This window comes from Lissotriton helveticus, chromosome 1_1 (assembly GCF_964261635.1).
Source record: "Lissotriton helveticus chromosome 1_1, aLisHel1.1, whole genome shotgun sequence".
NCBI classification, from domain to species: Eukaryota; Metazoa; Chordata; class Amphibia; order Caudata; family Salamandridae; genus Lissotriton; species Lissotriton helveticus.
The window spans coordinates 1,705,182,960-1,705,327,138 of record NC_136057.1 but is presented as its reverse complement, the minus strand read 5'-3'; the positions used below and the strand labels follow the sequence as shown (position 1 = coordinate 1,705,327,138).

At 46.3% G+C, this 144,179-nt stretch overlaps 1 protein-coding gene across 5 annotated transcripts; it reads left to right on the top strand.

Moving 5' to 3' along the window:
* Positions 1-42,821: 42,821 nt before the first annotated feature.
* On the top strand, positions 42,822-143,134 carry DNAJC14 (DnaJ heat shock protein family (Hsp40) member C14). 5 transcript variants are annotated; one of them, XM_078689083.1, is made up of 7 exons: positions 42,822-42,952; positions 81,077-82,764; positions 82,979-83,085; positions 92,903-93,022; positions 115,898-116,058; positions 116,189-116,291; positions 139,394-143,134. In XM_078689083.1, the coding sequence occupies exons 2-7, from the start codon at positions 81,142-81,144 to the stop codon at positions 139,623-139,625; spliced, it is 2,346 nt and encodes a 781-aa protein (XP_078545209.1). In that variant the 5' UTR covers positions 42,822-42,952; positions 81,077-81,141; the 3' UTR covers positions 139,626-143,134. The 5 variants fall into 5 exon arrangements, with proteins under 5 accessions (XP_078545209.1, XP_078545208.1, XP_078545211.1 ...); XM_078689082.1 differs by having other exon boundaries at positions 42,828-42,952; positions 81,074-82,764; XM_078689085.1 differs by having other exon boundaries at positions 42,839-42,986; positions 81,074-82,764.
* The last annotated feature ends 1,045 nt before the right edge of the window (positions 143,135-144,179 follow it).

The window sequence follows — 144,179 nt, the reverse complement described above, 5'->3', positions numbered from 1 at the left end:
GATTGCCAATCCTCGTCGTCCAGTTCCAACCCATCGCCGACCCAAGCCTCCCGAAGTCGGACCAATAAGTCAGCCCGATTATTGATCAGCTTCTTATAGATCAGGGAAATAGTGCTATCAGGCAGGTGCCCATCAAGGACACGATCTTCGAGGGGGGAAGACTCGGGCAGGGCCTCATCAGGAGTCAAGACTGAGGTGAGGGCGTGCCGGACCTGCAGATAACGAAAAAATTCCCTACCATTCAAACCATATTCCTCCTGGAGGGCCTGGAACGACTTCACACTACCTTTCAAACATACATCACCCACCTTACATATACCAATCATGTCCCAGCGGTCGAAGCCCTTAGTAGACCAGAGACACCCCAAACGTTCCGAGGCATAAAGCGGCGTTGCCAGCGTCATTCGATCCTCCCATCCCAAACTCACATTCGCGGCTCGCCACACAGTTACTGCAATCCTGGACGGGCCCACAAGAGGGCGCCCGGCCGATCGAGAATAAAGCGCTCTATTAAAGTCCCCACCCGGCAGCTGAAGTCTATCCATCTCGAATGCAGGATTTCGACCCGGTGAAAACATCACGTGATTAATAGCAGACAGCTGGGAAGCCCAATAATAACGCTTGATATCGGGGAGCGCCATGCCCCCGTCGTACCAAGGGATGGTGAGTTTCGCGAGGGCAATACGTGGACGCCCGTCCCAAATCAATTGCCTTTGAAGACTCTCGATCTCTCGGAAATAGGTCTTGGGGATATCGTCATAGGAGTTCTGGAGCGCGTAGAGGAACCGCGGCAAGGACATCATTTTAAACAGGGCCGCCCTGCCCAGAGGAGACAAAGGAAGCTTACGCCAACGGGCCACGTCCAGTCGCAATCTGAGCAACGGGGGGAGGAGATTACGCTCAAATCGGAGCGAGGAGTCCAACGTAATAAAAATCCCTAAATATTTGAAGCCAGACTGGACCACCTGGATAGGAAGTCTGCTCGGCAGTGGGGGTAAAACACCCGAAAGAACATACACGCAGGACTTGGCCCAGTTAATAACTAGGCCTGAGTTGGCACCGAATGAAGTGAGAACGTCAAACAAAACTGTCAGAGATTTGCGCGGGGAGGTGAGATATAAAAGAATGTCGTCAGCGTAAAGTGAAACGCGGTCCTCAAAGTCCGGAGACCAGCGAATCCCCTTGAGCGAAGGCTCCCACCGAAGCCAAGCAGCCAATGGTTCCAAGGCGAGTGCAAATAGCAACGGAGACAAGGGGCATCCCTGACGGGTACCCCTACCAAGGGTGAAAGGGGCCGAAACTCTACCATTTACTACTACTTGTGCCAGAGGTTCCGCATATAATAACTTGATCCAACCAATAAACTCAGGCCCGAAACCAAATTTCTCGAGAGCCGCCCAAAGATAAGGCCACTCCACAGTGTCAAAAGCCATGGAGGCATCCAACGATGCCAAAATGGCCGGCTCCGTCAGAAGCCCCGCCCTCGCAATCGCGCCGTGGAGACGACGTAGGTTCAGAGCCGTGTTGCGATGCGGGATAAATCCGGATTGATCTGGATGGACCAAGCCACTAATGACCGTCAGGAGGCGGGACGCCAGGAGTTTCGCCAATACCTTGGGTTCAACATTTAGAAGAGATATGGGCCTATAGGATGAACAAAGGTCCCGCGGTTTACCATCCTTGGGGATGACAACTATCGTGGCCAGTCGCTGATCATAGGGGAGAATACCCCGTTCCCGGGACTCCAGAAACATGGCGCGAAGATACGGCGCCACTCTGTCGGGACGCAACTTGTACAGTTCAATCGGCAACCCGTTCGGGCCCAACGCTTTGCCCGAACGGAGTGAACGGATGGCAGTAGCTATCTCATCAACAGTAAAGGGGGAATCCAACGCTACACGATCCAAATCAGAGACACTGGGCAGAGCTATATCACGCAATAGAAGGCGAGAGTCAGCCACATCTCTCACAGACACAGGGGTATACACCACACGAAAGTACTCAGCAAAACGGTCAACTATTCCAATCGGGTCCGTCACACTCTCACCACTCAAAGACTGAATCACGGGTACCACACGATTAGCTCTCTCCTTCTTATCCAGCCATGCAAACAATTTACCCGCCTTGTCACCCACATCATACAAACGACCCTGTTGCTCCCGAAACATCACTTTAGCAGCATCCGTGACCATGGATTTATAAGCGAATTGTTTCAGACCCAGGGCGTGGAGTTTCGCAGACGTGACACCAGATTCCAAAGCATCCTCTAATGCAGAAATCTCTCCCTCGAGGTCCACCACCTCCCTATTCCTCGCCCTCTTAGCTTCAACAATAAGGGAGAGGGCCTGCCCACGAATCACCGTCTTAAAGGCCTCCCATAGGGACACAGCTGAGGAAACCGACCCCTCGTTATCCAGAAAATACGCGTCCAAAGACTTAAGCAAAAGGCTGCGGGTCTCGGGGGAGGTAAGGTACCACGGATTGATGGGAGCTACCCGGCCCACAGCCTCCACTCCAACCTCAAAACGAAGCCAGAGCGGAGAGTGGTCAGAAATACCCCTGGGTAGGTGTACAATCTCACGCACCGCTGGTGACTGAGCCGCAGGCATCAGGAAATAGTCCAGTCTAGACAGACTCCCATGGGCCCCAGAATGAAAAGTGTATTGAAGCTGAGTAGGATGTAAGAGCCTCCAGCAATCCACCAAGCCAAAGGTATCCAAAAATCCACCCAACCACTGTTGGGCCGCAGGAGTATCCCTAGGGGGGTGGCGATCGTGGAGACCGGAGAACACCGAATTAAAATCACCAGCCAGAAAGAGCGTACTATCAGGGAGGTCCAGCAAGGCACGGCCCAAATCTGAAAAGGTAGAAGTCTGCAAGCCGGGGGGCACATAAACAGTAAACAAGGAGAGGGCACGACCCTCATAGCGACCCACAAGGACAGCATACCGCCCCCGATCATCCTGAATGACATCATCAATAGCTAGGGGGAGGGAAGCCCGAACAAAGATACCCACCCCCCTAGAGCCCGAGGTAAACCCCGAATGTGCTACGAGGCGATAGCCCCACCTATTCATTGCATGACAAACATTGCCTACCAAGTGAGTCTCCTGTAGGAAAACAATATCAGGAGATAAACGTCGTATACATTTCAATACCACACTTCGTTTGATACGATCTCCCAGACCGTTAACGTTCCACGAAACAAATCTCAACCCGCTACCCCCCATCCCACCCAGCAAAGCCAAAACCCCCCACCAATGAGCATGACACCAGAAACATCTTCAAATACAGGATAAAGTCGCCTTGAAAACAGAACACACGAACAACAAACTTCCCAACCACCCACCCCCCAAATAACAAGAAAACACCCCCCACCCTGCACCCCTGCAATAAGCTAAAAAGCCACCCCAACCTGCAGTGTGCCTGTCGCCCAAGAACCCCTATTCTACACAAAGACCCCGGAGGAGGAAAGGCTCCGTTCCACCCGCCACCCCGAACAAGACCAATGACGAGAAAGGAACATACATCAAATCACATAAGCGGTAGAGGAACAAAGGCACACACTCCTGGAAGAGTTATTCAAAACAAGGCACCAGGCATAGACGAAATTTTCAGCTCTCCACACCACCTTCAGCACCGCCCGGGTGGGCATCGGACTCAGTCTCAGGAGGTCGGCTAGGCAAGGAGTCCAGCCAGTCATTCACAGCATCCGGCCGATCGAAGAAGAAAGTTCGGTCATTATACTCAACCCGCAGCCTGGTCGGAAAGAGCATAGCGTAGCGCATCCCCATGTCCCTAAGACGCTTCTTGGCACCACGAAATCCCATCCGCTGCTTCTGGACCTGTTGGGAAAAGTCCGGATAAAAGTTCACTGTGGCATTCTCAAAGGCCACCGGGCCCTTCACCCGCGACGCCTGCAGGATAGCGTCCCGATCTCTATAGTGGAAAAGCTTGGCAACAATAGGTCTCGGCGGGGCGCCTGGCTTACCCTGGCCCCCCGGAACACGATGTGCACGCTCCACTGTGAAGAATTTACTAAGGCCAGACGGAGAAAGGTGGTTCTGGATCAGGTCCTCAACCAGGAGATCAACCGAGTGGGGTTCTGGGTTCTCCGGTACACCAACCACGCGAACATTACAGCGACGAGCCCTGTTCTCAAAATCTTCCAAGCGCCGGGTCATGAAATCGTTCACCCTACGGAGATTGCCAATCTCCGTCTGTATCTCAGAGACGTCCGCCGTGAGGCTGGATGATTTGATATCTAACGACTTCACCTTTTCGTTCGTTTTGGAGAGATCGGCTCGAATTAGAGTCACATCGATTGCCACGGTGTCAATTTTGTGGGTCAAGGTTTCGTATTGTTGGCCTATTGACTCCCTCATGCCAGAAATGGCGCCCATGATGTCCTGCAAGGAAGGCTCCGTCGACACATCCACGACGTGGTCAGATGCACTGGGACCAGGCAGGGCAGCTCCGGGGGACCCCTTAGAATGGGTATAACGGTCCATAACGTTGGATTGGACCGGACCCCCGCGCAGAGGTGTCTTCGTCTTGCGCGTCTCCCGGTCCCCTCTGCCCGCCATTTTGGAGATGCGTCACAAGTAGATTCACCAGGGTCAACGGACCGGGCACCAGAAATGGAGGCCTCGGGACCAAAGGACCGTGACAAAGGTATCACCAGGATAGGGGCAGCCAAATAGGAGAACAGTCCAGCGAAAGGCCCGACAGCCGACGCGTGTCCTAGAACCAGCTCTGGCCCGACTCTCTCGCCGATGTCCCAGTCAGAGGCAGAATCGAAACCGAAACTTAAGAAGGGGACCCACAAGGCCAATCCCCCTGCCGTTGTTGTTCAACTCCAAGACGGCCACCGAACCTCACCCAGTCCCGGGCGCACCGCAAGGGCGGAGCCCAAAAGTTCAATTCGCCATAACTCAGGCACCCGGTGTCAAAATAAAGTTCTGAAAGGTCCAGGTAGATCAGCCCAACGTCCTCTATACCAATCCTCGCGAAAAATCAGGATTCATGCAGGATATTATGCCGGGAGCGGCGGGGGTCCGGGAGCGCTGTGCTCACGCGGCCATCTCGGATGCCCGCCAAGCTCCTCCCCCCACCGTAGCATTGTTGAATCATTTGACAGAGGAGGGACATAAAGTGTCTCCATCAAAATTGCAGTTTTGTCAGAATGAAGTACAATATTTAGGTCACAAGATTGCTAAAGGGATCAGACAAGTCACAATAGAAAGAATCAAAATGATACAAGGAATGCAGCCACCTAAAACTCAAAGACAGGTGAGAATGTTCTTGGGAATGGTAGGCTATTGTAGACAGTGGATTAGTGGATTTTCGTTGATTGCAAAACCATTACAGAGACTGACAAAAGCGGATATCAGAGACCCCATTGTTTTGACCAAAACAGAAATGGAAGCATTTGAACAGCTGAAAACGAAACTGTGTGAAGCACCAGCATTAGGAATGCCTGATTATGAGAAGGAATTTGAACTGTATTGCAGTGAGCGAGAAGGTTGTGCATAGTCAGTGTTGGTTCAGAGACATGGAAGACTGAGAAAACCAATTGCGTATTTCTCAGCTGTTTTAGACCCTGTTGCAAAAGCTTTGCCAGGTTGTCTGAAAGCAGTAGCAGCTACTAGTGTAAGTTTGGAGCAAAGTGAAGGAATAGTGATGGGATTTCCTGTGAGGGTGTATGTACCTCATTCTGCGGAGATTCTCCTCACTAGGGCCAAAACACAGTATATGACTAACAGCAGAATGACCCGATATGAGAAAATAATTTTGGGAGCTGAAAATATAACGATTACCATGTGTGTAAACGTTAATCCCTCTACATTGTTACCTGACACCATTGAAGCAGAAGTGAAAGCTGAGCTTGATCACAAATGTTTGGATGTTCTGGAATATTGCACAAAACCCAGACCAGATATCAGAGATGAACCTTTACCTGAGTCAGATTTTGTGATGTTTGTGGATGGATCATGCCTGAGAACGGAAAGTGGTGTTCTAAGTGCTGCTTATGCTGTTTGTACTGTGGCAGAGGTATTGGAAGCATCTTGTCTGAAAGGAATTCATTCTGCTCAAGTGGCGGAATTAGTTGCTTTGATACAAGCATGTGAATTGGGAAAAGAGGTGAAAGTAATCATAGTGACTGATAGCCAATATGGCTATGGAGTTGTTCATGATTATGGACAGCTTTGGTCCCAAAGAGGTTATTTGACCTCTGCAGGAACACCTATCCGGAATGCTAAATTTGTGAAAACACTAATAGATGTGATCCATTTACCTGAAAAAATAGCTGTTGTAAAATGTTCAGCCCATAAAAAGAGTGAGGATTACATTACCCGTGGAAACAATTATGTGGATGCAATTGCAAAGCATTGTGCGAAAAATCAAATTTCAATCAATCGAGAAAAGCTCAAAGAACATGTTCCGAGTCCTTTAATGCTAACCACAGTAGTTTAGATTTGGCAGGAAGTGAAACAGATACAGGAAGAAGCAGAAGCAGAAGAAAAAGATATTTGGTTAAAAGCAGGATGCAGACAAAGAGAGGAAGATGAAATTTGGGTTTATAAAGATGAAAGACCAGTAATGCCCGATAGTATGATCTCAGACATGGCCCGAATGTACAATGGTCAGGCCCACATTGGTAGAGATGCTATGATTCGTCTCTTTAGACAGACTTGGTACAATCCCAAGTTCAGGATGATTGCTGAAAGCCTGTGCCAAAGGTGTTTGGTATGTCAGCAATTCAATCCAAACAGGAGAACCGTTTTAAGTTTGGGAACCATAGGACGGGAGGGTGGTCCATTTACAAGGGTTCAGATGGATTTTGTAGAGTTGCCTCCATGCAATAGACTTAGGTATGTTCTTGTGATAATCTGTTTGTTCTCCCAATGGGTTTAAGCTTTCCCCACGAGAAGAAACAATGGGTTGACTGTTGCTAAACTGATTTTTTACGTGAGATAATACCACATTTCCGTTGATTGAGTCAGACAGTGGACCTCATTTCCAAAATTAACTTATGCAAATGATCTGTGAAGCTCTGGACATTCACCAGAAGCTGCATTGTGCTTACAGACCTGAGGCTTCAGGAGTAGTGGAACAGGTGAATGGAACCATTAAGAAAATAATTGCAAAAATGTGTCTGGCAACAGGACTTAAGTGGCCCGATGCTTTGTCGCTTGTCTTAATGACACTAAGAAGCATACCTGACAGGAAAACTGGGCTAAGTCCACATGAGATTTTGATGGGCAGAGTGATGAGGCAGGCCTATGTACCTGTTGATAAATTGTTAACAATTAATGATGACATCATACTGGATTACTGCAAAAATCTGTCTGATGTGGTAACTTCTGTGCTCCACCAGGTGGGAACTGAGTCAAATTCCAAAGAGAAAAATCCAGCTCATGATCTAGTCCCTGGAGACTGGGGTCGAGTGAAAGTGCATCGCAGGAGAAATTGCTTGGTACCTCGGTGGCAGAAAGCACGACAGGTTATCTTGGTCAGTACTACTGCAGGCAAGTGTGCTGGATTGAAGAGGTGGGTGCATGCGAGCCACACCATTCGTGTGCCTGCACCTGAATACCCATACGACGGTGAAAGTACAACTGACTCTGATTCTGAAGCTGAACCAGAAAAAACTCCAGATACTGACGATCAACAGGAACGTCTACATCTGGAAGTATCAGAAGCCATTTCTGCGTCTGAAGGTGAAGGTGAAAGGGAGGTTGTGGAGATACCAGATTCTGAAGATCAATCTGAAGATCGAGAATTGGTAAAGACAGACACCAGTAAAGACGAAAAAGAAAGTGAAGACAAAGTTGTTGAAGAGGAGAAAACTGAAGAGCAATCTGAAAACTCTGAAAGCAGGAACGAAAATCCTGAGACTGGGGAAGAGGAAGTAACTCACGATAAGGATGAGATTCCAAGTACCAGTTACGAGGGTGTTCCTAACAGAGTAGCAGAAAAGTAGGCTGAATCCGATGAAGATAAAGACATTGTGAAAATAATAATTAATGATACAGTTGAAGATACTGAAAGTGAAACTGATGACAGTGCAGATGAGACTCCATTAAGAAAAAGCCCAAGGAAAAGAGCTTAGAGAGTGAAGCATAACACAGTAGAGCCAAAGACTAAGAAAGTCTGTAAAGGAGACGATTGGCCTAAAGAGACTGGTGAATTGAGAGTTAAACTAGTGAACAAAACAAAAGAGCCAGAAGAGCAAGTGAATGAGATCACTAGCCAGAAAGAAACACTGGGAAAGAAAATAGAGATTATTCAAAGGCCAAAAAGAGTAAGACGACCAAACCAGAAGTATAAATTACCTGAGTGGCCATATATTGTCCTACCACCAATTGTTGAGGTTAATAGCAGCCAAGAAAACCTGTACTACCCAAAGACGATTGGGAAAAGTGAGTAAAAGAAGTCAACTTAAGAGAAAAGAAATAGGTGCTCAAAGTATATGATAATGAGTAAAAATTCGGGAGTCCTGTGAGACGGATATTGTAAATATAGAAGAGGTCGGAGTTGACATAAGGTTGAAGAAAACTTGTTAGAAAACTTAACTATAGTACAATCTAGAATAGAACTGACACAAGGTCGAAGAAAACTTGTTAGTGAATTGAGTGCTGTACAACTTGTAGGTGACACTAGGTTGAAGAAATTTTGTTAGAGAAATATGGCCATCAGTAATCACAAAACAAATTGTTCTATTTTTAGAAAATGGTGTAGATGCTGCTCAATATGCATGGGATTGTTGATAATATTAAGGGTAATTTTAGCTATTGTTATAATCAGTGCTTAATTTGTAAAATATGAAGTGCAGGTGCTCAAAAGTTTGTCGGAGGCCACACCTACTTTTCTCTGGCTCCACCCACTTCTTCCACTCGCTCCACCTACTTACTATATTAGCTCCACCCACAGCGTCAACTGGCACTGCTGAAAGTCAGATGTAATATATACCTGATCTGAATTTCTGTAAGTGAGCCTTCCTCATAGTAAGGTTTTGATAGGAAGTTCCCCTGCCCTGTGAACATTTTGAAAAAGATTAAATTAGCTAAAATCACTAATGCATTGAAAAGGGACAATGTCAATGCTGTATGTGCTGATTTGGGGAAAGGACAATACTGGGGTAGGGTATGCCATTTTGAACAGAGTCTATGAGTACAAAGGTACACCTTTTACATAGCTATTGTTAGGGTTCTCTCCAATAAGAATTGATTGCTACCTAAATGAAACGTTTTGCAAGATTAGGATAATGAAAGATAGGGCCAAAAAAACACATAGGTCTAATATATAACTTGCAGTTTGCATGCAGCTCTTTGATGACAGTTAACAGCTTGTTGTTCTATGATAGTATTTTAACTTACAAACTGCAAGTAACAAAAAGATCTCTCTGAGAGAAGCAATAACATACTGACCTACTTTACATTATATGCACTTTTTGATCTGCATGGTAAACGTTCTTTGCAACAGGTAGATTAACCGTCTGTACTACCTTACAAGCAGTCACAACTTCCCCTGGACAAAACTCCCGTCTCTCTCCAGGAAGACGATTAATCATCAGACTTATCTTGACATTTTAATTTATGCCTAAATATTACTGGAGGCCAGGAAGGAACCCGGCAGCAGCATGTGCTTTTAAAACAAGAATATACATTGCAAAGCTTCTCATTCTTTCCTCGGATTGTCTGAGAATAGAGAGTTGGATCGTGTCAACGTCAACTAACTTCTAAGTTCCACCCAAGTGCTGGGGGTTAACCCGGCCTCTGCTTACCTTTGGGACTACTGGGCCCACCACCCCGGCCGAGTCACAAGTCCAAGCCCCACTAAGATCGCCGAGTTAGAATGCACACAGTATAATTGTGACTGGACCCCGTCCTCCCAGTCTGTGTGTTTTGTCTGATGAGCATTCCGAGGGTGGAGGGAGGCACCTGGCACGCATGACTGTGCACACCCAAACAAAAAGCAGCATTGGTTGATTGGTTTGGCAAGCAAGCAATTGGCATGGGCCACCACCACGCCACCACCACCCTCGGGACGGGCAGTTTGATCATGGTGGCATCACAAGGTCGGCTACGACCACTACCTGACTTTACAGTAATAGCGCAGCCAGCCAGTCACAGTGTGTGTAATTAAAACTTAAATTACAGGCCGGTTTGGGACAGGGACACACACACCGGCTACTGCAGTAGTGCACAGGCTGCTGCACAACTTTATTTTAATTGATTAGGCCTTGCCTCACCTGGTGGCTGGTGCGGTTACTGGCGGGCGGCAGCCGCGGCACTGGCCAGAGTCAGACTGGCCAGTAGGAGTACTCACTCACTGCTGGTAGCGGCTACGCTACTGGGGGCTACTCTGAGTCCTCACTGCCAATAAGTCGCCAATGCATGTCGTCACACCGCAACAATGTCGTCTGGCCTGGCCGTTCGCGCTTGCTGCTGGCTTACTTTTCACACTTAAGTTAGAAGTGAACCGACGCTGCTGAACGGTTCTTGCACCCTTGAACAATGGCAATGATGACTCGGTGGTCGTGAGAGAGTGAGGTGAGGCCGTGTGGGTATGATGGGGTGAGGTTAAGCAGTGAATGCGCGCACATTACCATGAAATAAATCTGCACACACTGTTTGCCGCGCACAGCCCCAACATCTGCAGAATGAGATTTGTCATTTGTGAAACTAACCAAAACCAAAAGTAACTGAATCCATCCAGCTCGGGCCGGGCCGCCGGCCACCACGCCATCATCATCGATCATAATCAGTTGAATCGAATTGTAAGCATAATCGCCACTCCATCACCAATCAACATAGAATCAGTCGAATAATCATAAACAGTTGGAGATATTAAAATACATTAATTATTCTCCTTACTCACTAATCTCATGGCTGACAGTGTGCACTGTGCCTGCAACACTCTACTGTGGGACCCGGACCAGTAAGTTGAATAAGACTGTGGGAGGAGCAGTACTGTGTGGGAGTCATCTGGGACGGGACCTGACTCACTCGGGACTCTGTCACTGTTAGGCTGCTGCGCTCTGCGCAGCTTCATTAACTGATTAGGCCTCTGCGCCTGCCAGACCCCTGTCTCACCTCCTTATTGCTCAGCTTTATTTTAAATAATGATGCTTGGCCTAGTGGCCATGGCTCACGCTGGAGCTCCATATTGAGCAACTTTAGTTTAAAAAATGATGCTTAGGCCTACCAGGCCGTGCCTCACCTGATGCTGTTGTAACTAGGTGCGTACTGAGTGTACTCTCCTCTACTCCTCAACGTGGTCAACGTCGTCCAGATCGGGTCAGCCTCTCACTCAGAGACTTTAAAGAGCGGCAGCGGCCGTTGAACCACGATGACTCTGCGAGGTGTGGCAGGTGAGCCGGTGAGGGCATGCTGGGGCATGATAAAAAGCAATGTGTACGCGCGCCTTACAATCTAAAAAAAATCTGCGCACGCTGCCTGCTGCTGCCGCGCACAACCCCAACCCAAGTCAACCCCGCAGAAGACCAACCAAAGGCTTAGCCCTGCCCTGCTTAACTCTCAGTGACCCGCCCACTAGGCCGGCAACACTGAGCCGCGGCCGCCAGTGCCTGCCACACTGCATTGGGAACATTGATTGAGAACGAACAAGAGAGAGAATAAGTACCTTACTGTGTGACTCGTGAAGAAACAGAATCGGCAGTACTTCACATCAGTCATCATCAACAACACAACGCAACCAGTACGTAACAGTCTAACTTACGCGGTAGAGCAGCACTCAACTAATTACTATTGATCAAATCAATTACGTCCACTGCACTAAATGCGTGTAGACCCGGCCCTGATACTTAAGTGCCGTGCTAAGCACCGGCAAGCACCGGCACAAACTAAGCACTGTTGTTATTCCTTTCCAAGATAGTTTAACGAAATTGAAACCAAATGTGAGTTTAAATAAGCCAAGTGAGAAAGAAAGATTTCATGAGACTCATGTGTATAAACCAGAGGTGCATCAGGATAGGTCAATTAGTGACTACACAAGAATACATTTTCAAAGTTATTACTTGAGTATATTAAAACTATGAATGTTGATGATTGTTATGTTTGTGTAAAATTGCCAGTGTCAGTGTCAGAAGGGGTGACCTATCACCACCTTCCTCTCACATATGGAGTGACTTGTAGTGTAATTGCAAGTTTGTTTTATCAAACTGGGAAATTGGAATATCATTATTCCAATGTAGATGAAATTTTTGCGAAATTAAAAATTGATAGTGCATTGAATAAAAGGAAACCTGCAAAAGAGATGGGAGAGTATTTCTTAGAATTAGATGAGCTGACACATGAATATGCTTTTAATAATAATTGCAAAAGCAAAAGGAGTTAGGTCCGTGGCGGGACTGAGGGGGGCTGGACCGTAATACTATGAAGACCACAACTGAATGCCCAAACCCTCAATTATTGAAATGGCAATTGTTTGAAAATTATTTGAAGAAGAACAAGTGTGAATTAATAACACCTGGAAAGGTAATTTTATTTTTACCCGTCAATCATATTTTTGTTTTTTAAGCAATTTCTTTTAACGACAGAAATAGATACACTTTGGCAACATTACAATAACTAGACAAAACTGATTACAAAATTAAGAATTGAATGAAACAAGGGTGAACACAGAACAATACACATTAAAACAACAGTTCATCAATGTATACAAATTAATTCCTATTTGAAGACAACCAAAGCAACGTGAAAAACAAGAGCACAAACTCTGTATTCTTTTTTGACAAAGTCACTTAATGATATGATTGGCTCTTGGAGAATGCCGACGCGTTTCAGGTTCGAATGGCACGTTTTCGAACCCTCATCAGGGCTTTGTTAGTTGTCTGTGGGAATCAGGCTCTTTAGAATTCAATGGTGGGCCTGGGTGACGACGCTTTAGGTTTTTGCTTCTCTATGTGCACCGTCCGGCGCCTCTTAGAGGGAGGAGATTGTGGTCGCTATTCTGATAATCCTTGCGTCTTGATCCTGAATTGCAAAGACGTTTCGTCAGGCATTCGTTGGGAAGCCTCACACTGGAGACATTGACTGTCTTGCTGCAGTGCGCCACGAATGGCAGAGGGACTCCTCTAAGTCACACGGGAAAACACCGGGTAAACAGACCTTCGCCACCAATCCAGGTCAGAAACCAACACGTAATTGATTGAAAGAGACTGAAACGTCTTTGTATACATTGATGAACTGTTGTTTTAATGTGTATTGTTCTGTGTTCACCCTTGTTTCATTCAATTCTTAATTTTGTAATCAGTTTTGTCTAGTTATTGTAATGTTGCCAAAGTGTATCTATTTCTGTCGTTAAAAGAAATTGCTTAAAAAACAAAAATATGATTGACGGGTAAAAATAAAATTACCTTTACAGGTGTAATTAATTCACACTTGTTCTTCTTCAAATAATTTTCAAACAATTGCCATTTCAATAATTGAGGGTTTGGGCATTCTGTTGTGGTCTTTTTAATAATAATTTGACATGTAAAATGAGAATTGAAGAGAAAGCATTTCTGAATATGGTTGAGGAAAGAAGGGTTGCTTACAAACGAAGTGAAGAAGTAAAACATGCGAAATCTAAATACTGTCCATTTGATGATGAGAATCTTGATGACAAAAATGTGAATGTGGCTATAAACATAGATACTCCAATGTTAGGGAAATTTTGTATTAGAAGTGATAATACTATGTATGATAATTATTTTGTGGGTGCAAGTCAATGCAAAGACACCTATAGAATTATAGGGGGTTGGGGATTTAAAGGAGGGGATGATCCTGTTTTTCCTGGAATATATTTCATCTGTGGGAACAGAGCTTACTATAGGTTACCGGACCATTGGTATGGGACCTGTTATGTGGGCTTGGTCTCTCCTAAAATTTTCAATGTAGATAGAGATACTAATGGAAAGCATGAGATAGGTAAAGTCTTAAGTAGAAAAAGAAGAGAGAGTGTGATGGAAATAATAGGTGATGTCTTCGGAGCACTGATACCAGCAGTGGGAATTTCGTTTAATGCAAATAGAATCAGAAAATTGTCCACAATAGTTGATCGATTGTCAACAGATACCGCAGGAGGATTCCTGATGGTTAATACTGAAATGGTTGCTATGAGAGCTATGGTAATGCAAAATCGACTTGCCCTTGATATAATTTTATCAAAAGAGGGAGGAGTCTGTGGAATTTTAAAAGTGCAACATTGTTGTACTTACATCCCGGATAAAAGTCAGAATCTTGAAAAGTATATTATAAATATTGCAGATTTACATAGAGAAATTGAACCACTGGAGGTTGAAGGTGTTCTTGAAAAGTTAGGCAAACGTTTCTCAGCAATTAAGCAATGGTTCCAAGAAATAGGTAGTTCAATTATAGGTAAAATACTAATTCCAATAACAATTTTAGTGATAGTGATTTTCCTGATAAGATTATGCTGTATATGCAAAGGTAGGAGAGATTTTAGAAAGGCAATAAAGAAAACAAATCAAGACCGAAAGGCAAGGGAAAGAGAAAAGAATAAAATTGAAATGGAAGAAATCAGAGAGAAGATTTTTAAAGATTCAAAGGAGAAAGACAATAGAGTGTAGATGGTATTAATATGAAGATGTTCTAATTTTTCAAAATTTTGAGAGATATTTGGTGATAAAATCACCAGATGAGGGAATTGATGGAGCAAGGCCGCAAAACAAAATTTTGTGTACCCCTTGTGAAATCAATGCTCCATAACGTTAACATTTACTAATGGTGTGTTGTGGTGAATTAATCAACAATAGTATAAGATGCACACACATGCACATGTGGGAATACTAATTTTGCTTGCATGAAGGAATATAATTAACTAATTTGTATTGTTATTGTGATGTGAACTAATGCACAGCTTAAATATAAATAAACGCAGCATGAATGTGCTTATTGTACACGTTATTGTGCTGGAAAGTCGTCGGATATGCAAGTATGAAACGCATTTATGTGGCTTACCTGCTAGGTAATAACTAATAGGGAAACCTTAGTACAGTGGGAGGTAAACAGAAGGGCTTTAGTTCCATATTTAACATGAATTTGTGTTTGTTTCTATGATAGTTCCAAAAGTGGTCTCCGAGGTCTAGCGAAAACATGGCTGCTCTGGTAAACTGCGAGCAAGTGCTGGACTGCGCATGCGCACCCAAAAGCCTGCAAGAGAGAGCGAACTGCCTTTGCTCGGATGGGAAATTCAAGGCTACCGTACCCTGGAAGTCAGGATGGTTGCCAAAACATGGACACTTGAGTGTTCTGAACGTGGGAAAGTAATGCTAAGTTACAAGTCAAGGAAGTGACCAGGCCAAAGACTGTCCTAAACAATACCCCTTTATTAAAATGCTGATGCACTGTGAATATGATGTTGTAATGGTGAGGAGATGCTCACCCATCCCAAATTTGTCCAATCAGAACCCGAATTGGTTATGTTAGATACTTTTTAGGTAGATTAAGTTAGGAAATTAGTGTATAAAACCCCCTGATTTTGCTTAGAGAGCGTCGCTCTTTCGTTTTCCTCTCGAGGTGCTGTCGGATTGCAGATCGATTCTTGGATGTAAGATACTTTGATTTATTTCTTGTTTGCTTTGCAGGACTGAAGGATAAGATGAGGGCGTTAGTTAGGGATGTTAGGAGAGAATGAGTTTAGAACTATCTATTCTTTGCTAAACTTTTAACTGACTTCTAAATAAAATGACTGTTTCTGAGCTCTAAATAAAATGATCATTCTGAAATAAAGTTTAAGATTTTACTGAATAAAGAATTAATTAATGCTTAAATGTCAGACATATTAAACCTTTGCATTTAATAAAATTAGGAAAATGGAATATTAAAGCTGGTCTTGTAATTTTTCCTACGCCTGATTTTCTTTCTAGCAGATCCATTGCCACTATGGTGGTGTGTCTGAATAAAATTCATGTTTATTAAAACCATGGTAAATCGTATAAAACTGTAGGTGTAAATAATAACTAGTTAAATAGGTTTAGACACTCCGCCAAATGTTACAGCATTACTCCTTTGTTTTTCACCAATCCTTGAAGCCGAATTAAGAGAACAAGGTAAATGTGCAGTGTTATGGGCCCCACAGACGAATGAATGTGTGTTAGGAGGTTTTCAGGGAAAAGGTAATGTTGATTAGAAATGATTTTTGGTGTTCCGCTGTAGCAATATCATGGCGTAGTCTCTGTAAGGGTGGGTGCAGATTTCTGTCAAAGTGTAGTTTGGGGTCAGAAATATTGTGTTTTTAATATATTTTGAAGGATAAACTTCAGCGTGCCGGGCGTGGCCGTGATGCATCTATGATAGTATTTCAGGACAGACTAGAGTCTATGCTGGTCAAATTTAGGGCCTCTAGGACAAATTCTAGTCTTACCAGCGATCCTCTGGAATAATATGGCAGCCTAAACACTCTTTTGTAGGCTTTTAGATGTAATTTTTCCATGCTTTTGATGAGAAGCCCTGGAAAGCCTCACTGTCATAGGTAATGGCGGAAGGTAATGTGGCCCTAAGCACTTTCACAAATTAGCACTGAAGAAGGACTTTAAAGGGAGGCGCTCATATGGCACAGTCTGGTGGTAATTAGTGCAGCCTTATCTTTGAGGTGTTTCAGATGCGTTTTCGGTCCCCTATTTGCCGACAGCCAAGTGCTCAGGTTATTGTACAATTTTGCTCCTGTTATTTTTAAGGGACCAAGTGACCAGTAACGGTTAGTTTGCTTACGCATCCTTCCAAATGAGACCACCTTTGTTTTTGAAAGTGTTAACTAACATCTTGTTTGTCTTGTTATAGGTATGGAGTACGCTAAGGGCTTTCTGGATCCCTATTTTTGACTTATCGAGGAGAACTATATTGTCTGCATACTGTAATATCGTAATCTTAGTTATTATTATATTTGGTGGAATTAGGTTTGCATGGTTCAGTGATGTAGACATATCTGCCATGTATAAGTTAAAGACCATTGGGCCTAGCGCATATCCTTGTTTTAGGCCTTGGTTGGTGTTTATCTTTTAGGACAGAGCAGTGGCCGAGAGCTTGACCCTCACCCAAGTTGATGAGTGCAATAATAGCATTAAGCAGATGGCTTGGAATGCCCCACGCCTGGATTTTTCTTCATAAGATGCCCCTATCCACCAGGGCAAATGCTACTGAGTAGTCAACAAAGCATGCATAAAGAGCTTGTGATTTCCGAGTGTTCACCTGGTGGATGAGCAAGGAAATGGTGATTATGTTGTCCAGTGTGCTAGAATTTGCTCTAAATTCTGTTTGACAAAACAGGGTTATTGCATTTGTGGATGCCCATGACTCCAGATCTTTTACCTTCGCCCTGCCCTTGCTGTCCTGTGCCTCCATTGGAGCATTCAACGGCCTGAGTGCGTATCTGAGTAAAAGGCAGTACACATAAACCTGGAGTTGTGTTGGACACCTACTGCCTCACGTCCCTTGCCTACATTAGACAGTTCAAATCCATGAGTGTGTATGTGAGTGAGTGGTTGTGTGCATAAACCTGGACCTATATTGGACACCCACCACCTCTTTGTACCTTTGCCTCCATCACAGCATTCATATCCCTAAGTGTAGCTCTGAGTGTGAATCTTAGTAAGTGGTGCTGTGCGTAAATATGTACCTGTGCTGGACACTCACCGCCTCACTATACCTTTGCCACTATTGAGGCATTCATATCACTGAGGTGCAGCCTTGAGTACGTATAAGAGTGAGAGGCAACAACTTCCCCGTGAACACTCACGCCTCACTGTAGCATTGGCTCCATCTTAGTGTTCAAATCCCTGTGTGTAGCCCTGAGTGTGTGTCAGAGTGAGTGGCTACAAGTGTAAACCTGGACCTGCATTGGACATTCACTGCCTCACTGTACAATTGGCTCCATTGGAGCATTCATATCCCTAAGGTAGCCCTGAATGCATATCTGAGTGAGCAGTGGTGTGCCTAAAACTGGACTTGTGTTAAATACCCACTACACTACCTCACTGTACTTTTGACATCGTTGGAACATTCATATCCCTATGTGCAACACTTCACAGCATTTCTGAGTGAGTGGCGCTGGGCGTAGACTATTTTTGAGACCTGAATTGTTGCTGCCTAGTCCTTGGTGGGGGCTCCATGTCCCAGGACCCGCCACTGCCCTGAAGGAGGGGCCGCTGACCGCGGGACACGCTCCTAAGTGCCTACACACTCCAGCTGTGCGGGAGACCGGAATTGCTGCTGCCTGGTCCTTGATGGGGACTCCATGTCCCAGGACCTGTCACTGCCCTGAGGGAGGGTCCGCAGACCGAAGGATGCTCTCTCAAGCACCTACACACTCCCGCTGCGTGGTACGTGCGCAGGCGAAGCCTGAGCCAAGGGCGGGCCCGTCCTTGCCTGGGAGAGGCAGGGCAGGGCTACCCCCTTTGCTTTTTACATTTTGGATCTCGGGTGCACCAGTTGTGCTTCCCCAAGGTACTGTGGGGCATATTACCAAGGGTGGCGATAGGCAATTATTGCCGGTTTAGCAGCCGTTTTTAGGCGATAGCGAGCGGTTTGGGGCCCGCTTTGTATGTCAGCGATATTTATCGCTAATGACATGCAAAGTGGGCGTATCCAACCTGTTAGCGACTGCAAGCAGTCGCTAACGTCGCTATCGCCTATTAGCAAGGCAGGCATAGCGATGGAAATATTCCCGCTATCGCCAAAAACTAACGCCTGCTCAGACCAGTTCTTAGTTAGCCATGTTATCCAATGGGAGGTGAATAACATGGCTAAGAGCATTTTGTCGCTAATGCATGAATATCGCTGTATTCTCAGCGATATTCACGCATTTTGCCGCTATCACCGGTAAATGTATCGCTTTGGAGATAAACATTGCTAATAGCACGTTATCTCAGCGATAAATTCCGGCGATGCTCAGCGATAAAAACAATTGTTGCTAAGCCTATTTAGCGATAATTATCTCTACTTGTTGGTAATATGCCCCTGTGTTCTCTGGACTGATTTTCAATCTTTGTGAGTTGTTTCCATACCCCTCCAGATATGCTATAGGGGAGTTGGCCACTTAAAATGGACAATTGTCTCTCAAATTGCAAGCCGTCGTGGTGCGTAGACCATTAAAATTCCTTGGACTGTTTGGGCTAACCATTGCAATCTTTTGACAATACCTGTTATCAGCTGAATTTATTTAGTGGTTGCTGTGGTTTGAGGGTCAGGGAGGCGCCCTGTGGGGGGGGGGGAGGGGGATAGTACTGTTATAAGGTAACATCTGGCAGTAGGGCCGTAGGCACACGACGGCCATAAGCCCTGATCTCTACCTAGTGGTTATCCTCATATGGATCTTTTCATCAAAAAGAGGGAGGTAGAAAGCTGATCCAATCAGTTTCCAAAGTATAATCAATAATCAAGCGGGAAAGGATCACTTGTCCTGCGCAACCTTAGGTTTCTTGCAGGAACGGGGGGTGTGTCCCAAATAAAAGACCCTCATGCACGCGATGGGTAAGGTGGAGTTGGAGCGGTGTATCTTGATTCTCCGCTTTTTCATTCGCGTGTGTGCATAATCATCGGGTCGATTGAATTATGCAACCTCCACCAGGAGGTGTTAACCCAAGGTTGAAGCAGTAGTGAGTCAGTGATGAGGGAATACTAAAAGAACCCGGATAACCAGAATAGGATTTTTTAATAGTTCTGGGTTCGGGTCATGTGAACTCTGCTATAGTGCATCATAAATACTTATAAGGAGTGGTTGATGCACTCAGAGTGTCGTTAAAAACATTGCGTGAAGGGAAAATAGGGGGGGATTAGGTCGACATGTTTCTGCCCTCTGCGCCTTAGTAGGACTTACAGGCATTCATCAGGACCGTTATGTGAATAACGTGAAGGTAAGGGGATGTGGTGAAAGTGCTCAAAATATGAAAAAGGTATATTAACCTGTTGCTTGTTTCAAAAGAGGTCGCAATGTACCTGTTGGAAAAAGAAGAATACACACGTACGTTTTCAACACACAGGGGGGAGGGTACAAGGGGAGACACCCAACATAAAACTATATCTCAAGTCTGTCAATGACAGACTGTCGCAACAACTAAAAAATGGCAATACTTCATTCATGGCTGCTATCAATGGCAATGTCAACTCTCTCTTCATCTCTCCATACTATACAGAGGGGCAATGCATGCTGTATGGGTGATATAACATGCAAAATGGTTCATGGTTGGTGCCTGCGTAAAGTGCCAGATTGTGAAACGCTCTTAAGGTAGTCAAAACCCTATTTGTGCTTGCTGAGATCTCATAGTGAGATCTTACACACACTCAGTATAACATATAATTTATAACCTTGTGTTTATCCAGTGTGTCAAGAAACGTGTGTAATACCGTGCCTCAACAATCATGTTATTTATTAAAGCGTGCTGTTTGGTATTCAACATGCTTAATGCGGCGTGCTGGTGTATTTACCACGCGCATGTCAAGAAAAGTGTATAATACCGTGCCTCATCAATCGTGTTATTTTTAAGGCGTGCAGTTTGGTATTCAACATGCTTAATGCGGCGTGCTGGTATATTTACCTCGCGCATGTTAATAAAGCGCTCCAGTCGGGTTAAGAGGCTTGTGGGGGACTGATCAGGAGGGAAAAAACAGGGATTAATTTAAAAAGCGCTTGGCAGCAATACTTGCGGTTTTTCGGATTGCCTGGTTTGTGATCGCGCTACCTATTGCGTCCTCCTCTGGCGTCTTCTACGAGCGCGCTGCCTTCTGTCACCCGGAAACAGAACTTTCTGTTTCCTGTCTGGTGATCATCGAGTGCGTCAAATGTGATTGGTTAACCCATGTGTCGCTATGACGACCCGTGGTAACGTTGACGCTGTGCTTTTGATTGTTTTGAATGTTATTTTGCTTGTTTTCTTACAGAAATGTCTGGTCGCAGTAAAGGCTCTGTTGCGGATACGGAGTGTTACTATTAAACATGTGGGCATGAGGCATGGTATATTGGTCTCTGATTGGGTCCCGAATTTGAAAGGGACAGATGCTACAGTGCAAAACTAGTAAAGAGGCCATGTTGTTTTGTATGGTCATTGGTGGGTTTTTTTGGTTCTTTGCGCCCAACTTGATGTTATTAAATTAGTATGTTTGGGCTATGTATGAGTCAGTAACGGGGAGACAGTATTTTGAAACCATAGATGGTGGGGCATAAGAGACGGAGTAACTCAACCCAGTTCAAGTGTTGTTAATATCGATATGTGAATAAAAGGTTTTGGTTCACATTGGCTCTAGATTGATCTCCGAGTTTTGTTCCTGTCAAGATTCAACAGTGACGGCAGGCACATCGTTTTATCTATTATCTGTTGAGACTAAGCCAGGGAATATTGTCATTCAGCTCATGGTCAGTCCCCAATCTGTGGACCCATCTCTGCTCTTTTTCGAAAAGGATTTTAGCGGCATTCCTGTCTTTGCTCTGTAAGGTTTCTAAAATGACCCAGTTGAGATCTTGAGTTGTATGGCCCTTCTCCAGGAAATGGTTGGCCATTTTCGTGGTGCTCTTCTTGCATTTCACGTTACTTTTATGTTCGCAGAGTCTCTGCTTGGCTTTTCTACATGTCATGCCGATGTATCTGAGATCACATGGGCAAGTGATCATGTATATCCTTAGAGTAAATGCAGCACCCAGAGGACTCTGGGTCACAAACGCCCCGAGGATTTTCCTAAAAGACCTCCCATTTAGAAAAGACTGGTCCGCCATCTCATGGAAGTGTACCAGGGACTACCTAGTCCTTATTATCAAAACAGCGACGAGACTAACAGAAGAGCTTACAGTGAAAATCGAAATCTTGGAAACAAAACTAAACAACACTGTAAACATTACCATATATAAGAATAGATTGGAAGAGATTAATAAAGAAATGAGCAATACCCACGAGTACTTAACACAAACGAAACTGCAAAAATTAGCAAAAGAAGTCAAAAAGTTCTCTTTAGAAAAAATACATCCCTACAGTAGCAAGGACTACAATGCCGACGACAATGCTTCCAATTATGGATCAAATAGCGGTACTTCAAGCGCAGGCTCCGATCAAGGATCAGACCAACATAATAATCCTAATAAAACAAATTTCCAGAACAGGAGAGGAAATCGGCGAGGAAGAAACTCGTGGCGGCCCCCATTCTTCCAAACGAATTCACAAGGGATACCTTTTCAACCCTTCAATCCTCACTTCCAAGGGTGGATGAACCCTTATTTCCAAGGCCCTCAAATGATGAACCATCAGATACCGATACAGACAGGCCAAAATTTCCAACAGAATATGCCTTTTTTAGGGAGCGGTCCAGCACCCCAAAGAACCCGGAGAAGAGGTGTAACTTGGTCCGACCAATCCAGACAAGTGCAAACTAGAAGTGTAACCAAAGCCAAAACCGGTACAACCGGGAATCCCTCATTGTGAATCTCACTGACAAAGTCTTAACCCAGGATGAAGAAGTCGTACTCAACAAAGGACTTGGGTATGTTCCGACTCCGAGGCTAGACCTATTCAAAACCAAATGTGAAGTTGCAGAGTTGTGCCGAAAATTAAAGTTGAAAGCTTTTTTCAAAGGAGACAATATTCCCAACCAGGAAGGGGATACTACCTTGAGGAACAAGTCATCATTCTGTCCTCTGAATTCGCAAATTCCAATCGAAATACTGACCTTCGAGCAGGCCATCTTTAAAGCCATAGATGGACTAGAAGAACAACCCCCTAAGCCTTTCCAAAACCTCTCAAGAACGGAACAGTTAGCTCTTAATGCTCTGAAAGAAGATCACAACATTGTGATCAAACCGGCTGATAAAGGCGGAGGAATAGTTCTACTCACAACCGAAGGTTATGACCAACAGTGTTTGGATCTTCTCCAGGACGAGAAATCTTACAAACTTCTGACTATGGACCCAACACCGAGATTACAGAGAACTATCGCAATGATGATAGAGGAGGCTGAGATTAACAACTGGCTCTCAAAAAAAGAAGGAGATTACCTCAGAACCCACACACCACGTACTCCTTACTTTTACTCTCTACCGAAGACCCACAAAGGACGAGTACCACCTCCTGGACGCCCGATTGTGTCAGGTATAGGGTCTCTTTTAGAACCTCTGTCGCAGTTCGCAGACCATTATCTGAGACCTTCGGTCCAAAAGACACCAACGTACTTACGAGACACAAGAGACTTATTAACCAAACTACAAGATGTTGAATACACTATGCTCTTGGTCGGTTTTGATGTCGAGAGCTTATATACGAGCCTTCCACAAAACAAAACAATGGATACTCTTGAAAGCATACTCTTTAACTCAACCTGGAACTACAAAACACCCAGACATTTTGTTCTGGAATGATGCCGGCTGGCGCTTATGGAAAATTCTTTCCAATACAAAGACGACCTATACTTACAGTGCCACGGGACATCAATGGGCAGTACCTTTGCCCCAAGCGTGGCAGGACTTTACGTCAGCACCTTTGAGGACCAACATATTCTAAAGGAGAACAATAACCCCTATCATCGTCATATACTGTTCTGGAAACGGTATATAGACGACATTTTCGTCATTTGGCAAGGGGATGAAAACAGTCTAAGAGAGTTTCACACCTGGCTTAACCAGAGAGATGACTGCCTAAAATTTACTTACTGCACGAACCTGGAAAGCATTGACTTTCTGGATGTAACAATCTATGCGGCAGAAGGAACTCTCCAGACCTGTACTTTCTTCAAACCTAGTGCAAAAAACAGCCTACTCTCTTTCAAGAGCTTTCACCCCCGCCCTCTGAAAGAGAACTTGCCATACAGTCAATTCCTCAGGCTTAAACGCAACTGCAGCAATATCACTGAATACAAGTCACAAGCCAACGACTTATGTAAAAAACTAGAAGCACGCGATTACCCTCAAAGAGTGATCAATAAATGCAAAAAACGTGCCAGAAATCAAAATAGAGAGGCACTCCTTGAGACCATTCCAAAGACACCCTCGGAGGAAGTCACCTGTGTAACCACATACAGCCCAGTGACAAACAGTGTCAAGAAAATCATCAATAAAAACTGGCGCATTTTAGCATCAGGGAACCTGTCATGGCCAAAGCCAAGGTTCGCAAACAAAAGGAGCCGAAATTTGAGAGACATCCTTGTTCACACCAGACCTCCACCAAAACCCACAAGAGGAGTAGTTGACCCATGGGGTAATCCCCAAGTCACTGGACACTACCCTTGTGGTTCATGCTCGGTTTGTAGTCTGACAAGACCAACAAAAGAACTCCAATTACTCCCAGATTTCAAATGGACTATACGCTATCACACAAACTGCAATACCACCCACGTGATATACATGATCATTTGCCCATGTGATCTCAGATACATCGGCATGACATGTAGAAAAGCCAAGCAGAGACTCTGCGAACATAAAAGTAACGTGAAATGCAAGAAGAGCACCACGAAAATGGCCAACCATTTCCTGGAGAAGGGCCATACAACTCAAGATCTCAACTGGGTCATTTTAGAAACCTTACAGAGCAAAGACAGGAATGCCGCTAAAATCCTTTTCGAAAAAGAGCAGAGATGGGTCCACAGATTGGGGACTGACCATGAGCTGAATGACAATATTCCCTGGCTTAGTCTCAACAGATAATAGATAAAACGATGTGCCTGCCGTCACTGTTGAATCTTGACAGGAACAAAACTCGGAGATCAATCTAGAGCCAATGCGAACCAAAACCTTTTATTCACATATCGATATTAACAACACTTGAACTGGATTGAGTTACTCCGTCTCTTATGCCCCACCATCTATGGTTTCAAAATACTGTCTCCCCGTTACTGACTCATACATAGCCCAAACATACTAATTTAATAACATCATGTTGGGCGCAAAGAACCAAAAAAAAACACCAATGACCATACAAAACAACATGGCCTCTTTACTAGTTTTGCACTGTAGCATCTGTCCCTTTCAAATTCGGGACCCAATCAGAGACCAATATACCATGCCTCATGCCCACATGTTTAATAGTAACACTCCGTATCCGCAACAGAGACTTTACTGCGACCAGACATTTCTGTAAGAAAACAAGCAAAATAACATTCAAAACAATCAAAAGCACAGCGTCAACGTTACCACAGGTCGTCATAGCGACACATGGGTTAACCAATCACATTTGACGCACTCGATGATCACCAGACAGGAAACAGAAAGTTCTGTTTCCGGGTGACAGAAGGCAGCGCGCTCGTAGAAGACGCCAGAGGAGGACGCAATAGGTAGCGCGATCACAAACCAGGCAATCCGAAAAACCGCAAGTATTGCTGCCAAGCGCTTTTTAAATTAATCCCTGTTTTTTCCCTCCTGATCAGTCCCCCACAAGCCTCTTAACCCGACTGGAGCGCTTTATTAACATGCGCGAGGTAAATATACCAGCACGCCGCATTAAGCATGTTGAATACCAAACAGCACGCCTTAAAAATAACACGATTGTTGAGGCACGGTATTATACACTTTTCTTGACATGCGCGAGGTAAATACACCAGCACGCCGCATTAAGCATGTTGAATACCAAACAGCACGCTTTAATAAATAACATGATTGTTGAGGCACGGTATTACACACGTTTCTTGACACACTGGATAAACACAAGGTTATAAATTATATGTTATACTGAGTGTGTGTAAGATCTCACTATGAGATCTCAGCAAGCACAAATAGGGTTTTGACTACCTTAAGAGCGTTTCACAATCTGGCACTTTACGCAGGCACCAACCATGAACCATTTTGCATGTTATATCACCCATACAGCATGCATTGCCCCTCTGTATAGTATGGAGAGATGAAGAGAGAGTTGACATTGCCATTGATAGCAGCCATGAATGAAGTATTGCCATTTTTTAGTTGTTGCGACAGTCTGTCATTGACAGACTTGAGATATAGTTTTATGTTGGGTGTCTCCCCTTGTACCCTCCCCCTGTGTGTTGAAAACGTACGTGTGTGTTCTTCTTTTTCCAACAGGTACATTGCGACCTCTTTTGAAACAAGCAACAGGTTAATATACCTTTTTCATATTTTGAGCACTTTCACCACATCCCCTTACCTTCACGTTATTCACATAACGGTCCTGATGAATGCCTGTAAGTCCTACTAAGGCGCAGAGGGCAGAAACATGTCGACCTAATCCCCCCCTATTTTCCCTTCACGCAATGTTTTTAACGACACTCTGAGTGCATCAACCACTCCTAAGTATTTATGATGCACTATAGCAGAGTTCACATGACCCGAACCCAGAAGTATTAAAAAATCCTATTCTGGTTATCCGGGTTCTTTTAGTATTCCCTCATCACTGACTCACTACTGCTTCAACCTTGGGTTAACACCTCCTGGTGGAGGTTGCATAATTCAATCGACCCGATGATTATGCACACACGCGAATGAAAAAGCGGAGAATCAAGATACACCGCTCCAACTCCACCTTACCCATCGCGTGCATGAGGGTCTTTTATTTGGGACACCCCCCCCGTTCCTGCAAGAAACCTAAGGTTGCGCAGGACAAGTGATCCTATCCTCATATGGAGAAAAGAAAATCTGTGGATTGGGGGGGACATGTAAAATCTAACAAAGTTAAACAGCCCCATAAGGATGCTGGGATTAACTGTGATTGATCGCATTGACGACCCACTGGTAGAATGCGAGGAAATCCTATCTCTTACTGGGACAGCTTCATCGTATTCACTGGATGGGGCTCCACCTGGCTCCAAATCAAAGCCCTCAAAACAAATCCCTTTGATGTTGAAGAAGCCAGCCACACGCAGTAGTAAGCGGATTCAACCCGTCCCAATTGTAGCAGTCCCCAGAGTGACTAGTGACCCAGCCTCATCTGAAACCCAACTAGCCTTAGACTTTGGGAACTCCAGTCTTTCTCTTAGTAACTGGTTTGCGCCACTACTAGCCCAAAGTGGCGAGTCAGAGCGAAGGGAGGAGTATGAGGGACATAGCAGGGGGGGAGGTCGAGACTCTTGGGACATCCATGGGTGGGGGCAAGCAGGGAAGATGGTAATATTTCCCCGAGCGAAGGGGCATCCTCAGTTGACCCCTCTGTCCTCAGTATTATATTTGACCTGATAGCAGAAGTCAGTACGCTGAAATCAGCCATTAAAGATCTTACTAGACAGGTTAACCTCCTTTTAGCCAAAATAGCAAACAATGCTCAACCCCCTGCCCTGTGTTATAGCCAGACTGCTACCCCATTCCCTAGTACAAACAGATTCATCCCTAATCCATGCAAGAGGCATTACTGTTATCTCCGATACTAATTGCAAAGACGCAACTGCCCAAAGCGAGCCAATGAAAACACTCATAAATGTACCAACCCCAAATATATGAGTCGTATTTGGCGGGCTTTCACCAAAACTAAATTCCAGATGGCATTGTCTAAAGGTGGCTGACTTGGGGGTGAGGACGCTGACATGGTATCAGATAGATTAGAAGGCCGCATCAACGATGCCTTAGATGAAATAGCCCCTCTATGTCAGAAAAAACTTGGTAGTAGACCCCAGAAATCGGCTCCCTGGTTCAGCAATGAGCTTCGCCTAGCGAAATCACAATGCAAGAAATTAGAAAGGCAATGGCGGGTGGCATACCTAGAGCCAGCTAAACTGAGCTATCTAGATAAACGCAGAGAATATCATAATTCCATCAGACGTGCAAAAACAACTTATTTCTCAGGGAGGATAGGAGAAGCCAAGAACTCAGCCAAAGAGCTGTTTAAAATTTACAAGGAGATATCTTTTTGCGGCTCATCTGCTGATCCAGCACGAGCCTCGGAAGACTCTTGCAACCGGATTGCTGCTTTTCGGACAAAGTGGCTACCATCTATTCCACCTTCACGGGAGGGATGAAAAGGGGCATCGAGTTTAGAGAAAACACACTGGAAGATGACGGTGTCAGCAGGCTTGACCACTTCTATACTCCATCCCCCGACAAGCTTCAGCAGATTTGCCGCATCATAAAGTCAGGGTCTCCTCTTGATCCAGCATCACCTAAACTTCTTGCAGAAAGCATCGAGACTCTTGAACCCTATATTAGGGAGGTCCTCGACATATCTTTTAAATCTACCATTGTACCAAAGAAGTGGAAGCAGGCGGTAGTCCTCCCCCTCCAAAAAAAACCCAATCTTAGTTGGGAGCGGATGGATAACCTGCGTCCCATCTCACTCCTTCCCTATCTGGCCAAGGTGGCAGAAAGGGTAGTGAACCTTCAGCTTATGGCATTTGTTGAGCAAGCCAATTTACTCCACCCTACTCGATTTGGCTTCCGGTCCCGCCATTCCACGGAATCGGCGCTGCTGATGGCCACTGAGACCATCAGGCTAGGGGTAGATGAGGGTCAAACTATGGCCCTCATTCTACTAGACCTCAGTGCAGCGATTGACACTGTAGCACATTACACCTTGCTACAGTGTCTAAACAAAGGGGGCGTAACAGGGCCAGCGCTGAGATGGATTCAATCTTTCCTCACTGACCGGGGCTTTCAGGTTAGACAGGGTGAACACTACTCTCGGTCATTCGATCTTGACCAGGGGGTACCTCAGGGCTTGTCCTTGAGTCCCACCATGTTTAACCTTTATGTTTCCCCGGTGGCCACCATTGTTGAAGGCTATGGAATCCAGCTAGTGTCATATGCCGATGACACACAACTGGCCATTTCACTATCACGGGCGCCGGATGTTGCGGCGGTCAGCTTCAGTGCCTGCATGCAGGAGCTTGCCTCCTGGATGTCTAACAACTGCCTGAAGCTGAATGGGTCCAAAACTGAGGTGCTCGTGGTGGGGAATGGTCCCAGTGTGTGGTCATCGGCATGGTGGCCAGCCTGTTTGGGCTCTACTCCTATGCCTTGCCAGCAAGCGAAAAATCTGGGGGTAATGTTTGACTCCGGTCTTACATTTGCTCCCCAGGTAGATAGGGTAGCCGGGATGTGCTTTGGCATTCTTAAAAGTCTACGCAAGATTCTAGATTTACTCCCGGTTGGAGCAAGACAGACTCTTGTGCACGCCCTGGTGACATCTAGATTGTATTACTCCAATGTTCTCTACCTGGGAATAACAGCAAAAAGCCTAAATCGCCTCCAGGTACTGCAAAATGCCACAGCTCGGCTGGTGCTAAGGCTCCCTAGAAAATCTGCCTCTAGAGCCACGTTAAAAACGCTCCATTGGCTCCCGGTAAGGGAGAGGATAACTTTTAAAGCTCTATGCGTATGTCACCGCATTCTTAATGGCAAGGCACCTAATCCCTTACGGTCCCTTATCACTCTCTATAGCCCAGGACGCAGGCTTAGATCCTCTGGTACCGGGCTACTTGTAGTCCCCAAAATACATAGGACCCGAATGGGAGGCACATCCTTTAGATTACTGGCGGCGAGGAGCTGGAACATGCTTCCGGCAGAGCTGCGCCTTGAACCCTCCGAAGCAAAATTCCGTAGAGCTCTAAAAACACACCTTTTCCGCTCAGGTTTGGTGTATCCTCCCTGTTGTGTCTGCTCACTCTCTCTCTTAGCGCGGGGACACGCCGGTGTGCGTAATGCCATGCGCTTTATAAAATTCCAAAATAAATAAATAAATTAAATAAATTGGGACCTATGGAACTAGATTGCAACCTATGATGGGCCTATTAGTCCAAAGGGCGCCTACACCCATCCCCGAAAATACACCAATACACTGTAGGGCGGCCCATCCCCACAATAACCCACAAGATTTTTGAGAATATCCTGCACTGCCCCCAAATGCCTTTACATGATTAATGTCCCGAAACTCCTGCCTAACCAAAGGCGTGAAGATGAAGGTTCACTGATAAATAAATCCATCCACTGGATCTGCCATGTGAAAGGTTGCTGTTCAGTCATAAGAGATGACATTGTAGGAGCCAGAAGTCTCACTCATCCCAGTATCCGTACAAATTGTATTGAATTGTGCTTAGTAGATGGAATGGTGGTTCACAATTTGATAGTCATGGATGCTAAGTTTAGCTCTCCCACACCATCATGCATCCACTTTAAGTATAGACCCCCACTAAACCCTCCACTTGGCACTGTCCGTTCTCCTGCAATTCATCTGGGTAGAGACTCCTCCTTATTAGCTAAAAACTGACTCAAAGACCCAAAATATACTTATGTCCCGTCTTCTATCGCAATTTTCACTAACATTCTGTACCCTTTGGTTGACAAATGTGTACTAAATACATCCCATATTTCACCACCTTCACCTAATGACATTCGGTTTCCTAATGTGCTTCCCCCCGCCCCCCCCCCAAAGAAGGATGACTGTAGGTGATTCCCTGTTCAACATTGTCCATCCATACACGCTGCCAGGGACTCCCTTAGATGATATACGACTATCTACTAGCAGCCAGGTACTGGGCATTACACACCGAAAATTGACACCGAACGTGGCTGGAGTAAGATCTAAATTATCCCTCCCGCACTGGATTGAAACGTTTGACATCTGTATATTGCAGGAGACATGGAGTCCCTCTCCGGTCTATGCTCTTGGCTACGTAACTTTTATTTGACCAGCATCTACTAACAAACCAGGGCGATCAGCGGGAGGGTTGATAATCTGGGTCAGGATTGCACTTTGTTGTTCACCTAGGCAACTTCTGTCCGATTGTGCAGATATTTTTGCAGTGCAACTTAAAAGCCAGAATGGTGCCTTGCTTGACATCTTTAATGTCTATGCTAGAGGCACCAGGCAGGGTAGGCGGTCTACTACGCTGGATGAACTAGAGGCTCTCTTGGACGACAACGCCGAAACGCCACCCTTGATGGTAGGCAGTGACTTTAATGTCACCTTTGAGCCATTAGAAAGGGAGGACATATGTGGTGCTAGTGAGGATGTGATGTGGCATGTTCCCCACCTTCATTTACCCCCTATAAAAAAATTGACCCAAGTGGCACTCCAATTAAAAGCACTCTCCCGAGAGTTTGGGTTAAGGGCAGCAAATGGTCACACTAGATCGGACATCTTGGGTGCTAACACCTTTAATAGGACCAATAATACCAGCCGCATTGATTATATTCTGGTGGACCGTAAGCTATGGCATAGAGTGGTTGATATGGATGTGGGTTCTACTATAGATAGTGATCCCAAACGTCTGCAACTCTCAATGGGATCCCCTTGGGTGGAGCCATCTACCCCTTCAAATTTCACATTATTTTCAAAAGAGTTATTCCCTTCAAATGATAATCTTCCGCTTAAATGGCCCTAGGTAGCGATGGATGAAGGTAAGCTTGAAGCAATCAAGCAGATTCTGTTGCGATCCACAGCAGCAATCTGAAATCGAATGTGCTGCATGGGAGGGCTGGATAAGATCTTAGCCTGCCACACTGGTCTCTTCGAGCAGGTAACAAGACACTTGATTCAACCACCCCAGCTGCGTAAAGCGTGCCTGAAGATAAGCCCCCTTATGGCCTGGTTTAATAAGGACTGTAGAGTCCTCAGAAGGCAGCAAGCTCAGGCAATTAGAGCAAATGCTGTGGCTCAAATGAGGGATGTGAGGAGAGAATATAAACTGGTACAAACAAGGGCCAAAAGGGAGTGGGATGAAGACAGAGAGGCGCTGATCAGGGAGGCCTGTGATATGAAGGATGTGCAAGAGTTCTGTCTCCTTACCAGGGGGTGACTCAAATAGGCCTCCACAGCTGAATAATAACATTTTGGTCGAGGCAAGGTATGATCACTTTTCCCTACTATACTCTAGGCCCTGTGAACATGAGGCTGAAGACCCCAGGGGTTTCTTTAAGTGAAATTAAGACCTGTATCTCCTCTATTGCGAAGGCTAATGCTGCTGAACCAGATGGCATCCCAGGTGACATGTTTGTCCGTAACAGTGAGAATTGGGCAAACTATGTTCCGACTTGGGTCAGGATCCCGACTTGACTCCTTTTATATAGTTTCCCCCCTGTTTCGGATGAAGTGGGGGAGAAGCTGCAAAGGGTAATATTTTCAGAAACCGGACTTGTCTGTAGAGTGGTAGGGAGGTGAGCTGAAGCATCCTCAAAGATCTTTAAAATGTCCACAGCTTTAGTTTTAAAAGCAGCTGCATTGTCGTCACAGAACTTTTGATTGCCCCTGAACTCTGTATTTTTGTGTATAGTCCGTTTATTTACTTCCGAAAATAGTGCTTTAGAGGAATATTTTGCATTCTCAATCTATCTGGTAAAATAATCCTGCTTTCCTGATATCAGTACATTTTTATATTGTGTTAGGGCCATTTTGTACGTGAGTGATAATTTGCTCGCCAACACCTTACTAGTCGACAGCATTTTTGCTTTTCTTTCCGTAGTGTGTCAGAGAACCAGGGAGAAGAGGGAGTGTTCGTATTCCCTGACAATTCTTTGGTGGGTACTGAGGAATTGACAGCTTTGTTGAGCCATTCAGTGTATTTGGTGGCAGCTAGTTCTGAGTGACTGTTAGATTTGGGGGTCTTTAGCTGGCAGAGGTAGGTACCTTTGACCAAATAGGGACCCTTGCGTCTAGTCAGGGTAAGGGGGTACACTCCTAAAATAAACCCTGCTCACCCCCTTGGTAGTTTGGCACAAGCAGGCAGGCTTATCTCAGAGACAGTGTGTAAAGCATTTGTGAACACATACAGTAATACAGTGTGAACACTACAAATGGACACCACACAGGTTGTTTTATAAAAATAAGGATTTTTATATAGACTTAACACAAGACCAAATGACAAAACTCCACAATACTGTACTCAAAAATAGACACTAGAATGTTCTAGAATAGTTCAGTTCTCTCAAGTTGTAAATGTGACACTTTACTCTCAATGTACCTTGAATGCGTATCGCAAAGAAAACAAAAGGGTCGCAGGAAAGGTGATGCGTCGATTCCTTACACGCAGGGGCGTGGATGTGTCGGTTACTTACTGCTGCGCAGGGGAGTTGATGCTCGCTTCCTTACTGTGTGGGGAGGTGATGCGTCGGTTTCTTATTGCACTCCAGTGCGAAGCCACAAGATGGCAGCTCAATGTGATACTCTTCTACGGTGTGATGTGACAAAATGGCGTGTTGGTTACGATGCAGCAACGATGATGCGATGCGTGCACGCCCGGCGGCCGTGCGGCGACTCGATGATCTTTGGAGCTGCAACAGGCCCTGCGACGTGCTTCTCCGGTGATGCGACGGCGACCTCTGTGGCGGCGGCACGCTTCTCCGGTGCTGCGCCGCGCTTCGGCAATGCGATGATGATAGCGGCGGCTCACTTCTTCGGCAATGCGACAAAAGCTGCTGTAAATTTTTGTATTTTCTTTCTTAGGTTTCACTAAGAAGTGGTAGGACCCACAGCCTACCGTCCTGGTGTGGAGTAGGTAAATGTGACACCGTCCACCCTGTGTAGATAGTACATTTTTATACACATTATAGGTCCTGATGAATTGCATTGTATCCCTAAGAACTACTGCATGAAACATGTCGACCAACCACTAATTGACCACTTGGTAGAGTACACTGCCCTGGATCATTGAACCAGGAAGTATACCTCACCATATTGTTTTTACTAAGGTAGACAACCACGCTAATAAACTACATGGTGGATTGCCTAACCTTTTTTATTCTGCACCACTATCACTCACACACATCTACACCCTTTCGCACTAGGCCCTCATACCCACATGCACCAGCTGGCAGGGACAAAAGATCTCCGACAAAGAGCCCCATCTGGGTGCCCGTCAGGCATTGCACCGCCAGCTTGACGAGGAGCAAAAGCCCAAATGATGAAGCATGACACCTAGCTTGCTGGGTGTGTGAGGGTTTTAAGTCCCGATAGAGGAAACAATAACAAGGGCAGAGGACGTGGTAATAATAACACCCGAGCCTCCACCGCCACCAAACAGTGACTTTCTCACACTCCCTCCAGAGGAAGATTAACACAATTCCTACCAGTCTGGAATACCATTACTACAGACAGGTGGGTGAGACAAATTATCCAGTATGGTTACTGCCTGGAACTCAAATCTACTCCACCCAACATGCCACCCAAACACCGTCCAATGTCCAAAGAACACATCACGCTGTTACAACAGGAGGTGAAATCCATGCTAGAAAAAGGTGCCATAGAGCCAGTCCCATTGCAACATCAAGGGACAGGGGTATACTCTATATACTTCCTCATTCCCAAAAAAGACGGCTCGCTCAGACCAATATTGAACCTCAGACCTTTGAACCAATACATCCACTCAGATCATTTCCATATGATCACTCTACAACAGGTACTTCCACTACTCCAGCAAGGCGACTTCCTAGCAACACTAGACCTTAAGGATGCATGCTTTCACATACCCATACATCCAGCTCACAGGAAATACCTCAGGTTCACAATAGAAGGTCAGCACTATCAATTCAAAGTCCTCCCTTCGGGGTAACCACAACACCAAGGGTGTTTACAAAATGCCTAGCAGTAGTGGCAGCACACCTCAGAAGGCAACACATCCATGTGTTTTCCCCTACCTCGACGATTGGCTCATAAAAGCCAATTTGTACGTACAGTGTGCCAGCCATACCTCACAGACGGTACAGCTACTGCACAATCTAGGATTCTCAATGAATTACCCAAAATCACATCTGCAACCCTCCCACATACAGCAATATCTAGGAGCAACAATAGACACCTCCATAGCAAAGGCATATCCAAATCCAGCCAGGATAGCCAACATACAATCTCTCATTCAAAAATTTCAGCCACAGCACTCCCTGCCAGCTCGAGTGTTCATGCAGCTTATAGGCATGATGGCCTCCTGCATATTCATCGTCCCTCATACTCTGCTTCAAAGGCGCCCCTTACAGGAATGCCTAGCACGCCAGTGGAACCAAGCTCAAGGACAACTAAAAGACCTAGTGTTGGTAGACAGTCGCACTTACCGCTCTCTTCAGTGGTGGAACCCACAAAACCTTTCCAAGGGGCGACTGTTCCGAGAGCCGGTTCCACAGGTAGTATTAACAGCAGACGCATCACTGACAGGTTGGGGAGCCCATCTCCTTCAATATTCAGTCCAAGGTCTCTGGACAGTCAAACAAAAGACTCTAAATATAAACCACTTAGAGTTACTAGCAGTATTCCTGGCAATGAGAGCTTTTCAGAAATACTTGTGCAACAAGACTGTGTTGATCCGGACGGAAAACAGGACAGCCATGTACTACATCCAGAAACAGGGGGTCACCCACTCTTTGCAACTATCTCACCTAGCACAGAGCATATGGAAGTGGACGATTCCTCAAAACATTTATCTCCTGGCAGAACACCTCGCAGGGACAGACAACCAGATAGCAGACCTACTAAGCCGACACAGTCAGCAAATACACGAATGGGAGATTCATCCTCAAGTTCTCCAACCATTCTTCCAAAAGTGGGGACATCCAGACATAGATCTGTTTGCCACAAACGAAAACTCAAAATGCCCGTTCTTCGCCGCCAGGTTCCTACACCCGTTGTCACAAGGCAATGCGATATGGATGAACTGGTCAGGCAGATTTGCGTACGCTTTTCCACCAACCCCAATGATTCCATTAGTGTCACGCAAGCTAAGGCAACAGTCACTCACAATGATCCTGGTTGCTACCACATGGGCCAGACAGCCATGGTACACAATGCTCCTAGAACTCTCAGTAGTTCCTCACCAAAGACTGTGCCTCTCGCCACAACTGCTAACGCAGAACCATGGAAAAATAAGGCACCCAGATCCCAATCAGATAAACCTAACGATCTGGCTTCTAAAATCTTAGAATTCGGATATCTTAACTTGCCACCAGATTGTATGAACATTATCAAAGAAGCAAGGCGTCCCACTACCAGAGCATGTTACGCAGCTAAATGGAAAAGATTTGTTATTTACTGTAATATTAATCAAATCAATCCATTGGATGCCTCCATCCAAAATGTAATCTGTTACTTGCTACATCTTCAAAGATGTAACCTAGCATACTCATCCATAAGGCTACACCTCGCTGCTATAGCAGCATATCTTCAAAACAGACAACACGTGTCCCTATTTAGAATCCCATCTATCAAAGCTTTTATGGAAGGACTTAAAAGAATTATCCCTCCAAAGCATCCACCTTCCCCAGTCTGGAACTTAAACATAGTACTTACCAGACTCATGGGACCTCCATTCGAACCACTTCATTCATGTGAACTACAATTCTTAACATTGAAGGTGGCATTTTTAATTGCTATTGCCTCCCTCAGGCGAGTGAGTGAGCTACAGGCACTAACCATTCAGGAACCATTCATGCAAATTCACCACAATAAAGTAGTGCTGCGTACAAACCCGAAATTTATGCCAAAAGTTATATCCACTTTCCACATCAATCAGTCCATAGAATTGCCAGTTTTCTTTCAAAACCCACAATCTGTAGCTGAAAGAGCCCTACACACACTAGACGTTAGAAGAGCTCTCTTATACTAAGTTGACAGAACAAAATCAATCAGGAGGACAAAGCAACTATTTGTCGCTTTTTCACCACAACATAAGGGCAATCCCATTTCAAAAGCAGGAATAGCCAGATGGATAGTTAAATGCATTCAAATATGCTATCAAAAAGCAAAGCGCACTTTAACAGTTCCCCCTAAAGCACACTTGATGTGTAAAATGGGGGCATCCATGGCTTTCCTAGGAAATATTCCCTCAGAAGACATATGTAGGGCAGCTACATGGTCTACCATACACACTTTCACAAAACACTACTGTGTTGACATGCAAGCCAAACAACAAGCTGCTGTAGGCCAGGCTGTCCTTAAAACTCTATTTCAAACCACTGCAGCTGATACAGGCGACCACCACTAGTGGAGAAACTGCTATACAGTCTATGCTAAGATATGAATTCAGCAGCCCACATGCCTCGAACGGAAAATGCTCCTTACCAGTATGCATCTGTTCTTGGAATGTAGGGCTGCTGACATTCATATCGCCCACCCTCCTCCCCGGTGCCTGTCACAGCTGCATGGTTATCTTCTTTACATACATTTACAAAGTCACCTCTTACTTTACTATACTCCATCTTTGCCACAATGGCGAAAAACAATCTGAGGATGGAGAAGATGCCCATGCGCACTGTAGTCCAGGGGAGGAGTCACCTATCTCGTGATACTTCGAAGACTTTTCCAAGACGACAAGGTGCAAACATCCGGACCCAACACTAGGCGGCGATCTATACTAAGATATGAATGTCAGCAGCCCTACATGCCAAGAACAGATGCATACTGGTAAGTAGCATTTTCCTTCTGCTCCACTAATATTCTAATACCTTCATGTTACTTCGATACCCAAACAACCTCCACATTCTGTGTTCAAACACCCAGTAATATTGCCCATTGCATATCCATGTATTTTCAGTACGACATAGCCAGTGTAAATGGAGTAGTGGAGAAAGTTGAGCAGAAATTCATGTTGTTCTTTGATGCATAATATATAATTGGCAATAGACTAGGCAGCGCTTTTTAAACAAAATTAAGCATTGTGTGTTACGTCTTTTAGTTATAACAAAAGTGGAAACATGACACTGATTTGACCCTTTGGAATTGTTTGTATTCCAGATATCCCTGAAGAAGGGAACATTCCCGAATGCATTAGATTTTTTAAATATCGTGACTTGTGGATATGTTAAATTCCCTTGTGCTTTTAAATAACCCCTGCTGGGTATATTGAATATATAAAACAAACTGAAAACATTGACAAGAGTTGAAAAGTATTGTATTAAAGAGCATTAAAATGAGGAAGAATATTGAGATTTAGATTCATTCATTCGGGGCTGTGCAGCTTGGATGGGGACCAGCAACGGTTCCCTTTCGTTCTTTATACGTTGGTCTAGCTATGGACTTTATGAACTTTAAATTGATTGGTTCATATGAGTAGTATTTCGAAATAATTACCACACCGCAGGATAGGAAGCTATTTATACAGTTCAGGTTTGGCTCCCTTCCTCTGAACTTGTTTACTGACTTTTGGCAACAGGCATCCATTACTTCCCAGTTCTTCCCTAGCTGTCCTATGGTAATAGAATCTATTGCCCATGTCTTTTTTTGCTTACCCAAAGTATTCCTGCCCAATAATAAAATGGGTGAGGCCGATTTGCAAGCAACTGAGCACTCGACATTATGCAGAAGGTCTTCGTATCTTAAGATCTGATACTAGCCCTCGATTGTTTGTTCTGTTACAACGTTTTTGGGCAATATGTGGGCACTCAGAAGGCACTCGTAAACTTGAGACTGTTTTCCATGCTGACATCCTTTTATCTGAAAAGTTCTATAATGCACTTTATTGATCTAGCTGCTATGGTTTACATTGATCTGATGGGGGTAGATAATGTTTTTTGCTGCTTTGGAACCTCATGTATATTTACTCTCTGTACATTTTAAAATTAATTTTAAACCCTACCACGCTGGTATTTTATAATAGGATTCTAGTGTATTCCTTTTTATGGTTTTGAATTACCTGTATGTAATCCACCGGTTTTGTACTTTTATGGCCTATGACCGAAATAATGTTTTTATCATGATGACTATTTTTGTTAAGATATTCAGATAGAGAATTGGTACTCTCCAGTAATTTTACATTTAGTCCAACGTAGGTCCAGGTCAATCAACACCGCAACTTGCTCAGATGTAGGCATATAACCCTACCATGGAGCCTAAGACATAGTGAGATGATAGGTGTTCAATGCAGGTCCTGGTTTATGCACACCCCACCATTCACTGAGCTACGCACTTAGGGATGTGCAGGCGTTGATGGAGGCAAAGGTACAGTGAGATGGTAGGTATTCAATACAGGTCCAGGTTTAAGTACAGCACAACTCACTCTTATACGCAATCAGGGCTACATTCAGGAGTGCTCAGATGGAGGAAAATGTAGTGAGGCGGAGGGTGTCCGAGGTGCATGTTTACATACATACACACACACACACACACACACACACCTCTGCTCAGTTACTCAGTCAGGGCTACTCTCAGCGATATGAACTACCTTCGATGGAGGCAAAGGTACAGTGAGGCACTGGGTAGGGTGACTAGACCTCCCGGATTAGCCAAAACAGCCCGGTTTTTCGATGACTGTCTGGGCATCCCAACACTTTTTACAAAAATAAATACATTTCCCCGTTTTGAAAGAGAGGGTCAGGTGAGCACGCACATTTATCACTGTGCTGTGAAGGCTTAAATTGATACTTGTATAGCGCACAACTCACCCGCAAGGGTCTCAAGGCGCTTGTACGAATACCGCTGTGGAACCCATCCTGGCTTTCCCTGTGAGGTGTCCACTCCTGGGCACCCCCAAGGTGGAGGCGAGGCATCCTTAGCATTGTGGGGGCCGTTGTGGAGATTAAGCAAGCTATTGCCCAGAGTTGCAGAGTGGGACTCCATGATTTGAATAGGCACCGAGGCGAGAATTATCAGGTCCGTGGAATTTTTGAGCCCAAGACCTGCCTAGGCGGGAAATTGAACCCTGGTACCGGGCTAGACCTCTGCATCAGGGACTGCCGCTCTAACCATTGAGCCACACTTCTCCACAAGAAAGGAGCCCTCTGTGCCAAGGCAGACACTGAGGCTGTGTTTAGGCTGCTACCTGTACGTTCAGAGGATCTCCTATTATTGAGTTTCAGTTTTAGGGGATTTTCCTTTACAAGTTAATGCCCATGGGATGCTCCGAATCTTGTGCATATTTTGAACTGTTTAGTACCTTTTATAGAATGTTTCATCAAGGAGGGGGTGGGTATTAGCTGGATCATTCGTTACCTAGATAATTTCCTAGGCCTAGAAGGGTCAGTGGACGCACAGAGTCCTTCACAGCCCCTGTCATGACACAAGTAACAGAATTTTGTTAAGAATTGTCTCCTACTGTGCGGTATGACTTAATTCGGGCAGCACAGCAAGATTTAATTACTGGTGAATCAACCTCTGCAGAGCCTATCACCGGAGGCCAGAATCACAGAGCTCCCCTTACAACACACCCCAGCATGACAGGTGAAGTCTTTAATTTTCATGCTACAGAGGCGTGTGTGTATATAAGACAGCCATTGACATAGAAATATGGCCAAATATTGGCACTGCAACCAGTGGCAATATTTAGTCCTATTTTTATGTCAATGGCTTTCCCTGTATTTTGTTCTGAAAAGCTGGTCACCCAGCACTAGGTGTCTAAGACATGTTCATGTTATGCACACTGTTTCTCACTAAGTTATGCCCTCATTGCTTCACATAGGGATAAAAGGGGGTGGTGATGGACCGAGCATCGGAATCAATCAAACACTCACACCCAGTCAAAAGATCTGGGTTTAATCCATCACCGTTTTTTAGCCCACTCTGCCACCCCAGTTTAGACATGGCTTTATGCAAATCAGTCTGACCCTGTGCCTCATGGGAACAGTCCAGCCCGAACTGCCAAGCCATGTCTTCCCTGGACCGGAAACAAGCTTCCGAGGACAGGTTTCTGGCATTCCAGCCTTCTTCAGCCCGGCTTGCTTGAATCCAGTGGCAAAGTGAGCAAGGGACTCACGTCTGAGCATACCCTGCCACACTTATGGCGGACAAAAGCGGTACAAAAGGGGGTGGTGATGGACGGAGCATCTGAATCAATCAAACACTCACACCCAGTCAAAAGATCTGGGTTTAATCCATCACCGTTCTTTAGCCCACTCTGCCACCCCAGTTTAGACATGGCTATATGCAAATCAGTCTGACCCTGTGCCTCATGGGAACAGTCCAGCCCGAACTGCCAAGCCATGTCTTCCCTGGACCGGAAACAAGCTTCCGAGGACCGGTTTCTGGCATTCCAGCCTTCTTCAGCCCAGCTTGCTTGAATCCATCCATCATCCCCTTTTGTATCGCTTTGTTTGCCCTAAGTGTGGCAGGGTTTGCTCAGACGTGAGTTCCTTGCTCACTTGGCCACTGGATTCAAGATAGCCTGGCTGATGAGGATTATGAATCCGAAACCGGTCCCAGGATGCTTGTTTCCAGTCCATGGAAGACATGGCTTGGCAGTTCGGGCTGGACTGTTCCCATGAGGCACAGGGTGAGACTGATTTGCATATAGCCATGTCTGAAATGGGGTGGCTGAGTGGGCTAAAGCATGGTGATGGATTAAACCCAGATCAGTTGACTGGGGGTGAGAGGTTGATTTACTCAAACGCTCCGTCCATCATCCCCTTTTGTTTCGCTTTGTTTGCCCTAAGTGTGGCAGGGTATGCTCAGACGTGAGTAACCTGCTCACTTGGCCACTGGATTCAAGATAGCCTGGCTGATGAGGATTATGAATCCGAAACCGGTCCCAGGATGCTTGTTTCCGGTCCATGGAAGACATGGCTTGGCAGTTCGGGCTGGACTGTTCCCATGAGGCACAGGGTCAGACTGATTTGCATATAGCCATGTCTGAAATGGGGTGGCTGAGTGGGCTAAAGAATTGTGACGGATTAAACCCAGATCAGTTGACTGGGGGTGAGTGTTTGATTTACTCAAACGCTCCGTCCATCACCCCCTTTTGTATCACATAGGGATATGCATGTTTTGATTGAGAGGAATGTACAACGAGGCACTGGGTGTCCAGCATAGGTCCAGGTGTAGGTACACTGCCACTGACTTGCATATACCCTCTGGACTACACTCAGAGAAATGAATGCTCTTATGCAGGTAAAGGAAGTGAGTTGAAGGGTGTCCAACACTGGTCAGGGTTTACTTATTACCGCTACTTACTTCGATACACACCAATGGCTAAACTCAGAGACATGAAAGCTTTGATGGAGGCAATGGTGCAAAGAGGGTGTCCAATATGTGCCCAGTTTTACGGACACTGACAATCACTCGCATACACCTAGGCTAGGCTCAGGGATATGACCAGTCTGATTCTGGCAAAGGTACATTGAGTCAGCGGGTACTCAACACAAGTCCAAGTTTATGAATACTGCCACTCACTGAGATATGCAATCGGGGATATGAGCAATCCCTTGGAAGTAAAGGTAAAATTAGGCTATTCGTGTATAACAGATGTCTAGGTTTACCACCACTCGCTCAGATATGTCCTGTGGGCAAGACTCACAGATATCAGTACTCCGATGGAGGCTCACATACATGGTAGCATACATACCAACAGTCCCTATGCGGGCTAAAATCCTCTCCACTTCAATGATAGGCAAGGGGGGAAATCCATTTCCCCTATTCTGTCTCCAAATTCTCCCTCTTACCGAGTTAACACTGTTGGCATGTATGAAACGTCATGGCCAAGTTTACCCACACCACCACCCCCTTTTAAATACACTCGGGGCTACACTCCGGAATATGTACATGTCCATGCAGGCAAAGGTATGATGAGGCATTCGGTGTCCAAAGCAGGTCCAAGTTTACACACACTGCCACTCTCTCAACTGCGTACTGGGAATTTTGAACGCTCCCATGGAGGTGAAGATAAAGTAAAGGGGGCGCACGTCCAGGTTTATTCACACCGCCACTTATTCGGACTCGAAAAGCTACACTAAGGATATGAACACTCTGATAGAGGAAAAGGGTGCAGGGGTGCGTGTGAAGCTCGGGTTTACTTACACCTCCATTCGTTCACATTCCCCACTCATTTTAAAATGGATTAAATGTGACTTAGCAATGCCTCACTGAGGCCTAAACTAAAGGCAAAAAATTATTGACGCTGCAAACTCCGTTCTCTCTGCATCTTCAAACTTCTCCGTCGGTCTTCGCTTCGAGAACTCCCCTTTGCTTCTGTGGTTCAATCGCCCAGTCATGGTGCACAGTCCTCTGTTTATGTTTGTAGTCCCAGGATCCGTGTGCGAGGGCGTCACAGTGAGCTGTGACTCCGGAAGTGAATCTCGGTGGAGGCGGAAGCGCTGCCACCGAGGCTCAGGTGTTGGGCCTGGAGCCACGAGAGCCGAAGGGGAGGCGCCGGGCGCTTCGGAGCCCCAGTCGGTAAGTGTGCGGGCCCTGGGGCAAGAGAAGGCATGTGAGCATCATGTTGCCAGAAGCTGGAGACACTTCCGGCCTGTCATGGTGAGATTTCAGAGAGGGTACTTGCTCCCTGTCAAAGAATGAGAGTGGGAGGTAGGAGGACTCCTTCTGTTTTGAGGTGTGGGACCCACTCTATTGTGCAGCGGAGGGAGTGTGTGCTTTACTATCTAAAGATTGCCTTAATTGTTGAGAGGCAGTATGAACATATCTGTAGCGTTTAGAGGGGTGGGGGCAGGTTACACTTTTTTTATTTAGGGGCTTTTAGTCATATCCCAGACTCAAGTCAGAAGTGCTTTTGAAAGCTGGAGAGTAAGGTGCTCTGCTTGTTCTCGGGTGTCGGGCATTAAGGGTGTATGGTGTTTACATCCTGTTCAAGATCCGGATCGGATTGGTGGTGGCGTGGGAAGGGGGTTGACTGGAGAGGAGGATGCGCGTACTGTGTCAGAATGAGACCCCCGTCCTGCCCAGTGTGGTCATTGCAGGGTCTGAAGGTTGCTGTAGGCTGCAGGAACACTGGGTGCCCCAGGGCTCTGGGACATTGCCGTTCCAGAGATCACACATTGCCAGGGGGAAGTGAGACGTCTACTCCCTCGGGTCTATTCTAATTCGGAGCGCTGCCATATGGAAAGGAGTGGAAGGAGCAGGGAAGGTCTTTGTTTACGCTTCTCTAGCGGTATCTGTTGTCCGCTTTTAGATTTTCACCGTGGAGTTACTTTGTCTAGATGGGCACTCTCCGCCTATGCGCGATTTTTGTTAAAAGGTCTCATCCCTAGCCAGGATTGAGTTCTATATAAACCAAGTACCCAAAAACACTCGTCTAAAACGTCAACATGTATACACGTTAATTAAATAAGCCACGGAATAACGGGGATTACGTGTTGTAAGAGCAGTTGAGAGAAGGGGAAATATATCAGCACGAGTGTTCACATTTCATGTCTTACTACATTGCCATGAATTCAGACAAGTAAAGACTTTGTGGACAATCCTCCCCCTTGTGACCATCGGTGTTACCCCCTGCACACCTGTTTCTCAACCTCTTGTTAGTTCGAATTTGCACAGTCTCAGCTGTCACCTATCCTTGGGTATGCGGGTATTGCATGACTCGTTTACCTCTGTCGTCATTAGTTGAGTGTGTAATATGTTTGTTTGGTCTTGGTCTCATAATGTGTTTGCTTTTATGAATCCGTGCTGTTTGGTTCATTGATTGCTTATTATGTGGTTATAATTGTTGTTTTAATGGTATGTGTTGTTTGATTAACTTTATTGTGTAGGTGTAGATTTGAACACTTTTGATTTCTGTTTTCGTTTTACGGATGGAGTGAATGATTGGTCTATTGTCTGCTTTCTGTTCTGTGTTTTCAGTGACAGGATTCGTTTCAGCTGTCATTCTGGGTGTGTATTGTTCAATTGCTTAGCCATTAACCACATCGCTGCGGCGGCTATTCTGCCGCAGCGCTAAGGGGGTGGGGGGGCCGCGCGGGCGCATGCTGGTGACGGAACCGCTCCGTCACCAGTCGCGGTTGAGCTGTGCTCATGACGGAGCGGTTCTGTCATGGCCCCGCCCGCACAATGGAACGCCCAGCGCAGGCGCGGAATCCGCGAAGGCGTGGCGGCCGGGCCATGACGGAACGGCTCCGTCATCAGCACAGCGCCACCGCGGCTGATGACGGAGCGGTTCCGTCATCAGCATAGATAGGGTTGACGTGGGTGTGGGGGAAGTTAGCCATGTGTATTCTAGTGGCTGAATTGCACAGTGTGAAATCAGAAAACCTGGAATCAGCCCTGGCCTCAGCTCTTGACCAAAGTGTGTGATCCTAGACAATTGTTTTATTTCACATTTTCTTCAATATCACATATGAGGACCTCAAAGTACACGACTTCAGAATGTGCGCTGTACAAAACCTTCTCCTGTGTTTGATTTAATAAACTATAATGTTATTCATCTATAGTAGCAACCCAGGACACCCATTGTGTGCACATAACAACTGACTTGCCTCTTATTTCTCTATATTGGCCTTGTTGCCAGGGTGGGAGGAAAGCGTGAATGTTTCTAAATTTAGTGTTGAAAACTACCAATTAAAAAAAAAAAGATATATACATTTCTCAATGCACTGATGTAATCTGATGTACTAAGGTGAAACAGCTCTGCATGTTAATGAAGTACACTTCTTGTATTTTGAAGAAACCTGATCTTATTACACTTTTGCTGCAATATGACTTTTAAACTAAAGGTGTTCCTAAAGTTAAGCGGTGCATGAAACCCTAGTTTCCTTGCTTTATCTTCAATTAACCTTTAAATAAATGGCTGCCGATTTAACATCTTTTTAACGTTATTGCTGAGTCTAGTATACAGCAGCCCAGTGCTGGTGTTTACCGGGGACGAATTTAAAGGTCAGGAGAGGGCGCATCCAGCCCCTGGACCGCACTTTGGGTATCGCTGGTCTAGTCTCTTCTTGCGTATCGTAGGATTGTAAAGTCTTTGCTTTTTAGCTGGTTCATCCTTTCATCACCTGGATTTATGTTGTACGATTTTAGTGCGCCTCGTATTGCATGGGTCATTTGCTTGTAAAATCTTTGTCCTGCTAAATTGTGTGACGTTATCATCAACCTTTCTTTTGTGTTTGGTCATTCTTTTAGAGGATATAGCGATTTGCAACAGATATATCAAAGTAGCGGATACCATAGAATGTAGGAATATAATAAAAAACTAGAAAAAAGTTAAGTCGATTGAAAGGAAAACTACTGTACTTTTTATTCTCCTTTGAATTGCCTTCTCGCACAGCTCTCTGATGCTCTTCTGGCATTGTCTGTGCTCTTTAATATTGCATAAAGAACTATATTTAGCTCAGCATAGACGTCTTGGTGCTCTCTATTGACTGCTTCTGTGGTTGGTTGATTTTGCAGTAGTCGTTCCCTGCAGTACACAACTAGTTGGAATAATTTGTTTACATTTTTGCGACTCTAGTTTGTTTGTTGCAGACTCTACTGGTATCTAAAAGAAATTCAGTATCTCTGTGTTTTTGCCAGGTGTCTGCCATGATCATGTTGGATACCTGTGACTGTATTGGTTGGTTGGTTTGTTGTCCAAAGTGCAGGATCTTCACCGTAAAAAGTGTTGTCTGATGACCATGAGCCACCATGGCACTGCTTGAGTACCAGCTGTTAAATTGTTGCACAGTACATTCATATATTCTTGTGATCTTTGCAGGGTTCATTCTCCTGTAGCTCATATGCAGGGCCACTGGAATTATGCAGCAGGTGAGGGGCAAATTATGTGGCGTAATGCGGCACATTTTTAACTAGTGTTACTTTACTTTTTTGTACGTTTTACACTTGTTAACACTGTCTGGGCATTGGCTACACCACATGAGTACCAGTTTAATACCCAAATATAGCAATAAGCAACAGAAAGGTGACCTGTCAATCTTTGCAAAAGTCCTTCTTCTCGGCAACACGTGCCACTGCATTTTTAGTAACTTTTGTACCGTTTGAGCTGGAAACGTAATTTCTTGTTGTTGAAATCTGCAGATGGTGGATTAAGTGGCAAATCTATAATTAGGCAAAATTCGCAGCAGCGGCACAATTGCATAATTCCAGTGGCCCTGCTCATATGTCACACCTTAAATGAGGAGCACAACAACACAAGCACTTTTTTCCCTCAAAGATTATCACCTGAGTTGCAGCACAATCACTTACTGCCTCCTCTACCCAATAACACCAGCAGTTGGGATGCAGTCATCGGTGACTTTTTCAATGTGACCAAACTAATGAAGAGATTCCTCTGCACTTCCATCCTTTTATGTTTAAAGGGAAATGCAAACTACAGAAGGTTACAACAATTTAATTTCTTGGAAACAGTACAGTGTGATATTTCACGTCTTCGGACAGGTGTTATGCAATCTTTGGCAGATGGTTTGCTTATTGGATTATCAGATTAACCTTAGTTAAGGATGGGTTGATTTGTGTATATATCTGTATGGTTGGGCGAGCTATGTCTCATGGCAGCATAGTTCTGGAAATGTGCATGTCCATTGTAGATATGTTGGTTCTACACTTTGCATATTATTAGAGTGCTTGATTGCTGCCTGAGGTGTAAAGGCATTCAAGTGCCACCCGGCCCACCTGCTCTACTTTTAGGTCTCGCCTGTCAATGCGCATGCGCATTGAGCAGAGCGAGACTATGGGGGCTTAAACAAAGCTTACCTACACTGGCGATTCACTGGCGATTTGATGAAGTGCATGTGCACTTTTAACTCAATGCGCAAGCGCAATTAGTTAAAATGCGCGTGCACAGCATCAAATCGTCAGCTTAGTGCCGCCAGCAGCTCTTCCCGCTCCGCCCCCTGCTGCATCAAAGGCTTGGCGCTGTGCCTCAGCCCAGCCATTCTCCTCCCCTAATTACCCCCTGCGGCATCAAAGGCTTTTTCACGGCCGGCCGGCCGTGTCTCCTTTTCTTTTTTTTTTTTTTCATTAATTGAATGTCTTCCAGCAAGCTCTCCTCATCCGTAGCTTTAGGTGTGATGACAGCATTTCCTTATAAGATTACTGCTCTCTTGGGAATATATGAGGGCAGGAAGCCTTCTGAATTCGGCTGATCATTATCAGAGTGTTTTGGTGAAAATACGGGACTTTTCTTATGCGTGCTGCTACAAAAAGAGCTCAGCTCTCCTTAGCTACGGGAAAGCTGTTTGGCTTACTTCTGCTCGCTCAGCCAACAATTGTGCCATGTGGTGTGTTTTTAGCTTTACTAGCTCATTGGTGTGTACTGGCTTGCCACTTTGCTGGAATAAAGTACCAGCCATAACGCTGAATACGACTTTCTTTTAATTAGTTCACCAGTTTGCTGCCAAGTGAATTTGAGAGTAATAGTGGCAATCATGTTTGAAACTGCATAACGTGAGCGGAATAAGCTTGCAAGCCGCAATCGCCCCACATCCACCACCACATCCACCACCACATCCACCACCACCTCCACATCCACCACCACCGCATCCACCACCACATCCACCCTCACCCTCACTCACCCTCAACCCCTCACTCACCCTCACTCACCCTCACTCACCCTCACTCACCCTCACTCACCCTCACTCACCCTCACTCACCCTCACTCACCCTCACAACCCCTCACCCTCACTCACCCTCAACCCCTCACCCTCACTCACCCTCACTCACCCTCAACCCCTCACCCTCACCCTCCCTCACCCTCAACCCCTCACCCTCAACCCCTCACCCTCAACCCCTCACCCTCAACCCCTCACCCTCACTCACCCTCACTCACCCTCACTCACCCTCACTCACTCACCCTCACTCACTCACCCTCACTCACTCACCCTCACTCACTCACCCTCACTCACTCACCCTCACCCTCACTCACCCTCACTCACTCACCCTCACCCTCACTCACCCTCACTCACCCTCACTCACTCACCCTCACTCACCCTCACTCACCCTCACCCACCCTCACTCACCCTCACCCTCACTCACCCTCACCCACCCTCACCCACCCTCACCCACCCTCACTCACCCTCACTCACCCTCACCCACCCTCACCCACCCTCACCCACCCTCAACCCCTCACTCACCCTCAACCCCTCACTCACCCTCAACCCCTCACCCTCAACCCCTCACTCACCCTCAACCCCTCACCCTCACTCACCCTCAACCCCTCACCCTCACTCACCCTCACTCACCCTCAACCCCTCACCCTCACTCACCCTCAACCCCTCACCCTCACTCACCCTCAACCCCTCACTCACCCTCAACCCCTCACTCACCCTCACTCTCACTCACCCTCACTCACCCTCACTCACCCTCAACCACCCTCAACCCCTCACCCTCACTCACCCCCTCACCCTCACTCACCCTCAACCCCTCACCCTCAACCCCTCACCCTCACTCACCCTCAACCCCTCACCCTCACTCACCCTCAACCCCTCACCCTCCCTCACCCTCAACCCCTCACCCTCACTCACCCTCACCCTCACTCACCCTCACCCTCACTCACCCTCACTCACCCTCACCCACCCTCACCCACCCTCACTCACCCTCACTCACCCTCACCCACCCTCACCCTCACTCACCCTCACCCACCCTCACCCTCACTCACCCTCACCCTCACTCACCCTCACTCACCCTCACCCTCACTCACCCTCACTCACCCTCACTCACCCTCACTCACCCTCACTCACCCTCACTCACCCTCACCCACCCTCACCCACCCTCACCCACCCTCACTCACCCTCACCCACCCTCACTCACCCTCACTCACCCTCACTCACCCTCACTCACCCTCACTCACCCTCACTCACCCTCACTCACCCTCACTCACCCTCACTCACCCTCACCCTCACTCACCCTCACTCACCCTCACCCTCACTCACCCTCACCCTCACCCTCACTCACCCTCAACCCCTCACCCTCACTCACCCTCACCCTCACTCAACCCCTCACCCTCACTCAAACCCTCACTCACCCTCACCCTCACTCAAACCCTCACTCACTCACCCTCACTCACCCTCACTCACCCTCACTCACCCTCACTCACCCTCACTCACCCTCACTCACCCTCACTCACCCTCACTCACCCTCACTCACCCTCACTCACCCTCACCCTCACTCACCCTCACTCACCCTCACTCAACCCCTCACCCTCACTCACCCTCAACCCCACCCTCAACCCCTCAACCCCTCACCCTCAACCCCTCACTCACCCTCACTCACCCTCACCCTCACTCACCCTCAACCTCACTCACCCTCACTCACCCTCACTCACCCTCACTCACCCTCACTCACCCTCACCCACCCTCACCCACCCTCACCCACCCTCACCCACCCTCACTCACCCTCACTCACCCTCACCCACCCTCACTCACCCTCACTCACCCTCACTCACCCTCACTCACCCTCACTCACCCTCACCCTCACTCACCCTCAACCCCTCACCTCACTCACCCTCACTCAACCCCTCACCCTCACTCACCTTCAACCCCTCACCCTCACCCCCTCACCCTCAACCCCTCACCCTCAACCCCTCACCCTCATCCCCTCACTCACCCTCACTCACCCTCATTCACTCACCCTCACTCACCCTCATTCACTCACCCTCACTCACCCTCATTCACTCACCCTCACTCACCCTCACTCACCCTCACTCACCCTCACTCACCCTCACTCACCCTCACTCACCCTCACTCACCCTCACTCACCCTCACTCACCCTCAACCCCTCACCCTCACCCACCCTCACTCACCCTCAACCCCTCACCCACCCTCACCCTCACTCACCCTCACCCTCACTCACCCTCAACCCCTCACCCACCCTCAACCCCTCACCCTCTCACCCTCACTCACCCTCACTCACCCTCAACCCCTCACCCACCCTCAAACCCTCACCCTCACTCACCCTTAACCCCTCACCCTCACCCACCCTCACAACACATATTGTGTTACAATAGGTGTCACATTTGCGAAAGATAAAACTATTGGCATTGTACATAACAAAGCTATTAATTTCGCTATTTTCAAAACAAGCACATAAATAAAAAATGTGTCCTTTACAATACCAATAGCTCAAACTTTCCTAATGCGAGACCTATTGCATTGCTGTGCTTCTCTCCCCTGCTGCACTCTCCTGCTCTCTAGAGATGTGGCCTAACGACCAGAGCTGCCATCTAAGTCACGTAAATACAAAACATGTTGCATTCCAAATGCTATAGGTGTCACATTCGCGAAAGTTATAACTATTGGCATTGTAAATGACAAAGCCATCAATTTAGCAATTTTAAAAACCAACAAATAAATAAAATATGTCATTTACAAGACCAATAACTCCAACTTTTCTACTGCGAGACCTATTGCATTTGCAATGCTTGTTTCCTGTGTATGCTTGACAGCGCAGTTTGTACTGGGTTTTCAGGCTTAGCCCTTGCGTTGCCACTTATCTTAATTCAGTGCCAGCCTTATTAAGTCTTGCCTACCTTTTGTAGAAAATACATATTGTGGACATTACCAAAGCTTCTAGTGGGCTTTGGTGCAGCCTATTATATATTATTGGTTGTTTTTCTTGTCCGTTTCAGTTGTTTCTTGCTTGTTCAGTGGCTTTCCACTATCTTCTTCCTGTTTGGCTATCCTGTATTCTTTTACTGGTCACATTCCGGGAACTATTTTTTATGTTTCACCTTCCGACAGCACATTCTACATCAGTTGTGAGATACATTGTTATCTTACAGTGGTCTTAGAGCCTGCCATTGCTTGCTATTGGTTGGCTTCATTGTCAGTCTAATTTGCTTGCTTCTAATTCATTAGTGTGTGTGAGCTTTCTTCCTCTTCATGCATGTGTTCCCCCCCTAGAGCATGGATGCATTGCTGTGCCTTACACTGCTAGCCTTTTCAGGCGCTGCTTTTTTCTTTCTGTTTAAGCCCTCTGCAAGACTGCATGTGTTTTCCAGTTGCTCTTCCTCTCTCCTGTTTTCTCCCATGTGTCATGCATGTTGCTTCTCCCACCCGTGCTCTGTGTTGCCACCCCCAACCTGTGCTCTTTGTATTGCTCTGGCCCTCTGTGTTGGTGCAGCCCCTTATTGTTCCGCCCCAATTTTACTTTGCGGTCGTGGTGTTGCTTTCACACCCTGAATTCCAGAAGAGGATTCAACTGCTAAAAGCAGTAATCTAGAACAAAAATAGTTGCTAGAGGATGAAGAAAATGACAACAATACAATAGCAAATGCTGTACGCCACATTTTCCTCTTGTGATTGTCTCCAGGAAGTGACTTCACAGTAAAATCTCTACTGCACCATGTATTGGGAACCTCAAATAACATCATATGGACAGACCATATTATATTAGACAGTATAGAAAAGCATTGACCTAATATGATGATGGCTAATGAAGAGATAATGTACAGGTAGAAGAGCAGGCCTTTACACATAGAGGCCCACAGTTCAATCCCAAATATGTACTTTGGAAATGCAGTTATCATAATTTTAGTGATTTTAATTTTGTCTACTGGTTTAAGTATTTCTTTATTTTTTAGGTCGAGCTGGAGAAAGCAATGCGAAGCATTGCGTCCAGCTCGACAACTAATGTTGCCCGCCTCCTGGGAATCTGAGACAGGGGTCGGTCACGCGCGGCGATTGCTGTCTGTGGATGCGCACGTCTAGGCCGGTGCCGTGCCCATCTCCTGCCTCAGATTCCCTGAAGTGGGCAAACACACGCCGGCAGGCCGGCCGGCAGGCAGGCAGGCTCACTCACTCACACACACTCTCACACACACTCTCACACACACTCTCACACACACACTCACTCTCACCCCCCCCCCCCCACTTACCGGGGTCTTTCTGCGTGTCCCTGTCTCCCTCGGCAGCCAGCGGGTCAGTCTCAGCAACAGGCGGGGCTCTCCACGACCACGCGAGCCCTGCTAGCTGACACGCAAATCTTCCGGCGGGCACAGGAGCGCAGGGTAGGCTTCCGTCCCAAAACAGGTTGCCTGGCTTCCTTTCCAATCCGGGCTGCGGCGGTGAGTTTTTTTCAATACGTGACTTGTTATTAGATCCTAGTTCTACATAGACCGCTACTGCACATTTTATTTCATGTGTACCTTTTAATTTGCCTTGTAACACACGTTTTGATGTATTATAATTGTAATCTTGGCGCGATCAGCGCTGAATCACGGTAATGTGGAATTCTAGGCACTACCAGCGCGTAATCATTAAAACATTGCTGTTCCAAGCAGGAACAGCATGTAAACATGATAATATGTTGCAGTTCTAAGCATGAACAGCCTCTAATCGTGACATTATGGCGCTATTCTAAACGCGAGAAGCATGTCATCGCGGTAACGTGGGTTTCTAAGCACAAATAGCAGCGAAGTGCTGTAATATGTTGCTATACTAAGCATCATCAGATTGTAAACATGATATGTAGCTATTGGAAACGCGATCATCATGCACACGTGGAAATATGTTGCTATTTTAAGCGTGACCAGCATGTAATCGTGGTTATAAGCTAGTATTTTAAGCGCGATGAAATGTAAGTGTAATTTGGAGGCATTACAGCACGAGCAGCGTGTATACGAGGATGTGTGGTGCTATTCTAAGCCTGATAGACGTGTAAAAGTGCTGCTCTGGCATGATCATAATGCACAGCCCGTGTTTGCCCTCTTCCTGGGGCGTGTTCAGCCCCGGTGAGCCTGGTTCCACCGAAAGGTTGCTTTTAGCACTGATGCGTGCCCTCCCACGCATGGGGTGCCCCTGCCGCAGGTGTACAAGGCGGCAAGCGGCTGGGCCCACTGTTCTAGGGCTGACCTTTCACATCCCAGCTTAGCTTCCAGGGGGATGGAAGGCGCTTCAGAGTCTCGGCTCTTGCAAACAGAGGACTTTTGATTTTAGACACCATTAATTATGGGAGATAATGGACAATGGGACTCTGATTGAAAACTTGATTTGCCGCGGAACACACAATTCGTGTTCACGTAGAAGCCAGGATACAAACTCTGGTATTATGTTTCACAGGTAACGGATGAACCACTGGCTCGCACGTCCTTCTAGAGTTCAAATGCATAAGCGCCTATCAGCTGCGCGTGTGGCAAGATGGTAATTTGGGATTGGCCTGGAACTGAAAGAGGAGCTGAGATTCAGGCACTTGTTCATATTTTGGTACACGAAGAGGCGACAAACGCACATTTATTAAGCTCAACAAGAAGTCAGGGCCTCTCTGGGATTAATTGTGACCTTGGAATGTAATAAAATCCATTTATGATGAGCTGTGCAAAAACAAATTTGTGACATACCTATGTTTGCATCTCATGTCCTGATGGATACATCTAATGGCAGATTCCTCTCCTTTAGAATATTTCCAGGCACCAGACTGGAGCCAGATGTTTTTACAATAGTCACTCGCGAGGCGCTACATGGCGTCATGTTGCTCCATGTCGACTTCAATCCGCCATGGAGGTGACGGCGGGGACCTGCATATAGTTGTCACCCCTCCGTGCTGATGTCTGTTCCTTTCTTTCCACATCTTCAAACTCTGATCCGGAACTCCCTCCCACCACTCAGCACCACCACAGCACCACTCAGCACCACTCAGCACCACCACAGCATCACTCACGGCCTCCACAGCATCACTCACGGCCTCCACAGCATCACTCACGGCCTCCACAGCATCACTCACGGCCTCCACAGCATCACTCAGGGCCTCCACAGCATCACTCAGGGCCTCCACAGCATCACTCAGGGCCACCACAGCATCACTCAGGGCCACCACAGCATCACTCAGGGCCACCACAGCATCACTCAGGGCCACCACAGCATCACTCAGGGCCACCACAGCATCACTCAGGGCCACCACAGCATCACTCAGGGGCACCACAACATCACTCAGGGGCACCACAACATCACTATGCGCTAACACAACATCACTATGCGCTACCACAGCATCACTGAACGCCACAGCATCACTCCGCGCCATCACAGCATCAATCTGTGCAACAATTCAACAACAACTGGGTCAAATATGTTCTCTCAAAGTTTCAAGCTTTATTACAAATGTCACAAAAAGATCACTTTTATTTAAGTATTAATTATTTACAAAAAATTAAAAGCCATTGTTATTTGTAATATCAATACATCTAAGTCACTTAAATACAAAACATGTTGCATTACAAATGCTATAGGTGTCACATTTGCGAAAGTTATAACTATTGGCATCGTAAATGACAAAGCTATTAATTTAGCTATTTTCAAAACCAACACATAAATAAAATTATTGTCATTTACAAAACCAATAGCTCAAGCTTTCCTAATGCGAGACCTATTGCATTGCAAATGCTTGTTACTAAATGTTCATATCCAGATGGTAAGATTCACTTCCCGGTTACTCATCCTGACAAAAACCCTCCAATCCTATTGAAACACATTTGGTTTTTTTTTAATTGCCAAGATGTCAAACGATTGTTTACCTGTCATTGAGCGGAGTGTTGACCAACTCTCTTGAGAGCAGAAGGGAGTGAAGACTTATATGGGCTTTAAAGTGGATAACTGAATAAATATCTTCATCTCCCATTGTACACAATTTAGTAGGTAACTTCAATGAAAATAAGAGATGGCTGAAGCTAGACCATTTTTATAAGTGCTCCTGGCAATGAGGCATGTACATTCATCAGGGGAACCAATTTTGTGTATGGTAAATTAGTTTTCATTGCTTTCTAGAAACTTTAATAGCCTTTCTATTTTCAGTTCTTCCCGTATTGCTTCTCATTTGTTCTTGATGATGGCCTAGCCAAAAACGTCTGATCTGTCTCAGCAGTTGGATACGTTTCTTGATTATGTGAGAGATGATTCTCATTGTTTATCCCAGTGTGTTGAACTTCCTAAGTCCACCTACAAGAGCTGTGTCGCACGCCAGACACCTCTAAGCTAGCAGGGCCAACACTAGATCTCAGACAGTAATTTAACATATATAATAATTTAGTGCATCTTTGGATATTAGATTAATGCCTTTCCTCGAAAACCACAAACAAATCCATCTCCAACAGTTCTTCATAACCAGAAAAATTAATTGGATTGGGCTTCAGTAGGTTGTCTGAGAGGTACTGGTGCGGATGGAACCAATGATAAAACAATAAAGAAACTTTTTTCTTTTCTTATGACAAACTTTTACATAAATACAACATCTAAAGTGGCTTTCTAACTACAGACACCAAACACTCACTTTGTCATGGACTTCACACATTCAATCATCTACATTCAAACCTTTATAACCCATGCTGAAATACAACCCTAACCCTTCTTGGTTAATCTACCCTATTTAATGTTTTTACAAACCAGAGGGAACTACCAAACAACGGCGCACATCCTACATTAGTCTTTCTAATGCACTAAAATCCAACATTTACAAAAAGATTCACAAAGTGAAAAGATATTTACAGTGCAACCAAAAGCTAAATTATTACAACACGTTTGTTTGGCAAACAACACAAGGTTGACGCGTTTCAACCCCCCTTCCTTTTGAGGGTTCTCTTCAGGACCAGAATGGCTGAAAAAACAAACAGATACCATCTCTTACTTGTTAGTCCAACACACAAAAACTGTGCTTGCCTATACTTATTATGGAATGGCCTAATGCTCCGAATGTCCTTCGGTCTGAATAGTCTGAAAGAGTATAAAAAATAAATGAACAGATAAGAGTGTCAAGCAGTGTCCCAAATACTAATAGAACACTGTAGCTGTCATCAGTCAAATGCCATAATAAACGTACAAACTATATAGTGTCCGAAACTTATTGCTGGCCCGGGCGAAATCTGTATCTTTTAGCACGCAGGAGCTGCAGCAAAGAGGACACGACATTAAATCTCTGTCCACTTTCGTATCTCCAATGGATGTCATATCTAAGTGGAAATAGCGCACCTAATTAACGTTCCGACAAGGAGGCGTGGTGTACTTCTTTTCGGCTAGGTTCGCTGTAATGATTCTGTTGCGGATAATTCTGTTGAAAATAGAACTGCATATAAATATAGGGCCAGACTCTGCTAGCTTCGGTGTTCACTTTTATTTGTCTCTCTGTGGGCACCGTCTTACTGTTGGGACACAAGATATCCATCAACCTTCCTGTCTCCGGCACTAAACCATTATCGTTAAAGGGCAGATTTTGCAGAGGAAGTTAGTTCTCATTTTCTGTTTAATCGTCAGACGCTACATCCTTGATCGAACATGCTGCTGAATTCTTGGAATTCGAATAAAGATTCATGAAATGGAATGAAACATGCTGCGCTCCGTTCTGCTATGCGTTTCCCATTCCAAAATAAATCACCCACCTACCTCACGTTTGTGGTCTCCTGCCGTCTGGAAAACATCTCAATCCGTCATCCACCTTTTGCTCGCGACGGCTGTGGCGTGTGACTAACTCCATTATAACCTACTCGGATTATGCAAAGTAAACACCCAGCGCCTTCTAGGAGTCAATTCACCAGTCAACATTGGGGCCCCAAGGGGCCTCTCCGTTTGCCAATGAGTGTGACGCCTTGCTACCATGTCACGGGTGGCCACTTCTGCAAATGCCACAAGGGGCAATTCTTAAGGATTCGACGCAACTGTTCTTACAAAGATCAGTACTTTGTACATGCAAATAATTTGTTAAGTAAGATCTGGACCAAACTCTTTCAAATGCTCCACTTTTCGCTTTTAAGAAAGATAAAAGCATTGCTAATCATATTGTCTGCGCAGAGTTACCTAAGACATCCAATCCAACTCTGAGAGATTTTATGGGCTTAGCACCTTTAAGTGGGCACCACAAATGTGGGTCATACTCCTGCTGCGAACAAACAATTGAAGGGTCCCTGTTCTCCCATGATGGCATACATTGGAAGCATGAAACATTTACTAATTGTAAATCTAAGTTTGTTGTCTATGGAATTTTGTGCCCATGTCCAAAGCTGTATGCCGTTAAGACGAATCAGGAAATTCGACAAAGAATATCACAACATAAATCCAGAATTAAGAGAAATGTGGAAACTGCACCTTTGGTGAACCACTGGAAATTGAAGGGCCATACAGAGAGAGATCTGAAATGGACGGTCATTTCAAAAGTAGAAGCTGATCCGAGAGGTGGAAACCTCAATCAGAAAATAATTCAGCGGGAGGCAATGTTGATTGTCGAATTCAATTCTGCAACAAACGGGTTGAATGAGCTTTCAGAACTATATAAATTGGAAACATGCGCACATGGGCGCTGCTTTTCTTTTACTAATCGGCGAGGAGTAACCATTTATTCACCACGATACGTCCTAACCAGCCAGCTCGAAGATTTAGAATGATATCCTATCTTCGAGCGACAGTCACTGGTCATATTAGGACACTGCCTTGGATTAAAATCGAGAATGCACTTTGTGGCATTTGCAGAAGTGGCCACCCGTGACATGGTAGCAAGGTGTCACACTCGTTGTCAAACGGAGAGGCCCCTTGGGGCCGGTTCATTGACTGGTGAGTTGAACTACAAGTTCCAATAATCTGGACCATGTTCGTAAAATCCTCCAAAAAAAAAGTGGCTGCACCACCCATTGAAGCTCAACGTCCTGTGACCATCTGAGTACGGGGCCTCCAATAGGGACACAAACTACTAATCCCAGGGACATGACTCCTAGAAGGCGCTGGGTGCTTATGTTGCATAATCTGAGTAGGTTATAATGGACTTAGTCACACGCCACAGCCGTCGCGAGGAAAAGGCGGATGGCGGATTAAGACGTTTGCCATACGGCAGGAGACCATAAACGTGAAGTAGGCTGGTGATTTATTTTGGAATGGGACACGCATAGCAGAACGGAGCACGGCATGTTCGATCAAGGATGTAGCGTCTGACGGTTAAACATGGAAAATGAGAGCTAACTTCCTCTGCAAAATCTGCCCTTTAACGATAAAGGTTTAGTGCCGGAGACAGGAAGGTTGTTGGATATCTTTATGTGTCCCAACAGTAAGACGGTGCCCACGGAAAGACGAATAAAAGCGAACACCGAAGCCTTGTCATTAAGGTACATTTAAATAAATTGTGGATGATATGCCAGCAGAGTCTGGCTCTACATTTATATGCAGTTCTATTTTCAACAGAATTATCCGCAACAGAATCATTACAGCGCACCTAGCCGAAAAGAAGTATGCAACGCCTCCTTGTCGGAACGTTAATTAGGTACGCTTTTTCCACTTGGATATGACAACAGTTGGAGATACAAAAGTGGTCAGAGATTTAATGTTGTGTCCTTTTCCCTGCAGCTCCTCCGTGGTAAAAGATACAGATTTCGCCCTGGACAGCTATAAGACTCGGACACCATATAGTTTGTAAGTTTATTATGGCATTTGACTGACAACAGTTACAGTGTTCTATTTGCATTTGGGACACTGCTTGGCACTCTTATTTCATTTATTTTGTATACTCTTTCACAGACTATTCACACCTAAAGGACATTAGGAGCATTAGGCCATTCCATAATAAGTATAGGTAAGCCGGTGCGCATTTGGGGTGCATAGATGTAATATTGTGTCAAGCACAGTTTTTGTGTGTTGGACTAACAAGTAAGAGATGGTATCTCTGTTTGTTTTTTCAGCCATTCTGGTCCTGAGGAGAACCCTCAAAAGGAAGGGGGTTTGAAATGCGTCGACCTTGCGTTGTTTGCCAAACAAACGTGTTGTAATAATTTAGCTTTTGGTTGCACTGTAAATATATTTTCACTTTGTGAATTTTATGTAAAGTTTGGATTTTAGTGCATTAGAAAGACTAATGTAGGATGTGCACCGTTGTTTAGTAGTTCCCTCTGGTTTGTAAAAACATTAAATAGGGTAGAATAACCTGGAAGGGTTAGTGTTGTATGGTTGTATTTCATTATGGGTTGTAAATGAGTTTGAATGTAGATGACTGAATGTGTGAAGTCCATGACAAAGTGAGTGTTTGGTGTCTGTAGTTAGAAAGCCACTTTAGATATTGTATTTATGTAAAAGTGTGCCCCAAGAAAAGAAAACAGTTTCTTTAAATTGAGAAAAAGAGAAAATCATTTCTAAATAAATTGGAGAATCTAACGAGTATTTCAGGCTATCTTTGATTCTTTGCTTTGGTTTGCCAAAAAATAATAACTAATTGATTATCAGTATTGGCATTGTTGGTTGATTTTGATGGAACCAATGATGGCACATATTTCCCTGCCATACCTGAGTTTCAGAAGCGGAAGCATTAGGGCAATATGTGGGATAATCTTTGCCATCTATACTGCGCAGAGCAGGTGATATGGGCGTGTTCCTCAAGTGTGCATAAAGGCCATAAATGGAGCCAGGTCAGAAAATTAATTGTTGCCTAAAATAGAGTTCCCAAAAGTATAATCACTCTGTCATCTACAGAGCAATTATTGCGAGCTTAACCTGCCACGAGAAAACCTGTCCTAACATATGGAGGTAAGTTCATCTTCTTTTTCCCTCTTGCACTTGGATATTTTGGGGCATCCTGCATAGCTCAATTCATTCTTATGCTGTGGGATGTTAAAGGTACTGCAGGGGATGTTAAAGGATTTGCTTTACAGTTCAGATCTTACTCTTGCTTTTGAAATTTGACGGCCTGATGTTCATATTTGCATTCTGTGCAACATGATGTTACCGGAATTGTTAAGTAGCGTTCCTCCATAGTGAAGTATTATACAGAGTCCTTTGAAGTTCATATAGATTGTACATTTTTAGTACGGTGTTTACAGTAAAATTAATTTCTCCCACTTGGTGTTGGCTGTTTCTAGGAATGATGATTATTCTAATTTCTTACCATCTAATTTCTTATCACAGAAATAGTTGTAAAGTTCAGTTCATCTGCACCAAGATGTTTCAGGGAAGTTTCACACCATCTTAGACAGTATGGTGTCACAGGGAATTCTCTATTCTTTCTTGTGTGGTTCAATGTTTCATAGCAGTGTTTTCACATTCATGTTTTTAGGTCTGGCCTAGACAGAGCTTGCGCTGTCTCTTCAAGACATACAGTATTCACTCTGTGGGCCTAAAGCCCGCCCATTGCTTTTGATTGGTTAATTAGACTGCTGGTCGCAAAGGTTTGCTTGCAGTTGGTTAATCTTTGCTATATGTCCCTCCTTCTCGTATCTTGCTCCCTCCCATGGAGCGTTGGCCTATTACTTGTATCCTTTCACATTAGTGTATTTAGCTTTGTGTGTGTGCACTATTTTTAGGTCTCGCGACCTATCGATGCGCGCATGCGCATCGAGCGGAGCGAGAATTCAAGCGGCGAAAACATCATGAAACCACCAGCTTTTTGCTGGCGTTTTCATGGCGTTTTCTTGCCGTTCATGTGAACCACGTGAGCAACATGCACGCGCATTCACGGCCGGCCGCAGGCCGGCCCTACTTTCACTTTCCCGCTTCTCCTCCCCTAATGATTCATTCCGGCCGCTCACAGCACATCAAAGGGCTTCGCCCAGCGTGCGCTCACACGGCCGGCCCTACTTTCACTTTCCCGCTTCTCCTCCCCTAATGATTCATTCCGGCCGCTCACAGCACATCAAAGGGCTTCGCCCAGCGTGCGCTCACACAGCAAGGTAGTGTGCATTTCAACATCCTAGCCGAGTCTAAGCAACTCTGCCATGGTTGACTTGGACAGCTTAAAAATGTTACCGGATGACTGCTTTTCTCCCCTAACCTCCAGATGACCCGTTAGCCGTAGTATGCTAATCTAGAAGTATTCACACTGCCCAGTCGCTGCAGAGTAGTTGCAACATTAGCTATTCGTTTTCACATGGACTACGTTTCAAGCCAGCTATTCTTTGAAAGGTAATACATTTGTGTTCTAAAACAATGTAATTATGTGCGCACTGGCACAAAAACAAGCGCACAAGCGCGCCCCTGAGATCTTGCTGTTTTAAGTAGACTGACGTAATCACGAGCATAAGTAATGCAGAGCTTATTCTGCCGCATGTGTCTGCACAGAGGTTTCACCTCCCTCTTCCACTTTAATTTCCTGTTAATTTCCGTGTGAACTCCGGTGGGCTACTCCAGCCTTCCGGCCGGAAACCGAACAAGAACTGGCAATGCCAATAGGTATGTACGCACTCAGATGGGGACCATCGACAGACATATTCTTGCACTCATCCACTAACCCATCTATAATAAAACACACAAACTCAACAAGCAAATGGAAGGCGAACTGTAAGATTAAAATTAGATAAAAGGAAAATGACGCTGCCTAAAGTGTATGCTTGCAGTTGAAAACGTGGAAAGCCATCTTGCAGTGATATGGTACATGGTGTGGTGTTTTGATGTGTTGACGTGGCTGCCACGTTTAGCGCTTACTTGTTGGCCTTCCTAGAAAGAGAGACATTGGAACACAATGGACAATACATTTCTAATTAAGCTTCCTGCTTTAAAAGCAGTGTCCATTTGGGACCAGGCACATTGTAGAAAAATTAAGCAACAAGCCCAGAACCTCTGTCCGGAGAGCTGTAGTTCGCTCTAAAAACAAGCATTGGCATAGCCAATAGGTCTCGCTTGTGGGACCTTATAAGTATTTTGTTTTGCAGCACAATATCCTTGTAACTAAATACTTATAAGGTCCCACAAGCGAGACCTATTGGCTATGCCAATGCTTGTTTTTTGTTGCAGTGTGCCCGTGTTTTAGGAAGATTCAGTTTTCTTAGGTTGTGTTGTCGCATCTATGTGCTTTTTGTTTGCTAATTTGCATAGCCCAAACTCCACCCGAAGGTATCGGAGCTCTTTAAACAAGCACCAGTTGCATTAGACACCGGGACACACTCAAAAGCACACAGAAATAACCAGCACAGAGAGATTAAGTGATTTACCCAGAAACGCAGGATGTTGAGCCTCCCCCCGAGACTTAAACCACTCTAGCCCTCACGCCACGTCCACTCCCCTTGAGATCACCATATAAGATGGCTGGTACTCCTTTGGAATGCACAATTCAAATGCATTCCAATTATGCTTTCCAAAGCAGTGCCGGCCATCTTGTTTTCAACTGCTGCCGCCTAGTTCAATAGTGTGTGTGCTTGTGTTTTGTTTGTTTAATAGATAAAAAAAAACAGCAATCATGGCAACAATATTTTTGTTCTGATTTTTAGACCGGACAAGCTAGGCATCCCACTAGCTCCACACCATAGTGATGAATCGTCATGTGCAATTGAAATTAAACAATGGTCTTTACGGGCCAGAGCATACTAGGATAATGGTTCAGTCAGAGCCTAGAACTGGAGACTGCTTGTGCCACGAACTGCGATGTACACTAAAGACAGACCTGCGCCCTGACTGTTGCACTAGTTTCTCACACGCTGCCATAACCATAGCAACCAATAAACGTTTGAAAACAAGTTTTGCTCTCAACCTTCCTGCTACCCGGTACCCTGTGTTACCTACCAGTTTGTTTGCTGCTGCTTTGTGGGTCTGCTCAGCTTCAGGTGGGGGCCCCGAGTGACTTCTTGCGGCCGTTGCCGCCTCCGCCACCATTGCTGCGCCGACAGAGGGAGGCCACATTTCCCAGGGGGCCTCCAGTGACGCTGGACCAGCGCGTCACTGTTTAGCGCCAGGAGGCGTTCAAAGCCGCCTGAGGCCCACACAGCGCGGGCCATAAGAATGAATTGAGCTATGCAGCATGCCCGTTGTAGCCAGAAGGAGGCAGGGCTCGGCCACCACCTTTTCAACAGCTTATTGGCGCCTACAAGGACCTGTTTAGTGACTGATTTTTGCTAAATTTTTGTTCATTCACTCCATATTCTTAGGTAACCAGGACTTAGGAGAAAAAGTTAAAAATGAGTAAGACCAATCGAAAGGGGGTTGTTGGGACACTTGATGGCTTTCTCCTGAGAGCAGAATCTGTACTCATCAAAGAGATTGAGCTTACCCAACGGAGATTGTCTTTAGATCCTCGTAGAGCATCTGCTGGGGCTTCATTAGTATGTCATCAGGAGGGTTTGGGTTCATTTGCAGAATTACCACAGCAATTATCCTCTGGGTCACCTCTAACATCGATAGCTGTTCCTTCCACCCCAGTTAGAGATCATACCCCCACTACTTTATCCCCAGATAAGATGCTAACAAGTCAGCAGCGCCAAACCCAGGCCAAAAAGGGGGAGGGCAAGGTTACAGCCCCTTCAAAGAAAAGGAAGGCGGATAGGTTACCCCTTACTTTGCATCAGGCCAGTAAAGTGGCAAAAACGAAAGGGGCCGTCTGTGGTAAGAAAGGCCGTGCTCATGAGGCTGCAACACCAAAGGTCTCCAATATCTATTAGTTCCCCGGCCAGTTTTAATCCGATGCCACGCGACATGGAGGACAGGCTTCTAGTCAAATTTAAAGAAAAACTACAGGCAATGTTTGAACCCCTAGTATCCAAACTTGTAGACATTGCTCAAAGATTGACTAATATTGAGCACCAACTATCACTGCCAAAATGTAATCCTACTAGTGGCCCCATTGTTTCTAATGAAGTGCTGGTTTCTGTACCAACTCTTCCTGCTAGTGACATGGTTACGGTCACCAACTTTGTCCCAGAAGCACCCCCTCAAACATTGGGCAATATATTAGTCTCAGATGCAATAGCTCCACATAGGAGGGATGTACCCGGGAGTACTACTAGAAGGGTGCCACAGGGAGGTGTGAATAGCCATAATTGTAATGAATTTCTCAATCTACACCCCGAGGCTACGCCCTATGCCATTGTACTCGCGAATGTACCTCACTTACAATCTGGCATTGAGGAAAACTGGGTTTCACTTAGAAACAAGGCCCTCCATTTAATAAACGCCAAAACAGGGCTGGGAGGTTATCTATTTGGGGGTTTTAAAATGGCACGTAGGATCGCGTGGATAGGGAAATCGAAGAAAACAAGCAGAGGCGATTGTGTGGTGGTGAATTTTGGGTCTCCACATACAGTCAAAACGATCCTTTTAGGGCTGGATCAAGGCATTTGAGTAGGGAAGGTATCAACATCCTACCCCTTTTTACCAAGCCACACCGTTGTCGACAAAGGCTAGGGCTTATTGTAATATTGTAACACATGCTCGAGGAGTGTACGAGTACTCTGTCCCAACTTTTAATAGATTTGAATCCTTCACTAATCTGGAGGCTATAAATTGACTGGGTTCTCCCATTCTGATCGGAAAGACCCTACCCCGAAGGGATGAGCAAGGTAGGGGCAATCGAGTGTCGTGCATTCGTAGTTTGGGTACATCTCTAACCCCCGGGGCAAGTGATAATGGTACGGTTCATCCGTGTAACTCCATTGATAATGTTCCAGCCTTCCACTTGTCAAAGTACGGACAAGGCCCCCAAATAAGTGTTCTGAGGGAGTCTAGCACTGTTTTAAAAATAGCTTCTTGGAATATCGCGGGGCTTGTAAGCAAAGTAGCTTCTACTGAATGGACCTCATTCATTGAGGACCAGGATATAATATTTTTCCAAGAAACCTGGGCAGTGGACCAGGTCTTTTCTGAGGGATATATTAATTTCTCAAAGCTAGCTGTACAGGGTGAAAGGGGTAGTCCGAAGGGGGGCTTGACAATGTGGGTCAGGCAGCTCCACCACTACAAGCTTGAGGAGATTTCTTTTGACTCTCAGGACATTCTCATTGTTAAGTTATCACAGGGCAATTCCCCGGATGTTTTACTTATTAATGTTTACTCCAGGGGTCAGCAAGGCGGGAAGGCGTCAGATACTGTTGGCCTTCTAGATGTTTTTTTAACGAACCACAGAGGCAATAGTAACACCATAATAGCTGGGGACTTTAATTGCACTTATGAACCACTTGATTGTGAGGATAAGAATTTTAGTGTGGAGGAGGATGACCAGTGGTCAATCCCACCTCTGGAACTTTCGCCCATAAAAAAGTGGACCAGAGCAGCACTCCAATTAAAAGCTCTCTGTCTGGAACATGGGTTGAGAGCAGCAAATGGTCGCACGAAGTCTGATAAACTAGGGATGCCAACATATAGTAGTGGGCATCGCTTTAGTCGCATAGACTACTTTATTATAAATAAGGAATTTTGGCCTAAATTGCTAGATATGATGGTTGAAGCCCGGCCTGAAAGCGACCACAATCCTCTTTTAGTTTCTATGCGGGCTATAGAATTAAACCATGTCGAAGAGTTGCCCTATTGTCCAGATTTCGTTGAAGGTCATTTGTCAAATGATCCAAAAAAACAATTGAGGAAGAATAGAGGTGATGATAGAATCAACCTCCTGTACGTTATACATAACCAAAGAGATTCTATCAATGTGAGAGAGTGGCTAGATTTATTTGTTTTTATGTTGCAGTGAAAATTCTAAAAATGCTAGTGTGTGCTCTCTTCGCGGGTTGTCGAAGGAGGGCACTATGTGCTTTTAAAATACCCCTCACACACTATGAATCCCATAGTGTCATGCTTCATCATAGGGGTCTTCCCGTCCCTCTACGGGGCGGGGCGTGCTGCGACCTACGAACTACGCGGGAACACTGAAATGGTGACGTTAGGCTATGTGTGGTGTGATGGGGATAGTGGGCTAGTGAAGGTGGGGACCTACTGTGATGTAGTGATAATACTAAAAGTTAAAAATTCCCTGGCCAGTAGAAAAAAATATTTATTCGCTTCTCTCGCTGGGAACAATAAAAAGGGTTCGAAGGAAGTAGAACAAACTCTGTTAACTACTTGGTCGACATGACATGTTTCATAAGCAGACCCCTGCTGCTCATTCATCAGGACCTATGGTGGTCCCTACCAAAAATACTCAATGCTAGATAAAATGTTATGTATCAAATGATACAAGACGTCTTAAATGGGCAAAGTTTGCACTCAACCCCGAGAAGCTGCTAGATATGAGGGACTTAGTAGTTAATACTATAGTTACTCTTCAGACAGACGCTACATTGGGGGTACACTGGGATAGAGCTGGCCAGGCACATAAGCATCTTTTTAATCAACTGAAAAGTTTTTTTATTATGAAAAATAAAAAAGGCCCCGTATCATCCTGCGCCAAGGCTGCAGTTTGGTATAATTCCAACTGTCGCTCGGCCTATAGAACTTTGGCAGCTGCAATTAGGAGTAAAGAACAGGTCTCTATAAGAGAGAAGAGGCAGGCATATAAGGCAGCAAAATCCCAGGCAAAAAGAGACTGGGATGAAGCTCATTGGGCTGAACTAATTAATGCATGCTCTGGGAGGGATACGATGAGATTCTGGCATCTGGTGAAATGGAGTGGGGATCCTAGAAATGTTCCCACAAATCATGTGGAACTAGATCAGTGGGTCCGCCACTTCAAAGGTCAATTTGCTAATGATCCAGGAGCTCAAGACACCTTTGTAGTGCCATCTTCTCCCCCTTCCCTCTGCATCACTAAACAGGAAGAATAATCCGCTCTTCTCCAGGTCCCTAAAGGTAGGGCTCCAGGTCTTGACTGCATTCCTGCAGACCTTTTTCTACATGATCTGGATTCCTGGGCAACGTACATTCAACTATTAATGAATGCTATCAATAAGGGAGCGGCGATCCCCAGTTCCTGGGCAGGTGCAGTAATCCTTCCCATCTTCAACAAGCATTTGCAATGCAATAGGTCTCGCAGTTACACAAGTTTAAGCTATTGGCATTGTAAATGACAATGTCTTTTATTTATCTTTTAAAACGAAAATAAAAGGCATTGTTATTTTCAACGTCAATAGCTCAAGACTACTCGGAGCTCTGCAGTGGAAACATTAACTCACCGAGCATTCTCACTGGGTGTGTTATCCCGACGTGGGTTACACACAGAATAATGCAACAGCTGCATTTACCCCTCAGGCATCTTACTGGCATTGGAACTTGTAACCTGTGGGTTAGCTTAAATATCTCTGCTATAGGTGCATGTATCCCCTCCGCTATCTTACTGGAATTGTAATTTGTGACCTACGGGTTAGCTTGAAGACAACTGCAGCACGTGCATTTATCAATTCAGGTATTTTACTGGTATGAAGCTGTAACCTGTGGGTTTGCTTAAGTATCTCTGCTACAGGTGCATTTACCCCATCCGCTATCTTACTGGTATTTGAACCTGCGGCCTGTATCTTAGCTCATCCAGTGCATCGAGCCCTGTAGCTCTTATTATTTCGAAACAGTAATGTTACTGGGGTGGAATCTGCCATTTGCAGGTTATTTACCGCCATGGCGTATTCACTCACAAATCTTCTTTACTCTAACTGGAACCTGTGGCTACATTTTATTCACATAGCTCCGCAACCGGTGCATTAACCCTACAGCTATCGTCATGCTAGAACACTTGACTTGTAGGCAACGTACGCTGTGCGCACAGACCAGCATTACTTGAATCAGAACACATGAAACACAAGTTACAAAATAAACAAGTAAAGCAAACGGTCCACTAACCACCTTGGCCACTTTGATGAGATCAGAAAAAATGCGCTGAAATTTGCAGAGATCTCAGCCCGCGGTGCATTATCCCACTGTGTTGTTGTCGCATATATGGAACTCTTGCCACAGAGCTTTGCAGTGGACGCACGTTGCACCAAGGCATCTCTCGAACCCAAGAGCAGACTGCCTCTCGGAGGCGCCAAATGGCCCCAATCTGTGGCCAATGGACCGCTCTGTGCAGCCCCGGGCAACCCTTGCGTCGACACCGACTGAAAAAACATACGCATCATGGCTGTGCCGGGCCGCCGCGCTGCCTGCGACGACCCGGAAGCGGTTGGGAAGCCGGCCAATGCCAGCGCGGCCCCAACCGGAAGTCCCGCCCCATCGCGCCGAGAGCGAGAGAGAGCTGCCCGAGGAGCCACGAAGGCTCCGCATTGAGTCCCGGTCCCGAGATGGGGGACCGGGTGAAGAGCGGCCGGGCGCATGGGTAAGGCGGGGCTCTCATGTGGTGAGAGAGCCCCGCAAAGCGCTACCGCCACCCGGGAGAAGGAGCCGCCGCCGTGCACCGCCGGAACAGGTAAGTTGAGTGAGAGGAGGGGTGAGTGGGGGTGGGGTGTACGCGTGCGTGTGTGTGTGTCTGTTTGAGTGTGTTTGTGCGTGCGTCTGTCTGTCTGTGTGCGCGTGTGTATGTTTAAGGGGGGGTGCGTGTGTATATGCAGTGTGTGGATGCCTTTGTTTGTGCGCATGCGTGAGTGACGACGTGCGCGCTCACGAGGTGCAATCTCCAGCAGGAGACGCTCGTGACAGTCTGCTGTGCTGTCCACATTCCCCGGAATCCCTGCAAAGTGGCGACATAAGTAGTCTCGCTAGACAGCAAAAAGCTTCGCTTTTTGCTTTCGTCTAGGCGAGACCTAAAAAGGGCATCGCTCCCTACCAGGAAATTACAGGCCTATAAGCCGGATTGATTGCATTCAGAAGGTAGCGGCAAGGGTGGTTTTAGGTAGAATTCAGGCATGGATGGAGGAATGTCATATCCTCTCAGACTTACAAGCAGTGTTTCGACGATGTATTAGTACAGTGGACCAGGTTTTAAGGTTCATTCTCATATACTGGTGCACTGTTACCCTGGGGAGAGGCTCTATTTATGCAGCTTTCGTGGACCTTAGGTCTGCCTTTGACCTAGTTCCACGTTCTAAGGTGTGGCACAGTCTTTTAAAATTGGTTATGCCATTGGACATTCTGGCTTTTGTTGTTAAACTGCATACGGATAATTATGCCCAGGTTAGGTGGGATAAGTCAGGCCATACCACCGAAAAGGTTTCGGTCGAGAAGGGTGTAAGGCAGGGGTGCGTACTCACACCCACCCTATTTTCAATATATATAAATGGGGTTTTGAAATACTTTGAAAACTGCCCCACAGATGCCCCAAGTCTAGCTGGGTTAAAGATCCCACTCCTAATGTTCGCAGATGACACTCGAGACGGGGCCTCCAACGTGCCCTGTCAAGATTTGAGGAGTTCTGTGCGGATCATGACCGCGTTGTCAATGTTGACCTTCAGAACTCTAACAAATTCATCGGTGAAGTTAGGATGCAGGAAGGTGTTCTTGAGCAAACAGCGATTATTTTCATATTTAGGGGTAACCATAGACAAAAAAATGAGCTGGAAGCCGCAAATAGACTGTCTCACGGTGAGACATGCTCAACTCTCGGGTGTGTTGCTTAGGGAGCATAGACGCTCCTATACCAAACCCATAGATCTAGTATTGCAGATCTATAACTCCAAAATTGGGTCTTCAATCCTCTATGGTTCAGAGTGTGGGCGCATGTAAAACTGGATTCCTTAGTGGTGGGCCAAAATAAATTCTTAAGATCGTTAATGGGCCTGCCACAATCCACCCCACTGATCCCCCTTTATTTGGATTTGGGGAGTAATTCAATTAGGGATGTAGCCTGTTATAGATTAGTATCATACTGGAGGAGACTTTGGGTGACTCCCGAGTTAACCAATTATGCCCTGGCTGTGTTAGAAATTCGGAATATGGATGTAAATAATAAAATTTGAGTGGTTTAGGAGTGTAAAAAATATTCTCTGTGAACTGGGATTGAGTCGGCTGTGGACTTCCCCTGTGGGAAGTCCGTTTCCCAGAAAAAAAAGAGTTAAAGGCAGCTTATTGGCACATGATCTATTCCCAGCGGTTCTCTGCTTCCAGTAGTCTTACCCTGTCCAGCACATTTCTTGAAATTAAATTCGAACCAAAATAGTACTGGGATCTAATCACATCAACACGAGATAGAAAATTATTCCACCAGTTTAGAGTGGGAACATTACCCACTAAGACTTTTACTTTGAAGTGGTCTAATTCGCATGCAACTATTAGTAACTGTCCTTTTTGCCCTGATAGGGCTGAATCTTTGGCCCACATTTTGTTTGCATGCCCAGCGTATAACAACCCGAGGCGATGCTGGTTGAAACCCTATCTTTGGGGACTAGGGTATACAGTACTGTGAGGCTTTGAGATTACTTAAAACCGCAGTAGATGGCCCCACTGTGATTGCCACAGCCAAGTTCCTGGGCTGGGTGTGGGTGATTCGTTGGTTCGTTGGACTGAAGGAAGGCATAGGTAAACTTCCTCCCTTATTCATCATTTAATTTTTAGGTCTCGCGCCTGCGATGCATATGGCGAAGCCATATGCCATCGCGCAGGCGCGATACTATAGTCACCGGCTATGCTTCCCAGGAGACAGGAGATGTCACGCGCACGCTCTGGAAAGCGATCAGCGCCGGCCGCGCGCACGCGTTCCCAATCTCCTGTCTCTCTGGGAAGCACACAAGCAAGCCCAGCAAGCCCCGCCAAGGCACCACGAGCCGAGAATTTGGAAGAAGGGCCCGTTACAAGGCTCGCGCTATAATCGGCCACTGCTGCCAGCTCTGATTGTCTCATTACACAGGTGATTTACCCGCACTTCCTGCCGGCTCGAGGCGGCATATTGTTTACTCAGCACTTGTCACCGGCGCGCGTACATTTTGAAGCCTAGGTAAGGCAGCATGTCAGAGTTAATGCATATCCGTGTGGTTAGAAGCGGCCATTAATTCAGTTTTGAATACGCTGGTGTGAAATTAGGCCTTCGAGCACCGGCGTAGCTAGGGGGGGGGCGGTCCGCCCCAGGCGGCACTATTTTGAGGGTGGCACTGGCCCGTTGCGGCGGCCTTTATAATTTATTTGGGTACAGTGTCCCAAATAAATTATAAAGGCCGCCGTATTACTTCTGTGAGACTTCGCAATGAACACTGACGTGGGAGCAGCTGGAGCGCAGGCACCGACCGGCGGCACCCGCTGTGAGCTGCATCGGCAAAGGACAAACAGGCAGAGCACCTCTCATTGTCATGCATTTAATGCCACTCTAAAACTCTGGATAGTGCCAGCGCACTCCATTGGCGCTGTGCATGCTGTTCCCCAAAGACGTGCTGCCAGCGGCTGGGCTCGAGCAGTAAATTAATGGTTAACGATGCCTGGCATTGCCTGCTCTCAGCTCTGGAGTGGCTGAGAATGCTGCTAAATGTTTAAAATTTGCCCGGCAGCCTGTCCTTCCTGCATATTTTCTGAGGCCCGCTGGTGCCGCGCTTTTCAGACAAGCACCTCGTGACGTGACCGGGGAGCGTGGACTGCCCTCAGCAGTGCTTGCTTCTGGCTGTCGGGAGCCGGGATTAATAATCCGAATGTGACCGTCACCGGAGTGGAGGAACTTCGAGGTAAAGTGTCATCAGAAGCGGCGCCGCAGGGGACTCAATCTGAGAGTTGAGTACTCGGTGCCGTGCGCTGCTGACTGATCAATAAAACCCCCGGCGTTAGGCCCACATAGAGTGACTAATTAATTTCTCACTCACAGACAGGAGGACACTGAGCCCCTGCGTATCAGAAACAAGAAACATTACATCGTGGTGATGATCACAGGCGCAAAATGTGGCCTGGCGGGGGACGAGTCCGTGAGTAACATTTAGCTCACTTGTTTATTTGGTATTCTGCACTTTAGCTGAGGAATGTTTAATCTGTTTGGGAGCGGTTTATTTGTTGCACCTTCGCTGTTTGGAGTAATCCGACAGCTTCGGGCGCTTTGTGTACAGCTGGATGTCAATTTGTGCACATACCAACTTATTGTTTTAGTATGAGATAGTGTTTGAGCTTTCTCATATCCCTTTGTGGGGGATCGCTTGTAGTTTTGTCATTCACTGCTGGTTTATACCGTATGAACTAGCGTTATTAGTGAACAATATGTGTAGAAATGCTCACAATAATTGATGTCTTTCCCTATTTATAACTACAAAATACTACAATGCCTTCTCTAAGATCGCTTACAAACAATCAATTACAGGCTAAGTTGTTTGATCTGCTTCATGCTGAAAACGGGTCCCCATCCATAATTAAATCTGGGTATTGGAAGTGCTGTTGGAATTGTATTTGTTCTTTTGTTCCTCTAGATTTTTATCCCATATCGGCGGGCTCCTTGCTCACTTTGCTCATACCTGTGTGATTCACTCTGCACTTATTGCATGCTTGCTACCAGCCCGACATTGTTCTGACACATATTCCCATGAGTGTTCACTTTTGCGTATCGTAATTTGCTTGTCTTTCCTCTTGGTGAACTATAAGGTGTTCTCTGTGTTTACGTTTATAGTAGTATCATTTGTCGGCATTAAAGAAGTATCTTCATGATTACGTTTTAACAAATGAATATCTACCTGGCTACATGACAATCATATTTGGAATAATTCTTCACCCCCTGCTCCTCCTGGGCCGATGAAGGCACCCTAGGTAAGTTATGAATGGGGTTAAAACAGACAGGGATAGGCCAGGAGTTTTCATGCATCAAGAAAAAAGATCAAGGTAACCTTGGTGAATAATGGAGTGCTGGAGCGACATCAGAGTTTTGTCTTCTGACAGTTTCTGCTATAGAAAATGAACCATGTATATTCGCAAAACTATTTTAGAGGATTAGCTGCGAGTTACTGCTTTTAATAGGTTAGTGCTGTTCCATTTCTGGTGCTTTGCTGCAGTTTTAAGATCTTCTTAGACTTTCTCGTTGCTCAAATGAGTGCAATTTTTGATAGTTATATGTTTGCTTCATCCTCATTGCTTATTTTTGCGCACAAGAAAGTGTCACTCATAGTTATTAAAATGTCACTCATAATTACTCTGAAATTATCAAAATGTCACACATAGCATTGAAACCTTGGCAGCTATGTATCACGTACAGCGCTTCTTCCTGACTCCTCTGGATGATACATTTGCATAAAGTATGAATATACAAATGAAGTCTTGGTTTTTTGAAAGTATTCTTTTTCATTTCCTTCCGACCAACACGATAACTGTACATTATTTCTGGTGTCCAACAGAAGATCAGTTGATCCCTCTAATCGCAATTCAATTTAGGATTATTTCTCATGGCGAACAGGAACATCTTTCTGTGTTGAATTAAGATCGGGCTGAAAAAGAACTATGGTAAAGTGTATCTATTTCCCCCACACAACACACTCTTCTCAGCCGGGCTTCTTTCCCCCAGGGCACATTGGCAGACTGGCGATTTTCCCAAGAGAGTCAACCTGGGTCCCCTAGAGGCTGGTCTCAGCTCCTGTACACCTGTTCCATTCCACCAGGGTCAAAAAAACGGAAAGTTACAAGAAAAATAGTCCAGCTCTTCGCAGTCTTCTAAAAAATCACTTCTGCCTGTCCTCCTTGTGTTTTATTTCTCTTCGTTGTTGCTGCTCTGGAATCTAAGGCAAGGGGGTCTTCATCAAAATCTTAGACCAACAGGTTTCCACTGAAATCTAAGGCACAGAGGTCTCCATTGGAGTCGTAGGCAAATGGGACTTCAGCAAAACGTAAAGCTCAAGGGTTTCCGTCGGTTCTCATTGAAATCTAAGCTGTGATGTTATGAGTGAGATGTCACAAACAGGGTAGGTAGAACTGATGTAAGTTTTGGGTTTCATTCTGCTATTCCTTCAGCGACGTAGCTAGGTGGGGGCGGTTCGCCCCAGGCGGCACTATTTTGGGGATGGGGACTGTCTAGCCCTGGACAGTGTCATGTATGTGCATGTAACTTGCATGATCGAGGTAACTATTAGCGGCGATACTACGTGTCTCTCGGACCTCTTTCAGGTGCTCGCCGTCCTTTTTCCCCAGCACCCCCCCAAGGGGGTGGCAATCTGAAGGATAGCCCCGGGCGCCACAAGCTCTAGCTACGCCCCTGCCTTCGAGTCCGTTATGTATTTGCGATAGTGACAGAAAATGGTTCATACCAGGAGATTCAAATGGGTAGAACTTAACATGCCGGTTCCAAAGTGAAATAAACGGAGCGCATTTACATTTTGTATGCATATCATGTTTGACCTCTCTTACTCATCTATAAAACATAAACTGTAAGACAAACTGGGCATTGCATAACTCCAATATTCCTGGTCCTAAAGTCTGACATTTAACTATTAAACCATGTTTCCTACAAAATAGCATTCTCAAGCAATGAACAACGCCAGCCTTCAACATCTAGTGCAGGTTTGAAAACTCAAGGAGCGAGTCTGCTTTTTATGAGTCCAGTAGATAGCTGCTCTTATCTGCAAGTTACTTCCTTGAAATCTCTGTTTTACTGGCCAGAATATAATTCGTGTTTCCTGAGCAGTCAGTGCTCAATTTATTAGCTTCAGGGGTGGAAAGAGAGATAGCATTAACATACATAAAGACAGACAGACACATACATACATGCGTGCACACGACTGAGAGAACTCCTCTGCTTTCTATGTGCAGTGCTGCTCTGCTAGGTGTCCTCTGCTGATAGTAGGAAGCATGCCAGTCTTGTCTTGCTCGGAGGTCTATTTAGCGATCTCATATGTACACTCTTTCAAGCCTTTTTCACAGCCCAAGCGCAGACATGAACAACCTCTGTTATCTGTAGAATACTACTTTTACGTTTTTTCAGAAATATATTTCAGGAAACACTGCACAAGCTGCATCTATGCAATGAACATTCATGAATTGTACAGAATGAATACCCATGGGTATATTGCATATAAATCCACTTCAAGACCCAGTCCTTTCGATCGGCTTCCTATTTAGTGATGAGAAAGGCAAAGTCAATAGTGGCTTACCCAAGATCACACAGTGGATACGAACTTGAATGTGCCTACAGCTCAGAATAAGCAGCTCTAAATTTCATACAGGGAACGTAAAATAGTTATTTTGCTTAATACGTACCTACCAAGAGATGCAAATGTAACCAGAAAGTTATAAAGTAAGAGAAATACACAATGTAATTCACTATCTCCTGTTTTCCAGAACATTACAAAGCAAAATGCGCTCAAAGTGAAGGTTTACCCTTTCTCTCCTTCTATATGAAATGTGGGCGACCCCCATTTTTAGGTCGAGCTGATGTGGCATTCATGCGAAGCATGAATGCATCAGCTCGACAACTTATGCTGCCCGTATTTAGGAGAGTGGACAGCTACCAGACGCGCGCTTTGACGAGGTCGGATTTCACATCGGGAGCGAGCGTCTGATAGCTGCGCATGCGCGGTGCAAAGCCCCTGCTCACACACACAGCCAGCCCCCACCCCTCTGCATGCACACAATACACCGGCACGCACACACACACACACACACGCTGCCGCCCCCCACACCCCTGCATACACACAGACACGCAAGCACGGAGCCCCACTCACCGGGACACAGCCAGCCCCCACCCCTCTGCATGCACGCACATACAGGCGCGCGCACACACACACACACACACACACACACACACACACACACACACACATACACACGCTGCAGCCCCACTCACCGGGACTTCTACTCCGCAGGACTCTTCCGACGTCAACGGGCACAGGGACACCGGCACTCCGCTCCTTGGCTTCCCGGGCGGACGCCGGCTGCACGCAGGGCTCTCCTCTCTCTGCACCGGAGCCATGCACCAGCCACTGCAGCCTGCCTCCTGGAAAGCTCCGGTCGCGTGTCCGGCCCCGCCCCCGTCCCGACAAAGGTTGCCTGGCTTCCTGTTGAAGCCGGGCTGCGGCGGTGAGTTTGCTTGTTTTTTTACGTGGTAAAAAGTGAGGCTTTGATTGACGGTGAACACACGTTTCTTATTTAATTCAAGCCAAAAACTTAAACATCAAAGCTCTGAATGTGTGCTCATTTATCTGCAAAGAGAACATATGAGACAGGGAGGAGCACAAATTATGATTGTGACCGTACCGCATGGAATGAAAACGGGTATATATATCTAGCGAGACACACACGCTAAAGTTTTTGCATTACCCGTATCTGTTAACAATTATCACCAAGGCGCACTAATAAAGTATGCTGCCCAAGTAAGGTACACTACGAGCCAGTCCCGGCAAAAATGCAAAACATACATTCGACCGGGGACGGGCATAGCATAAACGTTATGGCGAGAGAGCCCACATGCCTAACATTTTTCACAGCAGTACTCAAGACGCCTTTCCCCAGTAGCGCGTAAGTCAAAGACCGCGCACCGCCCAAAACTCGATGCAAACTAAACTCCTCACAACCCCAGTGAGCATACCTGAAAACGATGACCCTCTGCCTCAAACAGTCGTCTCCCAGGACGCCGAAGAATCGACCGGAGATGGTCGGGGGCATATCTTCCACATTTAAATGCCTGCTAATGAGCATGCACAGCCCATTCAGTGCACAGGGCAAGAAAAGACGAACACCGGGCAAAAGGAACAAGCATTAGAAATGCAATCGGGCTCGGATTTATTTGAGTTTGAGCTAATGGCATTGTGCATGTGGTGTGTAGTGGAATTATGTGGGTTGGATTGTAGTTTTAGCAATGGTGGCATGCTGTGCTTTAGATGAATATGTTTAAAAGTAAAGTGTACCATACTGCGATTGCTACAATAGTTAATTGTGGATGCGTTAACAATTGATGCGTGCGCTGGTGGTGTGTGTGCTTGGTGGAAGAGTGCACTGGCGCCTGGAGGTGTGTGTGCCTGGTGGAAGGGTGCACTGATGGCTGGTGGGTGTGTGCTTGGTAAAAGCGTGCACAGATGGCTGATGGTGTGTGTGTTTGGTGAAAGCGTGCACTGACGGTTGCTGGTGAGTGCGCCTTGTAAAAGCATGCACTGACGGCTGCCTGGTATTGTACGCCTGATGATGTTTGTGCTTGGTGAAAGAGTGCATTGATGGCTGGTGGTGTTTGGCCCCGGTGAAAGCGTGCACTGACGGCTGGTGTTGTGTTGTTGTGTGTGTGGTTGTGTTTGTAGTGGTGAGTCATACACTCCAAATACCACTCAGTGCCACATAATTAAACGCCACATAATTTCAATGCAACGTACACTCCAAATACCACTCTGTGCCACATTACAAGCCACATAATTACACTGCACTCAATGCAACATGCACTCCAAACAATACCACTCAGTGCCACATAATTGCAGGCCACACACTTACACTCTACTAAATACAACATACACTCTACATAATTATATGCTACATAATTACACTGCGCTCAACGCAACATACACTCCAAATACCACTCAGTGCCACATAATTACACGCCACATAATTTCAATGCAACGTACACTCCAAATACCACTCTGTGCCACATTACAAGCCACATAATTACACTGCACTCAATGCAACATACACTCCAAATACCAATCAGTGCCACATAATTACACGCCACATAATTACACTGCACTCAACGCAACATACACTCCAAATACCACTGTCACATAATTACACGCCACATAATTACACTCTACTGAATGCAACACACTCCACACAATACCACTCAGTTCCACATAATTATGCTTCATAACTACATTGCACTCAATGCAACATACACTCCGAATACCACTCAGTGCCACATAATTACACTGCACTCAATGCAACATACACTCCGAATACCACTCAGTGCCACATAATTTCATGCCACATAATTACATTGCACTCAATGCAAAATACACTCCAAATACCACTCAGTGCCACATAATTACACGCCACATAATTACACTGCACTTTATGCAACATACACTCCAAATACCACTCAGTGCCACATAATTACACGCCACATAATTACACTCTACTGAATGCAACACACTCCACACAATACCACTCAGTGCCACATAATTATGCTTCATAACTACACTGTACTCAATGCAACATACACTCCAAACAATACCACTCAGTGCCACATAATTACATGCCACATATTTAGACTCTACTGAATACAAAATACACTCCAGACAATACCACTCAGTGTCACATAATTATATGCTAAATAATTAGACTGCGCTCAATGCAACATACACTCCAAATACCACATAATTACACGCCACATAATTACACTACACTCAATGCAACATACACTCCAAATACCACTCAGTGCCACATAATTACACGCCACATAATTACACTACACTCAATGCAACATACACTCCAAATACCACTCAGTGCCACATAATTACACGCCACATAATTACACTGCACTTGATGCAACATACACTCCAAATACCACTCAGTGCCACATAATTACACGCCACATAATTACTCTACTGAATGCAACACACTCCACACAATACCACTCATTGCCACATAATTATGCTACATTGTTATTAGTAATATCAATACATCTAAGTCACGTAAATACAACACATATTGCATTACAAATGCTATAGGTGTCACATTTGCGAAAGTTAAAAATATTGGCATTGTAAATGACAAAGCTATTAATTTCGCTATTTTCAAAACCAACAGATAAATATAAAATTTGTCATTTACAATACCAACAGCTCAAACTTTCCTAATGCGAGACCTATTGCATTGCAAATGCTTGTTTTTTATTGTATTTGAATTTTATCGTATAGACTTGATGCTCTTTTAAAAAGGAAAATTTGTTTCCAGACCGCTGTTATGGGAGTGCTTTAGAGCGGTTTTAAATTATTTATTGTTTTAATAATGAGTATTATTTGTCCAAGTCATTATCAAGTGTGTTGATATAGCGATATGATGTATTGTCCAATTTAGTCTCTGTGTTTGTCCTGTGATGACTTTTGTGATTTTTTAAATTCTAAATACAGTTTATAAACTGAAACTGAACATTTTTTTTACTGAAGTGTGCCTCCCATCATTAACTTATGTCGGTGCATCCTCTAGCACCAGCCTGTTAACTGGACAACCTTGAACGCTCTTTTAAATATTGCTGTAGTGTGTTTTCTAGCTTTAGCTAATACCTCTGTGCTGCCATTCAATAAAATCAAATGTTTTGATTGTTTCACGAGCAGATACGTTCCGTACAATTTTTTTTCTCACTCACAAACACCTCTTGAAAACACTCAGTTCATTCAGTGGGGCCACAGTAATCTGGCATTGCTCTGACCCCTCTTGCAATCCGTGTGCTATCCCGTTGACCTTTATTAATTATCCGTGTGCTGGTCACATTTATCTCTTTATGTCTGGTCCCTATGTGCCTTCCCGCTGCCTGCCTGACCCTCCAAGTTTGGTGTGTTTTGTGCATAGAGTCTATACCTCAGTGAATCATTTAGAAAAGCATAACTGTCTGGATGTAGGATTATGCTTAGCTACATTTTCCTTTCGTGATATTTAAGCATCCGGGTTGGGTAGCCAAGTTGATCAATTACTTAAAGTGTAACTCGTTCTTTTTAATGGAGTGCATATCAATCATGATCTCTTTGAGATAGGTAACATTCTAACCTATTTTACGAACACAAACGCACACAATCCACACTTACTATCCACTCAACTACTGTAGAAGAGAGAAAACAAAATTAGAACCTCTCACAAAGGCGAGACCTACTGGCTTTGCCAATACTTGTTCTAGTAGGCGGTTGGAATCAGTGCTGTAAAGAACGAAGTCTCTGTAGCAAGATGGATAAGAAATGCTGTAAGCTTATGGTTTGTTACCCTGCAGAGGGACGTTAAAGGCAGTGCTGTGAGTTACATTTATTTCTCCTACAATATGTGTGATGTCATGGTGTTAAGAGCATTTGCAGTGAATTTATATATTGGAGGGAGTGTGGTGAAGTGCAGTACTTTTCAGATTTGAGGTTAAAGGAAGTTTTATCGAGTTCCATTCTTTGTTCTGCTCTGGGATATTACAGGGGTGTATTAACTTTGAAGTATTTCAAGGGTTGTTGGGTTTTACATGGAGGGTTTGAGGTTAAGGAGAATGGTTGAATTACTATTGAGGGTGTTTTTTTTCTTGTCTTTGGACGTTTAAGATAAAGTAAACAGTTATTGTGTAGCGGCACATTACATTTAGTGCTGTTAAAATAAGTACCTTATTGTACATTAACCCCTTCCATGCGGGGCTAATTCCCCCGCGGTACAGGGGGAGGGGGCCGCCGCGCCTCGGTACTCATTACGAGTCCAGCTCGTTATGCTGCACAGTGGAGCTGTGCTCATGACGAGCTGGACTCCGCCCACTCCCGTATAACAGCCACACAGGTGGCGAATTCACCGTGCGTGGGAGGCCGCGGCAGTTATGAAGAGCTCAGCTCCACTGTGCCTCATGACGAGCTCAGCTCCACTGTGCCTCATGACGAGCTCAGCTCCACTGTGCCTCATGACGAGCTGAGCTCGTCCTAAGCATCAAAGGGGTTAAGAGCATACAGAGAAGTTGGTAAGCGTTGCAGGTGTACTTGTTCAAACATGAAACAGATGATGCTCTGGTACTTAAAGCGACCTGTAGCTGAACAAATCAAGGCCACCGACACTTCCTCTACCTCCCCCTTGCTGTGGACCTTGTAGGGGGAGAGATGTGGCGCAGTGGCCAGGGCGGCTGACTCTGGACCGCTGGTCTCACGGTTCGATCCCCAGCGCCGTAAGCAGATCAGCCCAGCATTATGTGACTCTGGGCAATAGCTCACTTAATCTCCCTGACAGCCCCCAGTGCTTTGAGACCCTTGGGGATGATTAGTTTGTGCTTTACAAACACCGGGTTATTATTTATTTTTTCCATCTACAAGGAGTGTGCGTGTCTCGGACACCTATTCATTAATTATTGTGGTCCTGTACATACCCCACCCAACCCTAGCCTCTCACCACATTGCTCAGAATATAAAGCTGGCTTAATGAAATGTTAGTGTCCGTTCTTGTCAGTGTTTTCCTGTGTGCATCTGTAGAATATGTAGTTATGGGTACAAAATGAACCCCACCTTTTTGATCACTACATTAATATATATCTTTTTTTTTTTTTTACCAGAAGATTCCACCATGACGGCTGTGACTTGAGTTCTGTGCGGCCCACACAAGAGAAGCAGGGCCAGTAACATGGGGAAAAAGAGCCCTGGAGCTGCAAGAGGAAGATCTCACTGGAACCCGTTTGAGAGACGTTATCCGTGGTGTTCAGAGGCTCCTGAAGAGGGGAACACCGAAAGCTCCAACCCCAAACTAGGCCAAGCTCTTTTTGAAGAAGAGCAGCTAACAGGCTCCGGAGATTCTCACAGAAATGTACTCAATGGTGTTGAGTTTGGCTCAGAAGGCTCTGGTTCCAAAGTCGCAGCCAACGGACACAAGAGCACAAGCTGCCCTCTCACGTTGGGGAGCATCCAAAACCTGGAAGTGGAGACGTATGGTCCATTACTGGCTGCTGATGGTCCCCTCGGAGAGATTTCTGCAGGGGATGTGTCTGAAGAAGAGCAGGAGATGGCTGATGAGGATGCTTCTGATTATGTGACTGATGGCCTCTGTAATAATGCCTACTTTGATTGGCCATCACAGTCAGTCCGTGAAAAGCAGCGCTCCACCTGTGATGCAATCCCCAAACTTTGCACCCCCGAGTGCCATGGGGAAAGTTTGGACCCGCACCATCTGTATTCTGCCCGGGGGGCACACTCCTGTGGTCTATCGTGCTTCTGCATTCCTTCTGAGCATGGGCAACACTGCAGCTCTGATCCTGCCGGGTCACAGGATGGGCGAGAGGACTATGATGAGGAGGTACAGTATGATTGGGTCGGGCTAGATGAAGATGCTCAGAGGCAGGATATTGATCATTCTGTCCGCAAAAAAGGCGGGAAGCGGCAGAGGAATCGGCTTGTCACTAAAGATCGGGATGAAGGGAAGGATGACGCTAAAAAGGAATGCCGAACCCTGCCAGTGAAGCACAGGGCAGCGCGTAAGAAAAGCCAATTAGAGGGAAGACGTTTGCTGAAACCTGAGGTACCTAGGCAAGTGGAGGAGCTGGGTATCTACTGTGTGTCATTCTTCAGAAAGTTCATTGACCTCATAGTCTTTGTCACTCACCGGTGTGGGGAGTATGTGGAATCTGGTGGCATTCTTCTGTACACATTTTGCAAGCTTCAAACATGTGACCTGGTCTCTGTAAAATCCTCCCTGCACAATTCTGCCCAGGTTCTGGGGCAGCGGACAAGGAGCCTCTCTGTGAGACTTAAGCAGTGGGGCTGCTCTTGGGGTATGCTGGCTTTTCGTCTTTTGAAGATGCTCTGTGCCCTGCTTTTTCTGGTACTTATGCTTTTTATTGGCTGCCTCCGGCTCTGCTGGAGACCCACCAGATCTGCCCTTTTAGCAATTGTGGAAAAAGTGTGCAGGACTGGCAGCAGCGCTACCAGCTCCAGTTCCTCCTCTTGCCTGCCGCTTGTATACAGGCTGTGGGGTTGGTTCCGAGAATGGAGGACTTGCAAGTATTTGACCCAACTGCTGCAGAAATGGGTCTGGCACCCATGGACTTCCAAGAAGTTGAAGACTGAAGTGGGGTCAGCCTCAACGGGTTCCCCCGGTGCAACAGGACGCTCCCCGTCAGGCGGAGAGATTGAGCGCCTTCTATCTCTGACAGACATCCCTGAGGAGGACTTGAACCCCTTCCAGGTCCTTGGGGTGGAAATGGGCGCCTCTGACATGGACCTAAAGAAAGCTTATCGTCAGCTGGCAGTGCTGGTAAGTGTCATTTTAGAGGTATGACCCAGAGCACTGTTGCACTTCTCAGACCTTTATGAGTGCCTGTTTACAATATATGTTCACCCTTTCATGTCTCTTTGTCAATTTTGCTTTAAATTGTGTTTTTAAGTTTGGTAGAGGAGAGTTGGTAACATTTAGAGCTTTGACCCTCCTGAGAAGGAGATGTTTACAGACGCTTCTGTCCTCTCCACAGGTACACCCTGATAAAAACACTCACCCTCGAGCGGAGGAGGCCTTCAAGGTGGTGCGAGCTGCTTGGGACATCGTAAGCAACCCAGAAAAACGGAAGGAATATGAAATGTATGTCTGGGGGTTCGGGCACTGACGAATTTATAGTTAACACAGCATGCAAAGTGGGCTGCCCTGTCTGCTTAGACCATAACAGTGTTTTACTTCACAGATGCCTGCAGCACAGAAAGTTGTAGCGCCTGATATATTGTAGGGAGTTAATTGTTTTAAACACTCCTGATTTCTACATCAAAACTATTTAATTGCATTCTTAAACGGGGTTCCCCTGTATTACTCTGCTATTCACCTTTCTCCTTCCAGAGCTAAGCCTCTGTGTTTTCACATTTTGGCAGTTCATGCTTGGTCCATCATAACTTTTTTTTCCACGACATATGTCCTGCACAAATGTGCACCCTTTCTCTCCACTTGTTAGGGATTGTAGAGCTCTATAGGATTATAATTTACCTAAGAAAAAGCTAAAATATGTTCGTTTTTTTAACAGGAGCATGCTGTGCAATATTTTTTTTCTGTTCTAAAAAGTGCATCCACAAAGGGTTTGCAGTGCTATGATCTCCCATATCCCTACTTTCGGAACACTGGAGAGGATGGGGGTGGTATTTTTTCCTGTTCTAATTTCCTATTAGTATGCTTTTCTGCCTACTTGCAATTTGTGGTATACACAAGTATCTGACTTTCTGAGCCCATATTTCTAAAACTTGACCCAGTTTTGAATTTACCAAGGCATCTTTTTATACATAATGTTTAGGGTTTTCCAAAGCAAAATAAAAAAAAAACTGGGAACGTTAGTGATGGAATTAAAGGTGATTGATCATGAGGTTTTCAGCCATACTTTTTGTACTAAATGCTCATCTACCAAAAAAGTACAAGATTACGCCCCCCCAGTTCTTCTGATTGTAGAAATGATTGTGTTTTGTCCAAAAACCTGTGATGCCCTGGGCTTACAATTGATACAAGCTGGACAGTGAATTTTCATTCTTTATTAACCACGCATTACTTGATAAGTAAAAGTGTGATAAAATTAGATCTGAAAGAAAGCCATGTACTTTTGATATGTGCCCAATAGTCTGAGTTTAGAGATGAGGGTAATTTATGGCACCCCCGATTTCGGATTATCAGTAATGTCAGGCGATTCAGAGTTTTTTCAAAAACGTGTTGTAAGATATAAGGAAATTCCATAAATGACCTCCTACCCGCAGTTGCCAAAATGCAGCTATGTAAAATGCTCCCAAGTTGCTTTAAAAAAAAGTTGATATTTGGGGAGTGGTTCGGAGCTGTATTTGGGCCTGTCGTTGGCCAGTGCCCAGGGAAACCTGTCAGCCCCAAGCGTTTGTGAAAACTAGGATTACGTCGGAGCCCAAGTGCTGTGACTTGCATGAACCCTACCACTTTTTATTACCCATAATCAGCTGAAAACGTGTAATTTGGCTAAAATACAGAATTTCCTTGCATTATTTAGGAGGAAAAAAATGAAATTTTTGGGAAAGGCAAAAGTCCACACATATCCCAGTTAAAAACAGTACACTGGTAGAGTACTTTAACTTCCCAAAACAGCTGCATCTTCTAATGCAGAGTACACAATAGGCCTTTTGAGAAAAAAAGGTGTCAAGTGTTAGGGAATCGGGTAGCAGTAGTTGCAAGAAGTCGTAGCCTCTCAGCCCAGTCACATTATTGTCAGTTTAAATGTTATCTGATCTCTAGGGACCCTTTCAGCTCCAGTGTGTTTCGAGGTGGGAGGGAGGGGGGCTGAGTGGGTTGGTAGATTGGTCATAAAAACCTTAATTTGCCTCGTTTAGGTTTGGGGTGATGCAGAAAGAACTTTAGCGTCTACGCCATTGGGAGGAATGGGGTTGGCCTGCCACCACATCGCATTTTTATGTTCCTTGATTTTGTGTGCCCAGTGGGCCGTTCTGGCCTCCTGGTGGTGCCAGATTGGGGGTAAAGTGCCCATCTGTATTGGGGGCTGATGGAGTTTGGGTTTACCGAGAACATGTGGAATGCATCCCAATACAATTAAGTGGGTTTAAAGTGTGATTGCACCAAAAATTATGGTAGTGCAATTGCTCTCACAAGGTGATATCACAAGGCTATCTCGTGGTGGGAGAGGTTCTCCTTACGAATCATACCTCTGTTGTTGCAATTGATGTTCACTGGCACCTCTACAACTGGAAGACAACCTGAGCCAAATAGCTCTGGCAGCCTTCAGTTTGTTTCAGTTTCATTTTGTGGTGTCTGCTGATCTTCGTTGAAAGTGTGATGGCCTTTGCTGGAGTAAAATCTTTTCCATCAAAGGTCGTGTGTGAGAGGGGAGGCCCTCAGGGACGTGCAAAACACTGTTGTTTCTCAACACTGTGCTCTACGACATACGGGACACATCCTAAGCATTCTAGATTTAATGTGGAAGAGATGTCCAGCACGTCCCTCGCGTTCCTCTGGTTACTAAATCATGAAACAAGATCGCAAGCATAATAGGGATTTAACAAAGCTTACATGGGCTTAGCAGTCACATTGTTGTAGTGCAAAGCTTTTCAAAACAGTGTAAGCTTGACTGTTCCCATTCTGTGTGCCAAGGCATCAATACCGCTTTAGAAGTACACCAGCCATAGTATGCCTTGATAGTACACACACAAAACGACATACCCTCCTCTCTTACTTTTCTGCAGCCAGTCGGGATATAGAGGAACGTTGCCATTTATTCTGCTCCACTTCCAAGGACTCTTGAGTTCCCTTTAATCACAGCACCTTACCCACATCTTACTCCTCACCACACACAAGCCACATGCCAAAACAACATTATATATTATTCTCAACAAGAAGTATCCCACAATCCACCAAGAAGTTGACCCAGCAGACACCTCCATTACTCTTCTTAACACACACTTCAGCATTTAAACATAGCTTACCCACACACCAACGCAGACAAACATATATACACACCTTACCCCTGCCCAACCCCTACTCTCCCACCATATAAGAGCTTTGGCTAACAAGGCGAAAGCAATTTAATCCCCAGTTAAAAAAGCGAAATTGTGGAGACCTCGGAGGTAAGTACAGCAAAACATGGGCATTCACTATAATGGACTGTTCTCCCGTCATCTCTGTAGAAAACTGACACTTCATCAGTTCTGCCTCCCAAACAGTCAGACTCAAAGGATAATAAAACACTTTGAGCATGGAAAACATTGACTCCACCCCCCCCCTAACCGATCCACAAAGCAATTACCTCTACCTCTGGTGTTACAACCATGTGACGCTAACAGGAATGTACTATCAACTGCAAGACGCCAATCCTCAAACATAGACGCATCACAGGCAACACAGTCACTCTTTTCTTCAAAAATGTGTTTATTAATTTTTCAATAAGATAAAACACATGCAATTGAGAGGAAATAATGAAATAAAACAATACCATGAAATCAGCAGGCAGCAGACGTGGAAGGCAAAACTGTAAATATCATTAGCTTCCATGACATCACTCAACATCTTCCTTACTTCCTCTTCCTGTGCCCAAATCTCCCAACTGTGCAGACCATTAGCCTTTCATTTCATATCCGCTATTCACCATGGTAGTAAAAATCCGCCAATCGTTTTTACTCCTTCAAAAACATCATTGACTCGCTCAGCTAAGACTTAACCAACCCCCGAAAACCATTTATGCCACAGCCAACCTGAGCATACTGCCCAAGTCAAAATTCATATAATAACAAAATTATATAACATGATCAGCATTGGTAAAGTCAACAAGTGATGTAAGCAAAGTGGTGCAAGGCCTAAGTATATTTCATTTCAATTTTATGTAAAAAAAAAAAATCATTAAAATCTTATTTTTAATACAAAGAAAAGGCACTTTTGTCTTTGAAATAATCGAACGTGGAAACCTGGTTTGAACACAAAACAAGAAAAATGATAAACAATGGATGAAAAAAGCATTGCAAAGTAATATATTGACCAACTAAGCCTGGCACTAAAGTGCTCTTCTTTTTCTTTGGATGCACCTATATATCAGACAAAGTGCTGTTGCACACCGTTCAAGAGAGCCAATGGTTGAAGTGGACTGAACCATTGCCCGATGCAGTGTACTTTCGTAGGCGAAGCAAAACATGTGACAGTTGAACAGAGCAATGGATGATATGGCCTGACCCAAACCCCCTCTACCCATGTCTATAAGTATGCATTTTTTATTTGTTATTATTTTTATTACATGAGGCTGTTTAGTCAGGTAAAACTGTCTCTCGGCTAACCTAAAAAGAAACTCTACATTCCTTAGCACTTTGAATCTATAGGCGCCTTCCTTCCACCAGGTAGGAAATTATGCATAAGACAATACTAGGACTCTCTAAAGGACTAAAAAGCTGTAGATGAGAGTTCCTTAACCGCCTCTCAATTACATCTGCTATCACAGAACGTCTGGTCAAACCCCTTTTTAAAGCAGTCAAAGGCCACACCACATCCACCAGTACTGGTCTGAACAGAAAAATGCAAGGACTTCAACACGTTCTGCATAGAAAAGCTTACAGCCTTTAGGAGCACATCAGCGGCACTAAAACTACTACCATTGAGCACACCCAACTGGTCTAACATTAGTATCCTCTTAATTTAAGACCTCATGGCTAGACCTACTGCTCTCAATGCAGACACCTGTGACAATGCTGAAATCCCTTGCTAGCAAAGCCCTTGCATCACTTCTCGTTATCAACTTCTTCCTCACACAAGGCATACTCTAAACTCTCACAAAACAGGACTGGTCCTCCTGCTTCCAAAGAAAGCTATCATAGACTATGAAGACTTTGTCGGTAATCTAATGATTGCCCACCTTCTGTTCAACAAAACCATATAAAAGCTGTTGTAGAACTACTCTTGAAGTTCGATGACATTATATGCTTGTTACTAAATTCTCAGAGAGTCTTTAGCCCACTTTGTCGCACTGCAACAGCCACATTTGAAGTTGTGGATTACTCACTCTTCTGTGCAAACAAGAGTAACCTTTGCTTCTTCATCTTAAACTTTTAATTTAACGTCAACATTATTGACTATGAATCCTGTATCAGTAACCTATCCACAAGCATGGGTTTCATGGTCACCGTGGATTGGAATGTAATTATTCACGTATCATCGTGCGCATTCCTGGACCCAAATCAAGATTGAAATCAAACCTAGGAACTGCTGTCTTGTATGAACTTGGAAGGGTTCACTCTTGGCAGCTGAACAGTTGGATTTAAGACTGCTTGATGGGAAATGTGAGTCCCTATCGCCAGAATACTCTTAGTAGTAACTACACACTCTACAAAACTCCAGCAGTCTATCATTCACTCATTCAAAAGCAAAATGACACAGCTCTGCCTTCAACCACCACCTTTAAAACTCAAATTGGCAAGAAAATACACTGTGACTGCTACAAAAAAGGAAGAATTCTTCTTCCTTGAAGCAGATGTCACACCACCATTCAATCCCTGGTTTTGTCACATTCATTAGTGGCAATCCTAAATTTGATTTGGTTACTACTCCTTCCAGCTTGCGTCCTTGCGTTTACAAATCAGAAAATAACTGAACGCTTCTCTAAAAACATTTAATTTGTCATTGCATTGAGGCTTGACTTGTTTGGAACTGGTCTGCATATAATAAACAAAAAAAGGATCTTTCCTTCTACAAAATTTCTTTCTGTCTCGAGTCAGATGTGATTTTTCTTCCGTCTGCTGTAGATGTTTGTGAATGATTACGTATCATCTTGCCATCGTCAACAATACTGTTGCTTTCCATATAGGTTTGCACACCATAAATACTAATACATACAAATCTAAATATATACAAAATTTGGTAGAAAACAATTTTCAGTACTTCTGCATGTACATGTTTGAGTAACTGAGATAATTATCATCTGATAATTTACTTGTCAGACCACATTGGTGTAAGCGGTGGCTTATTCCACTTTTCCTGGGGCCTACCTTCCAGGAACTGTATTGTTCAGTGCCCAGATAACTATTGAAGGGCAGGTGGCTTTTGTCTTAAACCCTCCTAACGATGACGTCCTGATTTGAGTAATCCTGAAAGTAGAAATAACTCAAACTACAGAAGTTCTTGTTTTCCAAGAGGATGGGACATCCTGCTAGCTGAAAAGATGACAGTATCCTTCGGTTTCTGAACTGGAGTATACAATGTAGACCCAATCTATTTATAACCCCTGATTAATTACGTGTAATTCAATTTTTTAAAATAATTTGACCGTAATGTACTCGTACTCACTCTGCCTCAGCCATATCCATAATTAATCTCCAGGTTTCGGAAATGTTCTTTGTCGAAGACCGCACACAGCTAGTGTTTGGTTTCAAATGAATAGGATAGACTGCAAAAACGTACATATTTTTTAAAACATGAACGATTAAGATGTAGACTGCCAGTATATCGCTCTAGAAACATTTCAACCCGTATTCAGTTCCCAGATGCAGGCAAGTCTACGCCCTCTATTTTAGGATTTGGTTATGGTATATTCCAGTTGCAGCTCTAGCATGTTTAGAGGTAAATACTGGCTGTCAGGTCAAGATTTTTTGTATGGTGTTTGAGCGGTCGAGGTCTGCTTTTGAGTTGCCGTGTATATCAGATCTGTTTTTGCCGCATATTATGTTGTATTTTTTCACATGCACTTCTTCGTTTCACCCATATTGCCAGATGTTCTTGCAAACGGCACTGTTGCAACCTAATCTGAATATTTTTCAAAATCTAGTTCCCTTTAACTTTATATAACCCCATGACTCCCCCAAACACATTTAGCACCACAATTGACCAGGCACTCGTTTTTTGCCCTCATGTTTTAGTCTTGTTGAATTGGGTGTACATGGAGAATTAAGATTTCAAAACAATCCAATCACCAGTTTGTGTGGAGTAAAACGACCATCTTTGTCTATGACCACACAGCTTTGAGGACTGTAGCAAGTATTGCAGTTTACTCCATTTTTAGATCAGTTTTACTCCACTGAGTCTTTGCGTGACTCTAGTAAGTGAGTTTTGATCAATGTTCCCTCTTGTCTTAGCTACCACTCCAGCAAGGGGCGCGCACTGTTTGGCAGAGCCGATCACCGTCGCTGTTTGCAGGCACCCATTAGCACACTTTACTTCAATTGCTTCTTACAGTTTCTTGTAGCTCAAATGGGTGTCATTTAAGATATGTATTTATTTCCCTATGTTTCATTGCTTGATTTTTGCTCGGGAAAAAAATGTCACTCATAGTTGCTGAAATGTCATTCACAATTACAGGGAAATTATTAAAATGCCACACATTGCAATCTGAAACCTTGGAAGCTATGCTAAAGAGCACAGCAAGTTTAAAAACACAGCGTGTACTTTCAGAAAGTAAACACTGTGTTTATAAACTTGCTCTACTCTTTAGTTAGTAAAGCGCGGTGCGGGGAAGATTGTGGGCTTTTGTTTAAGTATTCATGTTAATCACTGTCCCTTCACGAGCTGTGATTAACATGAATACTTAAACAAAAGCCCCAAATCTTCCCCGCACCGCGCTTTACTAAATAAAGAGAAGAGCAACTTTAAAAACACAGCGTGTACTTTGAAAAAGTACACTCTGTGTTTTTAAAGTTGCTGTGCTCCTTAGTTAGTAAAGCTCGGATGCGAGAGATTGTGGGCTTTTGTTTAAGTATTCATGTTAATCACAGCTCGTGAAGGGTCTGTGATTAACATGAATACTTAAACAAAAGCCTACAATCTGCCCCGCAAGTGCCAACAGCCGCAAGCCCCCAAGCCCGCCCTACTCACGAGTCCCGACTCTCTTGTCGTATATGTGTGCGCGCGCTGCACATACGGCAGTGCACGCTCACGTTCAGAGAGATGCGTGCACCTTAATGGGAACAGTGGTTTTGATTATTATCTTAAAATAGGTAGTATTCTGAATTGCCTTTTCCTGCGGAGAGCCTGATTTTGCAGGGTTGAAACTTCAACTCCTATGGGTGGGACTGAATAATTTTTGTTTCATTAGTAAAGGAATCTCTCTGACTTATATTTCCGGACAGTGACCGTTCACCAAGTTTCAGCTTTCAAGACAGTTTGGGGTCCATTAGTATGTAGGGCGGATCGCCACCGCCTGCAAGGCGGTGGCAATTCGCCCTACATCCTACCCCGCCCGCCACCCAATTCCCCCGCCATATTAGTATGGCGAGGGGGACCCCGGCGGATGGAAAGACCGTCTGACGCTTTTCCGCCCGGTTGACGAGTCGACCGGGTGGAAAAGGATTTAATATGGTGGCGGTGTCTGCTAGACACCGCCATCCATATTAGTATGCAGGCGGAGAGCAGCCTTAACGCCGCTACAAAAAGGCATGCAGAGTTCACAATTGCGGGCCCGTTGTGGGCCTCCAGGAAGTTACGGGGGTGCACATGGGGGTGCCTATGGTACCCCCCCTGCGTTTGCATGTCAATGTGGCAGGCATCGCACGGTGCCTGCCACTGTATGCATGCCAATGCACAACATGCATTTTTACCATTGCGGCGGGGGCTGCTGAATGCACCGCCCGCCGCAATGTTAAAAATGCGTGATGCGCCCGCCAGTGTGGCAGGCGCATCCTAATTCACACACGGGACCGCCGCACATATGGGGGGCAGACTTAATGATGCCCCTTTTTGCACTTGAATACTTGACTACTTTTTCACTTCTTTTCGCTGTGCTTTCAATTACTGCAGTCACATTAATTATGTAAATATTCATGCTCTGTATACTTCTTAAAAACCGAAAATCGGCATATCAACATAACTTAATTTCGAAATTGTTCAATATGTAAATTAACTCCAATCAAATGTAACCAGTTCTTTTCATCTCCCTGTTATGACTTAAAAGTTAGTATTTCCCAGCAGTGCTTCCTAAAGTTTTCTTTTCTAACGTGTTAAAAACGACACTGGCTACGTTAGGGAGTTTGACCTTGCCTTTACGTTCAGTTACTTACGCAGTTTCCCGGGGATCGATACTGGCACCAATGCTGTCCAATATCTTCATGGACCGCTGAGAATACTGATGGTGGAACAAAAGGTGACCATACATCAATATGATGATGACATGCCGGTCTAAACGAACATCGCCACAATCAAAAAGGCATCTATTTGATATTTAAAAAAATGCCTAATTATCTACAAGATTTGATGTCTGCAAACCCTATCCTAATACCAGTGAAAACAGAATGCACACTGGTCAGTCATTAACAGGACAATAATTGCTTGATGAATTTAGTACTGATAGCTTCTTTCCTTTGTTGGCCAGTGAAGTTAAATTGCTGGACATGTAAACGTGGTTGAATATCACTGTAGCTGAGTACATTAAATAGCTTGTAAAGTTAGACCTGCTTTGCATGCTGTGAAAAAACGTAAACAAGTTTTTTATGTTTGCCCAATTCCTTCTGGCAGGTGGTACAGGTCCCGTTTTATTCAAAATTGACTATGGAAGAAATTCAGTTCGGTAGTGTCCAGGATATGGAATTCACTATCAATCCAAATCAAACATGCCGTGTCCCCTCTTGGTTTTGCATTCAAAATGAAAACCAACTTTGCTTAACTTTATCCTATCGAGTCTAAAAACAAATGCTGGACCTATTGCACTTTTTCTTTCGCGTTTTATCCGTCTCCTTTCATGTTTTATTCTTTTTATCTTTTTTGGTATAAGGCTGCAATAACAAATATAAAAAAATAATAAAATGACCTTGGTTCAGCTTGCTATGGTCGGACCGATTGGTTTTTGCCAGTGCTTGTTTGCCTTTTGACGATATGGTACTTTTGTATCAAATACTTTTAAAGTAATACGTTTTGCATAGCACCTGTTTGGGTGGATTTAGGACGAGGGCAGCAGTGCAATGTAACCACTAACCATTGTTTTCGCCCACAGAAAGCGAATGTCTGAGAGCGAGCTGGCCAAATCGATGACTGAACTGCTGAGCAAGTTACAGGATGATCTGAAGGAGGCAATGAACACCATGATGTGCAGTAAATGCCAGGGCAAGCACAAGTACGTGTGTAACCAGCACGGACACAAATGAGAGCAAAGCGTGGTCAAAATGTGCTGCTTACGTTTATTCTGTCCCAGATCTCAGCTTTTCATGTTTGCTCAAAGCTGTAGCCATGTAATCTGTTAAACACTGCAGCTAGACAAGTTGTAACATAGCAGGCACCTTTCACTGCTGAGAAGCTCTGGCCAGTGTGGGATGAGACAAAGTCAAGTCAAGTCAAGTCATAAAATTTATATAGCGCACTACATACCCAGAGGGTTTCAAGGCGCTTAGGAAGGGGAGGAGGATTATTTGTCAAATATCCACGTTTTAAGCTGCTTTCTGAACGCTAGGTGATTCTGGGTGAGGCGAAGGTAAGCGGGGAGTGAGTTCCATGTTTTGGCAGCCAGGTATGAGAAGGATCTGCCTCCCATGGTGGTCTTGTTGATGCGAGGTACAGTGGCGAAGGCTAGGCTGGAAGAGCGAAGTTGGCGGGAGGGGGTGTAGAAGGACAGTCGAGAGTTGAGGCAATCTGGTCCGATGTCGTAGAGTGATTTGTGTGCGTGGGTAAGCAGACGGAAAGTAATCCTCTTATTGACGGGTAGCCAGTGGAGGTCTTTAAGGTGACCAGAGATGTGTTCGTTGCGTGGGATGTCTAATATGAGCCTGGCTGAGGCGTTTTGGATTCGTTGTAGTTTCTTCTGGAGTTTAGCGGTGGTACCTGCGTAGAGGGTGTTTCCGTAGTCCAGTCGGCTCGTGACTAGAGCGTGGGTGACTGTTTTCCTTGTTTCGGAGGGGATCCAGCGAAATGTTTTTCTGAGCATGCGAAGAATGTTAAAGCAGGAAGAGGATACGGCGCTGACTTGTCTGTTCATTGAGAGTGAAGAATCCAGGATGACGCCAAGGTTCCGTGCGTGGTCTGTCGGGATGGGTGCATTTCCGAGGGCTTCCGGCCACCAGGAGTCGTCCCATGCAGAGGGGGATTTACCTAAGATGAGGACTTCTGTTTTGTCTGAGTTCAGTTTCAGACGGCTTTGTTTCATCCATTCGGCGACTTCTTTCATTCCTTCGTGTAGGTTAGTTTTGGCGGTGCTGGGGTCCTTGGTGAGAGATAGGATCAGTTGAGTGTCATCCGCGTAAGAGATGATGTTGAGGTTGTGTTGGCGGGCGATGGCCGCGAGGGGGCTCATGTATACGTTGAAGAGGGTGGGACTGAGTGAGGATCCTTGTGGTACGCCGCAGATGATTTCAGAGGCCTCGGACTTGAATGGTGGGAGGCGGACTCTCTGGGTTCTTCCGGTGAGGAACGAGGTGATCCATTCCAGTGCCTTTCCTTGGATTCCGATGTTTCTGAGGCGTTGTAAAAGGGTGCTGTGGCAGACTGTGTCGAAGGCTGCAGAGAGGTCGAGGAGGATGAGGGCGACTGTGTCTCCATTGTCCAGTAGAGTTCGAATGTCGTCTGTTGCTGCGATGAGGGCGGTCTCAGTGCTGTGTTTGGCTCGGAAGCCAGATTGTGAGGGGTCGAGTGATTTGTTGGCTTCGAGGAAGGCGGCGAGCTGGTTGTTGACAGCTTTCTCGATGACTTTGGCCGGGAATGGAAGAAGCGAGATGGGGCGGTAGTTTTTGAGTTCGGTGGGGTCTGCTGTTGGTTTTTTCAGAAGGGCGGTGAGTTCAGCGTGTTTCCAGTCTTCTGGGAAGGTAGCGGAGTTGAAGGAGCAGTTGATGACGTCTCGGAGGTGCGGAGCTATGATGGAGTCTGCTTTGTTGAAGATGTGGTGAGGGCATGGGTCTGTGGGGGATCCAGAGTGGATGGAATTCATCAGGCGTATGGTGTCCTCCGTGGAGATTGGGTTCCAGGCGTTAAGGGTGTTAACGAGGGGAAGATGGTCAGCTGATGGTAGGGTGGGTTGGCTTCCGGGTTGTTTGTCAAAGCTGTTGTGGATGTCAGCAATCTTGTTGTGGAAAAAAGAGGCTAGGGAGTCGCAGAGGGTTTGAGAGGGGGTGATGTCGTTGGAGTTGGCCGAGGGGTTGGAAAATTCCTTGACGATGTTGAAAAGTTCCTTGCTGTTGTGGGCGTTGTTGTCAAGTCGATCCTTGAATGCTGTTTTCTTGGCTTTTCGGATTAGTTGGTGGTGAGTACGGATGGCGCTTTTGAAGGCGTCCTTGGTGCTGGTGGATGGGTCTTTTTTCCAGGCCTTTTCAAGGGAGCGGCACAGTTTCTTGGACTTCTTGAGGTCATCGTTGAACCATGAGGCCTTCTTGATGCCAAGTTTGTGTTGACGTTTTTTCAGTGGTGCTAAGGTGTCGGCGGTGTTGGATAACCAAAGGGTGAGGTTGGAGGCGGCTTCGTTGGCGTTAGAAGAGAGGGCTGGGGAGGTTTGAAGGAGCGATGTGGAGATTTGCTCCGTGGTGATTTTGTTCCAGTTTCTTTGTAGAGTTGGTTGGAGGTGGATGATGGGTTTCGGCTTGTTGTAGGTGAAGTGAACGCAGCTGTGGTCAGTCCAGAGGAGATTCGTAGTGTGGCTGAAGGAGACATGGTTGCTGGAGGTGAAGATGGGGTCAAGTGTGTGACCTGCGATGTGGGTGGGGGAAGTGACCAGTTGTTTAAGTCCGAGGTTGGCGAGGTTGTCCAAGAGGGTGGCGGTGTTGCGGTCGTTGATCTTTTCAAGGTGGAAGTTGAGGTCTCCCAGAAGGATGTAGTCTTTGGAGGGGAGCGCGTGTGGGGTGATGAAGTCCGTGATGTCTTCACTGAATTTTGCGCGGGGTCCTGGTGGTCTGTAGAGGAGGGTGCCTCGGAGTGTGGTTTTGGGGTCGATGTGGATCTGGAAGTGAAGGTGTTCGGAGTTAGCGAGGTTAGCGTCAGAGCTGGTTGAGATGCGGATTGATTTTTTATGGACGATAGCGATTCCTCCTCCTGTATGGTCGGTGCGGTCCTTGCGTGTGATCTTATAGTCATCAGGGATAGCGATGGCGATGTCAGGGGCGGAGGAAGCGTTCATCCATGTTTCCGTTAGGAAGGCGACGTCAGGAGAGATGGTGTCTAGTAGGTTCCAAAGGTCAATGGCGTGCCTGTGGACCGAGCGGGTGTTGAGAAGGATGCATTCTAGGTGGTTGGGGTCGGGAATCTGTGTTGTGGTCGCAGCGGAGATGTTGTCGGTGCCGCTAAATTTGCAGGAGAGGCAGGAGAACGGTCCATGGGTGCGTCCAGGAGCGGCTTGGACGCAGGTGGGGGCGCGACCGGGGTTAAGGGCTAGGAGGGTGGCGGCATCGTAGGTAACGCGGGGGGGCTGGGCAGCGCGAGGGGCAGGGGGACTGGCGCTGGGCGCGGTCCGGGCGCGGACGGGCGTAGACGGGCTTACCTTTGGCGCACCTTCGGCGCGGATTGGGCGCGGACGCTGCGCGTGGACGCTGCGCGTGGGAGCTACTGTCATATATGGATAGTGGGGGGGAGGGGCGAGGGCGTCTCAGCTGGGAGGCGGGGCGGGCTAGGTAGGAGCACAACAACAACAAAATGGAGGGCGCTTGGGGGGAATACAATTTACAGGTCGGAAAGTCGCGTTGGGAATCAGAGCAGTGCAACAATCAAAGCGGAGCACAAAGCGCACGGCAGGCAATAGAAATGACACAGTTTTAAGCTATAAGCGCTAATTAACTATACCACAGCCAAAGCGTACAGCAGGCAATTGAAATTATACAGTTTTAAGCAAGAAGCGCTAATCAACGATACCACAGCCAAAGCGCACAGCAGGCGATTGAAATGACACAGATGTAAGCAGGAAGCGCTAATCAGGGATACCACAGTCAGAGGGAGCGACCACTCAGCTGGCAAGCGTCGAGTGAGTCACAGCGTTTCAAGGTAACGGAGCGCTGAAGTAGTCTGTGGGAGGGCGTCTCAGCTGGGAGGCGGGGCGGGCTAGGTAGGAGCACAACAACAACAAAATGGAGGGCGCTTGGGGGGGAATACAATTTACAGGTCGGAAAGTCGCGTTGGGAATCAGAGCAGTGCAACAATCAAAGCGGAGCACAAAGCGCACGGCAGGCAATAGAAATGACACAGTTTTAAGCTATAAGCGCTAATTAACTATACCACAGCCAAAGCGTACAGCAGGCAATTGAAATTATACAGTTTTAAGCAAGAAGCGCTAATCAACGATACCACAGCCAAAGCGCACAGCAGGCGATTGAAATGACACAGATGTAAGCAGGAAGCGCTAATCAGGGATACCACAGTCAGAGGGAGCGACCACTCAGCTGGCAAGCGTCGAGTGAGTCACCGAAGGACCGTATATACTTCATCTCTGTTCACTTGGCATTAATGAAGTGCATTCAATTAAGATGTCTCTCAACATCCAGCTTTATTGAATAAAATACTAACAATGTAGGAATATTTTCCCCTTAAATATTACAAGGAATAATTAAGGAAAATGCAAGTGGTGCATGTATATTTCGCTTCCAGTTGACATTGACCAATTGTCTAACACCATATGCAAACTCATTGGGTGGGAAAACGTTTTTACAATTACGCTGTTTACCGAGTGGGGTGACCGCCTTTCTCCAGTCGTTACAGGAGGGGTCTCCTGTCGTGACCTTGTTACCTAGAATTCATAGATTTCATTTTTTAGCCTAATTAGTTTAATTGAAGTAAATCAAGGGTACAGAACCCAGAATGCATTAAGCTATCACCCAAAAGTCCAGGGCTGGAGCCAGTGTCCATAATGTCCTGGAGGGAGGTTGCCACCCTATTACTAAGCTGTTCCAGGCCCATATTGAATTGAGTTTTGGAGGGCACTGAAGGATGGATCTGTATCTCACAGACGCAGTCACCCTAGTCAGAATGTGGTTCCAGTGGCAACATTAACTTGTCTATACAGTGCCTCGACAGCCAATGTCTTCACTTCCATGGAAAGGATATCAAATTTGTGTGCTTGCACTGTCTTGCTGACTGAACAATGTATTTGCATTTCAAATAGTGTTGTAAACCAAATGATGCACTGCCAAAAGCATGCACTATCTGCAGCCTGTGCTCTGTGCTCCTACCCACGATATGCATCCGCCTGAAGGTAAGGACTGCTCTAGGAGGCGCTGTAGGCCATGAAACTTGAAATGCGCATATCCACAAATGCAAAACCCCTCAAAGGGTGATAAGCAGTGTTTCTTGGTGAGATTGGGAAGGTGAAATCTTGCTGGGTGTGTTGTATTACACATGCCAAGCAGTTTCTATAATGGTGTAATAATTATTAGAGCATTTCGGAGTTTTGTTAAACAAATGTTAATATCATGTGCAAAAGAACCTTCTATATATATATATCATCCTTCTCTACACCCAACTCCTGCTGCACACAGACATTGACCATGTACATTGGAAGTAGGATGCTTGACCTGGCTCTCTGTACAAACACCCCATTTTTAGGTCTCGGCTAGCCGCGCGAAGCGCGTCTCCGCCGAGCCCCTATTGTTGCCATGTGAGCTTCCCAGGAGACAATCCTGACCGCGCGCATCGCCTTGGAGGCGATTCCAAACTGCCACGCGCACGTGAACGAGCGCTGCGGCCAGGCGCTGTCTCCTAGGAAGCTCAAAACACCACACACACGCATGCACATACACACACAGACACACACGCCGTCGCACACATCATACACACACACACGAGTGCACCGAGCCCCCCCCCCCCCCAACTTACCAGTTCAATGTAGAGGGAGTCCGCTCTCCTTCTGGCGTCCCGAGACACTTTCACTCCGCCTGCCTTCTTTTCCGGTGCAGACGCAGCCCCGCCCCCGTCACAGGCGACTTTGCCTGACTTCCGGACACCAGCAGTCTTTTTCCGACTCTGGCTTCTTTCGAAATCTCGGTTTCGTTCTCTATTTCTTCTGAAAACAGTTAAAACAAAATAAGGATTTTGTGCTTTGTGTCCTCACCCCTTGGTTTACTCCCATCCATATGAAAGCTCCGAAACATAAATCACTGACTAAGATAAAATAATGCTTCAAAGCACTCAGGAAAAAAGGGAGCACAAAGTATGCCCGCCGTCCCGATGAAACATTAAAGACGACTGGGCTTGCTGGGTGGGAGCACTAGTGAATCAGTGGGACACTGTGACTGCTTCCCTTACGCAGCGACTGCCTCCTGAAAGGGCAGTAAATGATCCCTCGGTGGATTAAGACCCCTCCCCCCATGACCAAGGGACAGAGGCCAGCTCTGCGTGTGAGCAGCCTGCGCCAGGAAGCTGAGAGCCGAGGCAGTGGAGCCAGGCAGCAGCCAGCTGACTAACCGAGGAGCAAGCCAGGCGGAGAGCCCCAGGGCACAACTAGGAGAGAGGACAGAGCAGCACAAGAGTACTCCCGCTGCCCCGCAGTGTCCAGGGTGCTGAGAGCGACGGAGGCGACATCGGAACGGGGAAGGACACAGGGACTCGCTCGGAAAGAGGGACTCCGACTCGACCGGCAGGGCAGCCCGGGGCAGAAAGCCTCTCTTGACGACCCGTGCCGGGAGGGCGCACTCTGTCCGGGGACAGAGCAACTCAGTCTGGGGGGACAGTCTCCGGGTGAGACGGGTGCCTCATCTCGTGCTGATACCCCCGATAGTGGACGATGCAAAGGGAGGATCCGTCACTGTAAGGTAGGCATTTATCACTTTTCATTCTCGGTGCTCCCGCGTGGCTAGCGCATAGACAAAGGCGCCGCACAAGTTAAAGCAATGAAGAAATACGTGCGTGAAGACAAAGCAGGGAACTCTGCTTTGGATACAACAGCCCACTGAGCCTCTTGGTTACAGGTGGGTGAGGTGGTAGAATTGTTTCCCGAAGGCTACAAAGTGATCTCCCCAGACAGGCTCGTTTTTTTTTCCCCTTCTTCTTGGAGTCCTTATAGCAATTGGTGCCAGCTCATTACTAGGGGGCCTCTGGCACGAAGCGCTATAAAAAGAAGATATGTTGCTAACAATGCGCAATAGTGACATAAATCGGACGAAGCACAAAGTACGTTGTGTCCTAGCGTACAAAGAATAGCTTATTTGCCCGGCAGAATAGCACTTATTGTACCCACTTTCCAAAGAACAAAGAGAGAACGTGCGCCAACGGAAGGTTGGTTTTCACAGCTGTGCAGCTGGTGTTAAACCCGCTGAGCTAAGTCTGGACCATAAACCAGCGCGGGGGAAGAAGAGCACAAACACATGTCCAAACCCAGGAATGAAAACAGATTCGGATGTCCACGTGCGACGGCAGATGTAATTCCACCCACCCCTTCCCCACGGCCCCGCAGACCCGCTGCTGGGAGGGTTCAGTCCCCACCAGTGCTGGGAGGAGGGGTGAGGTGGGGGGACGACTGTAACACCCCCGGGCCTCGAGAGCGTCTCCATGGAGCGGCCAGTCCACCCGCCACTTAAAGTGCTATAAACGTGCTACAGAGGTGTCTCTGTGTCTCCGGCCTGGTGCAGGGTGACAAGCCCATGATTCATGGGTGGGGGCGGGGGGCTGTGCGAGCTGCCAGGACTGCGGGGAATGTGGCGAGGGAGACGCACTAATCTCCCGGGCAGGGACGGAGACTCCCGTCTGACGACTCCCGCCCGGCCAGGGGCTCTGGCTTCCATTGCCAACTGTCACCTCTATCTCCAGCGGCCCCGCTCGCCCCCACCTCGGCCCTTACCACGGGAGGTGGGGGGGGGGCCCTCCCACAAAATGAGCCCTCGCCCCACTCGAGAGAACACTCATCCCGGGTGCTGCACCACAGACAGGCACTACACCTTGTGTATTCAGTCTCTGGCGCCTTCCTGGCTCGTAATATTTTGATTGTGGGTGTTTGTGCTTCTGATTGTGTCTGCATGTATGTGTGCGTATGAGCGCGACTTTGTGATTGTGCCCTGTGTGTTTCTGAGTCTGTGTTTTTGTGTGGGTTTGTGGGTATTTGTGTCTGGCTGTGTTTGCCTGAGTCATTTGCCATTGCGGGAATGTGTCTTTGTGTCTGTTGTGCGCCTGTCTCTATTTGTGTTCTGTGTATGCTTGTCTGTTTGTGCAACAAATCCACCGTAGATTCTGTGGTGTGCTGCTGTTCCACGTATGTTCCCTATGCCCCACCTACCATGCCTCGAGGTGCGTCCGCTGCAGAAAGAGTGAGTGTCATCTGAGAAGATATAGCGCCTCGTGAAGGACGCCCGACTCGGTGAACCGAAACCCACAAGATGACGGCGCGGGATTCCTAGACAGAGGTGTGTTGAGGTTGGTGATCGCAGTGGAAATACAGCGTCACGCGCGGCATGTCACCCGCCCTGAGACAGAACCATAGTACTGAGGTGGGGAAGAGGCTGGGCCTTCTATAGCGCCCAGAAGCCGTGACAAACTGCGCAATGCGCATATACACCGTCTAATATGCGTAGACCTTTGTACTCTCTACCATTCCTACGTTACTCTTAGAGTATATCCATTCATAGCCCTTCCCCATGTATATAGAGATAACTCTAATCACCAGTCTCTTCTTTGTGTGACTTTACATCTTGTACATTTGCAATTTTTTCTGTTTGTATCTTTTATGTAACGCACGTAATCCTTAGACTTTATGTTTTGCAGCTGGTTCTTATGTAAAGCGCTCTGACACCTTCGGGTAAAGTTCGCGCTATATAAAATCGCATTAAATAAATAAATAAAAATAAAAATAGTGATAATAGAGGTAGCAGTAATACAGCATCTCAACCTCCTTTGGGGCCGACGGAGGAAAGGAGGCTGCTGGCTGCACAGCCTATAGCATACAGAAGCCATGCCAAAGTGCGTATGGGCGCTGCAGAAACATGTCTAGTATAAGCAGTAATACTAGTTCACCAGCTAACCATTCACAAACAATGTTTATATAACAATTGCAAATAAAAAAAAATTAATGCATAGCATTGTCATTTACAATGCCAATAACTCAAACTTTAATGCTGCGAGACCTATTGCATTGCAAATGCTTGTTTCATGAACTGTGACACAGGCATACAGCCATGCAGAGCAATGGTTGGCTGCAGGTCTTGGTCTTTGGCCTAACCTGCACCCACCCTGCAAACAGCAGTGCGCAAAGCCTTTGGCCAGGTGCTGCAGAAACACCTGCGCATCCAACACTTGCTGTGCACCGCTGAATGCCCAACCTCCTGTGCATTCAACAACTGCAGAGTGTAACGCTTTTGCCCGCACAGTGGATTCACTACAGCACCTGTGTCCAGTCTGGCATGAAGCCAGTCCCTGGTGTCTTCTGTGTACATACCCTGCTCGAGCCACAGTGACACTAACAAGCTGAGCATTCCTTCAGCATGTTCAGAACACACTGGAGAGACCATCCCAGTGCCAGCCTCTGCGCAACTAAACCAGCTTTTCATAGCCTTTGCCAAACACAGTGACTCCTGGGAACGGTACTAGTCCAAGCGCCCGCAGTGCTCACAGTGCGCTGTTTTTGCCATGCAAGTTGTACCCCGAATACAGCTATATGGAGTGATGTCGGATTCCGTAGGGCATTAAATGTGGATTATAACAACTTCGACTGGAAAACAAAATGTTTATCTTGGGTCTTTATTTGACACTGCAGTACCTTAAATTTTAGTCATTCACTTAGTCATTTTTGTCATTTTAACTCTTTTCCTACAATCTACCGTTTCATGCCTGTCTTTTACCATCCTACCCGCTCATGTATTTTTAGGTCTCGCCTGATCCAGCGCTTGCGCTGGTCTGGCCGAGACATTTAGACAGTGGCATTTCGAAGTGCTACCAAACCAAATACTTTTCCCCTGCCACCAGCTTGCGATTATGCGCACAAGCGTGCACGCCTCGCTCCACCCCTCCATGTGCCTTTCTGTCCTGTTCTCCTTCTTGGCGCCCCTTCTCTCACCACCCACAACCCGCCCTTTACCTTCTTTACTCCTCCTGCCAGTCTCTGTTCCCTCCCCTTTCTCTTCTTCGCTTCCGTCGATCTGTCTCATCGTTCCCTACCCACAGTTCCTCTGTGACACTCGCGCTCTCCTTTCTCCTGCACCTTGGCTCCTCCCCTCTATGCCTTACCTTCGGCTTCTCCCGTCTTTCCCTCCTATGTCCTCCTTGCTCGCAGTTCCAGGGCCGTCGAACCTTGCCCTCGCGCCCCCGTGTTTCACTCGCAACGTTTCCTGTTGGTTCTTCTCGCGTGCCCTGTCTGCTGCCGTCCAGCTTTCTTACTTCCAGTCTCTCATGCCTCACAGCATAATTCTTGTTTGCAAAGTCACGCAGTCTTTATTGATCGCAGAAAAGAGTTTATTAGTATTAAAAGGATATATTGGTTAATGTGGAAGTTTGAAATATGCTTGCTCACATTAGATCTTTAAATACAGTAGAGAAACAGCAAGTGGTTCACGCATTATATTTTGTTTACATCGTGCCATTAACATTAATTAAATATTTAACTGTGCTTGCAACTACTGCACAATTTACAGAGTGAAAATAACTTTACTACTATCTTTTGGACCTGCAGTCACACACCCGGCATGCCACTGACTGCTTCTGCCCTGCAGGCCTTTTGGTGTCAAACCTGCTATGCGACTGTCACAGTAACAGCCTATACGCCAGACACTGGAAAGCTGAAAGGCCACTGATTCTTCCCCATGCCCATCGCAAGGCCCCCGCCCCCAATAACAAAAAATAACTATAACAAAAAAGCTTTACAACAGGCAGAAAGAAGCTGCCACTATTGCAAAAAATAGAGAAAGCATTGTATTAATAAAAAAACTTTTTTTTACAGTTATACACAATGTCTTCTTGTTCTAATATGGTCCCACGTGTCCGCAACATGCCCAACTCACTCAGCTGCCCTGCTGTAAATCCCCCAAAGTGGCATAGCCTCCTGAAAATATTCACCTGTGAGCAATCAAGGGGCTCGTTTAAAAATAAAATAAAAAACGAATTAAGGATTACTCCGATTCAAAATATTGCCTACAATAGTTATGCATCTTAACTTATTGCACAATTAAATATTTCTCAATTTGGAGCATTATTATTATTATCAGTAGTAGTAGTAGCATTATTACTATTATTTACTAATAATATACTATCGTTCGTTTCTTGGTTCCATAACACTTTAAGTGAAATATTTAGGTATGCATGCTTGTGTATATACACATCGCCAACGGAAAAATGTCTAGGCGCCCGATTCACAAGTAGCTCCCGTCTGTCTTTCAGTCGCCTGAGGGAGAAACTCTGATCACAAAACTCAACGTCAATTAGGCTGTTGGTCAGGGACTTGGAACCATGCTTTGCAACTCTCCGAACTGGAGTAGTTACCCGAGCTTCTCCCTACTCTACCTTACTCCCTCGCAGCGCTTTCCCAAGCGCTTCTCAGTGGCGTTAGTTATATATGATCCGTAGTGATCCTTCCTTTCCAAATAGCAGTAGTGAAATATATTGCGTTTATAGCGCATGGGTGGCTCAATGAGTTGAGCGCTGCCTGTGAACAGGTGCGGTCTCCTGCAGGCTACTAATTCGAATTCGGGCTCTCTCCTCTCAACCTAACATTCTTCCGAGGCCAGTAAATAGAGCAGCATAAATGGTCTGATGGCGGCGTCTGTTCTTTACAGTACTAAGAAACGGCAAATGTGAGGAATGAGGCGCTATGTAAAATAAAATATAATTTTTCAAATAAAAGTTCTAGTGGATGTAAATATTAACATACTGCATATGCCTGCTCTTGACAATGATAGATAACCAATTGGAAATAAATCGAAATGGACGTGCTAACGTCACGTAAATCCTGTGCAGATTGAGAATGTCATTAACAGTCTAAAATTACAGTTTGTGGTACAAAACACTTTCCAGAGTGAACAGGACTGCATAGAAATGCTGGTGTTTGTAGGAGCGCGGAGCCTGCGGTAACCGAGCACAGAGGGCATACATCCGTCTCCTGCTGTGTTCAGAAGGGTTCACTGGAGGTCCTTAGCCTGTGAAGGGTACAGCATGCGTCCTGCCACACCCCCCCCTCCACTGGTGTCTCTCAGTTTCTTCTGTATTTATTATAAATGAGCAGACGAACTTGGGAAGAGTTCAGCTTTTCACAAACCTTGATTGCCTTTTGTTCTAATAATAACTCCATATTCCATGCAGTTCTGCCGTTTCTAAGCACTGTTAATCACAGGGCTGTTCTGCTGCTCCTTGGCTCTATAACATAGCACTCCATTTGCCGAACTCTGAAGGATGGGTGGCTGAGTTGGCCTTTCCTGTATTTTATTTTGTGGCCTGTTTCAGGGGTGGCTGTTCAGTGTGATTAGGATCACATCACTCCCACCCTGATTGAACTCCAAGCGCCCCTTTCCTGCTCGCACATCTTCAAAGCTAGCTCCATCCTATACAAACCCATCACCACCAGCTTCGTCCCTTATCTCACAAACAAGCTCAACAGCACTGCTGGCTGTCGGCATACCATGATACAGAAAAGGGGGTGGTGATGAACAGAGTGTCTGAATTAAGCAGACCACTCTTACCCAGTCCAAAGATCAGGGCTTGATCCATCACCGTTATTTATCTCACTGCCCCATCCCAGCTCAGAACCTGGCTATATGCAAATTAGTCTGTCCCTGGCCCAGTGCATCATGGGAACAGGGCAGACCAAACTACCAAGCCAATTCTTCACCAGAAAGGAGACAAGCTACCGGGGACCGGTTTCTGGCATTTCAGCCTCTTCGGCCCGGCTTGCTTGAATCCTGATGGAGCAGTGAGAAAGGGACTCATGTCTGAGTATACCCTGCCACACCTATAGTGGCCAAAAACGATACAGAAAAGGGGGTGGTGATGAACAGAGTGTCTGAATTAAGCAGACCACTCTTACCCAGTCCAAAGATCAGGGCTTGATCCATCACCGTTATTTATCTCACTGCCCCATCCCAGCTCAGAACCTGGCTATATGCAAATTAGTCTGTCCCTGGCCCAGTGCATCATGGGAACAGGGCAGACCAAACTACCAAGCCAATTCTTCACCAGAAAGGAGACAAGCTACCGGGGACCGGTTTCTGGCATTTCAGCCTCTTCGGCCCAGCTTGCTTGAATCCTGATGGAGCAGTGAGAAAGGGACTCCTGTCTGAGTATACCCTGCCACACCTATAGTGGCCAAAAACGATACAGAAAAGGGGGTGGTGATGAACAGAGTGTCTGAATTAAGCAGACCACTCTTACCCAGTCCAAAGATCAGGGCTTGATCCATCACTGTTATTTATCTCACTGCCCCATCCCAGCTCAGAACCTGGCTATATGCAAATTAGTCTGTCCCTGGCCCAGTGCATCATGGGAACAGGGCAGACCAAACTACCAAGCCAATTCTTCACCAGAAAGGAGACAAGCTACCGGGGACCGGTTTCTGGCATTTCAGCCTCTTCGGCCCGGCTTGCTTGAATCCTGATGGAGCAGTGAGAAAGGGACTCATGTCTGAGTATACCCTGCCACACCTATAGTGGCCAAAAACGATACAGAAAAGGGGGTGGTGATGAACAGAGTGTCTGAATTAAGCAGACCACTCTTACCCAGTCCAAAGATCAGGGCTTGATCCATCACCGTTATTTATCTCACTGCCCCATCCCAGCTCAGAACCTGGCTATATGCAAATTAGTCTGTCCCTGGCCCAGTGCATCATGGGAACAGGGCAGACCAAACTACCAAGCCAATTCTTCACCAGAAAGGAGACAAGCTACCGGGGACCGGTTTCTGGCATTTCAGCCTCTTCGGCCCGGCTTGCTTGAATCCTGATGGAGCAGTGAGAAAGGGACTCATGTCTGAGTATACCCTGCCACACCTATAGTGGCCAAAAACGATACAGAAAAGGGGGTGGTGATGAACAGAGTGTCTGAATTAAGCAGACCACTCTTACCCAGTCCAAAGATCAGGGCTTGATCCATCACCGTTATTTATCTCACTGCCCCATCCCAGCTCAGAACCTGGCTATATGCAAATTAGTCTGTCCCTGGCCCAGTGCATCATGGGAACAGGGCAGACCAAACTACCAAGCCAATTCTTCACCAGAAGGAGACAAGCTACCGGGGACCGGTTTCTGGCATTTCAGCCTCTTCGGCCCGGCTTGCTTGAATCCTGATGGAGCAGTGAGAAAGGGACTGCCCTGTTCCCATGATGCACTGGGCCAGGGACAGACTAATTTGCATACAGCCAGGTTCTGAAACTGGGATGGTGCAATGAGCTAAAAAACGGTGTTGGATCTAGCCCTGATCTCTTGACTGGGTGAGAGTACTCTGCTTAATTCAGAGACTCTGTCCATCACCACCCCTTGTTGTAAATAATTTTGTCCACCCTAAGCGTGGAAGGGTATACTCAGATGTGAGTCCCTTGCTCATTGCACCATCAGGATTCAAGCAAGCCGGGCCGAAGACGCCTGAAATGGCAGAAACCGGTCCCCGGAAGCTTGTTTCCTTCCCAGTGTAAGAATTGGCTCTTGTAGTCTGGTCTGCCCTGTTCCCATGATGCACTGGGCCAGGGACAGACTAATTTGCATACAGCCAGGTTCTGAAACTGGGATGGTGCAATGAGCTAAAAAACGGTGTTGGATCTAGCCCTGATCTCTTGACTGGGTGAGAGTACTCTGCTTAATTCAGAGACTCTGTCCATCACCACCCCTTGTTGTAAATAATTTTGTCCACCCTAAGCGTGGAAGGGTATACTCAGATGTGAGTCCCTTGCTCATTGCACCATCAGGATTCAAGCAAGCCGGGCCGAAGACGCCTGAAATGGCAGAAACCGGTCCCCGGAAGCTTGTTTCCTTCCCAGTGTAAGAATTGGCTTTTGTAGTCTGGTCTGCCCTGTTCCCATGATGCACTGGGCCAGGGACAGACTAATTTGCATACAGCCAGGTTCTGAAACTGGGATGGTGCAATGAGCTAAAAAACGGTGTTGGATCTAGCCCTGATCTCTTGACTGGGTGAGAGTACTCTGCTTAATTCAGAGACTCTGTCCATCACCACCCCTTGTTGTAAATAATTTTGTCCACCCTAAGCGTGGAAGGGTATACTCAGATGTGAGTCCCTTGCTCATTGCACCATCAGGATTCAAGCAAGCCAGGCCGAAGACGCCTGAAATGGCAGAAACCGGTCCCCGGAAGCTTGTTTCCTTCCCAGTGTAAGAATTGGCTTTTGTAGTCTGGTCTGCCCTGTTCCCATGATGCACTGGGCCAGGGACAGACTAATTTGCATACAGCCAGGTTCTGAAACTGGGATGGTGCAATGAGCTAAAAAACGGTGTTGGATCTAGCCCTGATCTCTTGACTGGGTGAGAGTACTCTGCTTAATTCAGAGACTCTGTCCATCACCACCCCTTGTTGTAAATAATTTTGTCCACCCTAAGCGTGGAAGGGTATACTCAGATGTGAGTCGCTTGCTCATTGCACCATCAGGATTCAAGCAAGCCGGGCCGAAGACACCTGAAATGGCAGAAACCGGTCCCCGGAAGCTTGTTTCCTTCCCAGTGTAAGAATTGGCTTTTGTAGTCTGGTCTGCCCTGTTCCCATGATGCACTGGGCCAGGGACAGACTAATTTGCATACAGCCAGGTTCTGAAACTGGGATGGTGCAATGAGCTAAAAAACGGTGTTGGATCTAGCCCTGATCTCTTGACTGGGTGAGAGTACTCTGCTTAATTCAGAGACTCTGTCCATCACCACCCCTTGTTGTAAATAATGTCGGCATACCATGGGCCAGGTCCCCATCAGACTGCAGAATAAAACGTGTAAAAAAGAACAAGCATTGGCATAGTCAATAGGTCTCGCTTTTGGGACCTTATAAGTATTTAATTATGCAGCACAATATCCCGTTGCATGGCTAAACACTTATAAGGTCCCAAAAGCGAGACCTATTGGCTATGCCAATGCTGGTTATTATTGGCCCCATCACTCCCTCCCCATCCCATTTGTTTCTTTATCCTTTCTATTTTCCTTATCTGAAAGAGACACGTTAGTGATAGATTCCTTACCTTAGAATATCCCCAGGCGTCAGACTGGATCCGTAAATTTTTGCGTAGCAGTACCCTTGCGCGTCGGTAGGCGTCGTCTGCGGCTCCGCGTCCGTCGTGGGCGCCGTGATGACGTCGTCTGAGTACTTAGACGACGCCTGCGCGTGCTGACGTCAGTTCTTCTTTTTTCCGCGCCAGCAAGCGCAGATCTGGAAAAAGCAGTACTTTAGTCACTTTTTGACTAAACTTTTTGATCTCTTTTGATCATCTTTCTTGAGTCTTGCGACTCCGGACGGTGCCGATAGGGATGCCAGGTTTCAAGCCTTGTGAGGATTGCGACCGACTGATGTCTGTCACCGACCCTCACCGTCGGTATCTCCACTGTCTCGGCGTCGACCACGACGACAAGACCTGCTCCGACTACCGGGCCCTGACTTCGAAAGCTAGGTGGGAGCGGTCCCGCAAGCGACTCGAACTCCGGCAGTCGGCCCTGCGCCGCGAGAGGTCCCGGTCCCAACGGAGGTCGAAGGACAGGTCGCGGGGTAGGAGCCGTCACAGCTCCGGGAGTCGACATCACTCCTCCGAGTCGAAGTCGTCGTCCGGTAAGCACAAGAAGTCGAAGAGACGTCATCGCTCTTCCGACTCCCCCCGACGCGGCCGGGGGTTCGGGTGACACCGCCCACACGACTCCGTCGGAGTCGCAGGTGTCGCGGCCTGCTCTACACCCTCCAGTCCCTGGGCAACACACGTCGCGGAGGAGATCGAGCGCTTCCTCATGGCCATGAGGTCCCTCGCTTCTCCGACGGGCTCCGCAGCGCCTTCGGGTCTAGCGGACCCGTCTGGGGGCCCTAGCGGGTTGGGGGCTTCGGTCCCGACGCCGTCGGGTGCGTCGGCTCCGACGCCGCAGGGCCCGGCGCCGCAGGGCCCCACTGGATCCGCTTCGGGATCCGGGTCGTCGCCGGTTGACCTGACGACCTCACCGGCGCCGGTCCCTCAGGTGTCACCTCCGGTGCCGTCCTCGGGCGGCGCCGTCCCCGATGCCTCCCTCGATCCGGCTCCGGCGTCGGAACGGCGCCGCTTTCGATGCCGTTTGGGGAGTTTATCTTCCATGAGCCGGCCCATCCTTTGACAACCCTGATTATCAGGAGGTGGGTGACGAGGAGTATTGGGAGGGGTCTGAGGACCCTCTGACACGGGAGTGTCAGTCCCAGGAGGACTGGACAGGTGGACTTGGGGATGCCAGTGGTCTGGACACCTCGCCGGACACTGGCTTCGGAGGCGGGGCAACCTACAGTGTGGTGTTGATGCGGGCAGCCAAGGCCTTGGGCCTTGAACTCCCCGTCGCGGCCGTGAGGGCTAACCTTCTCACTGAGGTCCTTAAACCGCAGTCAAGCTCGGCCGAGCCGCTGCTGCCGTTTAATCAGGCCTTGACCGACGTTATTTTGGGCACTTGGTCCAGGCCCGCTACGGGTCCGCCCGTAGATAGGAACATGGCCAGACGCCACCGCCCGGCCCCGGGCGACCCATGTTTCCTGTCCACCCACTCCAACCCCGAGAGCCTGGTCATCCAGGCTTCGAATTCCCAAACCGCATTCCCGTCGACTGCCGGACAGGGAATCCAAGAGGTATGAGCAGTACGGCAAAAAGGTATTCTCCTCCCTTAGTCTGGGACTGCTGTCTTCCAACACAGCATGCCTCTTGAGCCGCTACACCCACTCTCTGTGGGACACGGTCGCGGAGTTGCTGCCAGAGTGTCCGTTGGAGGTACGGGCCAAGCCCTTGTGGAAGGCCGGGATGCAGCAAAATATTCCATCCGGTGTGGGCTGGATACAACCGACTCACTAGGCAGAGCGATGGCAATGACGGTGGCGATTCGTCGCCACGCCTGGTTGAGGTCCGCCAACTTTTCGGCCGATGTTCAGAACACACTCATGGACATGCCGTTTGATGGCCGTCGCCTCCTTGGCGACAAGGCAGACGATGAGCTTGAGCGCTTTAAGGACTCCAGGGCTACGGCCAAGTCCTTGGGCCTCTCGGCCCCGCGCCAGCAGACTGGTGCCTTTCGCTCCTTTCGTGGCCAAGGAAGGGGCGCCCCCACTCGTGCTGCCAGCCACGCGCCGCAAACTAACGTCCAACGTGGTGGCGGCCGTGGAAACCGCCGTGGCGGCTGTCAGGGACAACGGCGAGGTCAGTCCACACCTTCCGCCGCAGCATCCGCCTCAAAACCCTCCTAGTCCGTGCTTTCAGGCCCATGTGACGCCGGTGGGGGGCAGGGTCCGCCATCACCTCCACCACTGGCGCACTATCACTTCGGACGGATGGGTGCTGCAGATCGTCCCAAGGGGCTACTGCCTCCCCTTCGAGACGACCCCTCAAGCCATGCCACTACGATACCACCGCGTATCGGGGGATCATTTGCGACTTCTACAGGAGGAAGTTACGGCCCTCTTGGCCAAGGGGGCCATCGAGCACGTTCCTGGGCCAGAAGTAGGGTGTAGTTGCTACTCCCACTACTTTCTGGTACCCAAGAAGGGCAAAGGGGGCGCTACGCCCTATCTTGGACCTACGGGACGTCAGCGGCTTCCTCCGGAAGGAGAAGTTCAAAATGCTGACACTGGCTCAGGTCCTAGCTGCCCTGGACCCAGGAGACTGGATGGTAGCGTTGGACTTGCAGGACGCTTATTTCCACATCCCCGTCCTGCCGGCCCACTGGCGCTACCTGCGGTTCACGGTAGGCCACGAGCACTTTCAGTTTACCGTGCTCCCATTCGGCCTTACCAGCGCCCCACGGGTGTTCACGAAGGTGATGGCGGTGGTCGCAGCTCACCTGCACAGGTCAGAGGTTTCAGTCTTCCCCTACCTCGACGACTGGTTGTTGAAGGCGGGCTCGCCCCAGACAGTCGTCAGCCACCTCCAGACTACGGCAGTCCTCCTGCACCAGCTGGGGTTTTCCATCAATGTGCCGAAGTCACACCTGTGTCCCTCTCAGAAGCTCCTCTTCATCGGAGCGGTTCTCGACTCGCCGCAGTTTCGGGTTTATCCGCCCGAACAGCGGGTCCAGGATATTCAGGCTCTCATTCCACTCTTTCAGCCTTTATCCCGGGTCTCGGTCAGGTTGACGCTGCGGCTTCTGGGGCTAATGGCTTCCTGCATCCTTCTGGTGCATCACGCCCGGTGGCGGATGCGGGCTTTGCAGTGGGACCTGAAGTTTTAGTGGGCCCAGCATCAGGGCAACCTGTCCGACCATGTCCTGATCTCGGAGGGCACTGCGAGACAGCTGCAGTGGTGGATTTCGAACCGCGATTGGGTCAGCGGCAGATCCCTCTCCCTTCCCCAACCGGAGCACGTGGTTGTGACGGACGCGTCCCTCCAGGGCTGGGGAGGCCACATGGGTGAGGCGGAGATCAGAGGCCTCTGGTCTCCGGCGGAGTCCCGGCTCCATATCAACCTTCCGGAGCTGCGGGCGATTCGTCTAGCACTGAAGGCATTCCTCCCCTCTGTCAGGGGGAGTGTAGTGCAGGTGTTCACGGACAACACCACCGCCATGTGGTACTGCGACAAACAAGGCGGGGTGGGGTCGTGGACCCTATGCCAGGAGGCTCTGCGCCTCTGGCAGTGGCTGGAACATCAGGGCGAGACCCTGGTGGTTCAACACCTGGCATGTTCTCTGAACGCCAGGGCGGACGAACTCAGCCGCCGGTGCATGATGGATCACGAATGGCGCCTGAACTCGGACGTGGCGCAAGGTCTCTTTCTGCAGTGGGGAGAGCCTTGGTTAGATCTATTTGCCACAGAAGAGAATGCGCAATGTCATCAGTTCTGCGCGTTGGAATTTCCAAGACGGCACTCTCTCGGAGACGCTTTTCGTCGCGAGTGGAGTTGCAGTCTGTTGTACGCCTTTCCGCCTATACCACTTCTGCCCAGAGTTTTGAAGAAGATCAAACGCGACCGGGCCCAAGTCATCCTTGTAGCTCCGGACTGGGCACGAAGGTACTGGTATCCCGAGCTACTCAGTATGTCAGTCGATCCCCCGGTTCGTCTGCCTCTTCAGGAGGACCTTCTGTCGCAGCAGCAGGAGACGGCCGAACCTGTCCAGTCTCCACCTCCATGCTTGGAGATTGAGCGGCGAGAGTTGAGGCCATTTGATTTGTCTCCTGAAGTCTGTAATGTCTTTCTGGCAGCCAGGCGTCCCTCCACAAAGTTGGTATACGCCTGCAGGTGGAACAGATTTATGGCATGGTGCACAGCAAAGGCCGTGGATCCTCTCAATGCCCCTCTTTCTGAGGTTCTCCTCTTCCTTCTTTCTCTTGCCCGGCAGGGCTCTGCTCTAGGCACTATCAAGGGCTACCTTTCTGCCCTTTCAGCCTTTCTAAGGCTGCCTGATCAACCTTCTTTGTTCAAGTCCCCTATCGTAACTCGTTTTCTGAAAGGCATCACACACATGTTTCCTCCTGTTCCGTTTGTGATGCCTCAGTGGGACTTGAACCTTGTTCTTACGTTTCTGATGTGCGCTCCCTTTGAGCCACTTCACAACTGTCCTCTCCGCCTTCTTACTCTGAAGACTGCTTTCCTGGTTGCCATCACCTCTGCCAGGAGGGTGAGTGAGCTCCAGGCTCTTTCATGTACACCCCCTTTCCTTTCTGTCAATCCGGACAAGGTTGTGTTGCGTACTAAGCCATCTTTCCTGACCAAGGTTGTCACGGCCTTCCATATCGGGCAGTCTATCACCTTGCCCACCTTCTTTCCGCCACCGCATCCTACTAAAGAGGAAGAGCGGCTCCACCGTCTGGACCCAAAACGTGCGCTTTCATTCTACTTGGATCGCACACGCCAGTTCCGGGTGGACGACCAACTCTTTGTTGGTTACGTGGGCGCTAAGAAGGGACGGGCGGTGCACAAGAGGACCATCTCTCGGTGGATCATCTTGTGCATCCAGGCGTGTTACTCCTTGGCTAAGAAGGAACCCCCTGTTGGGCTGAGGGCTCATTCCACTCGGGCCACGGCAACTACAACTGCCTTAGGCCGAGGAGTGCCCTTGCAGGACATTTGTCAGGCGGCTACGTGGGCCTCGCTGCACACATTTGCGAGACACTACTGCCTGGATAGCCAAGTCCAGAGGGATGGCTTCTTTGGCCGTTCCGTCCTCCAGGACTTTCTGGTGTGATTATTGGTTCGCAGACCCACCACCGGGGTTGGTATTGCTGGGGTATCTATTCTAAGGTAAGGAATCTATCACTAACGTGTCTCTTTCAGATGCACAAGTTACTACTTGTGTAACGATATATCTGTAAGAGACATTAGTTAGTGATAGATTCCTTACCGACCCACCCATCCTCCCCGTTGTGCGAACCGATATCTAGGGTTAAGGTCATCCCTTTTCAGGGCCCTAGTTTCAATGGCACCAGTGTTGGTTTTTAGCATGGCTCTGCGTTTCTGGCGTGGAAAAGCTGTGTCTAAGAACTGACGTCAGCACGCGGAGGCAGCGTCTAAGTACTCCGACGACGTCATCACGGCGCCGACGACGGACGCGGAGCCGCAGACGACGCCTACCGACGCGCAAGGGTACTGCTACGCAAAAATTTCCGGATCCAGTCTGTTGCCTGGGGATATTCTAAGGTAAGGAATCTATCACTAACTAATGTCTCTTACAGATATATCGTTCCACAAGTAGTAACTTGTGCTTCGGGTTCCTGTTCCGTACCAGGTCTGCCAAAATCCTCTCATTTATGTTATTTTCTTTTAATTGTTATTATTAAATTTAGATACAGTTCCTCTTCTGCCTACCGCTTCCCCCTAATGCTCGTGGTCCTACTCTGCACATTTCCGTTCTGCATCATGGCTTTTCCTGCCAGGCTACTTCCGATCTTAGCTCCTCTGGGTGCATTCTCCTTGTCTTTCTATTTTACTTTTCGGCACCGTCTCGTTCGTTGCTCTTCATTTTCCCGAACATCTGCCTTTGCATCTTCCCCATGTAGTCTTGTCTAACTTCTTACTTGCATTCGGCAAGAACTCCCTCCTCCCTCCCCAGCCTATGTTTCTTTTTGGTCGTGTGAATCTGTGCCATTTCCCCATACTGGTGCGTTCTCATCTAAGTTCAGAGATAGTTGGACTACACCTGTGCAGGAGCCAGGAGATTTTCTACTACCTCACTCTTAGTCTCTCTTGACAACCCTAATTTATTTTTTATTAGTTTACTTTTTTGTATCTACTGATTTTTTTTATCCTCGTGGTTGGAGGTCACTCACAGTGATTGGGATTTATGCATTTAAGGTTAGAACCCAGTACCATATGTACTCCAGTAGGTCCTGATCATATGATCACTGTCGGTGAATGTTGCAAAATTAGAGATTCAGCACTTAGTTGTTCAGCTAACTACCACTCTTTCAGATAGGCGCTGGTGTTAAATGACTGCCACCATTAGACTGAAGTTTACTTGCATCCACAAACCTGTGTGTTCCAGTGTAGTACACACAGAACCTTTCTATGTCTTGCATACTGGTGTAGTGTACTGGCGTCTGATACAGTTATATGGATTTTTACTTTTAAATCGGGGAATTGTGGACTCTCGTAAAAGCTCCCAACCCATCATGGAAAGGTTCATAGCCACAGTTTGCGCTCCTGATCTGGGGTTGGGTGCAATTAAAGGCAAATCACAATGGTACCCTGATGTTGGCTTAGAGTACACAAACTTCCTGTAGGTGCTTTGTCTTTAACTTGGATTTCTTGTGAACCCATCGCTAACTGGAGACTATCATTACCAGGGTTTTTATGGAAAGACGAGGGAAGTAGATGTATGGTATTTCTTCAATGCATTGGAAACTGCTCCTGCTGTGGCTGTAGCAGGTAGTTTGGTTGGATGAATATTCAGAAAGCTATCATGCTAAAAATACGAAAACCGTGATCATTGGAAGAAGAGATGATGAATTGGAAGTAAGCGGCTAACCCTATCTTTGTTTCATGCTGTTCCCTTTCCATGCTAGGAGGTTCGAGATGGAGCGTGACCCTCTGGCTTCTCGCTACTGTGCTGAGTGCAACAAGAGCCATCCTGCTGAGGAAGGAGACTTCTGGGCTGAGTCCAGCATGCTGGGATTGAAGATAACCTACTTTGCCATGATGGATGGCAAGGTGTACGACATCACAGGTGACGAGTGCCCCTGTGTTTATGGCAGGCAGGCACACACAAACTCCACACGTGTTCAATCCCACCATATTTCCTAATTCCCAGTGCAGGTCCTTGTTATTGTTGTGACCTGCCTCTCCTCTCTTCACAGAGTGGGCCGGCTGCCAGCGCGTGGGAATATCTCCAGATACTCACCGGGTCCCATACCACATTTCATTTGGCTCTAAGAATTCTGGACCCACTGGACGCCCGAGGTGAGGCAATAGCATGAGCTGGGGCATTTCTGTGTTTGCCTTTTGAGGTGGTGGGAAGGGTTCATGTTGGACGAAGAGTTCCTGCCAGTTCTGTTTAGCAGTGATGGAGCTTCACAGCAAACTTATTCCTTCTGCTGCCAAATGTGAAGCTTTGGGTTTTGTGCTTTGCTAGGAAAATGTATGATATGTAGAGTTCACATGTAGTGCTCTTAGCATGGGGTTACCTCATGTCATTGTCACATTGTTTTAAATATGTGCTCGTTTCTCCCATCGCATTGATGGCTGTAAGTCACTTGCCGTGACTTGTCCTGCATGTCTCAAGGTGCCTCGTTGAAAGAAGAGCACTCAACTTTTCTTTTTCTGAAGTACCCCAAATGATTGCTGTCTGATAAATGTTTGTCGGACAATAAGGCAAATACGTTCCTCACTCTGGCTGTGCCCCTCCTTTCAGTTAATAAGGATTTATTGTATGTTTACGCTGTTAGATGTTATCAGTACAGGCTGAACATTAGATCCCTGCTGTGAATGGAGTATGCAAGACTCATAACTGCTGTTACAACACACGTCAACTTCACAAACAGTTTAACCTGCTGAAAGCAGCATACAAAAAACAGTACAATTCATAAAGGCATGATTTTTTCATACGCCTATCCAAGTCACCCATCAGTGTTAGTCATGTGTGCACCCTCACTGATCTATATATTTCCGCACCCTCATTATTCTGTTAACTCAAACATCCATCAGCCTTTGGTGCATGTGTAAATGTTATGGATCAAGGTAAAGGGCTTTATCAATGCAGAACCGTCCTCCGTATTGCCCAAATCAGGTAGATAAGCAATCCTTTAAGGTACCAAGGTGCAAGATTCGTCATATACGTTTCTTGTTTCATTATTAAAATAACAAAGTAATGGACTATAGTACTACGGGAATCAAGGCAGTCATTCACTGTATTACCAAGTTCTTTACATAGATCACTAATTACATCTCATCTTGTAGTTACACTACAGTTCCTAGAGGTCTGAAAATATTATTTCAGATCCTTGAGAACTTGTTCCGAAAGACTACTGACTGCTGTAAACCTTGGTTCTTCAATAGTTTGCTCAGTCCTTTTTACACTTTATGTATTTCTATTTTCATTGATGCCAAAACAATATAAAAATGTCAGCCAACATGCGTTTTACTTTATTCTGTTGGTACATGGGCTTTTTAAGGCATGAGTTGCAGTATTTCTGTCGGAATAGCTGGAATGTCAATGGACCGCTTTAAAAAATATGTATATAAAAAGTGCCTAAAGTATAGTATTTCCATCAAGGTAGCAGAAAACGTGGCCCAAATGATGTGTATATAGCTAGTTTTAAGTGTACTGTCTTATCTGAGACTACGTGATATGTTCCTCTGCATCATTAATGTCCGCGTTCATGGACATTATTGATGCCAAGGAGAAGGCACCATGTGTATGAGTTTTGGCTTTTCTGCTGGTGTCTCCGCATTGTTGCCTAAATCAGTATTGCTGTGCATGTTTGTGTACTTGTTGAGGAGTGTGTGCTTGACTGTCTTTGTGAGTTGCTATGTCTACATCTATCCCACTGTTACATGCCTGTGTCCCCTTCACTAAACAATAGTCAGAGTTATTGGTTTTGTCAGTGCTTATTTATTAAAATCTAGCGTTTCCTGTATTTTATTTTTTGGTCTAGCCAAGATACACCTGTACCTGCTTCCCCATCCTAAGGTTAAAAAAAAAAAAGAAAAACATATATACCTATAAACAATTATACAGGTACTTTAGTCCGCCCTTTTCATCCATTTGTCTGCTCAGCGAACATTCACTTCTTGCTTTCTCCACCATAACCTATAGCAAAAGGCAGTGGCCCACTTCATCTGCTGGCTATCTTGCACTTAGAGTGAGGGTATTTTGTCTAATTACAGTTGCACAGCTTTCTGAACAGGAATGTACTTCGGTACCAGCGCTACGTAGACACTTTTTGGCCATTCTTTTGTGTGTAATGAATGTTTGCCAAGAAAAATAATAATAACCTGTGCATGTTTGATGAGGCCAGGCCTTTTGACATTGCTAATGCTTGATGAGAATTCCAGTTTTACCTGCTTATGAAAGTAAATCTTTGGTTATCAATTTTTATGTGCCAATAGATATTCGATGAAGGTGGAGCTTTTTAGCAGGACCATCACTAACATTAGCTGACCCACAGAGGAATTTCATTTGCCTTTTAATAATACCATAGCTTTTGTTTAAGGCATCATCTTGTTACCTGCAGTCAAAAATAATCTATAATCTTCTCCAAAGCTTGCACCAGAAACAGTATTTCGCGAGTGCCATAAAATAGGTTCCAGAGAGCGATAGGAGGTTGTAAACCAAATACTGTATCAGTCTCAAAGAATCTAAGGCCATAGAACCCATTTTGGATCTCTGTGAAGGTAAATCCGTGAATGGAAATCATTCATCATAATGAATCTGGCCTAAATTGTAAAATCAGTGCTGTAATTTCTAGCATCCTATTAGACCTCTTCATTCGGATGCTATCTCTTGCTCCAGGTAGAAATGAATACCACCATTGGAACATACAGTCCACCATTTGATCTTGTGTGCTGTGATTCTTGCAAGAGGCTTTGAGATTACAATGCCTCATGAACTCTTGCGTTCAGAAGCCTCCTCTTATTTATCACTGTTGGGCCCTTTGTTGGTATCCAGTCCGAGCACCACAGTGGAAGAAGATTACAGTCTTGTCTTACAGTACCTCCTTTGCTTGAGGCAGCAACCATCTTTGAAAGAGTGGCTACCTTTAGGCTCAAACTACACAAAAAATAGAAAGATTTTTCTCAGCGCAGCCTTTGTACCCAGTCCTTTAAACTCTTGGCCTGTGAGTGTGTGAAGACCTCATGCATTTAATCCGTCTTATTAAGCAGCATTTTGTATTTGAGTCTCTCTCCCTATCTCGGTATCCTCCAGTTGACAACTGGGTAAACATCTGCTATTTTGGTTTGAACAAGCATATCCTTGCAGAATTTCTTGTTTCCAGTTGCATCCCACCTACACAGGAGGAAGAGTTGATTTTTCACGTACTTCCAGTGAATGGCAGCTCAATGGCCAAGCAATTTGTCGCTTTCTTCTAGCTGATCTCTATGCTACAGAGAGAAAATTTCAGTTTCTCCAGTTTGCCCCTCTCAGAAGAAACTACTAGCGGGGGAATACAGCCCTATTAAACTGGTCATTGTAGTTCTTTGGTTTTCCCACCCTCTTCCATAATTCTTGCACATTCCAGAATTTCAAGAAGTCTGGAAATTCAAGATTTTATTTGGGCTGTCCTGGCGTCAACAAGTCTGGTCATCAATCACCTTCATTCACATAAGATCTCCAATGCTTTCTCGGGTTCGCAGTCAAGTCAAGGTAGAGTGACTGATCCTTTTCCCCCCCCATTTTGTCTTTTTTTAGGTTTCCCAATTTTATATCACTAAGCGTATTTGGAATAGAGATATGCTGCACAATTAATGCTGCTTAAGCTGAGAAGGACTTGCAAAATATGTCACATCTGGACAAGGACAAGGAGAAAATAAAAAAGGGGAGCACAAAGTATGATGCACCTGCAGCAGTGATAACTTTACAGAATGATAACGCATTATTTCTGGGTGTTTGAACTGGGCGCTCTGTACGGATGTCAAGTATGGCGTGTACGCAGCCTGCGTATGGTGCACCTGCTGATGTTCCAGTACATGACCTTCATTTATCAACCCAGCGGAGGTAGCTCAGATCGGCCACACCCATAAATGCAACCCAGCAGGCAACCATGTCTCTGACTAACATGTATGAGACAGAACAGAGTATGTTCTTGATTTCAGAGTGACTTTTCATCAGTTATCATGTCCAGTTTTATGATGTATGAGTCCCAAATCGACCTTAAGGGGAACCTATCTCCCTGCCTGGCAAGCAGGGTGAGAGTATCCGCTTCAGCAATTGCCCATTTACATAGATCACTTAATGTTAGCGGCTGTCGCAACTTCCAAGACATGGCAATGCGCCGTTTAAACAGGATGAGTGACAGTCAACAAATGTATGCACATATTTATCTTTTTTTGTTTCATTCATCAAGCTTAGCAGGCAGGCATTTTGTTCAGTTATATTGCAGTCCGTGAGCTCTGATATCACCCCAGCACCGTGAACCATGCTTGCGCCAGCTGAGAACAACTCAATCATGTGTTAAAAGTCTGCATCGGAGCGCCTACACTGGGGGTAGTCTAAAGCTTTTTCCCAGGGGTGAAAAAGTATGGCCTGTGGTGTGACCGAAGGCTTCACTGAGGCCAGCAGGGTGGAGGGACCGGTGTGGGGAAGGTTTAAGGTGAATGTAGGCGAAGCAATTCTTGTACATGATGTAGACAGCTAGTCATGGAGTTATTTTGAGGGTTTCATTCCATGCTGCCCTCTAAATTAAGCCTCTAGTCTCTAGAAGAGTCATATATTTAACAATATTGTGCTATGCTGTATCTGAGTCACTATGCCTGTACTGCACCCAGGGGTAATCCTTCTCTACTTGCTTCTCTACCCTTGGCAAGTTAATTGTACAAAGGAAGAAACTTGATTATTGATTTGGAATGAAATATAATGTTTGGCTTCACCATCTCCTTATGCCTTTAATCTCTTATCTGTAAACTTTGGGAGTGCTTAGAAACAGGCTCTGTTAATATAGCTAGTGCTATCAAAAAATCCTTGACAAATATCCCCCCACAATGTGTATAATTCACTGTGGTGGGCAGACACAAACACCCAACCTCCACCTTTTAACATGAAAGAGTTTTTGCCATGGCACTTTGGGACTTGACAATTTTCTGGCTTTACCACTTTGCTACAAAATAAATGCTGATTGTATGAGCAGCTTCTACAGCACAGTGGCATTCATTTGGATGAGAGTAGTCTCAGAGTCGCACCTTTAGAGCCAAAGTCATGTTTTTTCTTTTTAGGTCTCGCCTATTATATCCCGCAGGGATTAATAGGCCAGTATATAGTAGGCAAAACAAAACTCTACCAAGTGCAGATTACCTCCAGTTCATGTGATGCACTCGTGTGAGACGCGCGTGCACGTCAAACCCATCATTCTCGCACCCATTTGCTCCCCGAGCCAGGCATCAGAAGCATCAGACTTCAAAGGAATCCCTTCCGCTCCCCCCCGCCACACCAGCCACGTCACAAACCACCATTTGTCAAATCATCGCATCAGACCCGCCACAGCAATGCCGAGAGCTTCAGTCTTCAAAGGAATGCTCTCCCCCGCCCCCTCAGCGCAATGCCAGAGCTTTTTTTTAATCATTTTTCTTTCTTTACCATTCCGTTTTCTCTTATTCTCTCTCATCTCCCAATTATCGCGTATGTATCCGCTCATGTGGGACTTTTCCTTTCTAATTTCCCCAAATCTAGTACGGCTTTATAAACTGCTTTATGAACTGTGCACAATACAAACCCGGACCCACATATTTATTTTAGATAGGGGCAAGTAAAACATGTTGGGAGTGTTTTTTAGCCTTTTAGCAAACATACGGACACTTAGCAGTTGTTTCGAAATTTAAACTAATTTACATGCAAGTTAAACTGATCTAATTAACAGGCATGATTCTGTGTTTGAAAAAAGCATTTTACGTCTGTTTTGCCTGCCTGCCTGCTCTGTTATTCTTTCATAAGGCGCACAGACCGTCTGTGCGTTCTATTTTAATACAGCTCAGTGCACCACCGCACTTTCCTCTCTTAACATCTAATTTAAACATCACTGCGAACCTACCTTTAGATGTCTAACTCTCAATCAGCTCTCTGCCCCTAGCTTCTTCTCCAATCTCGCTCTTACTCAGCATCTCCCTCAATCTCTTTCCCTCACTCTCTTTTCCTCCCTCCCCTGTCTCCCCTCTCCCTACCTCCTCTCACCCTCCTCTCTACCCTCTCTCCATTCTCTCCTCTCTCCCCTCTCTCTCCTCTCGCCCCTCACTCTCCTCTCGCCCACTCTCCACTCTCCTCACTCTCCCCTCTCAGCTCACTCTCCCCTCCCCTCTCACTTTCCCCTCTCTCCCCTCATCTCTTCCCTCTCCTCTCTCCCCTCTCTCTCCACACTCTCCCCACACTCTCCCCTCTCCTCACTCGCACCTCTCAGCTCAATCTCCTCTCTCCCCTCCCTCTCTACCCTCCCCTCTCTACCCTCCCCTCTCTCTCCACTCTTCCCTCTCTCCTTACTCTCCCCTCCCCCTCTCTCCTCACTCCCCCCTCCCTCTCTCCAATCCCTCTATCCTCACTCTCCCCTCTCCCCTCCATCTCCCCGCTCTCCCCTCCATCTCCCCTCTCCTCCATTTCCCCTCTCCTCCATCTCCCCTCTCCTCCATCTCCCCTCTCCTCCATCTCCCCTCTCCTCCGTCTCCCCTCTCCTCCGTCTCCCCTCTCCTCCATCTCCCCTCTCCTTTACTTCGGACCCTCACACACCCTCTCACCCTCACACACCCTCTCACCCTCACACGCCCTCTCACCCTCACACGCCCTCTCACCCTCACACGCCCTCTCACCCTCACACGCCCTCATCCACCCTCACACACCCTCTCACCCTCACACGCCCTCTCACCCTCACACGCCCTCATCCACCCTCACTCACCCTCACACCCTCAACCTCACACCCTCACAACCCTCTCACCCTCACTCACCCTCATCCTCTCATCCCCTCACCCCCCACACACCCTCCCTCACCCCCTTCGCCCTCACAACTCTCACCCTCACCCCCTCACTCACCCTCACACACCCGTCACCCTCACACCCCCTTCACCCTCACACCCCCTTTCCCCAAAAATGTAGTGTAGTCAGGGGAGTGTAGTCAGGGGAGCCGGTCTCTCCAGTAGTTGGAGAGGCCCTGACTAGCATAACAAAGGGCAGGAAGCCTTTGAGGCTCATCACCCTGAATGCTGTCCCTGCTTGGGGGTAGGTGAGAAGAACTTTCCCCCAGAGCAGGCTTTCTTTTTGATCCCCAAGAGCACAAGGCTCCCACCTCAGGGGGTCATAAACATGTCTGAGAGTGGCAGGGTGGTGCAGACCAGTCTGCTACATACTAGCAGTTGGGTAGGTTTCAGGGGGCACCTCTGAGGTGCCCTATGAGTGCACTATATAATAAATCCAACACTGTGGGTTTATTATACTGAGTAGTTTGATACCAAACTTCTAGCATTCAGTAAAGCCATAATGGAGCTGTAAAGTTCGTAATTACAAATTGTCAGCCCATGTACTCAATATGGCTTCACTGCTCTTACATTGTCTGAAAATTGATCTAGACACTGTAGGGGCACATTGCTCATGCAGCTATGACCTCGCCTGTGGTATAGTTCACCCTGCTTTAGGGCTGTAAAGCCTGCTAGAGGGGTGCCCTACCTATGCCACAAGCAGTGTTTTGTAGGTATGTGTGCCATTTTAAAAAAAAACTGTTTTTATTGGTTTTCCTCCTACAACAAGCCGTCATTCCCATTGTACACATAATCAATGCCCTCCCAGCGTCAACCCCTCTTAACAGGAGATTCACCGCTCACTTTCTTCGCGTCCTCCGATTTGTGTGCAACAATCCTCAGTCTAGCCACTGCTAATCTTTCAACATCTGGCCTTCTACAAGCGGACAGAAGCTCATCTCGTACTGTTCATCAGGACGTGCCCTTCCGAAAAGAGCTGGGTGGTGTAACTGAAAATAGGCTAACCCCCCCCCCCTCCCTCTCCACCCTCTTCCACCGGTGTGTCCAACTTACCAATTATCTGTACAATCCAGTAGCAACCGTTCCCTCGACAATACATTACATAGTTGCAGCAGTTCAATACGTCCTCACTCCTAATGATTCCATTACAGTTTCTGCACAACATGTCTGCCATGGGGTATTCCCACCACCCTCACATTTAAAAAGTGCCCTGTCTGCGTATCCAAGGCATAGCGTGTATGTCCGGAGAGCCGAGCAGCGCTTCTAATCTCACATGCAAGTCGTGCAGTGCAGAAAAGGAGTAATCCCGCTCATCTGGGTGGTGCGCACGTCACATATCAATAAGCCCCCACCTGTCTTGCCAATCACTTCTGACCTTGGAGAGCCTATGTTTAGGAGCGTCGAGGAAAGGAGGGTGTGATCTATCCATATCTATGTCAGCTATAGAGTTAAAATCGCCCCCCACAAATACCGAGCCGGTCAAATGCGGCGCCAGCTTCCCCGATAGGCGGTCAAAGAAGGCTGCCTGGTCCACATTGGGAGCATATATGCTGCCCTGGCTCACATCCCTCCCATTAAGGCGCCCCTCTACCACCACAAACCTCCCTTCCCGATCTACCAATTGACGTGTCAGCTGGAATGGGACCCTGCCCTAATCTATATCAACACCCCCCTGGCAAAGGCTGAGTACTTTGTGTAATACAAGTGGCCTCTCCATCTTCGTTGTAACGCCAACCCCTCAGCACAAGTAATATGAGTTTTCTGGGGGGAACGCTATCTGGGCCCCCTACGCACCAGATAAGCGTGCACCTTGTGGCGCCTCTGCATCAGGTGCAACCCCCGTACATTCCATGTTACGCATTTTACTTCATGTATCATCCCCATATCTCTTCTGATGGCCTGCATGCGGTTGCTCGCTCTTTTTGGACACACCAGTGGCCCCCTTAAACCCAACCAAACCCCCCACTAACGACCCCACCCTAAAACCCTCTGATTTCCCCCCCCCCCCCAGAACAAGCGCTACAACACTAGTTCCCATCCAAACTACAACACCCAACCTGCGTCCTACAGTAGCTACTGAGGACTATCAACCCAAAATAGAGGAAGGGAGGCGGCCAAGGGCCAAGAAGACCCAACGTAATACGCCTTCATTATCTGGCGCCATACCCCCATCACTTGTCCCAACAGGCTTGAACCCCACGTTAACATAAGTAAACGCTCCCTAGTTCCCCTAGGTGTCAACAAGCTCATCAGCTGTCCCAGGCATGACATGCGGCATAGCAGAACCCTTCTCTGACTCTGTGTCCACCGTCGATTGGGAGAGCCTTTCCTGTGAAATTTCAGTCACGGACGTGCTGCCGTCCTCTCCATTTCCTTCTGAGTCACCATGGGCCCTCTTATGCCATGGCGACGTCGCCTGACGCGGTGCAATCTACGGGGGAGAGGTCCCTTTACATGCAATACCGTGCCTCGCCCCGCTTCTCCTGTGCCTGCTTGATAAAGACTCAGCCAAGCCCATGCCTCCTCCGGGCCGTCACTGAAGTGCATTTTACCATCCAACACTATTCTCAGGCGCGCCGGGAACATCAGCGAGAACTGCAACCCCTCGTCCCTCAGCGCCTTCTTCACCGCCAGGAACGATGCACGTTGTCGCTGCACCTCGATGGTGTAATCCGGGAACAGCGTCACACTATCATTGTTCACCTAATAGGGACCCGACGAGCGATCCCTGTGCAGCAACAGGTCCCTGTCTTTGAAGTGGAGTAGGCGCGCCACCTCCGGCTGGGGGGGGGGCGCCCTGGTGCCAGCGGGCGTGCCGGCACCCTATGTGCTCTCTCCAGGGTGTGAATGGAAGACAGGCCCTCTGGTGCCACCTCTGTTCTCAGCCAGTGTTCCAGGTACTCCACCATACTGGCCCCTTCTACTCCCTCCGGCAGCCCCATCACTCTTATATTGTTCCTACGATTTCACCCTTCCGCGTCTTCAGCTCTCCGCTCCAGGGTCTGTAGCTGATTCATAACATCCCCCATCTGGGACTCCACTTTCCTCTGAGCTGGTTCCATAGTTTCCAATGTCACTTCTGTTGTTGTCACCCGTTCCGCCAGTTTTGCGTGGTCGGCCCGGAGGAGGCCCAGGCCCGTCGCCACCTACACAATATCCTGCTGCAGGACGGCTCTTGTGTCCGTAATGGCCATCAATATTTGGTCGACCTGCTGTTGCGCTAATTTCCCAGGTAGCTGTTCCCCCTGCATTCTGCTTCCTGTCACCGAATCATCCGGGTCCTGGGTCGCGCCCCCCTCGCTTCCCGCGTTGCTTCCCCATGCTCTGCTACAGGCTCGATCTCCAGCACAGGATGCCCCGGTACTTCAGCACTCCGACCCTATTCACGCCAGGTCCCCAGCTCAGTCCTCTTTGCTCAAGGCCCGTCTCCGGCCACTCCACCAGCATGTCTCCAGATAGCCTGCACTGCTATCGTCGCCTCTCTCTTCCCACTCTAGTGGAACCTAGGTTGCCTTTCCCTGCATCCACTCCATCATCCACGGCGTTCCCCCAGGCCTCCGTTCCCTTACCTACAGTCCACACTCCACACCATACGGAGAGGTCGGGAAGACCACGCCCAGGCTATTGCCCTGCTCAGCCAGCATCCCTTCCGGCAGCAGCACCCCTCACTCTGTCTCTACCCTGCCGTATATCTTCAGGACTACCGGTAGGTGTAGAGCTCCTTCAGCCTGCGCACACCAATGCTCGGGTACTCCTCCTTACGTTCCAGTACTGGTTAGGTTTGCCACTGTCCTCTCCTGCCGCGTTTGCTCCCCGAACCCCCAGTGCAATGCGGAAACTGTCTCACACTCATCCAATGTGGTGGCCAGGCCCGCTCCCAAGCCCCATTCAGCACTGTCCCACGTCGTCCGAAGAGGGGAGACCCACACCAGTCCCCTCGCAAGTATCCGTTTCCCGGAGCGGTCTCTGTATCCCTCCACCGTCCTCCGTTCACTCTGCTGCAACCTACAACTCTCCAGGGTCCCCCCACGGTTAAGGAGGCTCACTCCTTCATTTTCCTGCAGCGTTCCCTCCTCAACATGCGGCGCAGGGTTCTTCGCAGGCAACTACAGTAGGCACAATGAGGCCCCGCCACTATGGAGCGTGCCGCCTGGGAAGTAGCAGTTATGTAGCGCTAATCAGATCCGGCCGCCGTCCCCACCAGGTCTTTCAAGATGGCGGGCTCCCCCGTCTGTAGCCCCCTGGCCGTACCAGTTCCACGGTTCCTCAACTAGGAGGCCTCTCAGACCCCCACACTAGACTCCACTTAGCTGGGGGGTGCCCCTGGCCGACCGTCTGTCTCCTGTGCTCGTACCTCTTTCCGCCTCGTGTCTAGTGTCCGCAGCGGTCAAATAGACCCTTTGAGTCACCGGCCGCCACGAATCCCTTCTTGGAGCCTCCCACTGCGACCACTCCAGTCGCGGTAACGGGCCATCGCGGCCGCTCCCGCTCCACGGCGCCCTCCAAGTCTCCGGCGCTCCGCTTCGTCTCAATTACCAGAGTCCTCACAAGCCCCTGGTCGCCATCTTGAAGATGCCCGGCCCGGGCTTATAGCACTGCTTGGTCCCCTGTTGGACGTGGAGCTCCAAATCTCACCCGCGGCATCTCCAGCTGTTCTCCAGGTTAGTTGGCTCAATCTCTGGGCTCCAGCATTATTTTTTGGCTCTGTGTTGCAGGATTATTCATGGGGTCGGCGCGGAGCTCTTTGCTCATGCGACCTCCCTCATCTGCTCCCTGGCCACGCCCCCTATGCATGTGTGCCATGTCGACTCTTCAGTGTTTGCTGCACCAAAACACACGTCTGCAATGGCAGGGTGTATGTGTTTGGTGAGGGTGCCGCAATACATGCTGCAGCCCTTAGAGACCCTCCATGGTCACAAGGCCCTTGGTACCACTGGTACCTTTACCAAGGGGCTCATATGTATGCCAGAGGTCTGCGAATTGTGGAAACAACGGTACAGTTTTGGGAAAGAACACAGGCTCTGGAAACCTGGTTAACAGGAAGCCAGTGCACATTCAGTCAAAGATGCAACACCTACAATACCATACAACACTATGGAATGACAGGCCATTGCATACCACACCACAATACAAGACAACACACTACTAAAATAAATGCCAATAGATCCTGCATAGATGAGACCTATTGATTTTGCCAGTGCTTGTTGAGGAAGTGTACCCACTGCAGATATCGGTGGAGCAATGAGTTGAGACACTCCAGCATTAGTGTCTGACTGCATTTTCTCATGACGATCCAGCTTTTGGCCCAGAGCTTCTACATATTCTTTATGACGGAAGGTTTCCTCTGGTATATACATCTTTACTGGGCTGGGAAATGCAGAGTAAGGAACAATTTGTGCCATGGTGAGTCCAGTGTTTTCAGTTGTTGTTCTCCTTCCCGCACAACACTCTTCCCAGCTGGAGTATATGTAGTGTTAATACCTCGTATGTCCGGAAAAGGGTAGAAACTGAGCTGGATGTAGTAAGTGACACAGTGATCATGACATGAAGATGGGATCTCCTGTTCGAAGCCCATGTTGCGTTTTTAAGGGGACAAAATACTTCTGGAGTTGTCTTTCAAGTCCTGCTTTCAGTTTCAGACATTTCCCAATCAGTTATGATGGAGGAAGGATTTAGACTGTATTCTCAATTGGTCGAACCCGCTATTTGAAGATGGAAACGGTTAAAGTGTAACAAGTCTGTGACCTGAAAGTATCCATTTTGTCTGTGACCGTATTGCAGAATATCGGAGAAGCTCATGTTTTTTAATGTGTGTACTAAACTCCGGTAAAAAGGCTGGTTTAACAATGTTTTGTAAGCTGCGCCACATCATTTGAAATTAAATTAAATGAAATTAAATAAAAAGGGCATTTGTAGAGCGCATGGCTACCCGGGGGCCTCCCAGCGCTAGCCTAACCTACTAGTTCGGAGGAAATAGCAAGGAATGCATTAAGGAAAAAGGTACGTTTTTAGCTGTTTCCTGAAGCAGTGGTGGTTGCGTTCGGTCCGGAGGTTGAGAGGCAGAGCGTTCCAGAGTCTACCCGCGTTCAGGGAGAAGAGTCTGCCACCGCTTCTGACACGTTTTATTCTGGGGATGCCAATGAGATGGCGGTCATCCGATCGCAGTTGTCTCCTATCTTTGTACGGCTGAACCAAGGCTGAGATCAGGGGCGGGCCTAACCCCTGAAGTGATTTATGTACAATACACAGGGCTTTAAACTGATTCGCTCTTTCACTGGCAGCCAGTGCACGAAACGGAGAGCGGGTTTAGCAGAGGACAGTTTTGGCGTTCCAGTCAGCAGTCTGGCTGTGTAGTTCTGGATGACCTGCAGCTTGTGGATTACCGAGGCGGGGGATCCTAGGTATAGCGCGTTACCATAGTCCAGTCTGGAGAGCAGTGACCTTGTGTATCAGCTACAGTGCTACTCCAATATGCACCCTCGCCCTCCTTTTCCTTGCATTGTAGTGCTGAAGAGGATTGAGCCCGTGACACACCTCTCATGCAGTATGATCTGAGACATCCTTCTAGGTCCTTGCTGACTTGAAGGTATTGGTAATTGTAGCCATTTTTGCTTGTAATTGTTTTGAAGCATATCAATTTTGACAGCCACTTTGAGCGAAGCACCAGATTTAATTGCTGTAAAGGCAGTAGCATGGAGGTCGGCCGGGAGCATTGTGATGGGTGTGAAAGGGCTTCTCAGATTGTTAGAAGCCCGGCTTTATCATGTGGTATGGTCCATGGTAGTAATTAGTAGGGTCTTAATAATTACAAACACTGTCATGGTAGTGGGGGTTTGTGGCATTCTGACAGGCAATGTTTCAGCAAGTGCTTTTTAAAGGGGTGGCAGCAGTCTGTTCAAATCAATTATACTTAGATTTAAAGTGAGCATATGCAGTTGGATGAGAATTTTGATCGTATCCTCGTTTAGACAGCGTTGAGTGTAATAACTGTGATACACAGATACAGTGGTAGCAGTGATTTAGGTTGCAATATTGCTTGGAGTGGCTGCAACGTGGCCTATGTTTGTGCCATTAAATGTTATGTCTACTAGTAGTTGTATAGAACAGGGCTGCTGATGGTATGACATCATAGGGCTGTTTGTTACCTTGTTCTGCAGATGTACATGATAGCCGGTATTAGTAATTTGACACGTGTTTTAGCAGAGGGTGTGCTGTGTAAGGGTCAGATATGTGCTGTTATGTTGCCGTAGGCTCTGCGCCTTGTCCAAGCAGGCTGTTGGAGTGAATGTGCCACTGGAGTGCTAGGTGGCAGATTAAGGGGTTAGAAAATATGTATCTTAGCGCTTCTTGAGCTAAGTTCCCACACATTGTTGTAGAGAGGTTTATCAGACGAACTGTGCACTATCTGTAGGAAGCGGGCTCTTTATGTGATGTATCAAAAAAAATGATGTACTGTGTAAGAGTCCTGGGGTTCCTGTATGAGGGGACAAGGGCCTGCTATGGCAATCCCAAAGTTCTGTGTTAGGTGGTAGTGTGGTTGAGCAGCCTTAGGTTTAACACAGAGGAGTGCAAGACATCTGAAAATACATACAGTGGTCAATAAACGAATCACACAACTCGAAAAGGAGATCCACACCAATTTATAAAAATATCTAGCATCTTTATATATGTTTAGGCATCAGAACAAAATTGTTCCAATAAGTACGTTTTTAAATAGAAATATTTATCAGTTAAAAAAGTGGGCAATTTTCGAGTTCTACATTGTTAACCTATGGGTGGAAAATCATATGCAGTTTTAGTTCTTGTCCATGACTTACGGGAGACCCTTCTCCAGAAGTTAAGGTGAGTGGTGGGCAAGGAACAAGACAGCGCCAGCAGTACACCACCAGCGGCACCAGGGCGGCCATGTGCAGAGGTGCCAAACTGCATAGGGTGCCCAATGTTCTCCAATGGAAACGGTCTTGGTAGAAAGAGGCTGCAGGAGGGGATTGTGAGACCTGTCCGGTAAAACCAACAAGTGGCTTTGATTCTTGTGACGTTGTGGGATGTGGAGGACATCTTTGATCCTCTACTCCTCGGGGCGTCCTTGTGCAGAGGGTCTTTGGGGTATCGGGTTTCTCCACCTGGCAACACTTCATTGTTGAGGGGGCCTGCCAACAGAGGCTGCAGACAATGTCTGGGAGCCCACAAGGAGTCACTCCACAGTGGGCTAGGTACCTTGAGGGCTTGGGGACGACACTGACACCGTTGACCCACTTTGACACAAGCTGGGGGCTCGGGTGCATGGCTGCGTCGTGTTTTGGCGGGGCCGGAGTCCTCTTTGTCTTTCTTTGGCTGTCTGCAGGGTATAGTTCTTCTCTCCCTCTGGTGGTCCTGGGTGAGGGTTGCCAGGTCTCCCAGGCTTTGGGGACTCAGCAGCTGCAGGACAAGTCGGCGTTCTATTAGCGAAGTCCGCCGGTAGGCGCCAAATCAGTTGCTGGATCTTCTGTTCTTGCTCTGCGATTCTTCTCGTCCATATTTTGTCTTCAGGATCGGCTCTTCTTGGTGAGAGGGGTTTCCCTAAATGCTCAATTTAGTGACATTGGGGGAGTGTAGGGCGCTGCCTAGTGGGCTACTGACCCTTGGGGTCGCTACGCCCCCTATATGACCACTTCCTGTTGGAAGTGGGCATAACCCTGATGCAGATCTCCTAAGTATCCCATCACAAAGAGACCTACTTCAGAAAAATCGTGTCCACCTCAGTTTAGTCCACCTTAGGGGTGGTACTAGCCTGGGAGTAACTGCAAGCCTACCTGACTAGCTAATTTTGCTGCCTGTCCAGGTACCAAAAGGGCTTAAGACAAGGGGGTCAGCTTCTGCTCCTGCGAGGGGAAACCAGATTTGCATTTCAAAGGTGGCAGCTCTTTGAAGCTTGTCTCCTTAGTAAGGCTAATTAGCAGGTCATCCTGTGAGAGGGGGTGTTACACCCTCTTCCCAGACAGGCTTTTGTTATGGGTCTCTTGTGAGCAAAGGCTGTAACCCTAGGAGTTCAGACAGTGTTTCGGGTGGCAGGCTGGCAGAAACTAGTCAGGGAGCATACCAGAGGCTGGTAGGTTTTCTGGGGCTACCTCTAAGGTGCCCTCTAGATGCATGTATTGGTAAATCCATCACTGGAATCAGTGTGGATGTATCTATACGAGATATTTGATACCAAACATCCCTATTTTCAGTGAAGCCATAATGTAGCTGGGGAACTCGTTTTCACCAGTGTCCAGCATGTTTCGAAATGACTTCCCTGTCCAATTGTACTGGCAGTATTAGGACTGACCAGCACAGGGGCATATCTGCTCTTGCAGGTTTCCCATCACATTTAATGCTCAGCTCCCTGCCTTGTGGGTGTCAGGCCTGCTGTAGGGGTGATTTACAAATTTTACATGGTGTTAGGGGACATGGCACACAGGGATGCGTGACAGGTCGGTTTTCATTTTTGTCTCACCTAGACACAGAGCCTGCAATGGCAGCCTTGCATGTGCTTTGTGAGGGGTCCCTTAGTTACCCCCTTTAGTACCTCAGGCCCTAGGTACCAGGGGTAAAATTTACTAGGGACTTACAGAGAGTGCTTAATTTACTAGGGACTTGCAGAGGGTGCTTAAATGTGTGCCAATTGGGGGAACAATTTAACATTTTTAGGGAAAGAACACTGATACTGGGGACCTGGTTAGCAGGAACCCAGTACACTTCAGTCAAAGTTGCATTAAATACCATGCAAAAGTAGGGGAGCGGGAGTGGGATGTGGGGAGTACTGCAACAAGAACCCAGCTCCCTACACTATTCATACTTATCTTGGCCCAAGTTGCATTTTAAGTGTGACCACAATGGGTTCGGAATACCAGTTTACAGACCAGTGTCCCTCTGTATTCTTGGTTCCAAAATGGGTCTGATTGGCTCAGATGATGGCATTTCCTTCCAATTGCCTCAAGTGAGTCTTGATGAACAGCTTAGGTCACAGGGTTTAAAAGGTTTCCAGAGGTGAGTTGGAACAAAATTTTTCATGCCAGATGCAAACTTCCACAAGCGGACTTCAACCAAGTGGTCCAAGCGCTTGTTTTGCCGAGGCTAGACTATGGCAGTGCTATGCTCTGTGGCCTCCCCAAATATACCTTGGCCCCATTAAAGGCTTCTCTGAATGCGGTGGCCAGATTGGTAGATTGCCTGTCTGTCTCACAAAGCCCTCCATTTCAAAACCCCCAGTTATCTAGCGCAAAAGCTAGAATTATCTGGAGGGGGTAGACCTTCTAGGAGTGCTAACTCTCTCCTCCTGAAACCACAGATCTTCCGCAAAAAGAGAACGTGCCAACGAGCTTTCTCCGGCTCTGCGCTGAAGATCTGGAACTCTCTCCCACTGGAAATACGCAGAATCTCCTCCAAGGTTGCCTTCAAATTGGAAGTAAAAAAATTCCTCATGAATAAGTACCTACCGTAAAAGGGTCTTGGATCGTCTGCTCTAATGCTCTGGGCTTACACCCTAAATCCTGTCTTTGGTATTATTCTGCTTTACTAGTCACTTGCTCCCCTCCCAGTTCTCTATGGTCCAATTATTATATTTCCCTTTGTTGTCCCTTTTGTTCGTAACCTTTTGATTGATATGCATATTTGATTTGTTTGGGTTGGTATTCCTTTTGATGACTGTACTGCAACTATAACCTTCCTCTCCCTCAAATTGTAACGCTCTCTGATATCCTTCGGGATCATGTTTGCGCTATATAAAACTTTATAAATAAATAAAATAAAAAGATAGTGATGTTAGATAATGGGCAATAGTGCAGGTTGCGCTTCCTGAGCCAGAGTAGTGTGGGAATGGGTTTGTTTATGATGAAGCACTTGACAGGAAGAGGTTCACAGTTTTCCACAGCAAATAGAATTTGAAGTAACTCCGGAAGCTTACATTTTTTTTAGCCACTCTTGCAGTGCTCTGACCAACACACCCTGGACCCTATCACCTCAAACCTGATTTAATTCTGTCCTGGCACAAATTCTTAGGAACCCCGTCATAGTTGAGAATAATATATCAAGGAAAGTGCATGAGGGGGTACTAGCTTCAAATAATTCATAATTGATTGGAATAGCAGGCAAACTGAAAAATCGTGCACCAATAGGTACAAATTGAAGTAGTTGGTCTGTGCGAAGGACTGATCCTGTGGATAGTAACATCACAGTGCTGTCTGACATCAACAAATTGTACCCCAGTGTGCCCCTGAACAAGGCAATAACATTGGCCATTACTGAAGTCAGGGCGCATATGAAAAGTTTGGAAAAGCCAGAAACAAGCAGTTATGCACATTAATGGGTGAGGGCAAGGCATGGATTACATTTCAATCCTTTGATGGAATATTTACACCATAAAATAAAAATGGGATTTGGTCTTTGTATGGCCTCCATAACAAGTTGGGCCTAAACTATATAAATTGAAATGAAGTACCCCTTTGTCCTTGAGTCATATACTTTGTATATTGCAGAACAGCCATGCATCCAATAGGAGAAATTAATTATGATTACATTCTTTGTATTTTCCAAAATTTAATTATTTATGAGCAACCATCTTGATTGAGTGCCAGATAGATTATGCATGAGAAATCAGCAAACAAAGTTAATCTCCTGAGCATGTCCTTGTTATTGAGGTGGCCGACAACCTGTGCATCACACGTGGTTGTATGTAAAATACATTTTTATTTTTATAACTGATTTTTAATACACTGAAAACACATAAATGGCCTGTAAAACCAGTCTATATGTATTCTAGGTAGAGGGGACCATGTGGGTTTGTTAGTTGTCTTAATTTACAACTGAAAGAAGCTATGAGCTGTCTATGAAAATGGCCAGGGTTTGATTTAATTTATCCTAAGTTTTATAAAGGTATTGCCTCTCTGTCTTGTGGTATAGTATTCCTTTACAAGGTTCAACATGTCCTTTTGCGTGCGGGTCTCCTCATGACTTGGCCAACTGTCTTGCCTTCTTTCTAATAATACTTTTGAGTTAGAGATATGTATGTAATGTGATGGATGTGCGCCCATAAGTGATTTTGTTTTATCAAAAAGAGTACCTTGCTTAAATGTTTGTGCCAATGATTGGTCTCGGTTAGGGCAAAAATAACTTTAATTCATTATTTTCCACTAACTCGATGTTTGCAATGTAAGATGATTTCCCTGCCTTGGGATGGCTAAACGTGGACTAGGAATCTGGGGCATGCCTTTGTCCACAGTTTGAGGAATTGAGGGTTGGTAAGGAAGTATGAATAAAGGAACCAGTAACTAACCTGTCAAGTTTAATAGTTGAATAGATAGTTCTCACAGATACGAGCACTCACTTCAAGGAATCAGTTTTCGTTCTAGCAGGATCAGAACGCAGCTTGTATACTAGTCGAGTTAATTTGCTGATTATATCTGTGTTGCACAAATAACCTATTTCCTTCTAGTTTCCATTCGGGTTTCTGGTGTTTATCCAGTTTGGATATCTGTTCATTGGTGGCGACCCTTGTATTGGTCTTGGGCACCTTACTGCGGCATACTACTTATAATCTGTCGCCCCTCCTTTATTTTTGCTTGTTCAGTCTGCTTATTCCATTTGTGGTTGTCCTTTCTTACTGTGATTGATAGCAATGATGCAGCTTCATATCTTGTCCGCATTTTTTGAATTTCATCAAGGGACAAGGATGAATGCTCTTTCACTATTCAAATGTATGCTACTGAAAGTAATCCAAGTGTGCCGTGGGACAAGGAGTGTAGAACAGAGATGAGTTGTCCCTGCTGGTTACTATCAAAAGTAAGGAAGAGGTGATGTACAGGCTTGCTAAAAGCCTTACAAAACTCCGCTCATAGATCAAAAGGATGAAAGCAAGCACAACTGATGGGCTGAATCCTAAGATTCAATCGGAGTCCATGATTTAATGTTTCTGGCACTTAGAAACGAAGGCCAGCAGATCTATAGCTGAGGTGAAGGCCATATAACTGTGGATTGCTGGTATACCCTGGTTTCCACCCTCTAGATGGGAGCAGTATCAAGCATACCCCCTTAGAAACGATAATCTTGAAATGTTCCCGGCCAGTTCACTCTTGAAGAGGCCTTAGCTGCGATCAAACGACAAAAATCTGTGAATTCTCAAGGACCTGACATAATTTCAGCTGACCAGTCTAAAACCGACCCCAATTTGTGAGGACAGTATATCCTGGTCCTGAGCAATGTAATTTTAAAAGGTGCCCCTATTCCTCTTTCTTGGTTAAGTGCAGAAATGCCCCCCGTATAAAAGAAGGTTCAGTTGAGAGATTTTGCAAACTCTCACCAAAACATCCTGGGGAACAAACTTTTTGAGGGTCATCATCACATTTTCTTCATTTGATTTGCAATGATACAAGCACAGTACAAACAGTTAAAAATCTTCAGTGAATACATGAGCTATCCAGAAGCTACACATTCATATATAAGCATAAAACACCCTGGTAAAAATCTAGATGAATAGCTGCATACATTACAATTATCAAAAGATGGCAAATACAGTATTACTTGTCTAGCTCATTTAAAATGTAAAGGCAGAAAAAGAGAGACCTCTAATAATAAAGGAGAAATGGTTGTTAATGAACAGCGTGGGGGCTCATCCTGATAAAACCTAACAAACAAAAACCTCAATTTTATGGTCCGCTATGTTAGAAAATAATAGGGCCACCAAAAACCATTAATCTAATCATCATAAATATCTTGATACAGTTTGCATATACAATCTTGAAGAGCACATTATTAGGAAACTTATTATAAAAAAAAAGACTATAACACAGAATTAATAATGTTATCATAATACACACCTGCCATAAATAGGGATAAAAAGCAAGCAGCAGACTTTAAGTGAGTCTAATAATTGCAGGTACAATAAGGCTGGTCTCACTTGATTAAAATTCAAAGGTATAAAGAGAGGATGAGCATACTTTTGTCTTAAGGCTGACCAGGTTAGGACAAATAAAAACAGTGTGTAAAGTCTCTAGTACAGTTGTCAAATCACTCATGCAAAAAGGGCGATCTTTATGCCACCCCATCAACAACTGCAGAAACTGGTTTAATTGAAAGCACGGTAACAGTCTTCTGTGCTCGGCTGACATATCCAGAGTTAAATACATTCCCATTTTATTTGTGGATTTCACCATCATAAAGTGCTTGTAACTGTCTTTATGTAGAGCCGCTTGGAGACTTGCTTCTCTTGTGGTTATCTTAAAGGTCTCTTTGACCCTTGCAAGCTATGTCTGATTTACAGATCAACTCTGGGATGCTGAACAGCTGAGGTTTGTCCAACGCTCCTAAATTTGTTTTGATTTAGCTTAGCCATGGTATGGGGTATCTCTGATCCATATTCATACAGTCAATCACTATCTTTCTATTAAATTCTAGCTCCCTCTTAAGCCAGATAGAGAACCAAAGAAGTATTGGGCGGAGTTGAATAAAATCAGAAATAAAATCTGCTCCCATCTCTTCGTGCACAATTCCCTCTGGGACACTCTGGGGAATACGTAATAACCTCCTAAAACATTTCTTTTTGGCATTTTGTATTGGGCGACAGGGTTTATATGCCCAGATTTATGCACCAAACGCCATGGTTGGGACGCACTTCGCGTTCTGGAAATGTAATATAGATTTGATGCGGCTATGTCCTAAGCGCTTAGCAAAGGAGTTTATGCCATGAGTTACCCGTTAAAAGATTGTATATGCGCTCTTACCAGAGGTCCCCAATTTAATTGATTCTCAATCAGAATTCCTAAATAACAAAACCTATCTGCTTTCCCTAAACAATGGTTCTTAATATAGTGAGTTTTCGATTTTATGTTTTTGGACCTACTATCATAGGATAAGCCTTAGGATAATTAATTTTCAGTCCCAAGTCCTCAATAAATTAGTAAGAGAAATTTAATAATAACTGTGAACCATTTGATGTTGGCGCAATAAGAATGGAGTCGTTGGTGCACAATGATGCCAGGGCCATTCTATTTGAGGGTCATTCTCGCTTGGTTGGAAGTCTGAGCTCAGACTAATAATACACCTTTGCTGTGCCATGCATGTTTCAAGGGGAAAGCAAGCACAGGTGAGCAGCAGACCTTCAGATTTGAAATGTGTTTGGAAATGTCATTCGCAGATAGTGGTCCCTTCGCAGTGTTCCTCTACACTTGCTTTGGAGTGTGGTTGCGGATGAAGGTGTCCCATAAATGTTTTGAAAATTCCAATATGACTACATGGTAGAAATCATGCCTTGTTCAGGCAAAGACCAAAAGCAAAAAAAATAACAAATGTCTTCTCATTGAACAAAACTTGTTCCGCAGGTAGGTCGCTGATGCCACTGCTGTTTCCTTGTATATTAGGCAGGTGATAGAATTCCTCAGCCATGGATCGTGCGATGTGCTTCTATTAGGCGTTCAGAAGATTGCGACCTGGTTATTTCCGTACAACACCCTTCTGGTATCGAGGACTCCAAGAGGATTGCAGAATATGTTGCACAGACTTAGGGACTTCTTTGAAGAAAAGTGGCTCGGTTAACACACCGTAGCCATATAAAGTGTTCTTCCGGACCCACTAGAGTTTTAAATTAGCTGTAAAGCACTCTGCTTTTGAAAGCTATTTAGGTGATTTGAACCAGGGCTGACTTGGGTCCTGTATAGGCACCCTGCTCCTTCCAACTTTCACAAATGATGGGGGCCTTCCTTTGTGCAGTGCCACCCTTGTTATAGTTTTACTGAGTGGGTGGAAGATTAATCACATTTGGTGTTCATCTGCCCATTAAATGGAAACCCCAGAGGAAAATGAGCAATAAGAGCATTGGGAGGTATCTGGATGCTTTATACTTAGATAAAGCCGATTCCTCCAAGTCTGTCATTTATGCTGTCTCGCTTTTTGCTGTCATCTTGAGTATCAGCACTTGCTCATTCCAAGCTGTATTTTTAATTGGTTCTTTCAATAATATTTGCTTTTAAATGTGGGCTTTTATGCTCTGATGAATTTGACAGTATTTTCATTGTACAGGTTACCAATTAAAAGAAATTATTATTGACAAACTAACTCGCATATTTGTTAAAAGCATAGATTGTACAAAATGTCGACAGTACTCTGAAGCAATTGGTGAAACCGGTGATCGGACTGTGGTTGGAATATTCCATGGTAATAGTTCAGATCAGCTTTGTTTGAGCTGTATTATTTCAGTGCAAATAGTTCGAAATTGTGCTTTTGCATTACAAGTATTTTTTGCTGAAATAACTTGAACGTACATATTTGTTCAAATTTGTCATTGAGAAGATGGAGCGTGCCAATGGGCTGGGTTTACTTTAAGGTAGGAGGAATCTGTGTACTACACATCATGTAATTGCATTTTTCTTTCTCGTCCTTCTTAGAACTGTTCCAGAGAGCACCCCCGCTTCAGCAGCAGACTTACAGGACCTCTTTAACAGGATATTTCAGGGCCCTCCTGGACCGATACCCAACGGAGGCTTTTTCACCACCCCACAGCAGGCTCCACCACAACAGGGTGCATCTGCTCCAAGCCCAGCAAAGCCAGACAGTGTGCCGAAAACAGAGACTAAACCGAAAAAGAGGAAGAAAGTCCGACGACCTTTTCAAAGATAGAAGTCAACAAGTCTGTGATAGTACACTTTTTGGACACATGCACTAACCCTGAAGTGAAACCCACAAATAGAAGCTGGCCTTCCAGCTGCATGACCGTCAAGGCAGTGGGTCAACCTGGATGTCTGTCATTGTAAGTGGGTTGGCTTTGGAAGTTTTCTTTTTCCCTCACTTGCGATTTTAAAGAGAAATAATGTGCTATTTGAAGGATTATTAAATCAGTTACTTCTAGTTTTAAAGAACAACCTCCTTCTATCCATACCAAAGAATTTAACAGTAAGGGTCGGTTTGTGGGGTGGGGGTGAGGATATAGATAGTGTGCCGCTCAGGAAGTGAGGGCTCTCAGATCTGCAGAAGTCATATAGAGTGAGTGAGCAGTTTCAGGATCTCTCCTGCATCCACTCAAGTGATGTGTATGATGGTAAATGTTCTGGGAGGTTTTGCCGATAGTCTTCTTTGGGTCCTTGGTGTAATTCCCTCATGGTGATGAAAGAGTCAGTTTTTGGCGACCTAAAGTAACAGACCGGCTCTGCTGTCCTGGTCCCGCCCCTTTCTCAGTCAGTGTGTGGGTCATAAAAACCCCATTCAAGTGTGGCTGTTAATAGTAAGCTGCATCCACACAAGATAATCGTCATGTCTGTAATGCACCTCCTCCATGGTCTGTACCTCGGAGGCTTATCCTGGCAACAAGGAATCTAGACGGCCCCTTTCTACCGGGAAGCAAGGTTTTCCACCATCTATTTATTCCTGTAGGTTCAGCTGGTAAACCATGTCCAGCTGAGGCAGACACGACATACATCTCTCGTTTGCTTTGGAGGTAAGATCTGGCCAGGATCACTCAGGCATATATGGCCACAAAGCCACTGTGCAGGTTTAGGAAATAGGCCTGTGGTTCCTTCACTGCAGATAGATTTTGGGTATATGCACTTGTTCGATTTTTATATAGGAATCTTGCTTCGTACACAGGGTGATGGACACATCTTGTCTCAATCCACAGTGTTCTCCTTAAGATCTCTGCAGTGGTGAAAAAGCCATCAAATACACAAAGCTTATCTTTTTATCTTCTGTGTTTTTTACGTTTTCAAGCAGTATGTAGATAGAAGCCATTTTTTACCATCTTGCAGAGCATTTTGGTCTTTTGAGTAAAGTTCCATATCTGCTTGTCTCAAGACCTAGTTACCTGAAAGAGCTTTTACCTTACAGGTAGAAAAGTGAAGGCAAATTAGGCCTTGGGATTCTGGCTTTTCTGACTGCTGGAATTGCTACTAATTGATACTTCATGATAAGTCACTTGGTGGTGGCATGCCCTCTGCTAAACACCAGAACAGCACAAATAAATATAAAAGCCTTTCCAGTCCCTTTAGCTGAATTAAAGTTGATACTCTGTTTTATTAAGAATCATGGGGCGGAAGGGACGTCTGATGGCTGCACCAAGCAGAAGCTTTAAATGCTTCCTATTTTTGGGAGTTCTTCAATTTAAACAGGTTCTCCTGAAAGTAAATCTGGTGTTTGAGTTAGTGATGTAGTCTTTTATAAGCAAAGAGAGCTGTATGAGTACTGTAAACCTGTTAGATGCAGGCAACTTTCAGGCACGGCTCAAGGTTGTTACGGAGCAGCATCATGTTAGCAAATAGGGCGATGAGTGCTGGAGCAGTATCCCTTCATTTATAAAGGACTGCTGTGAGCAGACTTACTTTTTATCCCAAGTTATTTCTTCAGAAGGGAGATATTTGATCTGGCAGTCCTGAACACCTTGTATGCATTTACCCTCCCAGTTGTTTCCATGCCTCTTGTTGGCCTGGGGGTCAGTTGTCTCTGCTGGCACTGTGTTAAAACCAGAATAGTTCAGTTTCTTGTTCATGGCCCTATTGCTCAAGTTCTGAAATACTTGTAAAACATGGTCAGTGGGGAGCACTTTGTGTACTCTTGAGGACTCTTGAGAGGCATGTGCCTAAGGCTGCCTTCATCCTAGCAAGCCTTGCAGCTGGTACTGCATCACGAGTATCCTTGTTCTTCCGTTTTCTTAGTGCCACACTTTCTTTCCTTTTAAAAGCTGAGCCTTCTCAAATTGTCTATTTTGTTGCTGTCACATACCTCTGAATCAAAGAACTTGGAATCATGAACCAAGTAAATTGCAGGCCTACACCCTCAACAAGGAAAATGAGACTGGTGTAAGGGAGATCTAGGGGAAAGATCTCTGCATAGATCTTTCGCCATTTTTCCTAAATTGCAGCCTTTGTCTGGTTGCTAGGGTTTTGGCTGCAGACAGTTGTTTTTGACTGGCAGGTGACTCTGAAAAGCTGCTGGCCCCTGGACCATGAGTCATGCAAGTTTGACCTGTCTCTGCCAGCCCAAACCATCTATACCTTAGTACAGCAGCCGCTGTTAGAAAACATCCCCACTTTCGTTGGGCCTCTTGACCACGCCCTTCTTGTCGACTAATGGAATGTTCTCCATAGTATATGCATTGTGGGTATATGGAATCTGCACTAGTTTTAGAATCTGGCACCTGAGCAGGGATCTGCGATTAGGCTGGGGAAGTCTTTTAACTCCACCACCCTCCTAAACGTCATTTAACTCTCACCTAATCGGAGTTCTGTACACCCTCTTGTTTGACTTCAGGGCCCCATGGTGCAGTGCAGTCTAGGGTGCATGTTAATGCCAGTGGTGAGAGTGCAAAAGGTATGCAGTTCATCTTCTCTCCCTGCTTGCAAATTTCGTGAGACCTTCGTGTTACTGGAATGCATGTGTCTTATTAGAGAGGAATATCTTGTAATATGGAAGTTTGGAACTTGTGCTAAGAGAAAATGAGAGCTTCCTGAGTTCTGAACCTGACGAAAAGTTGTGAGTGATAGATCCTTTTGCAACTGGGGATCATTGGCAGTGGGGCTAAACCTAATCTTAAACACTGGAGTCTGCGTTGGGGTGGAATAAAGAATTTGTAAGCATTAAACTTGCCAAGTGAGGGATACAAACCTGTAAAGCAAGAGGTCCAAACTAAAAACATTGTCCCAACTTTTGTTTTCCAGACAGTTTTCAGTCTACACAGACTTACCTAAGAGTTTAAAAAATGCAAGTGTTTTGTGACGTTTGGGCTCCGGGGTAAATGGGCAGTTGAGGTGTAAAGAATTAACTGGGCTGCTTCAGCAGCTCTGTATCACTACTCGTTTGCACCGCTTTTACGTTCTACTGCAGCCCAGTATTCAGGGATGGTTCTGTTCAGCGGCTGGACATGACTGTCCAGTACGTTTCCAGCCTATTTGAGGAAGCCAGCAGGCCTCCGATGGCCATTAAAAATGTATTTGAAATAAATAATAAATCTTGGACAATCACTTTTAAAAATCTCTGATCAGTGCTGATTGCATCCTCTGATCTGTGGGCTTTGTTCAGCATTCAGATATTTTGTATTGATCGGTCTCACATGATAGGTTTTAAAAAAATGTATGTACCGCTTTTCTGATCACTTTTCTTAAATTAAAAAAAGTAAGTGCTATAATTTGAAGGATAGAAAACGTGTGTGTTTTTCATTTTTCGACTAGGTGCAGTTGGGACTGGGTTGGATGTTGAAAGATTGTGGCAGTGGTAGTGTGGTATTATCGCTACTGTAGCAAGCCCCGGGACACCAGGGTTTTGCTGATTAGGGCCCAATTGGTTATTAGTGCAGTACTGGAGAATGTGGTTCAGCCAGAACCCAGAGCCAGGAAGACCGCAGAAATCTGTGGTATGAGACAGCGTGTTGTAACTGGTGGTCCAGCATTTGGGGATAAAAAACAACCAATGGGGAAACTTCAACATGCTGAGACAGACCCATTCATTTCATTTGTCTGATGGTCATGGCACCGTGCAATTTAAAAAAAAATGAAGTGGAAATATTCACTTGAAACACTTCTAGGCCCTTAAGTAAGGGGAATCATTGTTGTCTTTAATGCCTACATGTTTGAATTATAACTTGGAAATTTTGCTTTAATTTTTTTGCTCATCCAGTTCCTAATGAGCATTGGCGAAGCCAACCTGTTCAGTCTTTAGACAGTACATGTTTATAAAGCATAGTGAAAATATGTCTGTATTATTCAAATTGGCATGGGGTGCGTCTTACCTGTGCCAAGACGGCCATTTGTATGCCATGATGCATGCACACGATTTGGCAGCCATTTTGGAACTCCTTTTCTGAAGGATCAACATTCCAAGATGGCCACCAGTTCCTGTACATGCCATGCACCATCACACTGCATATATGTTGTAATACATCAGGGGCCATTCTTATTATTTTTTTGCTTCATTTACCTTTCTGAGGTGGCAGACTACCATTTTCAAACAGTAAACTAAATTAAAAGGTAAGCGCATTAGCATAAAAATGAGTGAACGGCTCACTACTTGTGTTCAACTGACCCCTAAAAAATGTTTATTATATGCTTTGTTTTTCTTTTTTGTTGTTGTTAAGATAAATGGGGGTGGTGGTACTGGCAGTGAAGCTATGGAACAGGGAGGCATGTCAGAGCTGTGGGGCAACTGATAGGGGAGAAGAAAGCAACAAGATTGTCATGGGTCGGAAAGCAA

Bases quoted from the DNA above. Each gene is read 5' to 3' on its own strand.
- DNAJC14 (XM_078689083.1), top strand. From the start codon at position 81,142: ATGGGGAAAAAGAGCCCTGGAGCTGCAAGAGGAAGATCTCACTGGAAC. The intron at 83,086-92,902 runs GTATGTCTGGGG...TTTCGCCCACAG, and splicing joins AAACGGAAGGAATATGAAAT to AAAGCGAATGTCTGAGAGCG. The intron at 116,059-116,188 runs GTGACGAGTGCC...CTCTCTTCACAG, and splicing joins CAAGGTGTACGACATCACAG to AGTGGGCCGGCTGCCAGCGC.